The 144,179-nt window shown below is 40.2% G+C and overlaps 1 protein-coding gene and 1 pseudogene across 2 annotated transcripts; both read left to right on the forward strand.

Moving 5' to 3' along the window:
* Positions 1–3,513: 3,513 nt before the first annotated feature.
* Positions 3,514–97,121, forward strand: RAB28 (RAB28, member RAS oncogene family). 2 transcript variants are annotated; one of them, XM_045771320.2, is made up of 8 exons: positions 3,514–3,812; positions 8,387–8,483; positions 13,618–13,706; positions 25,859–25,988; positions 81,712–81,815; positions 86,782–86,859; positions 94,869–94,963; positions 96,221–97,121. In XM_045771320.2, exons 1-7 carry the CDS (start codon positions 3,738–3,740, stop codon positions 94,956–94,958), a joined length of 663 nt encoding a protein of 220 aa, XP_045627276.1. In that variant the 5' UTR covers positions 3,514–3,737; the 3' UTR covers positions 94,959–94,963; positions 96,221–97,121. The 2 variants fall into 2 exon arrangements, with proteins under 2 accessions (XP_045627276.1, XP_045627275.1); XM_045771319.2 differs by lacking the exon at positions 94,869–94,963 and having other exon boundaries at positions 3,515–3,812.
* Positions 64,399–72,847, forward strand: LOC123775784 (secretory carrier-associated membrane protein 3 pseudogene; annotated as a pseudogene).
* Positions 97,122–144,179: the final 47,058 nt, after the last annotated feature.

Raw genomic sequence — 144,179 nt, forward strand, 5'->3', positions numbered from 1 at the left:
TAACATGCTCTTCTACACCAGAGAAATATATTTTTAAAATATTTTATTTATTTATTTGAGAGAGAGAGAGTGAGAGCGAGCATGAGCTGGGGGAGGAGGAGGGGCAGAGGGAGAGGGAAATGGGCAAACAGACTCCCCACTGAATGGGGAACCCGATTCGAGGCTTGATCCCAGGACCCAGAGATCATGACCTGAGCTGAAGTCAGATTTGGACTTAACTGACTGAACCACCCAGGCACCCCTCTTTTTTTTTTTTTTTAAATTTATAAATATGGCTGCAAGTCTTCAAATCTAATTTTCAATCTGAAATCTTGCCATAGATGTGTAAAATATGGTCACTAAAATAAAGCAATTGGCTTGTTTCATATAGCAGCACTGCCCAGGGATGAATTCGTTTCCAAATAAATGATGTCTCTCCATCAAAGCAGTCGTCTAGGAAATTAATGATAGGAAAATGCAAAGTTTTCTTCTAATTTCCCTTCATACGAAACCACACATGAAAATTGGTCTTAAGACCTCAGCTAAATCTAGTTTTGGGCCAAAGCAGTTGTGCCAGTTGGGATGTTTCTATCTGCGAGTAATGGAATACGTAGCCAAAGTGCCCCATAACAAGAAGCCTGGAAGGCTGTAGCAATTTGAAACATTATGTCCTCACCCAAATAATGACAGCAAGGGAAGGGAGGGGGAGATATTTCTTTCCGCATCTCTCCTTTTTATTCTTTAGAGAGAGAGGGAGAGCAAGCATGTGTGTGTGTGGGGGGGGGGTGGACTGAGAGGGAAGCAGGCTTCATGCCCAGCTTGGAGTCTGATGACCTGGGGCTTGATCTCATGACCCTAAGATCGTGATCTGAGCTGAAATCCAGAGTCTGATGCCTAACTGGCTGAGTCACCCAGGTGCCCCTCTTCTTCTTTTCAGGGAGGAAAATATTTTCCAGATGTCTCCCATAGGACATCCTTTTCTGTCTCATTGGTCAGAACTGGGTTACATAACCATTTCCATTGAGGATGAATGGAAAAGCAAATTTCTGCAACATTAATTCCCTTCGTGGACAAGAAGGGGTTAAATCTGTCTTCGTTAGAAACAGATTTTTCATTTTTTTTTTTTTTTTATTCGACAGAGATAGAGACAGCCAGCGAGAGAGGGAACACAAGCAGGGGAGTGGGAGAGGAAGAAGCAGGCTCATAGCGGAGGAGCCTGATGTGGGGCTCGATCCCATAATGCCGGGATCACGCCCTGAGCGGAAGGCAGACGCTTAACCGCTGTGCCACCCAGGCGCCCCAGAAACAGATTTTTCAAACTAACATTTACAAAGAACTTTGCAAAGCTCTTTCAGGTACTTTTTCCTACTGATCTTCATTAAAAGACCAGGTAATGTAGGAAGTTGTTAGCAGTGGTGGCTGGGAGTAGTAACTGGGTAGGTACTATTGTGGACTAACCCTACCTAGAGATGAAGAAACTAGGCTCTACATGTCGAGACCTTTACAGTCATGGCTGAGTGATCCTGCCTTTCCCCACTAAAAATTAAAAGATATCAAATGCATGACACCACAGTTATGTGTGATCATGGGCTGATTAGTCATCAGTCCATCTACATGCCCTGTTTGAGAGGATTTGTAGGATAGGAGTAAAGAGTTACATTGTCCTGAAGAAGGACCTGATGCCAGGTATAGTTTTAATATAGAAACCCCCACATGTTATGGGCCTGGAGCGAGAAGAGGTACACGTTTGTGTGAGGATTGCTGGTATCTCGAGGCTTGCTGATCAAGGTCTTGTTTGGATAAGTGAAGTGCATTCCGATTTAAGTATTATTGGAGATTAGTTTAACTTAATGTCTTATGCAAGATTAATGATGTACATGCTTATATGCAAGGTGTATATCATTAATGCATGATAATACATAGGGATCCTGCTGGCATACATAATATATACATGCTTATATACATGGGACATATCATTAATGTATAATAATATGTAAGAAGGAGAATGAACTACTAATATATAATTAAACGTAATCTATGTAAGAAACCTTTCTAAGGTAACATGGCTAGGAAGCAGTGATGCTCCAATATGGACCATATCTACTGATGATGAGGAAGAGGATAATACACCTGTTAATACTGAGTGTTACTAGTATCTGCCAGGCACTGTGCTGTTACTTTACAATGATTACTTCATTTAATTTTCAACCTTATGAAGGAGGTAGTACCTCTATTTTATAGATGTAACTGTGGTTCAAGGTCACACATCTAGTAAGCACAGGTCTGTGATTAGAACTCCAGTGCTCCCTCTAGGGCTGGGCATTTCTTAAAACTGTACTGCTTTCGCATTCTACTTCCTACATTCTCTCCAGGACCACTGCCTCTGAGCTAAGCTTTTGGTGCCTTAAGCATACTCCTCTGTAAAATGAGATAATTCTACCTATCTTATAGGGTTCTCATGAGGAATGAACCGTGATCATCCCTGTAAAGTAATTAACAATGAGACAAGCATAGTAGGTTAGCATTATTATTGTAGAATTTATCTCCATGAAATTTTCTGTGACATCTTTTACCTAATCTACTGGTCTGAGACAGTACAGCAATTCTTACACTTTTTGGGCTCAGGGCCTCTCTACACTCTATAGAAATTATTGTAGACCCCAAGGAGTTTTGTTTATGTAAGCTATAGCTATCATTACTGCTTTGAAATTAATACTAAAAAAAGTTTGGAACTTTGTAACAAGCACATGATTCCTTAACTGCCAGAGTAATGACATCATATACATCATGCATCCCCTGGAAAACTTATACTCGTGAAAGAATGAACACGAAAAAGGCAAAGAAAATAATTTTGACTTTATTGGAGGCCCCCAGGGTTCCCCGGACCACACTTTGAGAACTCTTGCTCTAGGTTCTTTGCTTGGTGAATGAACCATCCGATTCCGTTGTTCCGTCGAGAGAACCCATGGTTTGACTGGTCAAAACAAGAGGCAGAGCCCCAACTCCGTTAAATTGAAGGCCACTACGGGTGCTTCCCCGCAGGCAGAACGGTCCTATGCAACCTCCGCGACGCCCACGCTCCTCCCGCGGCGCGATCCCCGGCGCCTCTACTAGCTCCAGGGGCCCCTCCCGTGTGCGCTGCGCCTGGCAACCGGCTTCCCGGGCGCCCGGAGACAGGCCCCGCCCCACCGCCTCTCCTCCAACTCCCGGCTTCCATGGCAACCGTGGCGCGCAGCCCAGGCGTCAACGCCCCCCCCCCGGGCTAAACCATTCGTTTCAGGGACCTTCACAGGGGGTGATGGAAACATGAGAATATGATAGAATGCCTGAATGCTACTCGGTTCCCATTTTTCTACCTGGTTTCAATGATATATTTTGTTTTTCTTCTTCACAGCTGCCCCTGCGAAAGTACCGTCCGTCTCGCCTGCTCAGTTCGAACGCCTCCCCCATCCCAGGCCCGAAAATGGGCCGGTTTGCTAGGGAGGCTCACGCCCGCGCGGGTTGGCGCAGAGGAGGGGGTGCGCGACCGACGTAGCGCGTGGGGCGGGGCGGCGCGCGGGGGAGGGGAGGCGGGCAAGATGGCGCCCGGCGAGTGATTCACCCTAGATACGTCCAGCCGCCGCTGAGACACCGGGGCGGGGGGTTCTGCCCCCACTGCCACCCTTCCTCCTCTCCCCCGCCCCTGGAGACCCCCTCCTACCTTTCCTCCCTCTACCTCGGGGTGGGGGTGGGGGAGCGGGCCTGGTTCCCGGAACACCATGTCGGACTCTGAGGAGGAGAGCCAGGACCGGCAACTGAAAATCGTCGTGCTGGGGGACGGCACCTCCGGGAAGGTCAGTCCTCCAGCGGGCCCGCCGTCCCAGGCCTGCAGGAACCCCGGCGCGGCCCCGGCAAACCCCAGCCTCCTCCCAGCCGCTCGCGGTCGTCTCGTTACCCCAAGGGCCGGGGCCCACCTGATCGTGGCCTGGGGCCGGACGCAAAGTGGGCGCTGGGTGAAAGCTGACGAGAGCTGTCCAGCTCTCCTTAAATTAAAAAAAAAAAGAAAAAAAAAAGAAAAAAAAGTCACTGCCCAACTCCCTGTCTGGATCGCGAACTCCTACTTCAAGAGTCGAGCCAGCATCGCCCTCCTGGGAAGCTTTCCAGCTTCTCGCCTCTGAGGACTGGCAAAAATCTGCCAAGGCATCTTACGTCTTTTTACTTTAGTCCAGGTCACACTTTGCCTTCCCCCACCCCCCCCAATCCCCGCACCCCCGGCCGCTTTACGGTTTCTCATACCTGCACTGCACTCCCAAGAACTTGGCTCTGGAATCAAATTCCCTGGGTGAGCACTGGGGCTCCATCACTTACTGATCGGGACATTGGAGGGCAAAATTGCTAACCTATTTGTGCTTCATCGGTAAGGTGGGTATTGATAGGGGTGCCCAAAAGGGTGAAATGTGCAAATACACATTAAATGTGAAAATCCACATAAAGCTTTCAGAAAATGGTGTGCACTCAATAAACGCTAGTTGCTGTTTTATAGCATCATACCTGTTCATCACTGCTCCAAGCACAGCACCTGTTAACACAAGCATTCATTGAACAAATATCTTTTGAGCTCCTAATTTGGGCTGATGCTGAGAGTAGAGCTGCTATCGTGACAGAGGCGATCCTTGCCTACAGTCTAGTCTTTGGTGACGGTTGATTGAATAACTGAGACTGCGTGAGAATATCCGACAGCCAGTCTCCTTACCTCTTAGGCTGGGGTTGTTAACTCTGGGTTGTGGAGCTCCTGAAATGGAATAATCATCTCTTGGTGCTTGCTCTTTGGGAGGGTCCATGGGATCTCAAAAGGGTCGGTGACCGTCCCCCAAATAAAGTGAGGAGCCTCTGCCCGGGTGTCTTCACACCTGTCGCTTCTGTCCAAGGCGCCAACACTGTTTCTGGGAATACTGCTAAAGTCTCTCTCCTTTCTTCTTCCCTCCCTTTTCCCAGCCAAAGTCTTCAGAAACGCAGGTTGTTTCTGTTACCAGTTTCTGGCTTCACGATTCCCTTTTACTGGTGTAGCTTGGACCCTGGTTTCTCTGGTGACGTCTGCTCTTTGCATCTTCCCTGGCAGTTGGCCCTGCAGAGCTGCCCCAGTCTTTGGTTGTGGGATTTGAGTTCCTAGGGCACCTGGGATAGGGGTCATTCATATGCAAAATTTGGAGCATTCTGTTAATTTCTTCTTGCCTTCCCGGAAGATCTTTTGTAACTGATTTTTATCCTTGAAGAAAAACAATGCTCTGATTACCTTTAAAAGGTTTTGGGGAAGCAACTTTTTGAATATTTCAATTGTCTTAAATAAGTCAGCATTGTTTCTAACACTCTTATTCAATAAAAATTTTAAGGTTTATTTGTATAGTTTTCTAATTATTCAATTTTGAATACCTTCTAATTTTTCATTTCCTAAATCCTTTTATGGTCAACTCATAACTGAATTCATTTCCTGTTTAAAATTATAATGACAATCTATAGCACTAATACACTTGTTAAAAGAGACAAAAATTGTCTATTACCCTACGTTCTGTCATAATTCTTTAAACTTTTGTTCATTTCTTTTTCTCCCAGTATTTATCAGTTAGTTTCATACATGTGTTAGTTGAAGTTTGTTCATAATTTTATATCTGGGTTTTTTATTTAGCGTGTCATGTGTTTTCTTCTTGTTGCTAATTTAGCGTAAATAATTACAGTTTTTCATCTCTGTCTAAAATTCTGTTTAGTGTAGGACAAGGCATGATTTTTTTTCCCTTCCGTATTGTTGAATTAGGACTGTCATTCTGCTTAAAAGGGTAAGAATGATAACTCTTTATGGTGCTCTGATTTAGTCTTTATCATCTTGACTAATCACTTTAAAAGTAAAGGCATTTTCTGCCAGAGATTTTCAGATACAAACACCAGAAACCTAACCTTTTTTCATTATTTGTGTATCAGGCTTTTTTCTTCTCCGTACCTTGTTCAGCTCTCAAGTTATTGGAAGCTACCAACATTCCCATTCTGTTTCCTTTACTATCCTTTTATGAATTCAGCTTCTCTGTCATTCTTATTTGTATCCTGATTGAACTCCTGGCTGTTTTTTCTAGCATTAGTTTTTCTTGTCAGTTTTAACTCATGGCATTTAAATACACATTGATGGAAGCAATCGAGTACTGAGATAATCACTAATAGTTCCTCCAAGAGAAATTTAGCTCCTCCTCCTGGTAACATGCGTTTCTATTTCTTTCTGTTTTGATTCATACTTTTGATTTTATTACATATATCTTAAGATTTTTTGGGGGCAAAATATTCTTTCTTGGTCTTTTTTTTTTTGATATTCGTAAATGTAGTATGGTAAAAATTGTTAGCAGAAGCTCACCAAACAAAACAATATAAAGAATCAGATAAAGATGTTTCACATATGGTAGATGATTGTTCACTTCATAATTGTTTAAGAAGGATATTTATATAATGACTTGCGAGAAATTATTAAGTGTGAAAAAGGGCAAAAAGTCTAGAGAATTGAAGAGGAAGTGCCTGCCACTGATTCGGTTGATTCTCTGTTTAATTTTTATAGTATGTCCAAAGATGGTATAAGAACACATTTTAATATTCTGTGTTTCCACGGGCCTATACTTTTGACAGATTATACTTTATTCCAATCAAAAATCCTAGCTTTATATTTGCCTCAAAAGTGTGAAGGTAGGGCTTTCAGAATCTCAAAGTCCTGTTTCCGAGAAAAGAACCTTTGAATTTTTAAAAATCTTCATTAATATAAAAATACTGAACTTTGAGAACCTTACATGAAAGTGAAAAATTACCTTAAATGGCACTATGCTAATGTTACATGTGCCTTGAGTTTCTCTTTGTCTTATGAAACTATATCAACCATCTCTATATTAAACATTTTGAAATATCTGTAATGGTTAAATAGTGGCAATTATTTTTCTCTGTAACTCTGAACCTCTTAATAGAAGATTTTGTACTGTAACTTAAACGAGCTCAATGGCGTAAATAAAGCTAAATGAAAAACAAAAAGTTTTAAAAAGGAATGCTTACATTTTTAATCACAGTCTTTCCATTTTTATATTATTGTTATATGCTTCAGGAAGCCAAACAAATTTTCACTTGAGTGTAGTGAGTTTACTTCTCAGTTCTAGCAGAACATCTTTCTTAGGGTGCTCAATAAATATTTGACCCCATATCTTAGAAATTTATTACAAATGCTGAGTATTTAAATAATAAAAGAATTGATGTTAGGGTGTGCAGATTGTCATTTGAGTGAAAAATATGGTTCTTGTGTCAAAAGGAATTTTAGGTCTTTTTGTTTGAAGAAATTGAAATTTGGCCAAGTTTTCTTCTGCATTGCAGCACTTAATGTCATAATTAATTATACTAAGCTATCTTGGAAATTTTATTTTAGTTTTCATTATTTTGGGAGTTGATATCTAATTTTAACTTTTAAAATAAAGAAGGACAATTTTCACTTAACTTTGGTAATCTTTCTTAAAGAGCATAAAGCTTCGTGAAGCTGCCTTTCTTTTTGGTGAAGTTTACAAATAAATAGTGCATTTAAAATATTTAAGAAGATTTTAAGTTATCGAGTCATTTCAGTTGTTTCCAGAATGATTTTTATTCCGCTTTGATAGGAAATGGTATTCCAGAGTTTTGAATACAACTGTGAGTTGTTATTTAAAAAAAATGTAGAAATACATATCTGTTCTGGTTATAATGTTCTTGTGACTTTTAATCTTTATGTTTTTGGATGGAAAATACTTATTTTTGCCCGCTTAATATTAGTCTTAAAAATAATGACTTTTTAATTTTAAAGATAAATATTATCTCAGTCATTCTGTAGGATAATTTTCATTTGACATCTCTAATATAGAGAAAAATTAGACCTTTAAAGATACTTTTTTGTAAGGAAAGAAGAAAAATTATGTGAACAGGCATTCCCCTTTTTAATTAGTACTTCTTATTATTGGCTGGGAGCACAAATATTCAGAGTATTTAACCTCAGAAATGAAATTCGGAATTCTCTGAAATTTGCATTGAACTGGTATATATGGATATATAGGATTCAGATCTTTAGTCATGTTGTTTTAGTTTTCTTGTCAATAAATCTCAAATTCTAATTTCCAGCAAGGAGAAGGACCTTGACTATCAGGGGATTTAAAGAGATCTAACCGATTAGTCTGTTGTCCCCACTGATAGCTGTTGGCAAGTGAAGTTTACCTGGTGGAGTGTTAAGTCCCTCCTCCCTTTGTAACTGATTAGAACTACTTAAAGTTGTTTGTTGGATTAATGGTAGTATAAATACTAAGATTACTTAATAAAGTTTAGTAATGATTTTGTGTTTACATTTCTAAACCAAAGACGTTAATTTTGATATTCTATGCATCAATTTTTTTAGACCTCCTTAGCTACGTGTTTTGCTCAAGAAACTTTTGGGAAACAGTACAAACAAACTATAGGACTGGATTTCTTTTTGAGAAGGATAACATTGCCAGGTAAGAGACTAAAAAATCTTAACATAGAAAGTTGTACGTATCTTACAATAATAGCAGAAATATGTAAAATAAATTTGGGGGCTGTTTCTGCATGAAAATATATATAATTAGCAGATCTATCATAGGGAGATTAACTTTCATCAGGATCTCCCATGAAGACAATATTGTACATGGGTGTGAGAGAAAAGTTTATATATTCCCCCACTCTCCCGCTGTTTTTGACCACTCCACACATTTTTCGAGGATAAACAATAGTTGCTTATAAAATTCTAAAAGTTAAAAAAAAAATCAAATGCTATACAATTATAAACAGATATTGTATAAACTAAATGTGAAAAGACTGGAAAGGATTATTTTTTTAAAATATTATTTTGATTAGCCTCTGCTTCAGTTTTTTGTTTGAGAGAAAGTTGGAACAGAAGTATAATGTAGCTATGGAACTTCTGTGCTCTAATATGTGAATGCTGTTTTATGCAAGGCAGCATGAAATTGCTGGCATTTAATAGACCACTAAAATTTAGGGTCCCTAGGCACTCATAAAAATACAGTTTGAGCATTCAAGATGTTTCAGTTCACCATGCAAAGAAACTATTTAGATGCCAGTTGCAGCACATTTTGTGGGAAATACAGGGAAATAATAACAAAAAGAGAGTGGTTTCTGTTTTAAGTTAGTTTCTGAACAATTGGGGCTTTAAAATGCTCTGTCCATTCATTTGTGATGGTTAAATTATATGTTTAAAGTATTTTATTAAAAGCAGTTTATCTTGATTGACTTTCTAAACCAGTCCATCCTTCTCCTCTCTAAGGAAACACATTTGAATAAAAACGGTTGCAAGTGTAGTGTCAGATTCATATACTGGAGCGTGAGTGATATAGTGGGAAGGGGTTTAATAAATTCCAATATTATTGAAATGTGTTAACCTCTCAAGCACCCCATCTATCAGACAACTCTCCATAAAAGTTTTAGAGCAGCTAAAGAAAACTCATGATAACTGAAGGTATTTTGCATATCTCACTAGTAATATGCTCTATTATATTTTGCGAGTATCTGTCTTCAACTACCAATGAAAACTAAATTGAAAGATATAGTATGAGAAAAGAATTCCACCTTTCTGTTAGTAAGTTATTGTTCAGCAAGAGGCATAATGAGAAACATACACATATTTTGTTTCATTTGTATTTCCTTTTAATGTATTCAAAACTGAAAAATCTCATTTTATTTTTATTCTCATTTGTATGGAGAGGTCAATGCTACATTCAGAGTGTTTATAGCAGTCACTAGAATACATATACAAATCATATAATATACATGCTGAAAGCTTATTTTTTGCAACAGTTTTTTCAGAGATGCCAGTTGTACACAGAGAGAACCTCAATATATGTATTTAGTTATTGACTGTTGTTTTTAATCCTAATTACCAGAGCATTAGCTTTCTGTACCATTAATATTATTTAGTTTTTCTGACTTTTTTTTAGTTCAAAGGCTTAAATATAGCAACAAGCACCACTTAATCATTAAAAATATTTTAAGACTGGTTTTGGACGTTTTATATAGGTGATATATACATATGATGATTTCTCATCTGTTGCAGAATACTACTCATTTTAAAGTTTTGATTACTTTGTAAAAAATATTTGGTATTTTTGAAATCAAAATTTATAGTATAATATTTTAGAGTTAGAAAGTTCTTATATTAAAAATGACGTTAGGAAATTTATACTCTTAGTGAATATATATTTTAATGAATTCCTGAATAAGTTTTTATTTTGATGGGTAGAATTCCAGAAAAAAAAATTCTTTTTTCTTTTTTTTTTTTAAAGGCAATTGGTTTTATGTTTCTTAATGGACTCAAAATTGTGTTAGAAGTTTCAGTAGGAAAAAATTGTTTTAATGTAACTTGATTTTATGTAATTAATAAGTACATTAAGAAATGAGGTAAATAAATTACAAGGTTTACAGTATATCCTTTATATATTTTAACCTTAATTTTAATTCATTGTTAAGTGTCAAATGTAGGATGATTAATATTTGTATCATTTGCTAAAACATTACAGGCAGCATTATTGAGTTTATAGTAAAGAGCATACTAGGCGAATCTGTTAAGTATTCTAGTAAGTCTTCTGTCCGTTCAGATTGTTAGAGGTGAATACCTCCTATCCATCTATTGACATTCTCTTCATGCAAGTTTTCAAGGTCATTACTTTGTAAATATTCATCCATTTTAGTATATTTCATGTTCCGGTATGCTGTATAGTCTGGATGCAACCACTGTGCAGAGTTTACTGCTTAAAATAGTGTATCTGTTAGTCAGAGATTCTGCTGATAGAGCTTCTTAAGAGCCTTAGTCAAAATACTTTCAGGAAGCTTGTGGGTACAGTCCAGTAAACAGCGTTCTACTGTGAAAAGGATTTCTAAGTCTTTAGTACAAGAAGTGGGCAGACTTGTGTTTTTAGTTCCATCTTGACTATGCAGCACTTTAAGTAAGGTTAACCAAGGCACCAAGTGTACTTTTACAAGGTCACTGTTGAATCCTCTTGGTGGCTTTGATTCATACCAAAAGCAACTTACCTGTATTTTGTCACCTCATTTATTTTATTTTTTTCCCCTGGTTACATGTCATTTCTTACTGGGGAGCAGGAATTTTGTAGCATTTTGCATTTGAGATTGGATTGCTGACAATTTCTTTAATGTTCTTTATTAGTGGGAAATTTATATTAGATGGATTCTTGATTTTTAAAAAAAATTTACAGTATTAATAATTTGAATACTACTTTTATAGGTTATTAGATATGTCATTTTGAAAATATACATGCAGGCTTTATGTATTTATATTTAGGGAAACAAAAATGAATATTGATTGGAAATCACATAAGATTTTGTTTCCCAAATAGAGAACCCCTGTTAATTTTTATTTTTATGTGTTAATAAGCCTAAAATTCAAATGTGGAAGTTAAATATATGTTTCTAGATATATGAAATAACTATGAAGCTAGTTTCATTTGTGGAAGCTATAATGATAGCAAAAGTGGGTTTTTTTTGGCTAGCATTGTTGGTTAATGCATAACTATTTTGATTTCTGAGGCACTAGAACATGTATATTGAAAAAACAAGCCAACAACAACAAACGGTGTTTATTTAGAAAGGTATGAATTTAAAAAGTACCTGCAACACATGAATATAAATATAAACTTCTCAGATGGGAGGCAACTGAATAAATGATTTAGTCTTGAATTGAGGTAGTGAGGATGTGGAAACATGAATATCATGTTCGTAAAGTTGTAGTTAAGATGTTCACAATAACTAATTCAGATTGGATCTGACTATCAGAATTTAAAGGGAGAAAAACTTTGTATTTCTTGATGTAAAACTAAGTGAGAGGATTTATACTGGCCTTGAAGAAAATGGGATTAAATGCCTTTTATGAAGTATTGCCTACAATCTTACTGTAAGAAAGTTAATATTGTTAAGCACTGGTTTTTTTGAAGTAAACAAATGACTGTAAAGAGTGTGCAAGTAAAATGAATAGAATACTGCCTGTTTAGGGGCTTCTGAAGCGATTTAACACACTGCTCGTGACTGCTTTCTCACCTGCTTCGTTTGAGACAGCATCATAGGAGAATGAGTTCAGCTTCGAAGCTTGAAAAATTTAGATTTTTAAGTAAGTGGGTTTATCCCAGTTGTTGGATAAGTCTTACTTTTAGTTTGTGACGTTTTGGTTTTCGTCTTCACAGAGCTTTAAGACCATTTTCGTCATTACTCTGCGAACATTGAAAGTGTGTGTATGTGGGAATGATGACGGGTGATAAACTTCAGGAGCTCTCATTAATGCTAATGGAAGTTCCTCATGTAAATCCTTTGCACGTTGGCAGATGCAACAGACCTACCTCAAAATAATGGAAAGATTGTAATACAAACCCAACAAAACTTAGAGTTAAGGATAAAACTTGGCTGGTTAATTCAGTGTTATACTTGCTTTTCAGTTGAATGGTGTGACTAACATTCTCCGATTTTAGTGTTTGGCATTGACATAAAATTCATGTCTTTATAATCTTTTTATTGTTATTTTTGAAGCGAGAACATTTTTTTAGTGTCTTAAGTTTTTATTTCGAGTTTTTCTGATTTGCAAATCATTCAGAAAGGTACATTTTTTAGTGTGGGAGCTCATTTTGAAGATACTAATTGAGACTTTGTCTACTTTTGGAGACAACTGCATTATTAGAAGAAATACTTTGAAATAAACTAAAAAGTATGTTGGACATGGTCTTTAACTTCTGGGGTTATGCATTCATAAGAGAGAATAGCTTATCTCATAAATTTTTGTATCAGCCAAATATTTTACAAAATAGACAAAAGAATTTTAAAGATTGCTTTTTAGTATTTTTAAATGTTTTTATAATGCTTGTATGGGGAAAATTTGTTCCACCATTTTATGAAGGCTTTGAAGCACATGTTATGATTTGTTTCAGTGGAAATGCTTTGAACAGTAAATGCATGTAATATTTAGTGATATACTGGGTATGTATCCTACATCTGTTCTGAAGAGGGCTGTCATATGTGTTTATGTTTTATAGGTTAAATTAGAAAACCTGTAGATTACATATAATAGATGACATTTAAATTTTAAAAGTCCATTAATTTGAGTTGAAACTCTGGGTCCATTTTTTTAGTCTATTATTAATTTGTGAGTATTAGAACCTATAGAGTTTAGAGTTTACAGTAAAATTCATTATGTCCTATAGGGTAGTTAGTGTATAAAGTTCTATTTTTTTAAAGTATATATATATATATTTTTACCCTCTATACAAGTATTCTATCGTCCTATTCTCTGTTTAAAAAAATGTGTTTTTTTTAAAGTTTTGAGCAGTTTATGAATGAAAGCTTTTTTTTTGTTTTGTTTTGAAGATGATTATAAATATGGTTCTATAGAAAGGGTAAAAGTATAAACCTAAATTCCCCATTATGATTTCTTTTGACAACATTATTTCCCAGTTCCAAATATCTGACCGTATGAGCGTGCAGAATAAAAGGCAGATTAGGCTCACAGTTTATCATTGTGACTTCCTGTTCTCTGAAACTGTATTCAGTTGTTATTTTGTTACTTACCTTTTCTGCATTCTTGTTTTTATATTCAAGGGAACTTGAATGTTACTCTTCAAGTTTGGGATATAGGAGGACAGACAATAGGAGGCAAGATGTTGGATAAATATATCTATGGAGCACAGGTATGACATAAATTCTGTGATTATTCCAGTACTGAAAATACTCCTCTTACAAGCATATACAACTGGGTACACACACACACACACACACACACACACACACACTCTTTCTCTCTCTTTTTCTCTCTCTTTCTCCCTTCCTCCCTCCCTTTATAACTTGATTTTTATCTGATACATAGAGAGACTGATTTTATCTTTGTGCTAATAAGCCTTTGGTTTCATCCTCCGCAAATTATGTTTGGAATGATTTGGGTCAGGGAGCTGGTGTGACTCGAATAGCTTTCCTATGCTTCCTTATATTGCTAGGTATTATTGTCAGCAGTTGAATAAATGCAGTGATAGGTGATATTTTATATTTATTAGCTGATTTGGTTATAGTGACTGCTTTCAGAATATGTAAACTGAATGAAAATATAGAAGGGGAAAATTTAATTTCATTTTAAGTTGTAAGGACAAAAAGCATATTTATGTATTTTTGTGCTATGAATTAGTTTATTAAATATTTATAATTCTTCAGATTTAATACATATCGATATAGTGTATCAGTAAACTAAGTGAATAATTCTATGTATAAAGCTCATATTATTTAATATAATGATGTCTTTTCAGAAGAAAATCTATGTAGACAGAAAAACTGCTTGAATAATAATATGACAAAATTCTTTGGCCACATGAGCTTATAGAGACATAATTTATAAGCTGTTAAATTATTGTACAAATAGAAAATATGCATGATGGTGATATACTTCAAAAAGTTAATTATGGACATGCTATTTATTTTTGCTTTTTCTTTCCCCCTAGTGTGTGTCTTTCACACCATCATGAAGCATAAGAGGGGATAATAGTCATAATACTTCTTTAGGTCTTTATTGGAATTTAATGTTTTAAGTGGAAGAGTCTTACCTTGGTTCTGTGGAACTGTGTTGCTTTTAAGAAGTTAGTCTAGGAGACAAAGAATGTTAAGCATTGTTCTGTATGAAGTTCGGTGCTTGACGTAAACCATTGCTTTAATTTTGGATGGAAAATAGATTCTGAATTATTTTCTAAAACATTCAGAGAAGGATAAATGAGGCTCGTATGGTTCTGAGTCGCATGTGAAGGCCCTAGGGTTTCGTTTTTTTTGATTATTGATATATAGATCTGGCTCTTAAAGCTATTTCTATTTTTCTACATTGTTCTTTGTCTCCTGGAAAATCTTTCTGCTCATTTAGCATTTTCACTTGTGATCATATGATTTTATATTTTATGCATGTTCATTTTTCTTTTAAAAGACACATCTCAGATTTTTGTGTCTGGCTTTTTTGTTATTTATTTTTTTCTGTTTTAAACTGATTATGTTCAAAGTAGATATTAAGATAAAAATTGCTGGACAGAGATTTGTCTGAAGCCGCAGTTCTTTGTTTTGCTCACCTATTTGGTAAAATGGATTTTGAAAATAATAATCTTTTTCGTCTTTGTCCATTAAAGTCTGCCTTCAAGGGTACATATTGGATTTTTAAAAAAATGAACATTATATTAGTCAAGGTTCTCATAATATTTGACTCTGAGTGTCAAATAAAGTAACTTTTTATTGTTTATAGATTTATCTAGAATTAGTGGAGTACAGGAAGATTTTATGAATCTCAGGGCAAATAATAATATAAAATTCAATTAACAAATTTTTCTTCACTAAAAATTGGGGGTATATAATGCTCATGATTTGGATTCTTTTAATTTTGCCTTTATATCATTTAAAAATTTATTATTTGATTTATATAAATTTATTTATTACTACAAAATTATATATAAAATTAATGTTGATGTGAAATTGACATGATATAAAATTAACCATTGTAAAAGTATATAATCAGTGGCATTTGTGCATTCACAATGTTATGTGGCTGTTCTTTTGAATAATTTTTTTGCAGTGTGTTATGCTATTATGTAACTGCTTAAGACCAGCAGACATTATTGGTCAAATTTGTAGAAATTAAAAAAATTTTCATCTTTTTTGAGAGGACCTGGGTTTAGTAAAATGTCTGTTCTCTTCTAATGTCCCTCATATCTTATGAGAAGAGCATGTTATATTCCTCCTTATAACTTGTCAAATAAGATTTCTGTTCTGAAGGTATGTATGACATTTTTTTCTTTTGATGTGCCTTATATTGCTTATACTGTACAATTTCTGTGAATGTTATAAGATTATACCTTGTTTTATTGAACAATGATATTAAGTACAATATTTCTGTGAAGCTCCTGAACATCTTCATGAATTGTGCCAGGAAACTACAAATTCTGAGATGACAAAAATGAATTATCATAAATTAATGAAAATATAATACATTTTCTCTGCTTTCCAGAGATTCTAAATTAGCTTATGCAAAATACATAAAGTATATTTACCAATAGTTTCTTTTGTAAAATATATGTAAGTTTTTTTTCAAGGCCAGAGAAGCTCTGACTATATAGTTCACTATCATAAACTGGGGGAATGTTATTTTTCAAAAACATTGCTTTCAAAAACATTCCAATAGCATTTTAACATACTTGATAACTTTATATTATATAGGCATATAGTTTTTCTTCAAAGTGGATCTATACTGTTTCTAGAGTTCTTTTTTTTTTTTTTAAAGATTTTATTTATTTATTCGACAGGATAGAGACAGCCAGCGAGAGAGGGAACACAAGCAGGGGGAGTGGGAGAGGAAGAAGCAGGCTCCTAGCGGAGGAGCCTGATGTGGGGCTCGAACCCATAACGCCGGGATCACGCCCTGAGCCGAAGGCAGACGCTTAACCGCTGTGCCACCCAGGCGCCCCTGTTTCTAGAGTTCTTATAGATGTTATATTGCTCGTCTTATGAATACTTTGCATTTTGTTATACATGTTACAGGATAGAAATTGTTCAGAAATGATGTTTCAACAGGCTGTTTTGAGGACATCAGTTTAATGTATTATTTAGGATTTTGGTTTAGGTTCTCTAACTTATGTATTATGTATAGAAAGAATTATCTTATACATATCTGGGCTATTAAGCTAGTGAATCTGTTTTTCTTAAAGCTTTTCTTAACGTTAAGAAGCTTATTGGTAGGCTGGGAATGAACTTAGATTAAAATAGAAATGATTGTTTTACCCTGTTCACATTTTCTCCCCGGTAGCATTAAACTTTAGCAATCATCTATTGAATAGCGTTGCTTGAAACAAAATTGGATTGACACCCAAGAAAGAATTAGTGAGGTATTTTGACAAGAACTAGTTCTAAGAATTGAAGTTTTTCCCAGTTAAATTCCCAGATTTTAAATTAACTTAAAATTTTCTAGGAGTCTTCAGAAAGATGTTATAGGCTATTTTTCATAGTGGTTACGAGCAAATACACAGTACATAGTGTTTAGTGCCCTGTAACCTGTGGCTAACAGAGGCTAATAACAAACCTCAGAGAAGGACTGGGTGTTTCATTTTTGTAGCTCTTTCCGTCCTGGAATCTAAGTGGTTTGCAAACACTGCCCTACTGAGCATAAACTCAATGAAGTGTAGTCATTTGTGAGGCAGAACATAACTACTATTGTGTGCCAGTGCCCCACACAGATGAGCCAGCCTGTTAACCACCAACAAAAGGATTTGGTTGCCTGTATGGCGGCTGGCGAGAGAGCGCATCGCAAAGCTGGGCTCTCTGAGACCCTCTGTTGTCTTTTACTGTACATTTTTTCCTTGGATATTTGCCAACTTATAACTGATTATACAGACCTCTCTTGCGTTAGTGTTTCTTCTTACAGGTTGTACTTATTCAGCAAAGTATATATTGTAAGGACTATGGTACAATCTATATGATTTAGCCCATTTCCACATATAATTAAAAGCTAAAGTAGATTATTTATTTACAAATCAGGGAGAAAAAAAAATACCTGCATTACGGGAACTGGGAACCTTTCATTTTGCAGAAGGTTAAATTGTGTGTGTACTGTGCCTGTTAAATTTCAGAACTAAATCTGTTTAATAACTTACACTACTTGGGTATTGTCCTTTGAGACTTCGGTATTCCTTTGAAAATGCTATCTATCTATCTGGTTAATGGTTCATCATGTTCATTAGGTATGGTGATAAATGAAATAGATAAAAACAAAATACTGTATGAAGAAACTTTATGCAATATTTACTAAAAGTGTTGAGGTTTATGAAGAGAAGGGGTGATAGTGTCTTCTGGGAATTGCAGGGGGAAAAAGTGAAGTTAAGGCATAGAAAATATAGGGAATTTTGGTTGAAGAATTTGAAGATACAGAAGGATGTATTAAACTTGAAATCTGATTTCCAAAAGTCATAGCAAAAAGGTGTGGGATGAAGAGGAGTAGTTGGAGGGTAAATCGGGAAGAACAAGCACAGAGCAGTGTGGGGAAGAGACATAGGAGAAAGATGAATGGCAGGTAGGTAGGTGATAAAAGTGGATCAGGGACATGAGACATGGAGATGGGTTTCCATGGCCACAGGGTTGCCAAGAAAATTACTTCCAGCAGTTCCTGGTAGATTGCTTCAGTTGTTGCCAAGATGTGTTGCATTTCTGAGGAGTTATACTTTCTTGTGGCTGAGAAGATTCTGATAGTTTTCTGGAAGCAGTCAGAAGAGGTCCGGATTGATGGATGTGGTGAGAGATTCAGGGCTTTGAGGGTGCTTGTGTTATAGGCTCCTAAAGAGGTGAGTACTTCGAACTCTGACTTTGGTGTGCTGAAGCTGGTGGGTAGAGGCCTTGGTGGGGGTCAGTGGCTGCCTGTTCGAGCTTTGGTCATTTTTGTCTTTCAGAGAAGTGGTCCCTTTCATCTCTGTGATTAACTTTTTGGCCATAGAGTTGTTTATATCACTCCCTTATTATTCTTACAATATCTGTGGGATTAATAGTGATGGCCCCTCATTAATTTGAGTTTTCTCTTCCCTTCTCTCTCTTTTTTTGGTTAACCTGGCTAGAGATTTACCAGCTTTTAGTTTTGTTGATTTTCTCTGTTATTTTCTTCTTGTAAATTTTGTTGATCTCTGTTTTAGTTTTTATGATTTTTTTTTTGTTCTGCTTTCATTAAGCTTAAATTGCTCTTCCTCAGTTTCTTCAAGTAGGAGCTTAGATCATTGGTGTTTCTTCTTTTCTAATATATGATTCAATGCTATACATTTTACTCTAAGCACTGTTTTTGCTAAATCCCACAAGTTTTGACAGGTTGTGTTTTTATTAACTTAAGATATTTTAAAACTTCTCTTGAGACTTCTTTTTTGACCCATGTGTTGTTTAAAAGCATGTTGTTTAATCACCAAAATATTCTGAGTTTTTCCAGCTATCTTTCTATTATTGATGTCTAGTTTAATTCCTTTGTAGTCTAAGAACATGCTTGGTATGATTTCTGTTCTTACAAATTTGTTAAAGTATGTTTTGTGGCCCAGAATGTAGGCTGTTTTGGTGAATGTTTCATGTGAATCTGATTGTCTGCTTGCTTAATGTGTCAGTCAGTGAAAAAGGGGTGCTCAAATCTCCAACAATACTAGTGGATCTGTGGATTTACAGTTCTGTCAGTTTTTCATTACGTATTTTGATACTTTGGTGTTAGGTGTGTATACATAAAGGATTGTTATGCCTTCGTGGAGAATTGACCCCTTTATCATTATGCCAGGTTTTATATCTAATACCTTTCCTTATTCTGAAGTCTGCTTTGTCTGAAATGAATATGAATACTCCAGTTTTGTTTTCACTAGTGTTAGCATGGTACTTCTCTATCCCTTTACTTTTAACTTGTGTCTTTATATTTAAAGTGAATTTCCTGTAGGCAATGTATAGTTGAATCTTGGTTTTTCATCCCCTCTGACAGTTTGTTCTTTAATTGGTATATATAGACCATTCACATATAAGGTGATTATTATACAGTTTGGTTAATTTCTTTTGTATTTTTTTTCTATTTCTTGTGCTAGTCTTTTGTTTTCTTTAAACCTTTCTCGCTTTTATTGTTTTATTTGAGGATTTTAACTCTTCTCTTAGCCTATCAGTTACGCATAAACACTTTTTTTTTTTTTTTAGCAATTGCCCTGGAGTTTCCAATATATATTTTTAACTAGTTTAAGTCCACCTTCACATGGCACTGTATTGCTTTGCATGTATAGTTCAGATACTTCATATCTGAACATATCAAAAGCATATCCTTAATCCATCCCCCCATCCTTTATGATGTGGTTGTCATTCATTTCACTTACCCATATGCTATAATCACTCAATACATTGTTATTATTATTACTTTAAACAGTTGTATTTTAGATCAGCTAAGAATAAAAAAAATAAATGCTTTTATTTTACCTTTACTTACTCCTTTTCTGATACCCTTCCTTCCTTCCTTTCTTTCTATTTTTTAAAATTTTACTTATTCATTTGAGAAAGGGAGAGAGAGACTGAGCGAGAGAGAGAGCACGAGCAGGGCAGAGAGAGAGGGACAAGCAGACTCCTGGCTGATGTGGGACTCAATCCCAGGACTCTGGGATCATGATTTGAGCTGAAGACAGACGCCCAACCAACTGAGCCACCCAGGTGCCCCATCTTCCTTTCTTTACGTAGAAATACATTTGTCATCCATATCATTTCTTTATCACCGAAGAGCCTCTTTTAACATTTGTTCCAGGGCAGGTCTGCTAGCTATGAATTCTCTCAGGTTTTGTTTATCTGAGAAAGTCTATTTCTCTCTCACTTATGGAGAATAATTTTACATACAGAATTCTAGATTGGTCCTTTGCTTTCTTTCAGTATTTTACGTAATTCACTCCTTTCTTTTCTTACATGGTTTCTGATAAGAAATTCTCTGTAATTCTTATCCTTGTTCTTCAATGGATAATGTATTCCTTCTCACCAACTCCTCCCTCATCCCAGACTTCTTTTAAGATTTTCTCTTAGTTTTTTTTTTTTTTTTTTTTGCTTTTAAGAGAGAGAGAGAGCAAGCATGTGTGAGGGGCGGGAGGTGGCAGGCAGAGGGAGAGGGAGAGAGAATCTTAAGCAGGCTCCATGCAGATCTCACAATCCTGAGATCACGACCTGAACTGAAATTAAGAGTTGGATGCTTAACCGACTGGATCACCTAGGTGAAAAAGGGGTGCTCAAATCTCCAGAGTACCCCTCTTAGTGTTTTGTTTTATGCAGTTTGAATATATGATGTGCTTACATGTAGATTTTTTTTGGTATTTATCCTATTTGTCATCTTCTGAGATTTCTAGATCTGTGGTTTGGTGTTTTTAATTGATTTTGGCAATTTCTTGGCCATTGTTACTTCAAATATTTCTTAAGTTACATAATCTTTTCTCCTGGTAGTCCAGTTACATGATGTACCAGTCAGAATTGTCACATAGTTTTTTGATGTTCTGTTTTATTCATTCTTTTTTCTCTTTGCATTTCACTTTTGGAAATTTCTATTACCTTATCTTCAGGCTTACAGATTTTTTCCTAGGCTGTGTCTAGTGTACTGATGAGCCCATCAATGGCATTCTTCATTTCTTTTATAGTGGTTTTGATATCTAGCATTTCCTTTTCATTATTCTTTAGTGTTTCCATCTGTTTGGGTACATTATCCACCAGTTCTTGTATGTTGTCTGCCTCTTCCATTGGAACCTTTTAAAAAATACTTATCATAGTTTGTTTTAAAGTCCTGATCTGATCATTCCAAAATCTGTATCATATTTGAGTCTGATTCTAAGGCTTACTTTTCCTTCAAACTGCCTTTTAGTGTGCCTTCTAATTTTTTTTTTTTTTGAAAGCGAGATGTGATGTATAGAGTAATAAGAACTCAGGTAAATAGGCCTTTAGTGTGAGGTTTTGTTAGTTGGCCAGGAATCGGTCTGTGTTTAATGTTTGCTGAGGCTCTAGGTACCAGAGACATCCAATTCCTCTAGTGTCTTTGTTTGTTTCTCCCTTGTTTTTTGGCCATCTCAAAAAACTCTTCCTCAGTTGAAGTTTGTGTTTTGAAGCTCTTTCAAATATAATATACTACTATTATGCTGGAGCCCAGTTGGTGTTGTGGTAAAGTATGGAGGCAGGGAAGCATTCTGTCCTCTTATGATTAAGTCACAGCCTTACAGTGGGCCTTTGTCCCTGGGTTGTGACCTTTACAGGTGTTTATTAGCTCTTCCCACTTAGGTGAGACAGGATGGATAGAAGGGCCTGGAGATGGAAACTGTCTTTCCCCCTTGTGATATAAGACACTGATTAAGCTTTTTTCCTGGACAGTACGCCTTTTTTTTTTTTAAATGGGTAATACTCTGGGCATATTTTACTATGGTTATTTTCTCCCTCACCATGTCAGAACCATGTGGGGGATCTTTTCTGATGCTTTACCAAAAGGATCTGATAGGGTTTCTGGTGGTAAAATCCATGAGTGTGTGAGAGTACTCCCATACTGTGTCACCTGAGAGTTTTTTACTGTAAGTGGGTCACACACAGCCTCCAGCAGTTTATCAAAATTATCATTTAAGTGTTCCCACCCCTTATTGGCTGTAGTAGCTTCTGATCCAGGTAAGCACGTTTTGGCTGACTCTTTGGATTCACCTGTTTCCAAGATTTCAGCGTGGCGACTTACCCTGAAAACTCAGCTGTCTGTTTTGTCCAAGAAAAGTCATTGATTTTCAGTTTGTTTAGATTTTTTCTTACTGCTAGGATAGACATGATGACTTCCAGGCTTTCTACAGGTTAGGGTTGAAACTGAAAATTCTAGAACACTTTTGTGTTTAAATGTCTTTTTGGTTTTGTCATTTTCCCTTTTTAGGTTTTGATCACATTGGTGTAGGTCAGAACTGATGAAAGATTGTCATGTTAGGAGCAAAGAGGGAATCATAGTTTTTTACATTAAGTCTTATTGAGAATGGGGTTTATGAACAGATGTTTGGGTTGGTGGATAGCTAGATTAATGAATGGCATTTATCCTTCTGCCTTTCTTATGAGTTCTGAAAGATTCATAGGTATTGCTCTCTGAAGAATATTGGACACACTGATCTAGATCAGGAATTGGCAAACCTTTCCTTAGAGAACCAGTTAGAAGCCATACTGTCTCTTGTAGCTACTCAGTTCTGCAGTTGTAGTACAAAAGCAGCCACTGATAATACTTAAACAAATAAGTACGACTGTATTCCAATGAAAGTTTATTTACAAATATGGGCTTTGAGCTGAATTCAACCTGGGGGCCATAGTTTACCAACTCCTGTAGTATTTAATTTTTTTTAAAAAAGATTGTATTTATTTATTGGAGAGAGAGAGAGAGCGAGAGAGCGAGCATGAGTGGGGGGGGAGGGGCAGAGGAGAAGGAGAGGGAAAGAGAGAAGCAGACTCTCCACTGAACAGGGAGCCTGATAAGGGGCTCAATCCCAGGACCCTGGGACAGTGACCTGAGCTGAAGGCAGACACTTAACTGACTGAGCCACCCAGCTGTCCCAATTTTTTTTAAGTAGGCTCCATGCCTAGCATGGAACCCAGTGTGGGGCTCAAACTCATGACCCTGAGATGGAGACCTGAGCTGAGATCAAGAGTTGGAGGCTTAACAGACTGAGCAACCCAGGCTTCCCAGTAGTAGTTAATTTTTATTCTATAGCTCTGGTCTAGTACTGATCATAAAGAGATGGTGGCCATGTCTTATTTGCATATTCTATCATGTTCGCATATTGATCCATGTTCAGATGAAGATTTTCATATATTGATTTAGAAGGGTTCCAAAAACCTTAAGGTTTAAGAGACATCATAGGTCAATGGCTCAATCTGTGAGTGTAGAAACTACCTCAAAGTTGTCTTGAAAATGTGATTCTTAGTCACTCAGAAGAGTAAAGAAAAAATTCCCAACAATTATGTAATATGTCAGTTTTTAAGTAAGTCTATTTTTATTACTTCACATAATCACGTAGACATGACAGGTATTATAGAGGTGGATGACAGAAGCATTGCCCAAGATCAGTAGATGGTAGGGCCAAGACTGTAGTTCAACAGCAATCTTTCAGGGCAGAACTCTAATACAGTATATTGTATCATTCAAGTCAACTGGAGGTGGAGGCCGTAGATTGAAGATTAGTTTTCTTCAAAGGCCAGTTCTGGGGCATTTTTTTTCTTTTTTAAAGATTTTATTTATTTATTTATTTATTTATTTATTTATTTATTTATTTGAGAGAGCACAGATGTGTGTGCACACAGAAGAGGCAGCGGGGAGGGAGAGGAAGAGGGAAAGAATTCCAGGCAGATTCCACTGAACATGGAACCCAGCCCGGGGCTTGATCTCATGACCCGGAGACTGTGACCTGAATCAAAACCAGGATCCAGACGCCCAACCAGCTGAGCTACCCAGGCGCTCCTGGGGCATTATTCTTAATAAGAAAAGTGGACTTACGCTGATTATTTCAAATAATTCTGTGTTGGACATTATCTCAAAGCATTTGGGAAGACAGAAGTAGGTGTCTAAGTTATCAAAATGAATCAGACAAATGATTTTGCATAAAAATTATAGACTATTTAAACTGGAAAGGATCTTACAGACCATTTACTTTCAGTGATCTAATTTTAGAATCAAACAACCTGAGACCCAGAGAAGCTAAGTGACTTGGGAGCCAGTGTAATTTAGTAAAAGAGCATGGTGCTAGAAAGTTATAAGAGTAGTGTGCTGGAACTGGCTTGAGAAACTCAGTTGTTAGATTTTTGGGAACTTTTGTGAGCCAGTTGTTGAATACATTCATGATTAAAAATTATATATACATGCATAAATTATACTAAAAACAAAGATATATGTTCAAATGCCTCATTTACTAATTGTTTTAACATATATTTTTGTTATTATCTATGTTCTTGAAATTATTTATGTCTAGTGTAACTGTATGGTTCAGATGCAATATGGTGGTGTCTTACCCAGCTCTGTTCAGTGAAGTGACATCCATAGCTTGAAAATGGCCCTAGGAGAGTATTTACACCACAGAAATAGGCAAATGCTACAAATCACACTCTACAATTCCCTACCCTGACCACCACCATAGCCAGCTGATTAATCTTTACCAGCATATCACTGGCCATCACTGGCCATCACTTTTGTGTTCTGTACTTGTCTGTTTATGTATCTGGCCTTGCTGCAAGACTGGGTGTTTCTTGAGGTTTGGAATTTATACCCCTAGGACCCAGCACAGTGCTGGGCATATAGTTGGCAGACAAGTGCTTATAGAATGAATGAATGGACTTCATATTCTTTCAGCCCTTGATTCGTGTCTGGCTTCATCACTTGCCTAGCTGTATGACCTTGGTTATTGTAACTTCTATTTATTAGTAAAATGAGAAGAAGAATACCAGCGTTGCATGATTGTTTTAAGGACTAATGAAAAGATCTAAATATATGTCTAGATACATAGTAGGTACAAAAATGTAGTTAACATTTATGATTATAACCTAAGAAGGAGACATAAATGCTATTAGGGTCCAGACTTATACTGTATGCAGAGCTTTGTATTAAGTGTTTGACCACAAACTGGATGAGAGTCAAGAATGTGGCACTGTTATTTTTTTGTGTGTACATACTTTTTCTCCTTCCCACACAAAATAATGGGATATATTAAAAGGAATATGATATATAAGAGGCAGGAAACAATCCCTCTGTTATATTTGGCTTTGTTCAGGCTCTTATTACAGTATCATGTCCAGTTTTACATTGCTCATTTTAAAGAGGATGTCAAAAAACTGTATGTAGTGTGTCCTGGGAAGAACTCAACAACTATGATTAAAGGGATAGAAAATAGGTCCTTTGAGGCAAGTTTAAGGAATTGAGTTTGTTTATTCTGGAAAGGAGACGGTAAAGGAGTTACTTAACTATCTTCAAGTACATGAAGGGTTATTATGAGGAGGATACTCTCATGTTGTTCTCCAAATGCACAGAGGACCAAAAGAGGAAATCGACTTATTTCATTTAAAGAAAATTGTGTTAAACACTAAAATTGACTATCAAGGGATGTCATGGAATCTCCATTTTTGAAAATATTTAAAAAGAGCAGCAGCAGATGGTTATTTATTGAAAGGTTTACATGTTTGACCTCATGAAAGTTAGAGGCAGGATTGTAGACCTTGCAGCTTTTTCACCTCTATGAAATGGTTTTCTTATATTCATTGTAATTTACCATGCATATGCCAGGTATCTTACCAAGATTCTGTAACTCTTTTGTGACAGGGAATCCTCTTGGTATATGATATTACAAATTATCAAAGCTTTGAGAATTTAGAAGACTGGTATTCTGTGGTGAAGAAAGTGAGTGAGGAGTCAGAAACTCAGCCACTGGTTGCCTTGGTGGGCAATAAAAGTAAGTTATTAATGCTTATTTATGTATAGTAGTTTATTTACCTATCCCACAGTCTTTATTCCTACGAAAATGTTGATGTTTATAAACATAAAAGATACAGCTTTCCTGGAGTAAGTACACTGCTTGAGGAGAACATTTTTAAAGATGTATAGAGTCTTTTCAATAACAGTTTTGATGCTTGCTCTGTCCTCACTGCTCTGCTGCTTTGGCCAGTTCCTGTGCAGGTAAGTTCTGTTCTGACCGTGTATGTTTTGGCTTCCTGTGGTCTGAGGAAGCAGCATGGACTGCTAAGAACAGCCACACAGCTGCAGATTTTATGATATTGCACTGCAGCTTCAGCTCTGCCCCAGAGATTTTGAGAGATAGATTTCATTAAATGGTCCCCTTTTCTAGGAAAGAAAACAGTGTCTGGATGGAATTTTGTGTGCCTTGTTCCTGGCTCCCATTTCTCATAAGCTTCTCTTTCTAAATTTTTGGGGTTTGTTCTAAAATGTAGATAATTTTTTTTTTTTTTTTTTTTAAGAAATAGTGTATTGGGGGACGAGTAGTGCTTGGTAAAAATAGTGGTTAAGTAATTTTTGAGATCTGTCTCTTGGGCTATGATATACAGCATACAAAATTATAAGACTGAATTTAGTATAGGACTGTTAGTTGGTTCATAGTCTTACAATGCAGTTACCTGGAAAAGAAGACATTAATAAGAGTTTTTAAATGTATAAAATATTATGATACGACCTAATCTTATACAACTATTTGAGGTCAGAAAAAGGAGAAAATGATTTAAATTATACCACGGAGGATTTAGGTCAGGAGCAGTTTCCTGACTACAAGCTTTGTTAAACCAATACCCAAGTATACTACCAAGAGAATTATCTTCTCCAAAGGTCTTTAAAAGTATAGTGCATTTTTTTGTGTGTAATTATTTAGGAAATAGTACTTCCTGAAGGACTAAACCAAGATTTCTTCATTATGTAGTTTTGCACACTTAGATGAACATTTAATAAATCCAAGCCTTACTTTAAAATCATTACAAAACAGGTGTGGATACCATTTCTCTGAAGAGTTAAAAATACAAATTTTATAATACTTTTTTAGAAAATAGTATTATACTTCATAAAATAGATGTCTTGGGTAAAAGATACATTTTTTTAAAGCTTTAGTTGAATTTTGCTCTTCTGTTCATAAATAGTTCTAATTGAATGAATCAGATGCTTTTAAATTCATTGAAATTCTCCTTTAGAAAGTTTTGATGATCTTAGGTTCTATTTCTGAGTGCAGCTTTTCATTTTAGGAGATCATTTCTTAGTTGCCATGTTACTGAAGCACTGGCTTGTATTATGGTTAAATTTGTGCTTTATTAGCAGTTTCTCATCACCTTTTAGGAAATTATAGAGTAGGAAAGGGATGGGGTTGAGATTTGTTTTCATTTCTTTCAAGGCATAATCTGACTACCATCTGGGGTAATGGTGTAGTGGTGCATAATTACATATATTATGTGTTTATGCGGTCCTGGGGGGCATCTGCCATTGGTCACTGTCAAAGAGAGGCTATCAGACTAGATGGGCTGTTGGACTGTGCTGGTGATGCCATTCCTAAGTTTTAAAAGCACACATTTATGTAAGTTATATGAATTTATGAAAAAAATTATTGCAGTGTTATGTTTGAGATTTAATAGCATAAAAAGTTGAGTTTTTTAGCTTTTGGCTTAGCTCTAACCCCTTCCTTGTATTTATAATACTCTCTTTCAGAACGAGATCATAGAATAAAGTATGCAGTCACACAGAATGTTACATTTGTAAAATGAAAAGATTATAAGATGAACATTTTCCTGGATATTATTTACTGCATAATCTGTCACTGGCCTGATTTCATATGGTCATGCAATAAAAGATCTTGAAATCTGTGTTTCCAAGTTGATGTTACATTAGTATAGTAGTGTGTACTCATCTTCCGTTTGGGGGGACAAGATTATATTAAAAAGCAAAGATTTTACATATGAATTAAAGGCAAAGCAAAAGAAACATGATAGGAAGACATCTGAAACTGGATTATTACGTTCCTTATCTAATAGAGTCATCTTCTACCTAAATGTGCTTTTTAAAACTCATCATTGTGTTCTGTTCTTTACAACTTACAAAGTTCCAAAAAAAAAAAAGCATACATTGAAAAGTATGTATAGGCTATGAAAATATTGGCAGCAGTAGTCAATTTTTATTTCATTTTTAGAAATATTTATTCATTTATTTTAGAGAGAGATTGTGTGTGTGTGTGTGTGCTTGAGTGAGCGAGCAGGGGAGGGGGCAGAGGGAGAGGGAGAATCCCAAGCAAACTCCATGCTGAGTGAGGAGCCTGACGTGGGGCTCGATCCCATGAGCTCATGACTTGAGCTCAAATCATGAGTCCGACACATAACCAACTAAGGCACCCAGGCACCCCAGGAGTAGCCAACTTTTAGCCAAAGTTTAGCAGAAGGATAGGCTTGACAGAAAATTTCTATACAAGAAGAGAGAGGGAGGAAGAGGAGAGGGAGTGTGCATATGCGTGTGTATGTCTGAATTTGTTTTAGAGGAAGAGTTTATAATTAATGTTATAAAGTCATTTGTTTTTTATTAAAATATAGCAAACTCACAGAAGTTTGGGCTAAGGATTGAGGATAGTCTTAGGTAAGGATGAATTATGGGTTTATTTTTATTAAAAATTGTTTTATTATGTTTAAATATAAAGAATAATTAGAATAGGTTAATGAAGTAGCCAGTAGAGGAAGGGATTTGCTTTTATGAAATAGAATTGGTAACGACTCAGTGTATAGTGCTTAAAACAAATTTATTTTAGTCTATATTCTATTCTGAAAGGCTGTAAGACACTAATTAGTGTTTTTTCTTTGTACTATTAAAGGTTTTATTATTTTTATCTTTTTATTTTTTTAAGATTTTATTTATTTACCAGAGGGAGAGTGAGAGAGCGCACAAAGGGAGAGAGAGAAGCAGACCCCTGATGAGGAGGGAGCCTGATGTGGGGCTTGATCCCAGGACCCTGGGATCATGACCTGAGCTGAAGGCAGGTGCTTAATGGACAGGTGCCCCTGTACTATTTAAATTTTTAAATGAAGTATTGAATTGTGGTTAAGATCATAGGGCTTTGAATTTCAGCATACTTAGCTTTTACAAGCCCAGTTTCTTCACTTAACCGCAGTGTGACATCAGACAGGTTACTTTGTTTCTAGATACCTCAACTTCCTCATCTGCAGGTAAGGATAATAGCTGCTGTCTGATAAAGTTGTTTTAAAGATTAAATGAAATATTACATGGAAGGCACTTAGCCTGTGATCTGTAGACTGTAAGTGCTCAATAACTATTACCATCATAATTATTATCATTCATAATAGCCTTTTAAAAATGCTGACTATAGCTTCAATTTGAATGATCACAAATTACAAATTAGTAGAGCTGAAACAGGTATCTTACAAAAGCAGCCTGGAGGTAAAGGTTCCTAGAGAATCCTCTTGTCATCATCTTATGCCTTGGGTTTTTGTTTTTGTTTTTGTGTTTAGATCATACTTCTCTGACCATGTGATGGGTGGGGAATTCAATTCAGCAAACACTCTGGAGTGCCAGCTATGTGTATTCAGTTAGACGTTCATTGCACAAAGGTGGAGACAAAGAGCCTGCTTAAGGAGTGGTAGGGACCTGTTAACCTTAATTTTAACCTAATTAATTAGTCTTAATTTTATTCCTTTGCTTAGCTGCCTCCAGGTTTTCTAAAAATTTGACTGCCTTTCTTTTGCTCTGTTTGGTTGTTGGGATTAATAAGTATAATTATGTCCAAATCTTCATGGAAGGCCCTACTTTTCCCTAGTGAGGTAAGCATAAATTCCTGGTAGGTAACTTCCAAAATGGGAAAGAGGGGAAGTCATCTACTTATTCTGTGTACTTCACAGAAGTTCAGTTGAAGTTTGATGGTGTCTGCAGCCTGGTGTGGAATGGAACAACTGATATGCAGCTGGAAACCATTGTCTTACCATCTAAGGCAATTTCTGCAATTCATGGAGCCAGATTTACCAGGTCTGGTACCTGGTTTCCTGGCCTTGAAAGTCTTGCTCTCTGACTTGATCAGGGCCTGGACCGCAGAGCCTCAGGGTTTTCTATTTTTGTCTGCCTCCGGGCTTATTACAGGTGGACCTGGCCATGGTCTAAAACACATCACCTCTTATGTGAACTACTGCAGTAGCTTCCTAACTGTCCCTCCTGCTTCTGGCTTTGCTCTGCTACAGTCCAGTTCCCAAATGGCAAATCATGTCATTATAACTCCTCTAGTGCTTTCTCATAGAACGAATTCCAAACTCTTCATCCACATTTACCAAGCACTAGGTGATCTGGCTCCTACCTGCCTCTCAGACCTCTTCTACTGTGTGTTCCCTTGCTGCTGTATGCTAAGGCACACTTGTCTTTTTTTCTGTACTTAAAACATTCTAAGTTAATTTGTACCATAGAGTTTCTTCTGCTTGAAATACTTCTGGTCTTTGCTTGACTGGCTCCATTTTATCATTTGGATCTCGTCTTAAATGTCATCTCGTCAGAGTTCCCTTTCTCGGCCACTCAGTGTAAACAGGTCATGCAGTCCCTTTCTGTCAGGACGTTTGGTTTCAGTTATCTGTGGAGCCTCAGTGCCATCTGATGTTTTTTCTTTTCTGTCTTTCCCCACTAAAATCTAAGCTCAACGAAACCTGGGGACCTCATCACTGAGAACAGTACCTGAATGAATGAATACTGAATGAATGAATAAAAGCCTTTTCATGAAGCCTCCGTTGAAATTTGAAGTGTTTATGGCCCGGGATGTGTTATTAAGGGAATATGGTTGTCTTAATGAGGAAAAATACACGTGTAGATACAGAGAATCTGTTAGATGGCCTTCAGGCCCAACTGGCCTACTGAATTCCACCTTGCTGAATAACGCCAGAGAGTTTGTTAGGAAGTATATTGAAGTTATATTATGCTGGATCATGTTTGAGATAAGATGTCATAGATTATATATCATGATTTTAGGTTAAATAAATATGAAAGAATTAAGAATTTTGCTTTTTTCTTATGCGACTTTTACGTAATGGTAGAAACCTATGCTTTTGACTTTTTATTTTTTTAAATTTTTGTGTTTAATTCCAAAAACCATCTGCATCGAAGTTAGTTTTAATTTTTCTTTCAGTGTTTTAGGAAAGGCTCCCATTGAAATGAAATGCACATTCAGAAATATTAATTTTTTAAAGATTAATTTTAAATTCAATCCATGTTTTATAAGCACATGACATTTTAATTTGTCATTTTGTTATTTTCTGTCTTTAAGCTGTTATGTTTTCCTATTATCTGATCCATCAGCTAGTTTCTCCCCTGACTAGCTAACATTCTCAGTTGGATAGATTGTAAACAGAAATTAACAGGGGTTGCATAGAAGCTGCCCTCTTCCTGATTTATAGCTTCTTAGTTAGTGGAGGGGTGGTGGTTATCAGTAACTTGTATTGGGGGTAGGAATTATCACGCTCTGGGATAGAGTGGATGGATGAGTGATTTCTGCTCTTAAAGATATTAACCAGATCCTTTCCCAAATAAAGACTAATAACTCAGATTTTTAAACAATCTTCATGACAGATGAGGGCATAGAGGAGAGTGCATCAACACTAATTAACAATGTTGAGTGTATATTCTTCTTAACAGTGATAGATTGTTCTTGGAGTGCTATCTCTGCCCAGGAAGTGATGTTTTACACTGCGAGGTTCAAAGGTTACATTTTAATGTACTCTGTAGTGTGTTCCCTGAACTCAATGGAAATGTATTAGTAAAACAAGTAAATTTCAGGTTGGAAAATTTAACTGATGCCCTCAATAAAATTATCACAAAAATTTTAAAAGATTATTCTTTATTCTTAGTGACAGAGGAGTATAAGATATGGTTATACATTCAGCTTGAAAAACTTTGTGGGAATTTACACAAATGTGCTTTCTTATCCTGTGACTCTTTTGAGTGTTCAAAAATTCTTATTTTATCTGGAGAGTAGAAAATGTGAAGTATGTAACATTTATTTTGATTCCTATTTTGAAGGATTCATATCAACTTCTATAAAAGTTATCTACAGTATTATAACAAAGTGAACGAGTGAATCATTATTATCAGTTTGCTTTAGAGAGTTTATAATTTACACAAATCATGAACAGAAACTCTTTTGAGAATTTGAAAAGTTCATTCTCTTTATACATTGTGAATTAGAACGTTCTGTCTCCTTGCCCATTTATTTTAATACTTTGGTTCTATTTTGTTCTGGGAATAGTAATCCCAGAGTATCAGATCCAAGTGTCTTTTTCAGCTGGACTTTATATTTGTGTTTCTATTACTTCATTTTTTTTCTTTTCCCTCTCTTTGCATGTAAATTTGTTAACTAAAGCTATGATTATTTATTTACTGGAAGATGCTGAGAGCATCTGATTCTGATACTGACAGCATCAGCATTATGTGTACTGAGTCTTTTAACATAGCTGTTCTTTTACATGATACTTAACACTCCTGCTGTACTTTAAGAGCATTTTGATAGTATTTCCAGTTCAATTGGTGGAGTAGTTTCCTCAAATTAAATGCATAAGATTGCATTCAGACTGGTGTTAGGACTGATACTTATTGAGAAAGAAAACGTCAAATGAGTGCTTTTTCATAATAGTCATCAAAATAATTTTCACTGGACAGTTGTTGCAGAGAAACTTTATTAAATGCTAAAAAAGGTCATTTGCTTTACTTATTTTTTTTTAAAATATTTTATTTATTTATTTATTTGAGAGAGAGAGAGAGAGAGAGAGAGAGATGGCCAGAGAGAGCACAGGTGGGAAAGGGAGAGGGAGAGGGAGAAGCAGGCTCCCCGCTGAGCAGGGAGCCCGAGGCAGGGCTGGATCCCAGGACCCTGGGATCATGACATGAGCCGAAGGCAGATGCTTAACTGACTGAGCCACCCAGGTACCCCTACTTTTTGTTTCTTTTATGGTGAATCTCTGATTTTAAAAATTGGAAGAAATTATTAAATATTAAATTTAATTTTAATTTAATTAAAATTATAAAAATGTATAGCTTTATAAAATTTATAAATTAAAAAAATTTATAGCTATAAAAACATTTCTTTGTGAAAAGGAGATTTAAAATTTTCATTAATGTGATTTAAGCCTCTTTAATAATTTATTTTAATTTTATTTACAGTGATTGTGGAACAAATCCAGTCAGTTAAAAGGAAGACTTAGAGTGGAGATCAGAAAACTTTAGTTCTTGTCCTGGGGCTGTCCTTTTATCTGGTTACATCACCTTGGGCAATTCAGTTAATCACTTAGGATCATCCTCATGCATAAAATGAGGGATTATACTTGGTAATCATAAGCACCTTCTATTCCTAAAATATGATGACCCAAACATGTTTAGTAATAAGTCTGCTTAATTGAACATATTTACTGCCATATAATTTTAAGAGAGTTTAATTTTAACTTTATATGTCCTGTAAACCCTATCTTCTTATCTTTGCAGATGGTTTCTTAGGCTCATTTTATTTAATTGTTAGACTATTAAGAATCTATTTTCTTTATACATGGATAGGTCCACATACCTAATAACAGTAATAATAATAACTCTAGCTAAGATTTTTTTTTTTAAAGATTTTACTTATTTATTTGAGAGAGACAGAGAGCATGAGAGGGGGAAGGGTCAGAGAGAGAAGCAGACTCCTTGCTGAGCGGGGAGACCTGTGTGGGACTCGATCCTGGGACTCCAGGATCATGACCTGAGCTGAAGGCAGTTGCTTCACCAACTGAGCCATCCAGGTGCCCTGATAACTCTAGCTGAATTCTTACTAATTGCCAGGCACACCTTGGAAATATTGTCAACTTTGGAGTGTTTGGGAGGCTCTAAAAATAGCACTTCTTTTTAATTTAAAATTTTTCTTGAGCTTACAATTTAATTACTTTTTACTTTCTGTGACATTATTTCCTAAAATTTCACGTAAATGTCTCAGCAGGTATTTCCTTTTTTTTTTTTTTTTGCTTTCAATGTCTTCTCTTATTCATTCATTTCATTTAACAAAGTGTTAGGGATACAGCAATGAATAGACAAAAATTCTTGCCCTCATCTAGCCTGGTTCAAGCAGAGGAAGATAGTAAATAAATGAATAAGAAAATATGTAATATGTTAAATGATGGTAAGTTTCGTGTAGATAAAGCAGGGAAGGGAGAAAAGGGAAGACTTGGGAGAAGGTGTTAAGATTTTAAATATGGTAGCAGGGAAAGTTTGAGAAGATGACATTTGAGAAAAGAGATAAAGGAAGAGAGAGAGCACCACAGAGATATCTGGATGAAGAGTTATCCAAGTAGAAGGGAAAAGTAGGAGCAAAGCCCTTGAGGTAGTATTTTGTTTTTTTTCACCCTGCTTTGGAACTCCAAGAAGGCATGTATGTGTGAGTGTGTGTGTTTGTGTGTGTGTGTATGTGTGTGTGTTTGTAGCTGTGTGTGTGGCTGTATGTAGGGAATAGTCAGTGAAAGAATAATGTAGGACGTGAAGTTAGATATATAGAGGAAAGGATCTAGGAAGAGGACAGATCAGGAAAGCCTTTGTAAGGGCTTCAGCTTTTACTTTGTGTGAGATGGAAAGCCACTGAGGGTTTTCATCGGAGTGAAGAGATTTAACTTGAAAGGATCACTACAGTTCTTGTTGTGAGAATTGTTTACTATAGTGGGTATGCATGGAAGCAAAGTAAACAGATAAGAGGCTTTTGACATAATTTAGGTGAGAAATAATGGTGGTATGGAATAGGGTGACAACAGTAGAAGTAGTGAGAAGGAGTGGGCTTTTGGATACGTTTTGAAGGTAGGGATGATGGATTTTTTCATAGATTGGTTGTGGAGTTAGAGGAGAGAAGAGGCAAGATAATCCCAAGATTTTTGGTCTAGGCATCTGGAAGGCTAAAATTCTGTCTACTGACTTGAGAAAGTGCAGGAAAAACAATTTTGGGTGAGGATCATGAGTTTGTTTTTGGACATGTTAAGTTTGAGGTACATTAATCATCTATGCAGAGATATTTAATAGGTAGTTAGATATGTGAGTCTGGAGTTCAGGGGCAAGAGGAGGTCTAGAGATAAAAGTCTGGGAGTCAACAACATATTGATGGTATTTAACTCCTGAGACTGGATGAACTTTACGTAGGAGTGAGTATAAAAAGAGAAGTCCAAAGATTGATCCTTGGGTTACAGCCATGTTTTAAGGTTTGGGGAGATAAAGAAAGATCAGCAAAGGAATTGGAATGTGGCCAGTGGAGATCGGAGGAAAATCCTGAGAGTGAAGTATCCTGGAAGCTGCATGTAAAGGTGTTTTAAGAAGAGGGTGATCAATAGGTGAGGACCAAGAATGGTTATTAGATTAAGTACATAGAGGTGATGGGTATTGACATTGGCAAACAGGTTCATTGGAGTGGAAGCTGAGTAGAGTGAGTTGAAGAGAGAAGGGAAGTCGATGAATTGTAGACAGTGAATAGAAGCAACGTGTATATGTAATATCACTCTGGGAGTTGGTAAATGGGGCAGCTGCTGGAGGGAATGTGGGTTAGAACTCTGGCGTTGTTTTTAAAGGATGGGAGATCCAGCATGTTTTCTGTTCATGGGAAGAGAAAGACAGACATGGGGTATGTGTGCAAATACCTGATGACATAAAATGCCTGTCTTTTATTGTTTTTGAACTTGTTCTATTTTTAGATATATTTTTGAATGAGTCATCTCCATTCCTTAATCTTCAGTCTGTTGCATTGATTCTGATTTAGTGAAAAAGTAGAACATGAGGGGTCTGTGAAGACGTTCCCAAATCTTAAACTCTTTTAGAGTATTGAGAGAAACAAATAAATAGAAGAGGACTAGGACAGAATCCTAGGTAGGTCCTCACTTGCTTTTTTTTTTTTTCTAGTTGTCAAAATGCTGCATTTTATCTTCTCTTTATTTTCATCTTTTGAATTTTTTTTAATAGTTAAATATCACTTTTTGAACTGTGTGATTCTTCTGAAAAAGTCACCTTCTTTAGAGGAAAGCTCCCCGCCCTGCAGTTATCCAGGCGTTCTGTAGTTGAGCTCCAGGAAGGCAGAGACTGCCTTATTCATGGCTGTCGTTCTAGTCTCTGTCACCGAAAGTGCTCAATATGAATGGCTAGAGAAGTATAATTCTCTCAGTGAAAAATGGAACTACAGACCTTTTGAGATGATAAAGTGAAAATACTGTTCTGGCTTCTGTACGACTCTGACCCCAGATTTTTCAATCAGAAGAGGAGTTTAATATTGACAGACTCACTTCGTGCTTATGAGTCACCACCACATCAGACCATGCAAGACACCTGCTACATTACACACATAGTTCTTTTGAAGACAGACTCCTAACTCTAATTAATCTCATAATTTTCATATAAAAATTTAGTTTAAAAAAGATGAGAAATTGTATTTTCCCTTATAGATATTTATGTTAGTTAGAGTGTGTTCTGGCATGTTAATATCATCAATACAGAGAGACAGTGTAGAGAAGTGGTTAAGGGCACAGACTTCTAAGTAAGACCACCTAAGTTCAGATAAGGGCTCATTTATTAATTGTTGGCTGTGGTAAGGTAGTTACCCTCTTTGTAGCTCAATTTTCTCATCTGTAAAGTGGGTATAATAATAGCACGTATGTTATAGGGAGGTTGTTGTAAGAGTTATATATGTATAAAGCCCCTAGAACCAATGCCTGCATGTAACAGGTGTTATATGTGTTAGTTCTTATTATTGTGTTTCTGTCTCCTCAGATTCTGTCTTCTGGTTATGGATAATGGGAGGAAGTATTGCTAAGTATATATGTATATATATTTAATTTAAGGATTTGAAATTAAAAAAATGTTAAAAATTATGTGAAATGTCCTTGAAATACATAAATAATGATTAAAGTTTCAGTTGTTATTAATGTTTGGAAGCTAGCCTTCATGTAACGTAGATTTTAGAAATATATTTTCCTGAAAAACTATTTAAACTCAGTTGGTGGAGGTGATATGATTTTGATATCTAATCTCAATGGTGAAAGCTGGTGTATAGTTGCCATGAATTTTTATCTCAAGTTTATTTTGCTATGTAGACATGTGTCTAATAAAAAAAAAAGATGCTGCATAAACCATGGCTTGAGTTTCAATGTGCTTCTGTTTTTGGTTGAGGTATAAATGTTATTTCTGGCCGTGTCCTTCATACTTAGCTCTTCTTACAACAAATGGAAAGGCCTTAATTGTACCTAAGGGAATAGTTAATCCACAGTGGACATATGGTGGACAAAAGCTGAGTCTAGTGAATTAAATAAAATTATAAATGGTAAACATGTGAATGCTTGCAAAGTCTGGCAGCTATGAAAGACAGAGTATCGTTTGAGATTAGCAAATTTGTGTGCAGCATAATAATTCTTTTCTCAGCATGTTTCTGTTGAGCAGGTATATAGAAAATCAGTCAAAAGACGGGTTCTTAACATATGTAAAGTGTATTTGTCTTTTTTATTGTTCATTAAGCTTTGTGATATGACTTTGATGTCAACAATAGAGGTTGATGATCTCATATTTTTGGAAAGTTACTGCTCTTTTGATTGGGGGCAGTTAATTAGCATTAACCCAGAACAGCTCTTGGGCTTTATGGATTTGAGCGTTATATGTGGTTGCACTGCTCCAGCAAAAGGTTAAGTATTAATGGAAAATGGTCACAGCCCTTTTACTTAAAGAAAACATGTTACTTGTAAGTTTTCTTTTGATTTTACTTTTACAGTTACATTGAATGTCTTCATTCATGTAGCCATCCATAAAGCAAATATTGTTGCACATGCAGTGGATAATAAGTCTTTTTAGGACTACTTGTGTGGTATGTCACAGATCATTAACTGCAAGTAACCACCTGACTTGAGGGAAGCCTGGAAGCATCATTATAGTGAAATAAGCTTTTATTTAGGTATCACTGCAGCACATTGATTTATTGAAATGTCACCAGTTGCTACTGTGAAAATATATTCTCATTATCATTCAGGGACTGGTAGAGATTAACTGCTGTAGACTGTAAAAGAGATATATTGCTAACAATGGTAAAATAAGAAAAAATGAAAAAAAAAGTTATTGTGGTCTGTATTTTATCTAATAATTACTTTTAAAGAATTAGGTAATTAATTAGGCTAAATTAGGTGATTCTTTAAGATGCTTTCAAATCTGTGTGTGGTTCTGTATATGTTCTGCATTCTCCCTAATTTGAAATACCTTTAAATTAAGTGACATAGAAAGGCAGTAGCAAACCTCATTGTAACTACTTAACACAGTCAGTCCATAAAGTACTAAATTCTTTCTGTGAGCACATGGCTGCTTCCTAGGCACATATATTATGAATCCTACTGTCAGGAAACTTCAAGTCTTGTTGTGAAAGTAAGATTTACATAAAAAGTACAAAGGAAAGACAACGTATAATTTAGTACTGTTGTATCAATGGTAGGGAAAAATTGTCACCTGAGGATTAAGAGGAATGTGGAACTTAAACTGAGTCTTTGCAAAACTAGTATGATTTGGGTACATAAATGGAAGAACTGAATTTCAGGCAAAATCTAACATTTTAAGATAGTGTATTTAGGTAGAATTTGACAGAAATCTTGAATCCTTCAGTGTTTAAGTCATTAAATAGAGTCCATCCAAGTATTTACTATTTTTCAAAGCAATATAAGCTCTTGTGTCAATTTGATTTTAATTGGGCCTTATTACTTAAGTTATAGTAAAAATTAGATAATAGCACTTGGCACATTGGACACACACACACACACACACACACACGGTGTTTAGGTAGATAGCTTACTGTTCCTTGTGGCTAATGCTGAGTTGTTTAAATATAATGATGAAATAATGTCCCTTTTTATATAGAGCATCGGTTATGTGCCAGGCATCACGCTAAGTGATCTCCCTTTATGACTGAGGAAACTGAATCTCAGAGAGAGTAGATTGATTGTTGTTAAATAGCTCGGAGGAGGTGGAGCCAAGATTTGAACCCAGCTGTTTTTCTCCAAAATACCTTACTTCTCTCCATCTTGTTACAACTAAGTTTTGAGCCAGTTCAAGGATATCTGTCCATATGGAGTTTAATGTTGGCTCTTTTGCATTTAAAAAAACCCCAACTAAACAAACGTGTATACATATACCAGAACACAAAAAGCTAGTAGGAAGTTAACTTTTGCTTTAGGATGTGGAATTTACTATTTCTGAAATCCTGCTGAAACCGAAATAGTTCAGCTTCTTGGAAAGGATGTCTAGAGCACTTTTACACATTTAGGTCTCCAAAGAACTCATTTTAGAGTTTCCTAAAATACAAGTTCCACTTCTTTATTTTGGTGTTTGTTTCCATGCTAAGGAGATCTAAATAACTGAAAAATATTAGAGCCTGTGTTAGTTTACCAGGGCTGTCATAACGAAGTACTTCAGACTGGGTAGTTTAAACAACAGAAATTTATTTCCTCCCAGTTCTGGAGGCTAGAAGTCCAGGATTAGGTTTTCTTTTGAGACCCCTCTCCTTGGCTTGTAGTTGGCAGTCATCTCTGTTTGTCTTCACATGTTCTTTCCTCTCTGCATGTCTGGGTCTTAATCTCCTATAAGGACACCAGTCATTTTGGATTAGAGTCCATCCACATGACCTTGATTTATCTTATTCTTCAAAGGCCCTATCCCCTGAGTCACAGTCCAAGGAATAAGAGGGTTAGAACTTCAACATATGAATTTGGGGAGATGAGGGTAATGTAGTTAAGCCAAAAATAGAACCATTATGTTTAATATGTTAGAAATAAATCTCAAAGAATAATAGAAATTGAAACTAGAAGAATCTAGAACTCTTCTGATTTTATTATTTTATTTACTAATGAGAAAACCAAAATTACAACTCTTTTGAAAACATAAAAATTAGTGGGAATTAAATTTGTAAAATAACTTTAAATATTTAGTATATAAAAATGTAGTTTATTATGGTAATGAATCAGATTATTTAAATAGCTTTTTTTTTTTTTTGGTATTAGGAGACTCAAATGAATATACTATGCAAATTAAGGAAGAATGCTTCTAAAAGTAAATGGTGCCCTCCTTTTTTTCTGTCCCCGTACTTCTAAAACTATAATGGAAACCAAAGGAAGGATGAAAGTGAGTTGATTTACAGAAATACGATATTACATATAACTTTTAGAAGCATATCTAAAATTCAAATGCACTATTTTTTTTAAATGAGTATGGTAGGTTTAATTCCAAAAGTTTGGTTATTTTACCTCTTTTTGAACTAATGCTGTTCTGTTGATTTTTCTCCAGTTTAATAAATGTAATACATATGAAGCTATCAGTTTTAAGTCATTTTTGCTAGGTGATGAGGTACAAATGAACTATCTATTCAAGAAGCTACTGGACACTGACTAAAAGTAACTGTTTTAAAAAGAAGCTCTATTCTTATAATCTTTTAGTCTCTATATAATCAAAGATTTTGATGTCAACGGTGGTTTCTCTTTTTTTTCTCTTTTCTTCTGGTGTAGTTAACACATAGTGTTGTATTAGTTTTAGGCGTACAGTATAGCAAATCATCAATTACTCAGTGCTCATTAAAATAAGTGTACTCTTAATCCCCTTCACCTATTTCACCCATCCCCCTTCACCTCCTCTTTGGTAACCCTCTGTTTGATCTCTGTAGTTAAGAGTCTATTTTTTAGTTTGTCTCTTTTTTCTTTCTTTTGTTTCTTAAATTCCACACATGAGTGAAATCATACAGTATTTTGTACAGTATGTACAGAAATCATACATGGCTTATTTTGCCTAGCATTATGCTGTCTAGATCCTTTCATATTGTTGCAAATGGCAAGATTTCATTATTTTTTTATGACTGAATAATCTGTGTATATATGCCACCTCTTCTTTATTCATTTATCTATCATTGGACACTCAGGCTGCTTCCGTAATTCAGTCATTGTAAGTAATGCTGCAGTAAACATAGAAGTGCATATATCCCTTCAGATTAGTGTTTTCATATTCTTTGGGTAAGTACCCAGTAGTGCCATTACTGGATTATGATCCATAAGGTAGTTCTATTTTTAATTCTTTGAGGAACCTCTATACTGTCTTTTCATAGTGGCCGCACCAGTTTACAGTCCCACCAACAGTGCACAAGGGTTCCTTTTTCTCCACATCCTCACCAACACTTGTTTCTTGTATTTTTGATTTTAGCCATTCTGACAGGTGTGAGGTGATATCCCATTTTTTTTTTTTTGAAGATTTGTTTATTTATTTTAGAGAACGCATGTGAGGAGGGGTAGGGGCAGTGGGAGACAAGCCAACTCTTTGTTGAGTGAGGAGCCCAACACAGGGCTCGATCCCAGGACCCCGAGATCATGACCTGAGCCAAAATCAAGAGTCAGATGCCCAACCTACTGAGCCACCCAGGTGCCCCTCTCATTGTGGGTTTGATATGCATTTCCCTGATGTTGAGTGATGTTGAACATCTTTTCATGTGTGTTGGCCATGTAGATGTCTTCTTTGGAGGGATGTCTGTTCATGTCTTCTGCCCATTGTTTAAGTGGATTATTTGTTTTTTTCGTATTGAGTTGTGTAAGTTCTTTATATATTTTGGATATTAACCCTTTATTGGATATATCATTTGCAAATATCTTCTCCCATTCAGTAGGTTGTCTTTTAGTTTTTATTGGTGGTTTCCTTTGCTGTGCAGGAGCTTTTTATTTTGATGTAGTTGCAATAGTTTATTTTTGCTTTTGTTTCCCTTGCCTCAGAAGATATCCCTGGAAAGATGTTATGGCTGATGTCAGAGAAATTACCGCCTGTGCTCTCTTTTAGGATTTTTATAGTTTCAGGTCTCACAATTAGGTCCCAAATCTATGTTGAGTTTATTTTTGTGTGTGATGTAAAGTGGTGGTCCAGTTTCATTCTTCTGCATGTAGCTGTCCAGTTTTCCCAATACATTTATGGAAGAGACAAAAGCTGTTTTTTCAAGTGGATCATCACAGGGAAAATTTTCAGGCGCAATAAAGGCAGTCATGACACACTTGACGTGATTAGTTGTGCTCTGTATTACAAATGATGTAGTAATAATAAAGTAGATATATATGTGTGATATATAGTAACATATATGTATATATAAATACTACCTTATATTCTGATATGCTTGCGAAAGAGAGAGAAATGGATGGAGATAGTCAGTGCTGTAGTAATTGTACATACATACTTGTGTTTGATGGCATTATTCATGGTTTTTTGTATTAGAGAAAAATTTGAGGATTAAGAGAGGATCTGGGAGTTTTGTATGCATGATTTAAATACATTATCCATGTATTCATTCAGGTTGGTAAAATAGGAATCAAAATACTTTTTAATCACCCCAAGAGACGATTGACCATTTTATATTTTTGTAATTTTAAGATGCTATTGTTGCAGGATTTCTTTTTTAAAATATTTTATTTGATAGAGAGCACAAGCAAGGGGAGCAGTGGGCAGAATGAGAGGGTGAAGTAGGCTCCCCGCTGAGCAGGGAGCCTGATGTAGGGCTCAATCCCAGGATCCTGAGATCATGACCTGAGCTGAAGGCAGATACTTAACTGACTGAGCCACCCAGGCGCCCCTAGGCGATCTTTTTCCTGTATTGAGATATAATTCATATACCATAAGAGTCACCATTTTAAAGTATATAGTTTTTGGTATATTCAATAGGTTATGCAACCATCACCACTGTCTAATTCCAGAACATTTTTATTACTCCAAAAAGAAACGCTTTGCCCATTAGCAGTCACTGCTCTTTTGCCTTCTCCCCCCTCTTCCCCATTCCTAGCCCCTGGCAAGTACTAATCTACTTTCTGTCTCTATGGGTTTGCTTATTCTGGGCATTTATATAAATGGAATCATGAAATATGTGGCCTTTCCTGTCTGGGTTTTTCACTTATAATGATATTTTCAAGGTACTCTGTGTTATAATACATATCATTATTTCATTTTTTTTAATGGTTGAATAATATTCCATTGTATGGATATATCTTATCACATTTTGTTTATCTGTTCATCAGGTGATGGACACTGGGTTGTTTCTAATTTTTGGCTATTATGAATAATGCCGTTACGAACATTTGTGCATAAATTTTTGTGTAGACATAAGTTTTCATTTCTCTTGGGAAGATATTTAGGAATGGAATTGCTGGGTCATGTTTGAGGAACTGTTTGAGGGACTGCCAAGCTGCTTTCTACAGCAGCTGCCCCATTTTACATTTCTATCAAATGGGCTGTAATTTTTCTATATCCTTACTAGCAGTTGTTATCATACTCTTTTTTTTTAATAGCCATCCTAATGTGTGTGAAATGATATTTCATCATGGTTTTGATTTGCATTTCCTTAATGATTAATGATGTTAGGTATCTTTTCATGTACTTAAATGTGTATTTGCATATCTTCTTTGGAGAAATGTATATTCATATCATTTGTCCATTTTTTAAGTTGGGTTGACTTTTTATTGTTGAGTTGTTAGTGCTCTTTATAGGATATAATAGCCTTATCAGGTATATGATTTATAACTCTTTGTTTTTTTATTTTTTTTATTTAAAAAAAATTTTTTTTTAAAGATTTTATTTATTTATTTGACAGAGATAGAGACAGCCAGCGAGAGAGGGAACACAAGCAGGGGGAGTGGGAGAGGAACAAGCAGGCTCATAGCAGAGTAGCCTGATATGGGGCTCGATCCCACAACGCCGGGATCACGCCCTGAGCCGAAGGCAGACGCCCAACCGCTCTGCCACCCAGGCGCCCTTGATTTATAACTCTTTGATTCTGTAGTTTACCTTTTCATTTTCTTGGTAATGCTATTTGATACACAGAAGTTTTAAACTTTGTTGAAATCTATTTTATCTGTTTTTTTTCTTTGGTTGCTTAGACTTTAGGTGCTATATCTAAGAAACTGTTGCCCTGTCCAGGGTCATGAAGATTTATGCCTATGTTTTAAGAGTTTTATGGTTTTAGCTCTTTAGTTTAGGACTTTAGTCCTTTTTGAATCAGTTTTCTCTATTATGTGAATAGGAGTCCAGATTCATATTTTTGTATGTGTGTATGTCCCAGCACAATTTATTGAAAATATTCTTTTCCCGTTAAATGGTCTTGGCACTTGTCACAGTCAATTGACCATAGATGGGTTTATTTCTGGACTTGTATTTCATTGATCTTTATGTCTATCCTTATGCCAGTACCACATTGAGTTATTACTACAGCTTTGTAGTATGAAATCAGGAAGTGTGATTCCTCCTACTTTCTCCTTCTTTTTCAAGAGTATTTTGTCTATTCTGAGTTCCTTGCCTATCCATATGAATTTTAGGATCTACTTGTCATTTGCTGCAAAGAAGTCAGCTGGAAATTTGGTACATACTGTATTGAATCTGTAGATCAGTTTGGGGAGTAATGCCATCTTAACCATGTTTAAGTCTTCCAATCCATGAACATGGGAAGCTTTTCCATTTATTTAGTTTTTAAAAATTTCTTTCAACAATGTTTTAAAGTTTTCAGAGAATGAAATTTACTTATCTTTTGTTAAATTTATTCCCAAGTATTTTATTCTTTTTAATGCTATTGTACTATTATAAATGGAAATGTTTTCTTAATTTCATTTTTGGATTGTTTATTGCCAGTGTATAGAAATGTAAATGATTTTTGTATATTGATCTTATATTCTGCCCACCTTGCTGAACTAGTATATTAGTTCTATTAGTCTTACGTGTGTGTGGATTCTTTAAGATTTTCAACATATTAAATCATGTCATCTCTAAGTAGAGATAATTTTACTTTTTCCTTTCCACTGTGAATGCCTTTTAATTAATTAACTTTTTTGTCTAATTGCCCCAGCTAGAACTTCCATTGAACAGAAATGATGAGAGCAGATATCCCTGTCATGTTGTTATCATGGAAGAGTGTTGGATTTTGTGAAATGTTTTTTCTGTATCTGTGGAGACAATAATATTTTTCCTTTATTCCAGTTTGATTATGAATAGTCTCAACTGACCTTTCTTCAAGTTCATTAATTATTTTTTCTGCCTGCTTGAATTTGCTATTGAACTTCTATAGTGAATTTTTCATTAGTACTTGTTAATTAACCCATGATTTTTATTATTTCTGAGTCTGTTTCTCTGATTGTTTTTTCCCCTGGTATTGCTCAGATTTTATTGTTTCTTTATATATGTAATATTTCTCTTATTGGACATTGGGCATTTTTTTTTTTAAAGATATTATTTATCTGAGAGAGTGCGCACGAGCATGAGCGGGGGGTGGGGTGGGCAGAGGGAGAAGAAGACTCCTTGCTGAGCAGGGAGCCTGACATGAAGACTGATCCCGGGACCCTAGGATCATAACCCAAGCTGAAGGCAGACATTTAACTGACTGAGCCACCCAGGCGCCCCTGGGCTTTGGACATTCTGAAGTGCTATATTTTGTTATCTTTTGTGCTTTGGTAGGCACTTAAATTATTTGTAGCTTGATAGTCTCTGAGCTTTGTTAGAGTGCCTATACTCTAGGGCTAGTTTAATTCCATTCCTAAGGTGTTACCCTGTTGTATTCTCTACTGAATGCCCTGGTAATTCCATGAGTTCCTTCCTCTGTAGTTGGTTGGAAGTTGAATATCTCCCAGGAATTTTTCTTTTCTTTTCTTTTTCTTTTTTTTAAAGATTTTATTTATTTATTTGACAGAGAGAGAGCCAGCCAGCGAGAGAGGGAACACAGGCAGGGGGAGTGGGAGAGGAAGAAGCAGGCTCCCAGGGGAGGAGCCTGATGTGAGGCTCGATCCCAGGACTCTGGAATCACGCCCTGAGCCGAAGGCAGACGCTTAACCACTGCACCACCCAGGTGCCTCATCCCGGGAATTTTTCTGGGAATTTTTGTAGTTCTTCTTTGCCCAGCCTCATGGAGTTTTGCCTGTATATGTATAGCTTAGTATTCACAGTTGGCTCAGAGACTCCATTAAAGATTTCTGGACCTTTTTCTCTTTGTAGCGTTGTCCTTTCCAGTACTCTGCTTCACAGAGCCCCAAGGGCTTCCGCTTATTTGAACTGTGTTCTTAGTTTTCCCTAGTCACTGAGCCGGTGCTGCTTGCCTTTAGTTCTTCTTTTCCTTTGTGTGGTCCAGAAAGTACCTCCAGGTAGAAAGTCAGAGTGACTATAAAGCTCACCTTATTTGTATCTCATCTCTCAGGATCATCCAGCCTCATGTTCAGTGTCTGCTTTACATATTTCATCCAGTTTTCTGGTGATTTACAGCAGGAGGAAAATCTTGTCCCAGATTATTCTGTCATAACTGAAAGTACTTTAAGAAGGGTTTTAAATCTTCAGATATTTTATATCTTCAAAATGTTTTATATTTTCAAATTCTCAAATCAAATAATACCAACATTTTGTGTTAGGTGTTTTTGTGAAGAGAGTTTCAAAACTAGAAATAATTAGAGAAGCTCAAAAATAGAGAAGTTTATTTCAGGATATCAGATCTGTAGGGAATTCCATTCATTTGGACGATGAGGCTGAGCCATTTTCTTACACCATGCTTATCTTGATTTCATGGAAAGCAAGGAGAAGGACAATGTTAATGATGATTAAGAAACATACAAACTGAATTTTTTTTTAAGGAAGTGTCTTTGAAAACACAAACTTCTAAAGTACATGTTGCTACCCACAGGGTGAAAATATTTTCATTAGTCATAATCTTAAGAGTAAAGATTACTAAGACTAATACTAATAATTAAGCACTTTGAAGGTCAGCCAAATATTTTGACTAAAACTGTCGAATAACATGGGTATCATCTCATCAGTGTAATACGGTAATATGCTTTTATTTAGGAAGCATCTGTTAAGGGCCTGTTTTGCCTAGGAATCATACTAAATACTGGGAATACAAGAAGAGTAAAGTATAGTCCCTACCCTTAAAGATCTGATAGTTTTCAAGATATGGCCATAAAATTATGAGGAAGGTTGGATTTATGAGGTTGGATGTATGGACAGGCAGGAGAAAGTGGATATTAAATGGGATTCGAGGTAAAGGATCAGTACCGCATGAATACTGTGGAATAAGAAAGTCATAGATATTGTTGAAGTATCATTTGGGGTTTTATGAGTTCATTTAGTTTTTTTCCTCATGGCCCTCATTCTGTTGAGATCTCATGCCAGGTTCCCTTCCTCAGAGATTCTTCTCCAAGGTTGCTTTCTGAATTGTGCAGGATTCCTGTCAGATTGGATGAGACTAGATAGTAGCCTCATGCTCACAAGAGGGTGAATTCTGCTCTGCCCTCTCTTCCTGAATAAGGCTTTTTGCACAGAGTCTTTATGGAGTCTCAACAAGAATTTTTTCAAAAGATGTGGGGATGTCAAAGAGACGGTCTCCAGGTTGAAGCAGCAATCAGGCAAATTTTTGTCCTCTTCAGTTTGAACAGTATCTCAAGTTTAAATCTCTAGAGAAAATAGATTTGATACTAATATGATAGTCGTTAAACTTAATCTAAAGTTATCAGTGGAAAATTTGAAATAAAATCCTGCTTTTAACCTAAGCTTTAATTTCTTTTTCTTTTATATTTCACTGCTAGAATACAAGTAGATGTTAAGTGGGAGTAGAAGGGGAAAATAGTACCTGAATGTGACCTCCTGTGAGGATAGTCACTTATGTATTGTTTAGAACTGATTCAGCTCCAAAGTGTGACTATCATACTGTCACATTTTTCTTGCCACAGAACTCTATATACATGTGGTAAATTAAAAAATCAAAACCCAGGGGCGCCTGGGTGGCACAGTGGTTAAGCGCCTGCCTTCAGCTCAGGGCGTGATCCTGGCGTTATGGGATCGAGGCCCACATCAGGCTCCTCCGCTATGAGCCTGCTTCTTCCTCTCCCACTCCCCCTGCTTGTGTTCCCTCTCTCGCTGGCTGTTTCTGTCTCTGTCGAATAAATAAATAAAATCTTTAAAAAAAAATTAAAAAAAAAAATCAAAACCCAAAAAACTGCCAGGATCTATTAAAGCCAAGAACTTTGCTAGAGGTTAGAAGCTTCTGTAAATCCTTCTATAATGCCAAATTCATTGAGATCTTGAAAAAATGTATATGGATCAAATTTGGCTTTCTCTAAGAATTCCTCCTGCTCAACTGAATGTGCATACACACACACACACACACACACACACACACACACACACACGCACACACACACACAGCTTTAATATAGGATCTTGAGTGCTTTTCATGTTGCTAGAGATTGAATTTGCTAATGTTTGCTTCTGAAATGGAAAGATCTGTTATATTACTAAGAAGTATTTCAGAAAAACAGTATTTGTTGACATAGTTTTACATGGGATTCAGTCTTTAATTTTAGTAATATCCAAGCAAGTTCATTTGATTCCAGAATCAATTGCTTGCTGATATTCTTTTTTTTTTTTTTTAAATATATTACTATTAAGACAGATTTTTGGGGGCTCCTGGGTGGCTCAGTCGGTTAAGTGTCTTTGGCTCAGGTCATTAGCCCAGGGTCCTGGGATTGAAACCCGCATCAAGTTCCCTGCTCAGTGGGGAGCCTGATTTTTCCTCTCCCTCTGCCTGCTGCTTCCCCTGCTTGTGCTTTGTCTGTCAAATAAATAAATAAAATCATTAAAAAAAAAAAAAGGCTGATTTTTTTTTTTTTTTTAGAGCAGTTTAAGGTTCACAGCAAAATGAACGGAAGGTACAGAGATTTCCCATATACCCCCGATCCCACACATGGTGTTGCTTCTCCCATTATTAACACCCCAGTGGAGTGGTACGTTTGTTACAATTGACGAACCTACACTGCCATACCATGTATCACTCAAAGTCAATAGTTCCCTGATTAATTCTTGGTATTATACATTCTCTGGGTTTAGACAAATGAGCAATGACATTTGTCCATCATTGTGGTATTATACAGAGTATTTTCACTGCCCTAAAAATCTTCTGTGCTTCACCTTTTCCTCCACCCCCCTATCCTCCCTGCCCAACTTCTGGCAACCAGTGATGTTTTTTACTGTCGCTATAGTTTTTTCTTTTCAAGAATGTCATGTAGTTTGAGTCAGACAGTATGTGGCCTTTTCAGATTGGCTTCCTTTACTTAGTAATATGCATGAAATCTCCTCCATGTCTTTTCATGCCTTGATAGCTAATTTCTTTTTAATGCAGTCTATTTCCGTTCATCTACTGAAGGACATCTTGGTTGCTTTTAAGTGTTAGCAATTATAAATAAAACTACTATAAACTTTGGTGTGTGTGTTTTTTTTTTTTTTTTTTTTTTTGTGGGTATGTAATTTCAGCTCATTTAGGTAAATACCAAGGAACACAAGTGCTGGATCATATGGTAAGAATATGTTTAGTTTTGTAAGAAACTGTCAAACTGTCTTCTAAAAGGGCTATAATATTTTGCATTCTTAATAGCAATGATTGAGAGCTCCTGTTGCTCTACATCCTTGCCAGAATTTGGTGGTGTCAGTTCTGGATTTTGGCCTTTCTGTTTTAAAATGCATTTTCCTACTAACATATGATGTGCAGCATCTTTTCATATGCTGTTTGCCATCTGTATATGTTCTTTGGTGAGGTGTCTGTTAAGGTCTTTGGTCCATTTTTCAATTTGTTTGCTTATTACTGAATTTTAAGAGATTTTTGTGTGTGTGTGTGTGTGTGTGTGTGTGTGTGTGTATGTTGGATAACATTGCTTTATCAGATGTATCTTTTGCAAGTATTTTCTGCTAGTGTGAGACTTGTCTAGTCATTCTCTTGACATTGTGTTTCCCAGGGTAGAAGTTTTTAATTTTAGTGAAGTTCAGCTCATCATTTTTTCTCATGGGTTGTGCCTTTGGTGTTGTATCTAGAAAGGTATCACCATACCCAAGATCATCTAGGTTTTCTCCTATGTTATCTTCTAGGAGTTTTATAGTTTTGTGCTTTGCACTTAGATCTGTGATCTATTTTGAGTTAATTCTTGTGAAGGATGTAAAGTCTGTGTCTAGATCCATTTATTTTTGCATATGGATGTCCAGTTGTTCTAGCACCATTTATTGAAAGGACTGTCTTTGCTCAATTGTACTACCGTTGCTTTTTTGTTAAAGATCAGTTGACTGTATTTATATGGGCCTATTTCTAGACTTTCTCTTCTGTTCCATTTATCTGTCTGTTTTTTTTTTTTTTTTTTTTGGCCATACTGGAGTGTCTTGATTACTCGAGCTTTATAATAAGTCTTGAATTTGAGTAGTGTCAGTCCTCTAACTTTGCTCTTCTTCATTATTGTTTTGGCTATTCTGGGTCTTGTGCCTCTCTATATAAACTTTAGAATCAGTTTTGTCATTATACACAAAAACTTGCTGGGATTTTGACTGGGATTGCGTTGAGTCTCTAGATCAAGTTGGATAGAACTGACATCTTGACAATATTGAATCTTCCTGTCCATAAACATGGAATATCTCCCCATTTATTTAGCTCTTATTTGATTTTGTTCATGAGAGTTTTGTAGTTTTCCTCTACATATATATTTTCTCTACAAGGTATAGATCTTGCACATATTTTATTAGATTTATACCTAAGGACTTAATTTGGGGGGTGGTTACTTAATGTAAGTGGTATTATGGTTTTTTAAAAGATATTTTAAAAAGATATTTTATTTATCTGAGAGACAGAGAAAAAGCAAGGGGAGGAGCAGGGGAGCAGGAGAAGCAGACTCCCTGCTGAGCAGGGAGCCTGACATGGGGCTCGATCCCAGGACCCTGAGATCATGACCTGAGCCGAAGGCAGATGCTTAACCAACTGAGCCACCCAGGTGCCCCAGTGGTATTATGTTTTTAATTTCAAATTTGAATTATTTATCCCTGGAATATATGAAAGCAGTTGACTTTTTTTATATTAACCTGTATCCTGCAACCTTGCTGATATTCTAAATTGATGTAATTTCAAAGAATACCTTAAAGTACTACATCTCAGTGTACCTCTAGAACATTTCAGAGAAATATTACTTACCTAGTTTTGGTATTGAGTATGATATTCTGGATGCTAGTTGAAGAAAATATTCCAAAGATGGAAGAATCAACTATGCAAGTGCTGCTGATAGGTGAGTAAAAAGATCAATAACTATTAGAATTAGCAACAATTCATTATTTATCTTTATAAGATCAATTTCGGTGAAATGGTGAGGACAAAAGCCAGATTGGAATCAGTAAATATAGATTATTCTTTTGAGGAGTTTTTTTCTTTTCTTTCCTTTCCTTTCCTTTCCTTTCCTTTCCTTTCCTTTCCTTTCCTTTCCTTTCCTTTCTTTTCTTTTCTTCTTCTCTTTTCTTTTCTTTTCTTTTCTTTTCTTTTCTTTTCTTTCTTTCTTTTTTGAGAGAGAGCAGAGAAAGAGAGCGTGCATGCACGAACGTGAGTGGGCAGAGGGAGAAGGAGAGACTCTGAAGCTGGCTTCATGCCTAGTGCAGAGTCTGATGTGGGGCTTGATCTCATGACGCTTTGGTGTTGTATCTAGACCTGGGCCATCTATCATGACCTGGGCCAAAATCAAGAGTTGGATGCTTAACTGACTGGGCCACCCAGGTGCCCTCTGAGGAGTTTTCTATAAAGAAAGCAGAGAAATAGAAGTGGGGGGGGGAGTGGTCAAGAGTTTTAAAATTGTTTTTTTTTTCAGATGTTTGTATGCTGGTAGGAAGGAAATAGTAAAGTGAAATTGATGCTTTAGGAGAGAGATGTTAGAATCATTGGAGTGGTGTCATTTATGTGGTTGAGAAGGGGATAGGATTTAGTGTACAAATAAATGGTTTGGCTTTAGGTAGGAAGATGGACCATTTATTGATTCATAGTAACAGGAGTATAGGCAATTTCTTATACCATGTTATTTTATATTATTTTATTTCTTTATTTATTGGAGAGGGAGAAAGAGGTGGGGGAGGGCAGAGGGAGAGAGAATCTTTTTTTTTTTTTTAATATTTATTTATTTGAGAGAGAGACCATGAGTGGGAGGGGCAGAGGAAGAGGGAGAGAAAATCTCAAGCAGACTCTGCTGAGCTCAGAGCCCCACGTGGGGCTCAGTCTCATGACTCTGAGATCATGACCTGAGCTGATTATCAAGAGACAGCCGCTTAACCGTCTGAGCCACCCAGGCATGCCTCTCATACCATTTTGATGTATAGATTTGGTGACACATGTGGTGAACAGTCTCTTGACTGTTTCCAGTTTCTCAGTGAAATAGGAAGAATAGTCTTTGTTGTAGGTTAAATTGTTTTCCCCCCAAAAGATATATTGAAATCCTGACCTCTAGTGACGTATCTTTTAAGGAAGAGAAATTTGGACAGACACACAGGCAATTAAGGAAGCAATCCATGTGAAGACAGGCAGAGTAGGCAGTGATGCAGCTGCAAGCCAAGGAATGCCAAGGTTTTCTGGAAACCTCAAGAAGCTAGGAAGAGGCAAGGCACAGTTCTTCCCTGTAGCCTTCAGAAGGAGCACCACTTTGCCGGTACTTTGATTTCTGACCTCTAGCCTTAAAAATTGTGAGAGAATAGATTTCTGTTGTTTTAAGCCACTTAGTTTGTGATACTTTATTAAGGCAGCCCTGGGAAACCACCAGTCTTCAGCTTGGAGTAGGAATGGAGGAAGGCTTGATGTTTTGGTTTCTTATGGGTGTCTCTTTTCTTTCTTTGACCTATGACTTCATATGATGTCAGACTGCCTTGACACTTTCATTGGCTGGTGGGTAGAATTCTTAGCTTTGTAAGAGTCTTGGTAGTAGTTTTCTCTGTTTGCAACTGTAAGCACATGATTTTTCTTCTGGGTAGGTTTTAGAAAAGCTGACTGCAGCACTTCCATCAGATAGCATTTCCCTTCACCTCCCAGTGAGCCAATGTAGAATCAGTTTTGTTTTGTTTTTGTTTTTAGCGTTCTATTATAAATATTTTCAAGAACACAGAAAAGTTGAAAGAATTTTACAGTAAACACTTGTATACTCATTGCCTAGAGCAGGGGTCAGCAAACTTTTTTTTTGAAAAGATCCAGATAGTAGATATTTTAGGCTTTGCAAGCCATACAGTAACTGTTACAATTATTCATCTGTCCCATTGTAGTGCGAAACCAGCCATGAACAGTATGTAAATGAATGAATGTGGCTGTGTGAATGAATGTGGCTCTTTATAGACACTGAAATTTGTATTTCATATTTCACATTCATGTCATGGGTTATTCATTTATTTTCAACCTTTAAATATTATAAAACCTGGTATTAGCTCATGGGCCCTAACAAAAACAGGTGGCAGACCGGATGTGGCCCACAGGCTATGGTTTGCTGACCCCTGATCTAGAGTTTACAATGGATATTTTGCTATGTTTGCTTTATCACAAATTTGTCCCTCTATCAGTCTAGCAGTTCATATACTTTTTTTTTTTTTAAAGATTTTATTTATTTATTCGACAGAGATAGAGACAGCCAGCGAGAGAGGGAACACAAGCAGCGGGAGTGGGAGAGGAAGAAGCAGGCTCATAGCAGAAGAGCCTGATGTGGGGCTTGATCCCATAATGCCGGGATCACGCCCTGAGCCGAAAGCAGACGCTTAACCGCTGTGCCACCCAGGCGCCCCTCATCTACTTTTTAATGCATTTCAAAATAAGTTGCAGACAGTGCTCTTTACACCTAAACATTTCATTGTACGTATCGTTACTTAGAATTCAGTTTTTTTGGTGGTGATATTTACTTACAGTGAAATGAAAAGATCTCATGAGTATTATTTGTTGATTTTGACAGTTCACACACCTGTATAACTTAATTCCATATAAAATACAGAATATTACCATCCTAGATGAGCCCAGCCTTTCCTCACTGCCCTCCATATCCTGCTGCAGCGATTGTGTCTACCATGATGCTGAAATGGAAGAATTAGCAGCAGCAGCCCCAGCTGCCTAATGGAAAGAGACTAGAGATGAGGACAGGATGCTTGCATTTTTTTTTCTTTTTTGTATTATTCTTCATTTTCTTTATGACTTTTCTTGAGATCCAACAGCTCTGTGGCCTCGCATTTGTGTTTTTGATTCCTTATGATCTGTGGATACTTGCTTATTTTTATTAAAATATAAAGATAGAATTGAATAGTATTAGTAGCTGATCTGGGTTTTTACGTTTATCATGATAGTCAATATTGGATTTTCTCAGCAGTCCTTACCTTGAATGTGAGGATGGACCTCAGGGCTTGCAGTATATTTCACCCTGACTGTAGAGTATTGGTGGCGTATGGGCAAGTCAGGCTTCTAATACGGGAACATAGGCAGGTGATAAGTGAGTCCCCTGCCCATTGTAGAAGTTAAGAAGGAATTTCCTTAGACTGATTTACCACTGATGTACCAGTCTGTACAGCTATCCTTCTTCACTCTTTATACCTTTGTAATAGTGAGAGGTTATGTGGAGGTACTGACCTGGTTTCTCTCTCTGGTGGCATTGTATCAGGTCAACTTGGCTAACCTGAAGATGTTTCCTCAGATTTTGGTTAGTAGTGATCACAAGAGACAGTTTTGCATAAGAAGTGGCTGGCATGCTTTTTGTCTCTCTGAGGGTCAGAGCTGAGTACCAGGCACTGTGTCAGCTCTCTAGTGTCACTGATTTGTTAGCTCACCTTGGAGGTGTGGGATTACATGTGGATCAGCAGTTCCTTCACCATCTCTGAGTACTTGCCCTGCATGTACAGCCCCCTAGGGCAGGGTGCAGGCTTCTCCCATAGCTCACCCTTGGTGTCAAGGTTGGAGTTGGTGAGAGGCAGATGTGAGTTCCAGTTTGTCATTGCCATTTCCTGTTGTCCTCGCAGGTTCCAGTTTGTTCTTGTAGATTTCAGTTGTCTTTTCCATTCTAGCTCATCCTTACAGGTTCCATTTTGTCTTTGCTCCTCTTTTTATCCACTTCCTTTCCTGACTGCTGGCGTGGCTGACCTGTCGTGACTTCAGGCTCAAGATCAGATGCAGAGGCAACAGCCTACACCTGCTGCTCCAGCAGCTTCCCCAGTTACGCAAGGTCTCACCCCTATAATAAATTCTTCTTTATCACCCATACTGGTTCTGCTTCTTTTATGCAACCCTAGTTGATACACTTTACTCTTCTAGGATTCCTACTAGAAACCTTTTGTATTAAATCCCATAGAGTTATTTCTACCAGCTCATTTTATCTTTCAGAAATTTTTTTCTGTCTTCTTTTGACACCTATATTTTTTAAAATACTGCTTGTATTCTCATTTTTAATATTTCATCTGGTGTATCAATGGTACTTTGAACCCTAAATAATAGTTTGGATTAAAAAATCCTTATTGTGCTTAAGTACTGGTTTTAAAAACATTTAACAGACATAACAATCTTGTAAAGACAGTTGAAGGCTTTTTACCATAAAGACTCATTTAACAAAACACTGAGCTGGAGAAGGTACGAAAAACCCAAAGAAGTTTTTACATTTAAATGGCCTAGAGTGAGACAGAAGTGTCATTTTAAATTAGCATGATAGGTCATTTTAAATCACCAGTAATGAGAGATGTTTGACAACCAATATTCAGATATATTTTTGCATTATGCTATAGATGGGTAGTGTAATGTGATATGATCAATAAAAAGTCAGGTCTTAAAACTTTTCTTTTTGGCAACCTTAAAGTTTGAGTGCTTGTTTCAGTGACATGTAGTACGCCATTGGAATTGGCTTGCATATCTTTTGTTTTCATCATGATTGCTTAGTATCAGAGATAGTGTATCTTGATTTTTGAGGTTGACATTTTTATTGGCAATTGGTAGAATTGTTTTTAGCCATTCAGTTTAATTGATACCACTTTTGGCCCCAAATGAGATTTTATTATAGTGCCTTATTTTTTTCTGAGGCACTTATATTTAAAAGATGATGTAATAAATAATTGTTGAATGGATTAATACCAAATAGGGAGATCTGAAAATATCATTAAAGTTTAATAAAATACATTATTAAATATTAGTGGAGCAACTTCATAACTTCTTAGAGTGCCATTGATGCCAAAGATGCCATTGATATCCTTGTTTAAAAAATCACTTTTTCTGTATATTTATGTCTCATATTGAAGTTTTAGCATAGTGAATTATTTAAAATATATCACTTGTGTAATGTATTCTAAGATGTTGTTATAGTGTTAGAGTTAAGTTATTCTACAATTATTCTGTAATAGATACTTTTCAGGATTTTAGCATAAAGAAATCATTATATATTCGATTTAGAAAATTGGAAAGTGCAGAAACCTATGGAAAAAATCACTCCTAATTCTATCTCACAGAACCAACTGGTTGTTAATATGTGCATGTATTCTTTTAATCTCTTTCTGTATATATATTCTTTTCACTTAAGGTTTTAAGCCTATATATCTTTCTTGTATGCAGACTTTTTTTAAAGCAATAATTTGAAGAGCTACCTAAAATTTCTACTGATTGGATGCTGCATAGTTTACTCATTTTTCTATTTATGATTATTTCTTTGTGATTATTTCTAAGAAGTATGACTTTTATAACATTGACTATTATAAGGGGGACAGTGAACCAAGAGTCAAACTTAAATGAGTAATAGATCCTAGTGAACCGAGAAGGTGATAGTTGGGCTGTTAAAAGGAGGAATGGAAAATTCTTGTTAGTGTTCTTACCTGAAAAGCTATAATGCTTATTCATTTAAAATTCTCATGGTGTAGTCTTCATTTATTTTTTCAAATAGTGAGTTGAGTATTCTGAGAAATGGGAATCAGAGTTCAGTAGTTTCCCGTTCATTGCTCTCCTGTGATTGCAATATTCATAAAGAAATCTCAGAATTTTATCCATAAATACTGATTGTATTACATAGAATTGGAAGGGATGCTCTCCAGCTTTTCTTATTAAAAGTTTTTCTCGGGGTGCATGGGTGGCTTAGTTAAGTGTGTGCCTTTAGCTTGGGTCATGATCCTGGAGTCCTGGGATCAAGCCCCACATCGGCTCCCTGCTAATCAGGGAGACTGCTTCTCCCTTTCCCTCTGCCTGCAGATCCCCCTGCTTGTACTCTCTCTGTCAAATAAATAAATGAAATCTTAAAAAAAGAAAAAAAAAAGCTTTTCTCTTGGAGTCAGTAAAAGAAGTCTATTTTTTGACAGTCTTAGAATCAGATGATTCATTAACATGAGAACAGTAGTTTTCAGATGGATTTTCTATAATCTCTTTTTTTAATTTAAATTCAGTTTAGTTAACATATAATGTTAAGTTCTGTAGTCTCTTTAATTTACTATATATTTCATATAGGCCGATAGCTTTCTTTTGCCTCCTTTGAGTGTAAACTTGTGTTTATTGGTTCAGCTTCATAGAACATATTGCACCCATGAGATATATTTCTGAGTTTTAATTTTTTTTAAGATTTTTATTATTATTATTATTTATTTTTATTTTTTTAAAGATTTTATTTATTTATTTGACAGAGAGACAGCCAGCCAGATAGGGAACACAAGCAGGGGGAGTGGGAGAGGAAGAAGCAGGCTTCCAGCGGAGGAGCCTGATGTGGGGCTCAATCCCATAACCCCGGGATCTTGCCCTGAGCTGAAGGCAGACGGTTAACGACTGCCCTACCCAGGCACCCCTTTTTATTATTATTTTTAAGTAATCCCTACAACCAGCGTGAAGCTCAGATTTACAACCCTGAGATCAAGAGTCACTTACTCTACCCACTGAGACAGCCACGTGCCCCTCTGGGATTTAATTTTAAATAAGAAGTATTTTTAAGTTAGAATGTATCATATAGTAACATACCCTAATAAAAGAAAGACTACTAGTTTTAAGTCAGATATTCTTAGATTTGAGATTTTGGCTATGTGCATTTGTTTCCTGCTAGGTCCAGAAACTTTTTACTCAGTCTTCCAACACAAGCCATTTATTTCTCAAATATGGGTTTACATTTTCATTAGGAGACAGAGATATTCTACACAAAAATGATAAATCTTTTGAAAATGAATACGTGAATGTAGAGTTTTAAAAATATTCAGGAGTGCTTATTAAATCCTACTTTAGCATTTTTCTGTAATTTGTGACTAGCCAAAAAGTACAGAGCACTCAGGTCAGTCTTAACAAAAAAAACCAAAACAAAATGGCATGTATCTGAAAACAAGCAAAAAACAAGTGAGTGTTGTTAAAACTTATCAACTAAATTTGTCCATTTTAGTTTCAGTAAAAAAGTATTTTTGGTTTAAAACTGAACACCGAAGGTGGTTGTATAATTTTGTTTCATTCTTTATTCCATCTTCCTCCCCACCATTGCTACTTATATCCATGGAGTTATAACCTGACATACTGATCTATTGAGCCTGTGAACTGAATTCTTTGTCAGTAGAGATGAATGTTTTCTAGGTTTGCAGTTAAGCTCCTTCTTTCTTTGGGATCTCTTGTTTTAAGCATTATAAATTACTGATCTGGGGCGCCTGGGTGGCGCAGTCCTTAAGCGTCTGCCTTTGGCTCAGGGCGTGATCCCAGCGTTCTGGGATCGAGCACCCCATCAGGCTTCTCCGCTAGGAGCCTGCTTCTTCCTCTCCCACTCCCCCTGCTTTTGTTCCCTCTCTCGCTGGCTGTCTCTGTCAAATAAATAAATAAAATCTTAAAAAAAAATAAATTACTGATCACTCTTCTATACTTAAATAAGAATTGATAAACATTGATTAAATTTTACATTTAATCTTAGGTTCAGGAGTAAAATTTTCCTCTTTCAAAGGAAAATTTCTGTTAGGAATTACCTATATTTGTGCCTTTTCCTTAAGTAGAGACTTTTTTTTAGAGGAAGTGTTTTCTTTGATAGTTGTCTTATTCATTTCTTGCCTACTGACATATTGGGCTAACACCATCTTCCAAGTCTGTTATATAATAGTTTACTGTCAAAGTCTAAGGGGCATTTTATAATTAAGAAAATGCTTTCAGTTTTTATTAGAATTAGAATTTTTTTTTCCCTAAAATCAGTTTGGTTAAAATGCATACTGATAACCATTAAAAACAACTGTGTGTTGCAATTTGTTATATTGTAAATATTTGCACACATTCAATTTCCTCTTATACTTAAAAGTACCCATTCATTCATTAATTCATTCATGAGTACCTTTTCTGTACCAAGCACAATGGTGAGGGAGACAGTATGATAGTGTTGTCCTGGAGTGATGTGCTTAGTACACAGGGGGACTTTACAGCACAAGTAAATATGTAAGCAGAATATTAAGGGATATGCAGGAACGTATGATACAGAAAAGGGCAAGAAAGAGTAGTCCAGGTTGGAGTAAAACCTTAGAAGCTAGGAAGCAGTCTGAAATATAATAGAAATTTATATTTGTCTCAGCTGGAGGTTAGGGTGTAAGGTAAGGAGAGTTGAGAAACAGATAATGTGTTAAGGAGTTTAGATTTTCTCCTAAGAGCTATAGAATGCTTCTAAAGGTTTTTAAAGATTTTTTTTTTTTTTATTTGACAGAGAAAGACAGCCAGCGAGAGAGGGAACACAAGCAGGGGAGTGGGAGAGGAAGAAGCAGGCTCCCAGCGGAGGAGCCTGATGTGGGGCTCGATCCCAGTACATCGGGATCACGCCCTGAGCCGAAGGCAGATGCTCAATGACTGCGCCACCCAGGCGCCCCTAAAGGTTTTTAAACAGAGGAGTGATTTGACCAGTAGTGTAGAGCAAGGGTTCTCTTTTTGACTAAGAATGGTTTTTACATTTTTAAATGGTTGGAAAAACATCAAAAGAAGGATATTCTGAAAATTATATGAAATAATAATTTCCAATACATAGTTTTATTGGAAGAGAGCCATACTCATCTTTTACATTGTGTCTATGGCTGTTTTTTCACTACAATGGTAGAGTTGAGTAGTTGCTATGAAAAATATATGACCCACAAACTCTAATAGACTTACTATCTAACCCTTTATAGAGAAAATTTGCCAAAACCTTGTCTAAATACACCAATTAAAATATAAAGGTAGTCAGAGTGGATAAAAAAGCAAGACCCACTTAAAAGCTGTCTATAAGAAACCCACTTTAAGTATGAAGATTCAGATAGGTTAAAAGTAAAAAGAATGAAAAAGATATATTCTGCAAACACTAATCAAAAGAAAGTTGGAGTAGCAATATTGATAATATAAACAAGGAATTTAGTGCAGGGATTAAAAAAATTAATAAATAGGGGCGCCTGGGTAGCGCAGTCGTTAAAGCGTCTGCCTTCGGCTCAGGGCGTGATCCTGGCGTACCGGGATCGAGTCCCACATCGGGCTCCTCTGCTGTGAGCCTGCTTCTTCCTCTCCCACTCCCCCTTCTGTGTTCCCTCTCTCTCTGGCTGTCTCTCTGTCACATAAATAAATAAAATCTTTAAAAAAAAATAAAAAAATAAAATAAAAAAATAAAAAAATAAAAAAATTAATAAATAAAAAAGAAAATGTAATATTTGGAGGGTTCATTCACAAAAAAGCCATCACAATCCTTAATATCTATAAACCCACAAAGAGAACTTCAAAATACTTAAAGCAAAAACTGATAGAACATTGCAGCTGAGACTTTAGTACTCCTCTCAATACTGGTAGGGTGTATAGACAAATAATCAGTCAAGACATAGATGACATGAACAGCATCGACCAGCTGGACCTGATTGACATTTATGGAACGTTCCATCCAACAACAGCTGAATAAATGTGCTTTCAAGTGCACATGGAACAAGATAGACCATATTCTGGCCTATGAAAAAAGCCTTAACAAATTTAAAGGAATTGAATATGTGCTGTGTCAATAATGGAATGAAACTAGAAATTAGTAACAGAGATATTTGTAATATCCCAAAATATTTGGAAATTAAACAGTTCTCTTCTAAGTAACCAGTGGGTCAAAGATTTTGAATTGAACAAAAACGAAAACACTGCTTATCAAAATTTATAGGGTGCAGCTAAAATATTAGTGTTTAGAGAGAAGTGGTTAGCATTATTACAAGCTTAGATTTGAAAAGAAAAAAAATTCTCAAAATCAATGATCTAAGCTTCCACCCTAAGAAACTAGAAAATGAAGGGCAAATTAAACCTAAAGCAGGCAGAGGAAAGGAAAAAGTAAGGCAAAAGTAGAAATCAAAAACAATAGAGAAATTGGGGTGCCTGGGTGGCCCAGTCATTTAGGCATCCGACTTTTGATTTTGGCTCAGGTCATGATCTCAGGGTTTTGAGACTGAGCCCCTCATGGGGCTCTGTGCTGGGTGTGGAGGCTGCTTAAGATTCTCTCTCTCCCTCTGTCCCTACCCCCTTCCTCTCCAAAAAAAAAAAATAAATAAATAAAAAAGCAAAAACAAAAAACCAGTAGAGAAATCAATGAAACCAAAAACTGGTCCTTTGAAAAGAGCAATAAAATTGATAAACCTCTAGCCAAATTGAGCACGAAAAAAAAAAAAAAGGCACAAATTACAATATCAGGAATGAAAGAGGGGAATTTGCCACATATCCTGCAGGTATGAAAAGGAGAATAAGGGAATATTAAGAAAAATATTACTTCCATAAATTTGACAACTTAGCTTAAATAAACAAATTCCTGTAAAGATACAAACTACCAGAGTTCATTCAAGAAAAAATAGATAAACTGAACACTACTATATTTATGAAAAAAAAAAAAAAACTAATTTATAATTTAAAACCTTAACAGGGAAAACTATAGACCCAGATGGTTTTACTGTTGAATTCTACCAAACAAACATGTATGGAAGAAATAATACCAATTGTATTTAAACTTTTCCAGAAAACCAAAGGGGTATGACACTTCCCAATTCACAGCAACAGCATTAATCTGATACTAAAATCAGATGAAGACACTGTAAGGAAACTACAGACCAATATCCCTCATGAACGTAAGTGCACACCCAGCAAATCCTTAACAAAATACTAACAGTGAATTCAGCAATGTACAGTATAAAAAAGATACTACATCATGTCCAAGTGTGGTTTATCCTGAAAATGCAAGGCTAATTCAGTGTTCAAAATCAATTCATATAATTTGCTATATCAATAGGCTAAAGAAGAAAACCCATTTGATGATCTCAGTAGATGTATAAAAAGCATTTGACTAAATTCAATATCAGTTCATGATTTACAAAAACTCTCAGCAAACTAGGAATGAGAGGGAACTTCTTCAACCTGATAAATGGCATCTATGAAAAACCCATAGTTAATATCATACTGAGTAGTCACAGAGTGAATGCTTTCCTCCTAAGAGCAGGTACAAGGCAAGGATGTCTACTCTCATGATTCTTGCGTTCAACATCCGTCTTGAGGTCCCGGCTATTGTAAGACAGTAGGAAAAAGATAAATAAGACATATAGATTAAAAATGAAGAAACAAAATGACCAAATTCTCAGATATGATTAATTATGTTGAGGATCCCTGTGTTGAGAAAATCATACAAGCATAACAAGACCCAAATAAAATAAGACAAATATCACATTAAAGGATACAAAGACTGAATATTACAAAAATGTAGGTTCTTCTCAAATTGATTTATGGATTCAGCATAATTTCAGTAAAAGCCTGCTGGTATTTTTGTGTGTGGTGTTTAAACAAACCATATCTAAAATGTATAAGGAAGGGTAAAGGGCCAAGAATAGTTGCTGTGCTCCTGAATTACACAGTGAGGAACATATACCATGCCAGTGATCCAAGACTTTTTATAAGTAGCTTATAATAAAGACAGTGTGGAATGCACTCAAGGAAGCAGAAGAGAGATGCTGGAAACAAAGCTCATGTAAACGGAACTTGGGTGTTATTTTGAAAGTGGTTTTGAAAATCTTTGAGAAAGAGTAGAATATTTAATGAGTAGTCCTGGGACAGTTGTTTATTTGAAAAAGAAAGTGGATCCCTATGTTATCCCCATCACAAAAAATTAGTTCACCTGGAATGAAATGTTAATGGCACAACTTTTTAGAAGAAACAAATAAAAGAACTGCTTTCCTACTTTGGTATGTGGAAGGAGTTCTTAAACAAGATGCAAATGCTAAATTTAAATAATGAATACATCAACCACAGAAGGTAAACACCACAGAAGATAAACACATTTGTTTCTATCAAGTGACACATTAAAGAATTCAAAAAGATAAGCCACAAATTGGGAGAAGGTGTTTATAACAAAAGTAAATGACAAAAGATTACTATACTTTTACAAATATACAAGGAAAAGACAACTCAGTAGAAAAAATGGATATAAAACAGAAATAGGAATGCCACAGAATAAGAAAGACAAAGGACCCAAGACATGAAAATAAGTGCAGTCTCATTACTGAGAAGGAAATGCAAAATATGACCACAGGTAAGTAATAAGGTACAAATCAAGAGACCTAAGAATAACAGTGATGGAGACATGATATGAATCTGCAAGAGTTCATATTCACTGCTAGATGGATTGCAAATTGGTACAACCACTTTGAAAATAATTTGGCATTATTCTATAAAGAACATTCATAGATTATGCTTGATCTTAGCCAACAGGCTGAGAAGCGATGAACATTCATAGACTATGATTCACCATTTTTTTTTTCCCACTCTCATACCGCTTCATGTATATATCAGGTGACATGTACTGTGAATAGTCACAGTGCATCATTGTTGGTAATAGCTAACAGTTGGAAAAAAAAACTCGAGTGTCCATCAGTTGGAGAAAAGAGATATAAATTGTATGTTCATTGGAGGTATCCTCTATGGCAGTGAAAATGAGTGAACTATTCTACTTGGGATAACGTGCATGAAACAACGTGGTATAGAAAAAGACAGTCCCAGAAGACTACATGTATGAAGAGAAAATTGTATGAGAGTTAAATGTGGACTCTGGAACTGGATTATGTGGGTTTGAGTTCTGGCTCCCCTGCTTACTAGATGTGTGTCCTTACCTAAGTCCTTTACCCTCTCTGTGCCTCAGGATTTTCATGCATCAGATGATGGCTGTTGTGAGGATGAAATGATTTAATACATGTAAAGTACCTGTAAAAACGGTGCTCTAGAAATGTTAGCTCTTCTTATTACTCTAAGATCTTCTGCTGTCAGGCACTTTTCTCTTTACTATTTACTTTTTGTTGTTATTTTAAATGATCTTCTTTCATCCCCCTCCTCCCAGTAGATCTAATATATGGTGGGGAATTGGAATATATAAAGAAGAATTAAATAACTGTAATATAGTTGCCAATTAAGGCAATTCTTACTGTGGCTTCTGTTCTTTGCAAGATCCCAGGGTATGCTGGAATCTAGGCAGGACAAATACACTTTTTTTTTTTCCCCATGCAAGTCTATGTATGAAAGGCATAAGTGAACTTGGACCCTATTATATCTATATATCATGCAGAATTTTGCAAACATGTACGGTTCTGTGCAGGTATGAAATTCTCTAATAAGAATTCCTATGGAGAATGTTCAAAACATGAGTTAATTTTCCAGTTCCTTTAGGCTTTTGGCATGTGGGCAAACGCTAATCTTCATGATTTGTGCACGCATGTTATAGAAAGCAATAAAAAGTTGTAGACAGCCACAAATGTAGAAAGATTTATTACTCTGTAGTGCTGCTATGGTCTCAGACCTATTATTTCATTTTAGCATGAAGTTAGAGGAGAGGTAATTATCCATTATCTATCCCCAGAAAGAAGTTAGGTAATCTAATTAATGCTACTAAATAAGTTGAGAAAATATTAAGAATTCTTACATACTCCCTCCTATCCTCTTGATTCTGGCTGCTGTTGGTGTTGCTCTGGTGACACTACGGAGTTCATATTCATTATTGCTTCAGAATTCTTCTACACTGGTTTGTGATATCTATGTGACTACAATAGAAATGCAATGCAAAGTGACTTGGCAAATTTTGTAATAATATGGAAAATCTATAAAAGTGTTGGAGAGTTATTAGAAGCAAAGTAATTAACAAATGAGGATCTGGCAGAGTCAGGTGATAAATAATTAAATCCATGAGGTTCATGGCACATACAAAAGAATATGATCTGATAAAGGATTAATAGAGGTCCTTGGGAAAAACTGTCAACACTATGGATATTTTTTCAACAGCGACCCTTCTTTATGATCATATGAAAAATTAGGTTTGAAGTGAAGATTGTCATCATTATAATTTTAAGAGGAAGTTTTAATATAGTGAGATATACATACATAAGAATATGTAAGATATAGAATAGCTCTTCCCGGGTTAGGAAATAGAGGCCTATGAAGTGCCTTTCTCAATCCTTTCAGTAACTTTAGGGATAACTATTATCCTTTGTCCTGATCTTTTCCTTGCTGCTTTTTTTTTTTAGTTTTATCATCTGTATATACCTCACTAAATAATATTTGTTTTGGTCATTTTAAAAATTTCATATGAATGCTGTCATTTATGTGTATTACTTTGTGTCTTGCTTCTCTTGCTCACATATGTTTGTGATATTCATTCTTACTGTGCAGTGAGATGTCATTAATTTTTCGGTCCTGTATAGTATTCCTGCAAAATAAGAAAGGATACAGTTGATTCTTGAACAGTGTGGGGGTTAGGGGTATGACCCCCATGCAGTTGAAAATCCACATGTAACTTTTGACCAAAGTGTTAACTACCAGTAGCCTACTGTTGACTGGAAGCCTTACAGATAATATAAGCTGTTGGTTAACACATATTGTGTATGTTATATGTATTGTATACTGTATTCTTACAATAAAGTAAGCTAGAGAAAAGACAGTGGTATTAAAATCATAAGGAAAATAATACACATTTATAGTACTGTACTGTATCCAAAAAAAATCAACACATAGGAGGGAGCTCCAAGAGCTACTGTGGCTGCCACCACCCTGCAAGGGTGTGGACAGTAGGGAGCGGCCCGGGCAGCAGTAGCAAACAGGGCTCAAAGTGAGCTTCACAACCCCTGTTAGGTCCCAGCTGTGTGACCCTGCATTGACCCAGACCCTGCAGCATGCCATGCTCGACATCTACAACTCTTTGAGCTTGGAGCCGCCACTGGCCTAAGAGCCTTCTGCTCCTGCCCTGTTGCCTCCACCCTTAGCTCCCTCCCTGCAGTCCTCCAGAAAGCTCACAAGGTCAGATCTATGGCCCCCACAGCACCCAGGCTTTTCCTGGCAGCAGTCATGGCAGAAGCAGCTCAGCTGGAAGGCAGAGGGCTTAGACCAGAGAGAGTGAGGGCTGCAGCATGCTGCCTTAGGGAACACAACCACTTGACAGAATAGTTGGCCCCTTTTTTTGTGCAGCTCAGCCCTACTTTGTCCAGGACGTCTCCATGGAGATCCTCCAGGAATTTCCGAAAACCGTATCCAACCTGTACTGCCTCCGCATGCGCAGCACTCTGGCTCTTCTCCTGAATGTCCTCGCCCGCCCAGCCTCACGTAGACACCAGCAGTGGCTCAGGCTTGGGCTGTCTGTCCTCTGGGTCCTCCTTTTCACTCCCTGCTCCTTTGTGTGCTGGTACTGCCCCATGTGTTAAGGCTTTCTGGAGCAACAGTTCATTCAGTTTCTTCGTTTTCTTCATTTTCTTTGTTCAGGAATTTTTTTTTTTTTAAGGATTTTTATTTATTTGACAGACACGGCGAGAGAGGGAACACAAGCAGGGGGAGTGGGAGAGGGAGAAGCAGGCTTCCCACTGAGCAGGGAACCCGATGCAGGGCTCGATCCCAGGACCCTGGGATCATGACCTGAGCTGAAAGGCAGATGCTTAATGACCGAGCCACCCAGGCGTCCCCGTTCAGGATGGTTTTTGTCTTCTGGATGGTAGGCATTCCAGGTTGGGGGTTCAGTGGCTGGATCTCTGTTCTGATGGTGCTGAAGGCCAGCACGGCTGTAGCTGTGCTCATGCTGCTGCTTGTCCTCTCCTTCACTAGCATCACTGTCCTGGGATTCGTGGTGCTCAGGCAGATCCACTCCTTGCACTGCCGCACAGGTGCCAGCTTTCAGGTGGCCCGGCAGGAATTTGCTTCTGGTGTCTTCAGTTTGGTGATGCCAACTGTAGCTGCCAGTGCAGCCACTGGGGCTCAAAAATTGCCTTCCAGGCCCCGTCACCCCTGACTGGGATGCCCTGGCTCTGCCATTGGAGAGAGCCGACTTAGCCCCCATCCCTGCGGTCTCTGGGACTTGGCAAGACATCACTACTTGATGTCTCCTCTCTAGTGCCCTCAATTCTGTTGCCATGACTGCTGAACCTGACTTAGGATCTGGAGAGCGCACAGTGACCCAGTCACTGCTTTCCCTCCACTCCCCCGGTTAGGCCACACTACTGCCACCTCTTACGCACTCCAGTCCAGCTTCCCTCTGCTGTTCCAAGTCAATTGCTTTGGTTATTTAAGTAAAAAGGAAGTAGAACTGGAACTCAAAAAACAAAAAAACAACAACCAAAAAAAAACACCCCAAAACCCCACAAATATATAAAGGCCAACATGTAAGTGGATCTGTAGTTTCAAGCCCAGTGTTGTTTAAGGGTCAACTGTATATTATCTTAGACACCGTTGATGCTTTGTATTTCTTTTAAAACCTTAAAAATATTTTTGTCTTTATTCAACACATACTTTTGAGTGGCTATTATGTGCTTTTTTGTGCTCACCTGCTTTTGTTTTTAGCTGCATGTAACAAAAGAACTGAATAAGCTTGGCTTAACTAATGAGCTTATTACATCAGTATATTTGATTTCATAAAATCCTAATTTCTCTGTCTCAAAAGCATCATGAAACATTTAAAAGGAAAATCCTAACCTGAGGGGAATATTTGGAACAAATTTGGCAAAGGACCTTATTAGAGAAAGTGCTTATACACATTGATAAGGTGAAACACATAAAACACAGTAGAAAATAGAAAAGGAAGAGACATTTGATAAATAAATACAAAAACTAATATACAGGAAAAATGTTAAACTTCACTGAGGTTTTAAAATTTATACTACTTTCTAGTATACCTTTTTCTTTATCTGTGGAACAGTGATTTTCAGGCAGTTCTACTTTTTAAGAAGATTGGTTTAAGAATCTACAGTCAAAGTCAAGTTCTGGTCATTTTTTATTTTGTGGCATTAGCAATTCTTCTAATACAGTATGATTTACTATGTCATCAGAGAAAGACAGCATTAGAGAGTGTGCATGGCAGGGTAAAATTAAACACATGCTCACAATCAAATTAATGTATTTCATCTGTCTTCAACTAATAACAATCTGTCATGTTATCTATCTGAGTAGGGGCATAAACAGTTTATTTTGTGTTTGGAGTAACTTCCTGGAGGTAGTTAATGTGACAAGTAGTTTGTTTGAATTGAGTATAACCAGATCAACACTCTAGATGTTTCCTTGATACCCTAAAAATTACTGTGAAAATCTACACAAGTGCTATATTTGTATTTTGCTTTTACTTCTTTAAGTTAGACAGCGACATATTTTACAGTCATTTCACAGAGAATATTCTGTTTCTGCCATCATATATGAACTGAGGAGCAAAATTTCCTTTTAATGCTTTCTTTCCATTTATAGGAAATAGACATTATAATGATTAGCATCATATAGCACTTTCCCTTTTTGTAAAAATGTGTAATAATACATTCTGGTTTTGATGAAAAAGTCATATTTGTTGTAGAATATGTTTTTATAGGATGTTGGAAATGAATATTTAGGAAAATAGGAATATCGTAAAGTTTCAGGCCAAAAAAAATGATACTGTTGCAATGTTTTTCAGATTTTAAAAATCTTAAGATTTTTCATCACTTAGTCTGATCAGTAGGTCTGAATATTGCACATTTGATATACCTAGTTTTTAAGCTATTACATTCGTACTGTAACTTTGAAGACTGTTCTATTGATTATATCAGTAATCCTGTAGGTAGATGCATTGGAGCTCCTGAATAAGGATGCCTGAATGCCAGTAAACAAATAGGACCAAAAAAGGAAGTTGTTGTATACATGGCTAATTAATGTGTGTATATTAGAAGTCAAAATATGTACATATTTTGAGCACATGTAAATCAAATTTAGTACATTATTAAGGGTATTTTACTTGTCATATTTGGGCTAATCATGATGGATCATTTTTAAACATGTAATTTCACAATTTGTACAGCTGCAAGTACTTTGTAAAGGACTTTATACAATCAAGTGTTAAGGCAAAGAGTATCTTAGTTTTACAGTTTTATGATTTATTGTTATTAATGAATACTTTTAAAATACTAATAAGCAATAACCAGGTATATTAGTTCACGTTTTTATAATGGTGAGCATTTAAAGTTTTATATCTTATTCTTTTAACTAAAACTCTCAATAAAAGGTAGACTGTTAAGTGATCATCCCCAAAGGTGATGTTCATTCTTTGTAAGACACTAGCTGGATGTGGAATTAGATGGCTCAGCTCTAATTCTCGTGCTAATGATGACTAGCATTGGGACTTTGGTTAAGTCATTCTGAGCCTTGGTTTTTTAGGTGTGAATTAGATGAGTGCTTTACCTATTTTCCAGGAGTGTTAGGAGCTCTCAAAGTATTTTGCAAATTTTGAAACAGAGTTTGGATTGCTTCCCACATCTCCTGGAATGATTTCTCTCTGTACCAAAGTAGTTTTTTTCAAAATGCAAGATCACATTGTGCCATTGGTTACAACCCTGCAAGGGCTTCGCATTGCCGAATCTGGATAATATCCTCATGTTATACCTGCTACATGTCCTTACTCTTGCTCATTATGCTTCTTGATTTTTCTCAGTTGTACTCAGTCACTTTCCTCTGTTGGGTTTTGTCCTAACTGTTCCAGTGACTGAAACGTTTTTCTTCTCCAGTCTTCTCTTAGCCTGGTTGGCTTAGCCTCATCCTTTAGATCTCAGATCAAAGAGGTTTTCCATAGCTACCGTATAAAACTGGCATAATTACTCTCTTGGTTCCTGTCACTCTCCATCTGTCCCCCCCCAATTTTAGATTATGAAAATTGTTTCATTGCCTTGTTTATGTATGTGTTTACTTGTTTATCAGTCTTTCCCCCTTGTTAATGTGAGAGTAAAGGTAGTGTCTGTTTTGTTCTTGCTTGTGCTTAGCACAGTACTTGACACATAAGGGGTGTTTAAACTTATTTAATAAATGAATCTTAAGGTATTGTTTTACCTCTTTTAAAGAAGTACATGAACTTTTTTTTGTGACCTGTGATTTTTGCAACTACACAGGTAATCTGAGTCATCTTTAGGTTGATTAATGTGTAGAACTGTAACAACTTTTGGGAGGAAAAAGAATCAGCTGCATGAGTCTAAGTGTAAAACTTGCCATCTTTTATTTTTAAAGTTACATAGATAATGGTAACTAGTTATACAAGATGGCTGAACAGAAAAAAGTGTCACGTTCGTGAAATCTGTAGGAGTGTAACCTTTTTTTATCATTTGTAATTTCCTTTTGAATGCTCTCTGAATTTAGAAACAAGGAGTTGTTACTTTATAGTGAATGGAAGTACTTTGAATCCAACCGGGGAAGGTTGAAGGTTTTTTAATATATGTCACTCACAAGGATTTCCTGTTTGTGCCTATACTTTTGCTCCGGTGGACTGGAATATGTAAGGTAAGATGGGTGGAAAGTGTCGCTGTGGCTCAGTTGGTTGAGTGTCTGACTCTTGGTTTCGGCTCAGGTCATGATCTTACGGTTGTGAGATTGGGCCGCATGTTGGGCTCTGTGCTCAGAGCGGAATTGGCTTCAGATTCTCTCTCCCTTTCCCTCCCATTCACTCTCTCTCCCTCAAATAAATAAATAAATGAAATCTTAAAAGAAAGAAATGGAGCTGTGCAGATGTTACCTATATTCATATGAGCTCCTTAGCACCCAATACAAGACCCTCATGCCTCAGCCCTGCTAATTTCACCAGCTCTTGGAAGCCAGATTCTTCCAGATGCTTTTACACATTTTCCTTTGTTGAAGAATGTACGTCCTCTCTACCCCCAAGGTTGTCTGTTTTTTTCCCCTCATCTTCCAGTAGTTAGCTGAAGCGTCATCTTCTCTGTGAGATCTTTCCTGTCCCTCTAAGCAGTTCTAAAAATTGCCGTTCTCTATTCTCCTGTTGTACCTTGTCTTAATAGAACACTGTTGTTCTCTTGGTCTCAGAATTCCATTGTTACATCTTTCTGCATGTGTTTCTCTTAGCCTTCCTGGCCTTTAGCACTTAGGTGGTGCTAAGTAGTTCATGAATAAATGAATGGATAGACAAACCACAATAACACTAGCTAATACTAATTGAGTATGTGCCAGTCATATACTATGTGCCTTATCAAGTACCAGTCATCGCTGTATGTATTTTATACGTATTTACTTATTTTATCTATCGTAATAACATTATGAGGCAGGTACTGTTGTTGCCCTCTTTTACAGATGAGAAAACTAAGATAAAGAGAGATTGATTTATTCAAAATTCCACAAGTGGTAATAGAACAGCAAACCAAACTCAGGCGGTCTGGCTCTGGAGACGGCATTCTTTACTTACCATGTCTTACTTCCTCTTCACATAAATTGGTGAATTATTGAAGAACCATAGTTTTTTTCTATATTTGCCTTATTACAAACAACTGAGAAATACAGAAAAGTTATTTCTTTTTTTTTTTTTTAAGATTTATTTATTTATTCGACAGAGAGAGACAGCCAGTGAGAGAGGGAACACAAGCAGGGGGAGTGGGAGAGGAAGAAGCAGGCTCATAGAGGAAGAACCTGATGTGGGGCTCGATCCCATAACGCCGGGATCATGCCCTGAGCTGAAGGCAGACGCTTAACCGCTGTGCCACCCAGGCGCCCCAGAAAAGTTATTTCTTGTATGAGTTTAATTCTCATATGTCGTCACTCTGTATCAATAAAATAGTAACAAAGATCATCTTTTGGGGTATGAATAAATTTTTTGTTAACTCTTTATGGTGATATTTGATATGATGTGACTTTTATTAGAATTCTTGTTTGTTAAACATCATTTACTTATTGTTACTCATAAAACCTGTCTCTATATCCTTTATATAGGCCACTTTACCTGGAAGTTATCCAGTGAATAAATTTTGAACCATCACATCAATTTATAGAGTTAGTGTTCCATTGGAATTAGCACGGCCAAATGAAGAATGAAAGTGACAACTTCAGATTCAAAATTCTGATTTGTTGCTTCTAAGTCAAAGCTATGAACCTCAATAAAATCAAAACAAAATAAGAATACATGTTACTAAAGTATTTATGGATGAAGTGATATATAATGTATTTGATTTTCTTAAAATAATCTGAGAGTGGGGATATGAATAAAACAAGATTGGTCATGACTTGATAATTGTTGAAGAATCTTTCCTTTTATCTTCCAACAAAATGTAGTGACAAAGAATACATTTTTGTTTTCATACAATTTTCCATGTATTACTTGAGCCATTTAATGGCAGAAGAAAGGATGTTTCTCCAATATTTCATGTTTTGTTTTTATTTTTCCCTAGTAAGTGAAAAAAAATGCCAAAGAGTCTTCTCAATATACGATTGTTTAATTTAATTTTGTGACGTGACTATTTGAATATGGCATAATCACAATCAAAGAGACAGTTACAATGCTTAGATTTTTGTTATCTTGCTAATTTTAACTTTAAGCTAGTATTTCTTAGTAACTCAAGACCCAAAGTATACTCAGGAAGAGGTTATTTGTTAACAAGAATGATGTAGATCTGTATTTTATGTTAGTTAGCTAATCTGTATTAGTTAAGGTACTGCTAGATGCTATAAACAGACAATTCCTGAAGTTTCACCATCTTAGTACAATAGAAATTTATTTCTTGCTTATGTAAAGACCCAAACCAGGTAATGCTTTACCATTAGTGGCTCATCCCCCTTTCAGATAAAAATTCCTTCGATTTTCTGGAGCTGCCATTTTCAACAGATGGCTTCAAGGTTACCGTGAAGAAGGAGAATAAGGACTACCATACCGGAAAGGTTTATTTATTAATTTATTTATTTTAAAAAAAGAGTTTATTTATTTGCGAGAGAGCGAGCACAGAGGGAGAGTGAGAGCAAGAAGCCGACTCCCTGTTGAGCAGAGAGCCCGATGCGGGGCTTGACCCCAGGACTCTGAGAGCATGACCTGAGCCGAAGGCAGACGCTTAACTGACTAAGCCACCCAGGCACTCACACCTGGAAAGCTTATATGGGTCAAGCCAAGTAGTGATGCATGTCACTTCTTTCTTCATTACACTGATCAGAAGTTAGTGTTATGGCCACACCAAACTGCAAGCCAAGCTGAGAAATGCAGTGTAGGTTGATGAACAGTTCTCTCCTCTGGCCATCTTACCCTTTTATAACTATTTTACTCTTTGTGTTAAGAACAGTGCAGGATCCTAAATTTTACCTTACTTGGAAGCTAGCAAGTTAGCCTGCTACCACTGTGGACACTGGCAAAAGGCATGAGATCCTGGGTCAGAGATAAAGGACTTTGTTACTCCTACCACAGCAAGCAAGCAAGGTCAGCTCCCTGTTTGCACTGGTTCTCCTTGCTCTTAAGTTCCAGTAGGGCAGTGTGAGGGGCCTACACAGATGATATGCATGCAGTGGTTTTTATCACAGCTGAGGAGCCCTGAGCTTAGGAAACCTAAATCCTTTATAACGGGTTACAGGTACACCTCTGAACTTTGCTCTGGGCTTTGCTTTATTATACCAGACAGTGGACAGCCTTACACTTTATCCTGAGGAAGGCACTATCTCTGTGTAGGCTGCTTGCTGTGAAAACATCTTTGAAAGAATAGTCCAAAACAAAAGCTGTCATTTAACAATTTTACTCTTCCCAATTTTAATTTTTAAAAATTGGTGTAACGGGCACCCGGGTGGCTCAGTTGGTCGAGCATCTGACTCTTGATTTCAGCTCAGGTCACGATCTCAGGGTCGTGGGAATGAGCCTGGCGTTGGGGCTGCACTGCGGAGTCTGCTTGAGATTCTCTTTCTCTCCCTCTGCCTCTGCCCCTCCCCCTGCTCATAAAATAAATGAATAAAATCTTTCAAAAAATTATGTAACAAATTCTAGTGTATTTTTTGTCATTTATTTATGCACATATATGTTTACAAAATGGAAGTTTTATTAAATGTGCAATTTTGTACTCTGCTTTTAAATTTTTTTTTTTAAGATTTTATTTATTTATTTATTTGACAGAGAGAGACAGCTGGCGAGAGAGGGAACACAAGCAGGGGGAGTGGGAGAGGAAGAAGCAGGCTCCCAGCAGAGCAGGGAGCCCAATGTGGGGCTCGATCCCAGGACTCTGGGATCACGCCCTGAGCCGAAGGCAGATGCTTAACGACTGAGCCACCCAGGCGTCCCTCTGCTTTTAAATTTAACATCCTATACTATTGCTTATTTCACTTAAGAGTCTTTTTTCTTCACTTTTATTGGGATATAATTAATGTGTAACATGGTATAAACTGAAGGTATACAGCATGTTGACTTGATACACGTACATACTGCATAAATGATTACCACCATGGCATTAGCTGACACCTCCATCACCTCACATAATTACCATTTCATTTTTGTGGTGATAACATTTAAGATTAGCAGCTTAATGCCGTATATTAAAATCCCGGCACTTACTCATCTTTGAACTGGAAGTTTGTACCCTTTGACCAACATCTTCCCATTTCCCCCAACCCTCAGCTGCTGGTGACCACCACTTTGCTGTTTTTCTGAGTTCAGCTTTTTTAGATTCCACATACAAGTTCTATCATATAGCATTTGTCTTTCTCTGTCATATTCCACTTAGCATAATGCCACAGGTTTCATCCGTGTTTTTGCAAATGGTAAGATTCTCTTCTTTCTTTCTCATGGCTGAATAATATTCCATCGTGTGTGTGTGTGTGTGTGTGTGTGTGTGTGTGTGTGTATACACCACATTTTTTTTTTTAGTAGGGGGAGGGGCAGAGGAGAAGAGAGTGAGAGAGAGTCTTAAGCAGGCTCCCCACCCAGCGTGGAGCCCAATGCAGGGCTTGATCTCACAACTGTGAGATCATGACTTGAGCTGAAGTCAAGAGTTGGATGCTTAACCAACTGAGCCATCCAGGTGCCCCTATACCACATATTTATTCATTCATTTGTTAATGGACACTTAGGTTGTTTCCATATCTTGGCTATTATGAATGATGATGCAGTGAACATGGGAGTGCAGATATCTTTTTGAGATCCTGTTTTCATTCCCATTGGTTATGTACCCAGCAGCGGGATTTTTTTGAGGAACCTCCATACTTTTTTGCATACTCCATACTACTTTACATTACCAACAGTGCACGAGGATTCCCTTTTCTACGTTTTCGCCAACACTTGTCTCTTGTCTCCTTGATGATAGCCATTCTGGCAGATGTGGTGTATCTCATTGTGGTTTTAATTTTTATTTCCCAGATGACTAGTGATGTTGAGTATCTTTTTGTGTACCTGTTAGCCATTTATATGTCTTCTTTGAAAAAATATCTATTCAGTTTCTCTGCCCATTTTATAATTGGATTGTTTTATGAATTCTTCATATATTTTGGATATTAATTCCTTACCAGATATATGACTTGCAAATATTTTCTCCCATTCTCTGGGTTGCCTTTTCATTTTGTTTGATGGTTTCCTTTGCTGTGAAGAAGTTTAATTTGATGTAGTCCCATTTGTTTATATTTTATTTTGTTACCTTTGCTTTTGGTGTCAAACCCAAAAAAATCATTACCAAGATTTCAGTTAATAGTCTTTAAGTCTATGATTTTTAATGGCCAGAGAGTATATTGCATTATGTGGTTGTGTCATAATTTAACTGTATGTCATTTTTGGGAGATTTCTTCTTCTTCTGACACTTCTTATATTACAAATAACTCTGTGGTGAAGATCTTAATTTATAATTGCTATTTTTCTACACCCCTGATGCTTTCTTCAAGATAAACTCTTCCAAGTTGTGTTACGTGGTCATAGAGTATAAATGTTTTAAGGTTCGGCACAGATTTCTAAGTTGCTTTTCAAAAAGCTAGTTGTACCATCTTTCATCAACTCTGGGTGTTCTCATGTTTTTTATTTTTATTTTGTTTTGTTTTGTTTTTTTCTTTCAGTTTTGCTACTTGAAAGGTAAACTTCAGTTCTTTATTTTTTTTCACTTGCTTTTCTTTGCTTACTGATCAAACAATGCTTTCACAGGTTTATGTGAAACATTTTTAAAAAGGCTTTTAAGGTAGGCTAACATTCTGTCAAATATAATTATTAGTTACCTTTCTGAGAAAATACCACTTCTCACTGGATTGTTAATACTCCATAAAACCCTGACATATGCTTTTGTTGGTATCTCTTTCTTGCTGTAAATCTAAATTATAAAATATGAAATATTGTAAATTGTATTTTAAAAATACCTTAAAAATTGTACAGGTTGTTCTTTCTAACATCTTTCCAAGTTTTATCAAAATTAAGGTGGTTAACCAAAATTAGGCTTCTCATACAACTTCTATTTCATGTATCATGTGATTTTATCAGCATAACAGGTTGACTTATTATCTTGACATCTTTTTTTTTTTTCCTTTTCCATTTTAATATACAGGTCAGAATGAATGAGCCAAGTAATTTTTTTTTTTTTTGCATAGTTGGTTTTGTCAATAAAAAAATTTGGATTTTCTTGTCTAATGTAGACTTAGAATTTTTTCATCTTTGTGCTTTTTATCCCCGTTTATGTTAGCTACACGAGAAAGCCTAGGACATTGATATCATTGGTTTATCTCCTGCAGTCTTATCCTATACAGCCCTGACCTCCCATTTTCAGACGCTAGTTTCGATCCTTTCTTAATTTCTGAGACCCTTCCACATCAGTAAAATTCCTGTATTTTTAATATCTTCCTTGAACAAAAGTTTTAAAACTTCTGCCATATAATGTGTGTACTCACTTGTCTTTTTTGTTGGAATAGTCTATCTTCTATGAGGATGATGCTGTCTTCTCCTGAAGCTCTTTGTTTTTCTTTTCTTAGATTTTATTATTATTATTTTTTAAGTAAACTCTACCCCCAGCGTGGGGCTTTTGAAATCACGACCCTTCCTGGTCTACCAGCTAAGCCAGCCAAGCACCCCTCCTGAAGCTCTTTCAAATGTTGATTTTCCCCTATTGTATCTACCTTATCAGTCAGGACTGGAGGTGGGATAGGTGACCTTGTTCAGTGTTGCTCTTTCCAGACCATTCTCCTTGTCTTCCCTAAAAACCCTTGGATTTGAATATCAAGCCAAATGATTATACCTCCCTCCAGCTAGCTACTTGTATTTTTTAGCGTTATCAGCCAACCCCTGCCTGAACTCCCAGAGATTTCTCCTGGTTCACAGTCACTCCATTACTGTTGCTGTCACCATTCCTGGTAATTCCAGTGTCCACACAGAGTATCCTTGCTTTCTCACGTTCCTTGAGTTCTTTACCTCTAGTCCTCTTGTCCCCGACCTACACTAACATACTTATTCTGAAAACCTAGTCATATCAGTTTCTGGGCCCTCTCTGTAATATTGATACTAATTTCATGTATCCCAGTCTATCCATTATCTCCTGTCTTTCCAGCTCAGCTGCATTAGTAACTCAACTCCAGTAATTTTTAGTCCTACACAAAACCTTAACATCAGCTACCAATTATATCAACAATTTTCAATTTCCTGAACCCCTCCTTACTCAACTTATATTTCATGCTCCATCAGGCTAATCACTTCCTTACGTCTGCTATCTTCAACTTACCTGCCCTTCTTTTTAGTAATTGTGCTTGGTACAGTTTCTCTGCTTAATTACTTAAGTAATTTCTCTGCTTGAATGCAAACCTTCATGTGCTCAGCACCTCCTCCCATGTAGCTGAGTGTGGTTAGAACAAACCTGTGACATACTGTGTCTCATTTTAAATCCAGGTTAACTGTCTTCAAGTGATTTCTCTGAATCCCTCACATCCCACGTCAAATCTGTTAGCATTTTGTACTTACTTTTTATTCCAAAAATGTATTGAGAATCTGCCCTACTTTTTACCATCTCTACTGTTACCAAGTAGAGTGTTGTCCAAACTATTATCTTCTCTTTCTTTAGGTTTTTTGTTTGTTTGTTTTTTTACCAAAAATGGAGGGAATTTTATAGCCTCACATAACTGAAAAACCCAATAACTGTTTTGTCTTCAGCTGTGGTGTGATCCAGGGACTCAAAAAATATGTATGTATCACTGCAACCCAGTCTCTCTTGGCTCTGCTTTCTTCCCTGATTTTTTTTTTCTTAGATTTTTACAGTAGCTTCCTCAGTGGCTTCTCGGCTTTACATTTGACTCTGTAGTTTATTCTCAGCAAAGCAGCCCAAAGGAACCTTTTAAAATGCTGGATTACATCCTTTTTTTCTTTTTTTCTTACAGCCCCCAGTAACTTCCCATCTCTCTTACAATGGCCAGTGCACCCTCTGTGATCTGGTTCCTGGCTTTTTAAACCTCATTTCCCGCTCTTTCCCACTCTTGCTAACTCATTTCAGCCACCCTGGTCTGCTTTTCTCTTATTGCTAAGCATAATCTTCCTTTAGGGTCTTTGCACTTAACAATCATCTCTGACTATGTACTTTACCTATTGGTCTCTTGCCTTTGTTAAAATGTAAGCTCCTTGTATCTGCAGTGCCTGGCCAACTAGACACTCAAATATTTGTTAACTGAACAAGTGAATGATCTATAAAGTGGTTATCCTTTGAAACTGGTAAGCACCTGTTTAAGCAGGGCTATAGTACGCTTGAGGTAAAAGAAGTTGCATGTATATACAATGTTAATGCCTTTGTCCTTCAGTTGCTTAGGTATTGGAACGATATACATGAAAATGTTATCAGTAGTTGTCTGTAGTTAATGGCATTTTACATTTGACATTTCATTTTCATGGTTGTTTTTCTGAATACTTGGGTAATGAATACGTATTACCATTATTAGGAAATTTTTATTCCATTTTCAAAAAATATGAGAACTAGAAAGATGATGAGGTTCACTGAAGGACATAAAGGAAATTAAATCAAAGCACTGAGTGTTATCACATGTATGATAGAGTGTTATCACATGTATGTATTATCACTAGATAATAATTTTAAAATTGCAGAAAGGAAAGATTTTATCAGTGTCTCACTATAACTTTATCTTCAGAGGAAAACTTTGTGGTGCAGTTCTGGGAGGGCCTATTCTATATCTGCTACCTCCTTTGTCAGAATCTCAGTTATTTAAAATAACTTTTCTGATTGCTGATGGTCTTTTATGTTCCTAAAATACGGGTGGTGGCTTTTTTAGGACCTGTATTCTTTTTCATCTTTGGGTTCTTACTGCCTCCCACAGTGCTTGGTAGAGAATAGGTGTTCAAGAAGTGTTTGATGGGGGGTGCCTGGGTGGCACAGCGGTTAAGCGTCTGCCTTCGGCTCAGGGCGTGATCCCGGCGTTCTGGGATCGAGCCCCACATCAGGCTCCTCCGCTAGGAGCCTGCTTCTTCCTCTCCCACTCCCCCTGCTTGTGTTCCCTCTCTCACTGGCTGTCTCTATCTCTGTCGAGTAAATAAATAAAATCTTTAAAAAAAAAAAAAAAAAGAAGTGTTTGATGGATAAATATTGTTGTTTTCAATTGACCAGTGATAGTACTAGTTTCTCATGGTTATCTTTTTTTTAAAAATTAATTTATTTATTTTAGAGAGAGAGTGAGCTGGGGGAGGGGCAGAGAGAGAGGGAGAGAATCTCAAGCAGACTCCTTGCTGGGCCCAGAGCCCAACGTGAGGCTTGATCTCATAACCTTGAGATCATGACCTGAGCTGAAACCAGGAGTCAGACGCTCAGCTTGCTGAGCCACCCAGGTGCCCAATCATGGTTATCTTCATTAAGAAAAACCTTTTGCTTGGGTAGTAAATTCCCCAGGGCTATAGATAAGTGTATGTGGTAGTTAGGTTGTTGATGGATAGGAGGGAAGGAGGAAAAACAAGAAAGAAAAAAACAGAACAATGGTAGACTCTTGCATTCGAAAAGATGGATGCACACACATATTAAATGACAAACTTCATGTTTGTTTTTATTTTTAATTGGACAGTGATTTCATTGGGTAATTTTCTTAGTGACATGATTTGTTCTTACTCATGTTGAATTAGGAAAGCATTTTAGCCTCAATATTATGATAAACTAGATGTATAAATGTCAGTGCTAATAGCTTAGTATTTTATTTTAGTCTTCTACAAATTGATGCCTGTGGTATCTGGACATTTTTTGGCTTGTTCTTGTAAATAAGGTCTCAGTGATGTTTAAGGAACAGCAACTTGTGGCCAGAAAAGAAAAAAGCTCCATATTATCCAAGCTAAGCAATATAAATGAGACTCAGAAATCCCCCACTAGATCAAAAATCTCCTAGAGAAAGATCTCTTGAGCCTACAAACTAAAGACCTTCAATATAATTTTAAATAAAGCCTTTTATGTAGCATGAGAACATTTTTTAGTTGATAATCAATTGCCACTATTATGTAGCCTTAGTAGATTTGCAAATTTACAAGTTTTTACAAGTCAGTTGGGTCCCTTCCTCAGGAAATCAGTTTAAGTTTTTTTTTCCTCTATTGACTCAAAGAGCCTAGTTGTCCTTAAATCCTGCGAATATATTTGCCTTATAATTTGACGGCATTGAGTCAACACCCTTATAGGGTCTGTAGTGTTGTAAAAAGAGAAACTGTCTAATAAAGGATCACATTTGAAAAAATAGACTGTGCTGGATAAAACCACTCTTGGCCACGAGTACTGTGCTTTGCTCTAAAGCACCGACACCTATTCAAGGAAATACTCCCTGACCCGGTGCTTTCAGAATGTAGACTTTAGCTTTGGAAAGCAACTGAGATGTATCTTTGTGAAATTAAACCGTGGTTTCAAATAAAGTAAACATGCAACAAAATATTGCTACCTTTTGGCACAAAATTCTGTGTTTGTGTTAACATTGAAATTTATAGAGATTGCAGAACTATTGTAATTATTAAAGTAATTAAATTGTTTCAAACTAAATGTGCTTGGGTAAGTGCATCTTACTTTCAGTTATAGTCGACCCTTGAACAACATTGGGTTTGGGGTGCCGATCCCCTGCATCGTCAAATCCATGTATAACTTTTGACTCCCCAAAACGTAACCACAAACAGCGTACTGTTGCCTGGAGGACTTACTGATAACATAAACAGTCAATTAACACATGTTCTGTTTGCTGTGTGTATTATATACTATATTCTTACAATAAAGTAAGGTAGAGAAAAGAATAGCTCTTAAGAAAATCACAAGGAAGAGAAAATACTTTCACAGTACTGAACTGTAAAAATCCACATCTAAGTTCAAACCCACTTTGTTCAAGGGTCAACTACAATCATTATGTTTAAACATGTTATGCTAAGTAGATCTGTTTTGGGTCTCATCAGCATTCCCGAAGCTGTAGGAAATAAGAATGATAGTTTTCGTTTTTCAAGCACTTTTCATGTGCTGGTCATTGTGGACCATCCGTGGATTCACTGTCAAATAACTCTACACAAGGCAGGTGTATTTGTTAGTCTCAGTTTTTAGACTTATAGACTCAAGCATAAAAAGGATAAAGAAATTGCTCAAGGTGACACAGCTAGTGTCTAAGCTGGGATATGTTATTGGAAAGTAAATCAAATTTAAACATGTTAACAGTGTTTTGATTGACTCTTATATCGAGTTTTGTTCACTGTTTTTGTTCACTTTTCTAGTTGATTTGGAGCATATGCGAACAGTAAAACCTGAAAAACACTTACGGTTTTGCCGGGAAAATGGTTTTAGTAGCCACTTTGTCTCAGCAAAGACAGGAGACTCTGTAAGTAAAACAATGAATACTGAATATTATGAGTGATCTTTTGTTTAATAATAATATTCACAGGAAGTACACTTCCCAGGCTTAACTTTTGGAACAAATTAATTCCTATTGAAGACATAAAATAGATAAAATGTTTATTCTGTTTACATTATATCTATAATTCATTTAACATAAGTTTCTGGTTATTTTAGGGAATTTAAAAGTATGAGAGTTAAAAAGAACAACAAAAAAAGAAAGAACATAAAAATCACCCACTATGTCAGCATCCAGAGATGACCATTCACAACCTCATATGATTCCTTATAGTTTTCCGATGCTCACAAATGCTCGTGCTGTTGCTGTTGCTGCTGGTGAATTGCATTCACTGAATGCTTGCTTTGTGCCTTGCATTGTGCTTCTCCCATTATCTCAGCGCTACAGATGAGTCTGAGAGGGATTATGTAATGGGGGTCCAGGTTACACAGCTAATGAGTGGTGGGGATAGGATTTGTAAACCTAAGTAGTGACACTCCAGGGTTATTAACTGCACTAAATAGGGGTGCCTGGGTGGCTCAGTCATTAAGCGTCTGCCTTCAGCTCAGGACATGATTCCAGCATTCTGGGATCGAGCCCCACATCGGGCTCCCTGCTCAGTGGGAAGCCTGCTTCTCCCTCTGCCTCTCCCCCTGCTTGTGTTCCCTCTCTCACTGCCTCTCTCTCTGTCAAACGAATAAATAAAATCTTTAAAAAAAAATTAAGATCATAAATACAGAAATAATTTGGTGTTTTAGTTTTTTATTTAATATATTTACGTGCAGAAAATTTGGCCATGTCATTTAATATTATTAAATAGATTTAATCATCAGATTTAATTAGATTTAATAATCCATACTACCGCCAACATTGTGCCATATCACCGTGGTGTTTTTTTAACATCCAGGATTTATTTATTTGCTTTTCAATCTTTGTCAGTTTGGTAGGCCAAAAAAAAAAAAAAAGCTGTTTTGCTGCTTGAATTTTTTTGATTGCTATCGAGGTTGAACTTTAAAAAATTTCATTAAGTTTATTTTCTGATTATTATCAGAACCCTTTCCCCCAAGATAATGCAAACATGGGCGCATACCCACCCACACATGCTATTTAAAAATATATAAAATCAGTACTTCTTGATAAGTTGATGGATTGGGCTTCACCCTCACTTACCTTTCTGGAGTCTTCTGTCATTTGAGAATTAATTAATTGATTAATCAATTAATTTTGAGAGGGAGCGAGTGAGCATGTGAGCAGGCAAGGAGGGGCAGAGGGAGAGGGAGAGAGCGAATCTTAAGCAGTCTCCCTGCCCAGTGTGGAGGCTGATGCAGGGCTCAGTCTCACAACTGTGAGATCACGACCTGAGCTGAAATCAAGAGTCGGAAGCTTAACCGACTGAGCCACCCTGGTGCCCCTAGAATTATTTTAACTTCTGGTATTTTATCTTGTGTTTAACCACTCCATATTTTTTGTGTACTTACGTTGAACCATCCTTAAAAATCCTCGTTATTTTCTTTTGAAATGCAACTTTGAAGTGGTTCATTCTTGTGGAATCACTTTGAGACTTTAGTCATCTCCATCTTCAGGTTATTTTCCTCATCACTGGGGAGTTGAGCTCCTGACTGTACTTTCTCTAACAATACCTTTGTTGTAATTCTTAGTGATTTCAGTGTCTTTATTTGTCCTGCACCCCATCTCAGCCACTCACTCCCAGGCTTTGTCATTACAAATCACTACAGCTCTTCTGTTACCTCCTATCTCAGTGTCAGACATCCTAATCACTGACCACCCTCCGGTCTTTCCAGCTCATAGTCCTGAGTGCCCTCATCCAGTCCATTTTCAGTCCCGGCAGGACCTGCCAGACGCTGATCTTAACGCCTTTTTAATGTCCTTAACCTCCTTTCATGTCCTCATTTTCCTAACTTAAATCTCATGGCCAACCAAAAATCATTGCCATGCATATGCCCTCAGTTCCCTTTCCTCTCTTTGACTTTATCAGACTCATTTGGCTAAACCTTAACTCTGGTTTAAACCAAGCCCCCACTGTTCTGTGGCAGCCCCCAGGCATTTGAACATGATGTGAGAGAGACAGAGCCATGCTGGAGGTTTCACTTAAAATTCGCAATCACTAGCCTGAGGTGAGCCCTTAATGCTGCTCAGTAATTCTACCACGTGTCCCTAGGCCATCATCACTCTCTCTCACCTAGATGACTGTTTTCATAGCTTCTCTTCTCTCTTCAGATCTTCAACATTTCCTCATCCATTCTCTCAGCTGATGACCTTGTTTCCTATTCTATAGAAATTTGAAGTCAAGAGAAGATAACTGCATACCCTTGCCACCATGTTTGCCCCCACTCACCTCACTCCCTGCCTCTGTTCCCGTATCTTCTGTCTTCTGTACGGTTACTGTGGGACAGACCTTCTGTGCTCCTGGCTAGGGCCCATTCCTCCACTACGCATTGGTCCCATTTCTCTTGGCCTAGTAATGAGCATTGATTACTCAGCAATTCTCTCTCCTTCCTGCATCATCGCTTGTTTTCTGTCTACTGGATTATTTGATCAGCATACAAAATATTATGACTTATCTTAAAAACAGGAAACTCTTGGTCACACACTCTTCTCTAGCTGTTGCCTTCTTTCTTTCCCCTAGTTCCAGTGGGATGTGTTTTGAAAGAGGTGTCTCCAGTTTTTTCTTTACAGTTTCTCTTGAACAGTTTCAGCTGGACTTTTTCACCCAGTATTTCACCTGAACTACTGTTATTAAAGTCACCAGTGACCTAGTTTTTGCTAAATGTGGTGGTCAGTTCTTAGTCCTCATCTTACTTGACTTAGTTGAGGCATATGAAACAGTTAATCACTCTCTTCTGTGAAATACTTTCCTCACTTACCTTCCAGGTACTACACCTCCTGGTTTACTCTTACCTCACTAGCTACTCTCTCTCAGTTCCTTTTGCTGATTCCCTCTCACTCCAACTTCTGAATATTGGAGTGCCTTAGGGCTCAGTCCTTGGATATCTTTTTCTAAACTTTTTCCCTTAGTTGCCTCATTTAGCCCCAGGGCTTTGACAGACCTCTTCCCTGAACTCCAGACTCCTATAGTCCAGCTGCCTGCCCAGCACCTCCACTCAGCTGCCTGATAAGCGGCCCTAATTTTATTCAGGTTCAGAACTGAACTCTTGAAGTCTTTCCTGAAATCTCCCATAGTCTTCCCCAGTTCAATAAATGGCAGATGTTCTACTAATTGCTAAGGCGGAGAAAATTTTAGAATCATTCTTGACTCCTCTCTTTCTTTTATACCCCACATCTATTGCCAAGTCCTCTTGGTTCTACTTTCATGATGTATGCAGATATGTCTGGATATACCCTCTCTACTGCTACCACTTTGTTTCAAGCCTCCATCATCTCTTACGTTAGTGTCCTTGCTGGCTCCTCTTTTTGTACCCTTGATCTTCTGTAGTGAGAATACTCAATACAACAATCAGACTGACCCTATTAAAATAGAAGTCACATCAAGCCACCTTCCCATGGCTTCCATTTAACTCAGAATAAAAGCCAAAGTCTTTCCATAGCCTACCAGATCTTATGTGATTTGTACTCCCTTAATCTTTTTGCTTATTTTCCTTCACAATCCCCCACTTTCTCTCCATTCCACCACACTAGCTTTCTTATTTTTCTTGAATGTTGACCATCAGTGAACTATCATGTATAATGATTTTTAGGGTATAAATGACATAAGCCTTTTGGAGATATGTATCTTTTTTTTTTTAGAAATCAAAATTAGGGGGCGCCTGGGTGGCACAGCAGTTAAGCGTCTGCCTTCGGCTCAGGGCATGATCCCAGCGTTATGGGATCAAGCCCCACATCAGGCTCCACTATGAGCCTGCTTCTTCCTCTCCCACTCCCCCTGCTTGTGTTCCCTCTCTCTCTGGCTGTCTCTCTGTGGAATAAATACATAAAATCTTAAAAAAAAAAAAGAAATCAAAATTAGTTGCAATAAATATTCAGTAAGTAATCATGAGATAAGTAGGGGTAAAAATATGATAAGACACTTAAGAAGCAGAGACAAGTATATCATTGCAGTCAGTATCTGGATTGAAGTCCTAGGAATCCTAGTGGGCCCAGCATAAGCTAAGTATGTATGAAAGGCTGTTTATAGAAAATACTGTTGATTTCTGTTTAATGATAACAGAGTATACTACTCCTTTACCCTGAACCAATAAAATAAAGATTACTAAGTTGTTTTGCTCAAGAGATATGGAGAATTTATTGAAATTGGTGAAAGCCACAAAGATTATTAAAGGGTTGGAAGGTAAGATCTTTTAAGATAGGCTAAAGCCAGATCAAAAGACCAATATAGAATTGGCAATGAAAAACCTGGGTACTAAAGTACAGACTAATTTATTTTCCCCAGTACTTTTAGGAGTTTGTTATGCTAGTAGTCTTTTTTTTTTTTTTTTAATGTGGCATCTGTAATTAATTCTCTTATGTTAAAAATTTTAAAATGTATGGGTATCTGGGTGGCTTAGTCAGTTAAGCGGCTGCCTTTGGCTCAGGTCATGATCCCTGGGTCCTGGGATCCAGCCCTGCATCGTTGGACTCCCTGCTCAGTGGAGAGTCTTCTTCTCCCTCTCCCTCTGTCCCTCCTCCTGCTTGTGATCTCTCTTTCTCTCAAATAAATAAAATCTTTAAAAAAATAAAATTTTTAAAATGTAAATTTTTAATGTGTTTATGTTTAGACCAATTTAGTGAATTGCATGATTTTCAAATTATGATTTAATCATTTAAAAATTATTACACTTAAAATGTTAGTATATTTGACAAAGCTATTCTTGTAATAACCTGTTACATCATATTTTCACAATTCTTGATGTTTATCATTTTTTAGAAAGTTCAATTTATTTGAAGGCAACTTAAGCATGCCTGTTTTAAATCATTTAAACCTATTTTTGTTATGTAGGTCTTCCTGTGTTTTCAGAAAGTTGCTGCTGAAATCCTTGGAATCAAGTTAAACAAAGCAGAAATAGAACAGTCACAGGTGATTATATTGAACTTTATATTTTTAAAAATCAATTTATTTCCTAAAAGACATTAATTTTCACCACTGACTCCTTTCACATTTATGCATTCTATGTACATATCCCTAAAAGCCTTAGGAATAAATTGTGTGTATGAATGAATCAGTGTTTATTGTGGAAGATGGAGGATGTTAATTTTTGCCCAATTATGATACCCTTGAAACTTCATTTTGTCCTAAAATTGAGATTAATATAATACACATTTCATCAGTGGTTAAATAATGGGTTAAGATGCTGACCATATTGTTTTGTACTTCCTTCTTTAAGTTCTTCCAGGATTTCTGTACTACAATATTCTTTTTATATTTCATACAAAAATCCCAACAATTTATCTAAGTTTAGTCTTAGACTTTACTCCATTTGGCATCCTCCATGTTCACTTTGGTAAAACATTACTTTTTCTTTAAGTCTGTGTTCTCTGTTCTAATCTAAAACACCCCCTACTATAATGATATTAATTCTCGATGCTATTTTATTGTAAATTTAATGCACAATTTAATAATGGTATTAATTATTGAAGATTTTGGAATTCTTTCACTATTTCTTAGACTAATAAAATAAATGTGAATACCAGCAATCAAGCATTTAAAAATACCACCATAATGGTATACCAATTCACATGTTTGATAGAATGAAAAATCAGAGTAAGAGCCTAGAGTTTAAAGTTAAGTTTTTGGTTTGCTAGAAGCAACAAATAAATTACATTTTTCCTCAATCCTGTCCACTCTATGCCCATCCCATACAGCTAAAAAGATACAATTGTCTTTTCCCATCCTTATATTTTCTTTAATTTTTTCAGTGATCTGTCTTATTTTCATGGTCACTCTGTGTGTGTGTGTGTGTGTGTGTGTGTGTGTGTGTGTGTGTGTGTTTTAAAACAAAGCAGATATCAATTGAAAATTTTTATGCTGAAGTGACTCTTTCTAGGACTTGATTACAATATTTGAAACTCTGGAAATCTCTTTTTATTTCTCATTTTTCAAAAGACATTTATTTCAGCACTTATTATGCTCAGTCATGGTGTTAAGATATCTTATGCCATGTAAATTACTCCCAGACACATAAAAATAGTTGCAATTGACTCTTGATCAATTCAGGAATTGGGGACACTGACCATCCCCCCACAGTTGAAAATCCACATGTAACATTTGATGCTACCAGAACTTAACTACTGTTGCCTACTGTTGATTGGAGCCTTACTGATAAACAGTTGATTAACACATATTTTGTATGTTTTATGTATTATGTACTGTATTCCTTCAATAAAGTAAGCTAGAGACAAGAAAATGTTTTTAAGAAAATCTTAAGAGGAGGGGCATTTGGGTGGCTCATTAGGTTACGCTTCCAACTCTTGGAATGGAAAAAAGGGAGCTTGAGTGATAGGTGGGCCCTCCTAGAGGCGAAGGTGTGCAGGTAGGTCACAGGCAGCCACTCTGGGAAAGAATGCCGTTTACTGCCTCATCTCCAGAACAGTGCTCAGGTTCAGCAGTAACTCCAGAGAGATGGACTAACTTGGATATTTTTAAAAAGCAAAATTTTAGGGGCGCCTGGGTGGCACAGCGGTTAAGCGCCTGCCTTCGGCTCAGGGCGTGATCCCGGAGATCCGGGATCGAGCCCCACATCAGGCTCTTCTGCTATGAGCCTGCTTCTTCCTCTCCCACTCCCCCTGCTTGTGTTCTCTCTCGCTGGCTGTCTCTATCTCTGTTGAATAAATAAATAAAATCTTTAAAAAAAAAAACAACAAAATTTTAGTGATGCTTTATTAATGTTCTCAGCTCACTCTTAGTCACAAGAGCCAGAAAGCTACTATCTTGACTTTAGAGATGGACTTTACATCTAGGCATATTTTAACTAAATAGGGTATCATATGTGTTAACTGCATAGCTCTACCTTTCCTGTGCACCTTACCTTTTTAGTGCACCCCATCTTGTTTATTATGCGATGACACTTAACTCAGTCTTCAGTTTGTTGGTGGAGTGTAAATGAATTCATTCATTTGAAGATGAGTTCACATTACGAGAGCCCTCTTTTGTTGTTTGTCAGAATCCTTTGTGTAGGGAAATCTCATTCTTCTTTCCCGAATCTCATGAATTTGGTGTCTTTGCCAATTAAATTATCGATTTCACAATTAACAACATTTCTCAGTGGAAACATTTTCAAAAGTTCAGATTTTAAAAAGAGGTTTCTAAGAACTTACATGCAAGCCAGCAAGCCATGTTGAGCACAGTTATTTCTTTTTTAATTGAAATATATTTGACAGGGCGCCTGGGCGGCTTAGTCGTTAAGCATCTGCCTTCAGCTCAGGTCATGATCCCAGGGTCCTGGGATCAAGCCCCGCATTGGGCTCCCTGCTCAGTGGGAAGCCTGCTTCTCCCTCTCCTACTTCCCCTGCTTGTGTTCCCTCTCACGCTCTCTCTGTCTCTGTCAAATAAATAAATAAAATCTTAAAAAAAAATATGTTTGACATATAACATTGGATAAACTTAAGGTGTATGACATGTTAATTTGATACATTTATGTATCGTAATATGATCACCATTGTAGTGATAATTAGCACCTCTATCACATAATTACCTTTTCTCTTAGCAGTTGGAATAATTAAGCTCTAGTGTCTTAACACGTTCGATGATTATAATACAATATTGTTGTCTGTCTTCACTGTACTGTGCATTATATTCCTAGGGCTTATTTACTATTCGTTTTAAATTTGTACCCTTAAACAACATCTCTTTGTCTTCCCCGGTATGGGGAAACACCCGATCCCTGGCAACTACCATTTTATTCTCTGTTTTCACAAGTTTGGCTTTTTAAAATTCCACATATAAGTGATACCACACAGTACTTGTCTTTGTTTGACATCTGTCACTTAGCATAACATGCTCAAGGTCCATCCATGTTGTCACAAATGACAGAATGTCTTCCTTTCTCATATATATACTCCATTGTATATATATGTACTATATTTTTAAAAAAGATTTATTTATTCATTTTAGAGAACACCTGTGTCTGAATGTAGGGAGAAGGGTAGGAGAGGGGGAGGGAGTCTTATGCAGGCTCCATGCTGAGCACAGACCATGAGATGGGGCTTGATCCCATGATCCATTAGATCATGACTTATGAGATCACAACCTGAGCTGAAACCAAGAGTCGGATGCTCAATGGACTGAGCCACCCAGGTGCCCCATATATGTACCACATTTTTTTTATCCATTCAGCTATTGATGGACACGTAGGTTGTTTGTATATCTTGAGCTATTGTAAACAATGTTGCAATGAACATGGGGGTGCGTATATGTTCAAGTTAGTGTTTTTATTTTCTTTGGCAAAATACCCAGAGTTAGAATTGCAAGATTGTATGGTAGTTCTGTTTTTACTTTGGGGGGGAACCTCCACACCGTTTTCCATAGTGGCTGTACCAATGTACATTCCCACCAGGAGTGTAAAAGGATTCCCTTTTCTCCACTTCCTCCCCAACATTTGTTGCTTTCTTCTTGATGATGGCCATTCTAACTGGTAAGTGACTGAGAGAGGGGGAGAGAAAAAGAGGTGGGGCAGGGAGGCAAGGCAAAGAGGGAAAGAGAGTGCACACTTGCTTTCTGTGTTTTTTGACAGATTCCTGAGGGAATTTGGTGTAGCATTTGAAAGTGTTTTGTATTATTTTCTGGAGAAGGAGCTGGTCTTTAGACTCCCAGTCACATGGAAACTGATGCTATAGTAATTCAGTTTGTGACATAGGTATTTATGATCAGGTTATAGTCTTGGTTGTATTCAGTGATTATTTAAAGAGATTCCGCTGTTTTAGTTCTAACCTTGTTTGTTCCTCCTAGGGAGTTCTTTAAAGTGAGTTACCAGCACATTTTGCAAGCTTTGCAAGGAAGGGGAAGGGGAAAGGGGAGGAAAGAAAGGGAACACAGTTCATGAATACAGCATACATTCTTTGGTGGTCCGCTTCTTACCAGGGGCCACAGTAGAATCTGGGAATCCAGAGAGGAATACGTGGAAGTCCTTGTCCTCACGGAGCTCCCAGAACAGGTGGGGCAGACAGCTATTTAAACACTTCTGTACACTCTAGCTGCCTTGTCCACAGTCCCCGATTTAAGCAGTAGTTGCATTTGTATCATTTATCAGTTCTTTTTTCTCCCCCAACTATTCTCCTCTAAGATGGTGTAAAAACTGGGACTAGTTGTTAACAAGTGTCCTCATTTCCCATATTGTTCAAGTTTTTTTTGTTTGTTTGTTTGTTTACAAAGTAGTCAAACCTTTAGGGAAAAAAAACCGAATTTCTAATTACTGTTCTCTCAAAGGTGCAGCATTCAGCTTTTCAGTAATGCACCAGATAATCCAAGGAGAAAATGCATACTCCTGTGTCTTATCTCTTTCAGTCTGAATTGCAAGGAGGTTTTGCAGTATATACCTGATATTAAGAGGGGTGGTTTTTTAAAAAAATTATTTGTCAGAGAGAGAGAGAGAAGGAGAGGGGGCACAAGCAGGGGGAAGCTTCGGGCAGAGTGAGAAGCAGGCTCCCTGCTGAACAAGGAGCCTGATGCAGGACTTGATCCCAGGACCTTGGAATCATGACCTGAGCTGAAGGCAGATGCTTAATGGACTGAGCCATGAGCCACCCAGGCATCCCAAGAGTTCTTAATGCATTTTTAATAAGCCTTGACATTTTCACTTGTCAGTTAATAAACTGTGAATTTCTGGGGCTCCTGGGTGGCGCAGTCGTTAAGCGTCTGCCTTTGGCTCAGGGCGTGATCCCGGCATTATGGGATCGAGCCCCACATCAGGCTCCGCTATGAGCCTGCTTCTTCCTCTCCCACTCCCCCTGCTTGTGTTCCCTCTCTCGCTGGCTGTCTCTCTCTCTGTCAAATAAATAAATAAAATCTTTAAAAAAAAATAAACTGTGAATTTTTGTTTGGTTTGAATTTGGTAAGCATTAGTTTCCTCAAAACAAAAATTTCTCTCATGTCTGAGACACTAAACTCACTTAAAAAATATATATATATATATATATATGTCCCCTCTGAATATTTCCATGCTGCATATGAACATGTCTGGTGTAGGGCCTGGTATGTAGTAGGCATGCACATAACTGTACAACTCAAGTGCCCATTTAACCCCTGATCCTAGGGTCCGTCTCTGTGGCTTTATCTGAATATTGACCTTCCTTAAGGAGCCATAAGGAGCTTAGATTTTTCTTACGTAGATGTTAATCTTTATTATTTTTTCCAGTCTGTTTACAAAAACTGCCCTGAGATTCCTTTCTTATCCTAAACATCACTTGTCTTCCTTGCAGAACTTACTTACTCGCTTTGTACATACTATTCTAGTTCTCAGACACTGAACATTGCTTAACGGATTTCCATATCATAGCCCATATTTTTCTTTTCCTCCTCACCTCTTAAAGTTACTTTTCATATAGTTTCAAGATCTAAAGGTGGGACTTTAGAGACGATGTAGATAAACCTTGTGTTTTTATATCAGGAAGTTGTAAAGACCGAAGTGGTAAAGTAACTTGCATCCAAAGTTACGAAGGTTCTGGCTGCATCTAAGGGCACTTTATATGGAAGAAAAAGAAAAGAAGTTTCTCTTAAGTTCCTGCCGTGTGCAAAGTTCCATGCTTTAAAAAATGCTATAACCATGCGTTAAGTGATAATCTATAATTTTGTTGCACTTTGAATATATATCAACCATAGTATTATTTAATAGCTTACATCTCTGTATTCCGTGCTAGACTCTTACACATCTCGGAAACAGAGATTATGTATTATTTATCTGAATGTCTTCAATATCTAGAACAGTGATTAGCTTTGGATGAGTGATAGTGACAAGGTATGTGTACTCCATATCCTGAATGTGACAAACTACAACTTTTGCGGTGGCAGATGTGTTGCTACTATCTGGGTTAAGACACAGTCGCAGAATGGGCCAAACTGATCTTCAGTGTCCTCCCAAGAGTCCATCTCTACTCTCCACACCTTCCTGCCCCAGCTCCTGGGTTGCTGTCTTGCTCACCTCTGCGTAGCTGCCGCTTCCCTTTCCAATATCCACTCACAAGTAAACACTCTGACAGAATAAGGGTTAAGCTGGTGTTTAGCCACACGGCTTCTTTCCTCTTAGGGCCGTTTCTTTATTTTCATTCCATTAACTAATTGCAGGGAACAATAGCAGAGTGTACTTTGTGACTCCACAGGTACAAGGTGGTGTTTTGTAGGTAACATTTTCTCTGAAAACATCAGTGAATGGCTTGTAAACAAGCTGACTACTATGAAACCAGCTACCATGAAGTTTATGGCATGGAAATTATGTTTTTCTCCTCATAGAAAGCAAAGTTTTGAATCTGCAGAGCTTTAGTCTGGCTTCCAGTTGAGAAACTTTGTACAAAGCTTTATGTCAGACAGCCAAGGCCTCCAAGAAAGATGTTGCCTTGTTAGTTCTTCATTAATTTGATGAAAATTAATGGTGAAAATCCAAGTCATTTATGTTAGGCAATACTTCAACCAAAATGTCTTGACCACAGGTCAGTAACCTGGTTGTGTTTATAGGATAGGGTTTAAACCAACATTGTGGAGGATTAATGAGTTGCTTACTGATTATGAAAATCCCCTTTCTTTATTGTAACCCATAGTTTGGCATGAAACAGTTAGGTTTGGGGAGGTCGGATAATGGTGTTCAACGTTAATACCTCATGTGGCAGTTGGTAATTCTTCTGTTGATAGCATCAGGCTGAATGCCTAGTAAATCATGAGGCTTGTCCAGAAGTTAATGCTGCTTGCTAGAGAATTGGAGCAGAGCCCATCCAAGGCTAATATACCATAGAATCCTCTTCATTTACTCTCAGTTGTTTATCCAATCGTTATAAATGTTATCACAAACAACTGCCCGTATTAACATGTATTTCTATATGTGTTAATTAATAGATACTAATATGAAGAAAGATTTTCTGAAATAAGATATTTGAAAAAAGTGAGGATAATTTCAAGTGTAAGAAATTTGAGGGGAGCACGTTATCTCTATCATACATACTTGTCATACATGCTCTTTTCATCCTAAGGGTTATAGCAATCCAAAACCTATCAAAGTAGTTTTGATTTTTTATTTAGCAAAACTTTCGATATTTGAAACAGTAGCTATTGTGCCTAAACACTATATGTCTGGACTTTTTCTTAAATGAAAGAAAAGTGTGTTTCGAACTTGTTTATTTCTATATGGAATTTGGAAGCATGGAGGTGAGGGTTGTGTGGGATGAGGGAATGAGCATCAAAAAGAAGTCTTTGACAAGTACTAGATATTATTAAGTGTAAAGATTGTAAGTGGCACATGGCTTCCTCTGATTTATGCGTCCACTCCCCACCTTCAAAGAAAATTAATTACTCCTTCTCCTGTGTTCCCTCAACATATTGTAAGTCCACTAGTAAAGCTCTTATCTTGTATGGCAATTAGCTGTGTACATGTTTCTCCCTCCGTTTAGTCCAGAGCACCTTGTGAACAGAGCCTGTGTAATTCACCCATGTAATTCACCCAATATAGAGTGACTGGCACACAGAGAGATCTTCAGTAATATTTGTTGAAAAAGATGGAATTAAATACTTTTACTGCGCTTTAGTATAGAAAAGCCCTGTAATTCTTTGTTGTCCTCTGAAATTCTGGGTGTTATAGATATAATGTGTCTTTGTGATACCAAAAAGAGAACTTGCAACTTGTCTGGGAGGTTCGGTACACATGTCTATTTCAATAATTAAATAGAGTTGCAAAGAATAATGTTTCATGGATCTTCACTCATTTTCTTTCCCTTTATATGCATATATTCTGCTGTTTTTTTCTGTGACATGTTTAAATTTATGTATGTATTTTTCTGCTTTGGTGTTCCCTTCTATTTTCAGTCATTGAACATACTTTCCATTTTTTCTTTTTTTTCTTTTCCCCCCTCTTTCTTCTTCATCTTGTTTATGTTGTATGGAATTGGCAGCATATTGTCAGGGCAGAAATAGTGAAGTACCCGGAAGAAGATAATCAACATACCAACTCTGCTCAGAGTAGAATCTGTTCAGTACAGTAGTGCAGGTATTAATGGGTAAACGGATTGCAATTTGGGGGAGGGGGGCGGGGGGACTAGCTGTCTTGCTCTTTATTCCTTATGAGTAGAGAAGTTCAAATGATTATTGTACATTATTGGGAATTAATATTGTTCATGGTAAGTCCTGTTTTAGAACTTTGAAAAACTGATTCTTTGCCAGGAGACTGACAAACAAGGAATTGGAACAAATTAAAATAGCATTTCAGTTACTTTCAAACATATTTGTCTTTATGGTTGTGTTTATCACATGTGCAGTGGAGAGTTGAGACAGTTACTACATTATTCAGTGCTTCCCATTTTTTCCTGAAATAGCAGGGTAGTTGAAAGAGTATTTTTAAAATTTGCCTTGAATTACCTTTCTTTGTCTGCTTCTGTACGCAGACTTAGTAATAGAGTTGAGGACAGTGAAGGAGCTGTTTTAATTTTAATTATTACTTAAGGCATATTGCTGAATTCATCATTGAAGATATTCCTTGAAGTGTGGGTTAGGGGGATGGAAAGAAGAGTTAAAAGTGTCTTTTGGTTTAAATTATTTTAGTAAAACATGAATATGAGGTAATTTTCTAAATTTTTCATTCTGTATTTTCTTAGAGTCATTACTCATAACCCAATAGTGAGCTCTTTGGAAGTAAATTAGGGATTTGGGAGGAAAGTTCTAAAAATTGGAAAAGTTTTAAAAATTGGGCTGCTCAAAACATTTCTCCTTTATATGTGACTCCTATTTAACATTTACACGTTTTCTTGCTAACTTGCAAATTGCTGCAGGCAGTCTAAAAAAGTTATGGCTGGGTATAATGGTTTATTTAAATATTAATAAATAATGACATATATTTACTTGAAATTATGAGGTCTTGCCTATGAATTAAAACACGTGAGTGATTAATTCTAATTCCTTTGCTTTAAATTATAACCAGGGTTTAGTTTTTTATATTGATTTGTCAATTTTGTATTAGACTTGTAACCTCAAGTTAATGTTGTAAAACCAGAGACGACTCAGTAAAAGAATTGCTCTTCTGTCCTTATAAAACAAAAAACCCCCAAACCCAGACCCAAGCCCCTCACTGCCCAGCATCTCAGCTCTACATCAGTTTGTTCTGACTGATTCTTTTCATATCAGCTCTGGCTTCATTTATGGTGTCTGTCATCAGAAGTTCACCAAAGTTCAGAAAATAAAAATATACTTTAACGAGCTCTTTCTAAACGTTCTGATGTGCTGATAATAGCTCTGTTTTCTTTTATGACAGAGGGTGGTGAAGGCAGATATTGTAAACTACAACCAGGAACCTGTGTCGAGAACTGTCAACCCTCCCAGGAGCTCTATGTGTGCAGTTCAGTGAGCGCATGTTACCTTTGCACCCGTGGTCCTGGCTGCCCTTCGCCCCGTGTGGGCCCGGGGCCTCTAGAAGCTCTGTTATCAGTGGCCATCTCTGTAGTGTTCAGTTAACACTTTCCTCCCGGCTCCCTCGGCGCGGCCGCCACGGCCTCCGGCAGCTCCTCGGCCCGGACGGATTGCACTTGATTGCACTTGGGGACAACACACTCGGAATCCAACATGGAAAGCCCCTTGTCTGGCATTAGACTGCTTCACTGAAAGGGAATGATGCTGGTTCTCTTTCCCTTCTTTTATCTCCGATGTCAGCTTTTTTAGACAAGTGTGAAGGCGTGCCAGTCTTGACCGGCGGCCGGGATGTGGCCAGCACGGTTTCGCTCTCTCACCTGAGCTCCTGGCTGGCGGGGCGCTTCCCGCTGCCCACGCTTAGACAAGGTATATACTTTATCTGCAGATGCTTCAGAAGGCCTTCTTCCGCTGTCTATCGTGAGTGAAAATATATAAAGTTGTATCCAACTGAAAATGCTTGAAATAAAGCTGTAATCTATTTTTTTCATTTTTTAAAAAGGGCCTAATTGTTGATACTGTAACTGTAGCTCCCAAAGTCGTACTTGCTGTCGTAGTTTTATTCCTGTGTCATGGTCACTACGCATCGTGTCACTGAGGTGCGCTGGCTCTCTGATAGTGTTCAGCCGATGTCTCCTCCGACCCGTCCGTGCTCCCGGCACGAGGCACGGCTGTTGTTGGATCGTTGTGGGTCAGACTGTACCTGATGTTCAGATGTTCTTCTCCTGCAAATAAACTTATTTCAGTTACTTTTTTGGGGGAATTTTCTTTCGGGTGTCTGCCTTTTAGTTTCAGCAAACAAAGTGTATTGGGATACGGAGTGAGGGAGCGCGTCACGTTTCCTAAGCTTCCCGTCTCTCGGACGGGTAGGTTGCTTTGTTGGGCCGATGCGGGTCCACGGCCGCACGTCAGGGACTCCGCCCGAGGCGCACCCTCCGTCTCTCCCTTTCTCATCCCGACCTTCCGTGCTGCGCACCTCTGCGCGGGTAGAGCCCGGACTCACTGCTGCGTGCTGTGTGCTGCCCTGCCTTCCTGTCTGAGCGCGCGGCGCCCCCCGCCTGGGACGCCCCCCGCCCCGAATTCTGTCTTCTGCCAGCCAGCCTTCAGGCACGGCGAGGGCAGCGCTCTGTGTATCTTGCTCACCGTTGTGTCGTGTTTTCTGTACGAAGGCACAGTGCCTGGCCCAGTGGGTGCTTCGTATTTGTCACATCAAGACAGGAACGAATGCCGCCCCTCCACAAAGCCAGTCCTCGTCTATACGGCGCAAGTGCCTGGGGAGTACCTCTGGGATGGCCGTGACCCTCTCCTGCCTCGAATCACAGCGATTTGTGCCCTCGTGTTTTATTCCTTAATAAGCCACGAGCCTGCTGAGAACAGTCTGGGTCTGTTCTGTGTCCCGCCTCTGCGGGGCGCCGAGCAGGGTGCCTTTCTCACAGGAGACTCGCCACAAATGTGTGCAGGAATTTTGGACACCTCATTTTACAGCCGTAAGGGGTCTTAGAGAACTTGTTATTTCATATCCTGTGTGGCTAAGGAAACTGAAGTTTGGACAGAAAAAGAACTTGCCAGAGGACGTGGGATCAAAGCTAGACCCGAGAGGAAATCTTCTGTCTCAAGGCCAGGGGTCACCACTTCTCAAGAGTGATTTGAAGTTGAAGAAATTTTAAGGATTGTGACTTCTGTAGTCATCAGGTAGCAAGTCCAATCTTTCTTAACTGTGATTTCTGTGTTTTTTACTTTATAGCAATTAAGCAGCCTTTTACACCTTTCAAGTGATAAGGCCTTCAAAGTATTTTATTTTATCCCTCCTTTCGGCAGCTCCTAACATGCCAGCCAGTCTTCTAGGGGGAGGATAGTCTCCCTGTGTTCCTTAGGAGAATATAAATTTAAATAAAAGGGAGCTCAACTTTCAAGGACTTTACAGTCTAATAGATTTGTTGTTGCTATTTTATTTATTTATTTATTTATTTATTTATTTATTTATTTATTTATTTAAAAGATTTTGTCTATTTATTTGACACAGAGAAAGAGAGCACAAGCAAGGGGAAGGGTGGGGGGAGAGGGAGAAGCAGACTCCCTGCTGAGCAGGGAGCCCGACCTGGGGCTCGAGATCTCAGGACCCTCATGGGACCTGAGCCAAAGGCAGATGCTTAATTGACTGAGCCACCCAGGTGCCCCTGTTGTTGCTATTTTAAAAGCTCTGATTAAGTCTGCTATTAAACTAAACTTGCCCTAGATTGTATGTTCAGTAAGAGACGAGGCCATGCTCTTGTGGCCTTTTTATGTTGTTTTTACATCTATGTGAAAACTGGAAGATTTTCCTGATCTTTTTCTTAATCCGATTACCGCAGGTATGACTTAACACATACATAGGACTGTACAAGCTGAGTGCTACAAGGCATTCTGGAGGAGGCAGAGAGGAATTACGAGAGGTCTGTGATCAAAGCACTTTAGTTGTGTGTTGATGCAGTTCGAGCACTGAATGGGACTGAGCAGGGGGCAGGAGGGAGAATGGCCTTTGTAGGCTGGCTTTTCCTAGACATTTTCAGACACTTGTCACATGAGCTGTTTTTTTTCTCACATCAGTCTATGACAGGTGTATCATTGCCCTCATTTTACACATGAGGACACCAAAGCCGAAAGTGAGTGAGCGAGTGCACTAACTCCTTCCTTGAGTCAGTGGTGGAGCCAGGATCCACACAAACTGCTGAGATAGGATGGACAAGGCCGGTACCGATTGGAGCTGCCTTCATTTGTGAAGATCACACACCTGACCTCCTTCCTGGGAGTTGACCAGGCCTGAGTGTTTCAGGCAGTAGTGATGGCCAGCGTTGGTCCCTCCACCTTCTCACGCGACCACCTAGACCAGTAGCGTAGTCCGAAGAGGCCGGTGATGGTAAATTTCCCCTCTGATCACCAAGGTGAGGATAGAAACGTGCCCCCCTCTCCACCCTGTGCCTTTGGTCCCATCGGTTTTATGTCTTTCCCAGCGAGGCTTGACCCATCACTGAGAGCCTTTTGGCCAAGGAGAGCAGGCACAGTGACCATGAAATAGAGCATATGGCCAAAGCAGATTTCTGAATTCCATATTACAATTTTCCCCATACCTCGGGTTTTATTTTTGAAACAAAAACGTAGGATTCATGCTTATTTTACTTTGACTGTTACCTCTCCTGTCTACAGTTTTTAATTTAAAAAATTACAAGTCTTTCCATCTAGTTTTAGGCACTTTGTCTCCTGAAGACACATGCTATAAAGTTTCAAACACATTGTGGTCACTTCTGGTGCTTACTGAACTTTCAAAAAACACAAAAGTTTTCGGCCAGAACTGGTCATTGGATGCTGCCTTTCAAGTGCACCCTCTATTATGTGTGGCAAACCGCTCTGGAGTGGTTTTTGGAGGGGCCCAAAGAACTCCTGTGACTGCTTTATTATTCCAGGAGGAGGTAAGCCAGGGCCCTTTAAAGTCGATCACTGAAACAATGCGATGGAGCATAATAATTTGTGTGTCATTTAAAAATAGAAAAGTTTTCTGGCCATAGCCCATGCTAGTGATTGCTGTAATGTTGGACATCCTGGAGAACAGTTGCAAGATTCAAAGGCAGTGGAAATGCAGACCTACTGAGCACCACGGTGGACGTCTGTTCGCCGTCTCCCTGGCATCCATGCCACCACTCCTCCTAACAGCTTTTCATTGCCTGGTGGAGCACCCCCCTCCGTTTCCAGCCACTCAGAGCTATAGGAGTGGATCCTCATTGGCTTGAACCCGTGAGGATATTAATTTCTCCTGGCTTCAGGAATTGGCTCAGAAATGAGGGGGTAACTCCATGAAAGCTAATGAAACTGGAGGGGACATTTGCTGAGGTTTCTAAAAAAGAAGAGAAAAGAAAAAAAAAAGCTTCCACCCCTTGAAGTTTCCAGATTACTCTTTGCCCACTGGCTTTGAACGAGAAAGGTTATGGCTCTGAGCAACATTGGCCGCCATCTTGAGAACACCAAGGGAGGGGCTACAGAGCTGATGCCAAGGGGGCAGAGGGGAGAAGTGAGAGAATACCAGTCCCTGAAGTGGAACCCCTGAGCAAGCCATGTCACAAATTGTTTTAACAGCGTGAATCAATTTCCTTTTTCGTTTCAGCTACTTTTTATTTTTTTCTTAATTCTTAACACAAGCAACTATTACGTATCAGGGCCTTGGCTTGGCACCAAAGACAGGGGTAAACATGATCTGCGTTTTGTTCTTAAGATCTTAGTCTAGGCACATGTATAACTCATAAAAATGTGATCGGACTGTTAAATGTTTCAATAAAACTGTAATACGATACAGGAAGATGTGGCTTAGCAGTGAGTGTGGTCAGATAGGGATTTCAGATAACAGGAATCAGAGTCCCCCGTGGAACATAATCGCCTTCAAAAGCGAATGTCATCTTAGGCTATGTTAATGCAAAGAGAGGCCGTTCTCTGAGGTGGTTTGTGCGTGCGGATCCCCTGGAGAGTCTTGAGTCAGTAGATACCAGGTGGGGTGTGAGGTTCTGCAAGCTCCGAAGTGATATTTGACACTGCTGGCTTTTGGATGACACTTCAGATTGCAAGGGATTAGACCTTGCTCGCAATACTTTTCCCCTTACACGGGGTCCCTCTTTAAGAGGCTGACAGCACGCTCTGATAACGGTGAGGGGATCCGATGTCCTGTGAAGGAAGACAGTAGGCTTAATATGGAAAAGCGGGCCTCGGAGAGACTCCGATGGTCGTCTTTAAATAGGTGAAAGGCTGTGCTTTAGAAAAAGGCTAATCTATTATAGAACCTATAGGACCCCAGAAATAGGATGGGTGGGTAGAAGCTCTAGAAAGAAGACTGCACACATCTGCTTGCCGAGGGGAGAGATTGCTTTATGCAATGTTGTGTCGCATCTCAGGTCCACAGACTCACGGGGCATCAGGGGCTGGACAGGCAAATGAATAAAAAGCGAGGAAGCGTATAAGGAAGTAGGGAGTGGGTGTTAAGCTGGAGTGCCCTGTCTAAAGCCATTCCCATCCAGTTTGTAAGTTCTGTCGGCCCAATAAAACCTATGTGTACATAGAGCCACCTCTAGCCCATACAGAATCATTGCGCCAACTGGAAACAAAGATTCCTTTCCCAAGTCACTTTGCTTCCCTCTTTTAGAAAATTGCCATGCTATTTTGGTAGAACAAGGCCTTTTCCCGTCCCGGAAAATGGGTGATAGATCTACTTTCCCTGTGATATGAGTGGCAGCCCATGGATGGCCTTGGTGGCCAGACTGCAACCCTCGTGACCGGAAACCTTCGCGTCTGGATGTAAAACTGATGAAATTAGAAGAGAAAATTATTTGTCAAACTTGGAAAACAAAATCCTAGTGTTCATGGTGGGCCTTGGGGCCATACGATGCCCGGGGCTCCGGTCTCTGCACTTGCGTTATCAGGGCGCCGTGGCACCCCGAGTGTCAGGAGAGAAGCCACGCTGGTAAACCGGGTAAAGGGCCCTGAGAGTGGGTAAGCCCTGCCCGGAGCAGCGGGAGGGAGTGGTCAGGACGGTTTTTTTTTTTTTTTTAAAGATTATATTTATTCATTCGACAGAGATAGAGACAGCCAGCGGGAGAGGGAACACAAGCCGGGGGAGTGGGAGAGGAAGCAGGCTCATAGCGGAGGAGCCTGATGTGGGGCTCGATCCCATAACGCCGGGATCACGCCCTGAGCCGAAGGCAGACGCTTAACCGCTGCGCCACCCAGGCGCCCCAGGACGGCTTTGATAAGGGAGCTGAGGCCGGGACTGACAGCCTGGCCTGAGACACCCTCCCTCCAGCACCTTCAGCCCCGAGGAAGTGAACCTTTCCAGGGAGGAGGGCCTTTGGGCTGAGCTCAGAACCGTGTACATTCCATCCTGTCCGCTCCTTCATCGCTTTAGTTTTCCACGCTGGAGAGCTGGGAACGAGAGGAAAGGCAGACTATTTGTTTTAAAGTCCTGCTTCCAAGTTGCATTGAATGTCCCTGGGCCTCCCACGCTGTAGATTGAAGGGAGGCTCGGGGCTGTAGGTTGGGTCGGAGACGCAGATCTCACTGGCGCTGCACGTGGGCCAGCTCACTGAACCGCTGTCACCTAAGCCTCGGGCCCTGGCCTCCTCCTCCTCAGTGCACCCACATGCGCAGGTGGCCCGTGGATGGGATTCCCGGCCACGGTGTGCACCAGGCCGCTTCTCCTTGCCCACTATCGCTGCCCTCATCCCCGAGGCCTGCATTGCTCCCACGGCCTGCCTCCTTCCGAGACCTCCAGCTGCCGCACACGCAGCTGGGAGAATGAACTTGGCCACGGGTTTGAATTAACCGTCTTGTTCCACACTCCTCAGTGGCTCCCCGTGGCCTTTTCCATGAAAGGAAAATGACTTCCTCAGCCCGACATTCAGAATCCTCTAACAGCTTCCCCACTCCTTCTTCTGAGACACCCGTTCATCTTCAACTCTGGTGACCACTTCATTCTAGCAGTGGTCCCGCACCTGTGTGTCTCTCCTGGGATTTTCTCTATGGAAAGAGGGACCCCGAAGAGGCAAGTTCGAAAACCGCTCCTGCTGGCTCAGAACCAGTGGGCTGTTTGACGAGTTGAACCGCTTACTGTCTCCGGGCTCAGTTTCCTGAGACCCATTTGGGAAGAGCGGTTGTACTTGCTCTTGGCCGCGGCGTATTATGGACGCGGTGCAGGGACGTCGTGAGGCCTCTGTTCCATCTTCTCAGCTGGTGCGTGTGGTAATCGGCCTTCAAGATGGCCCCAGGACCCTCCCCTCCGGCTAGTCACATGCTGTGTCACCCCCTCGCACGCTGAAGCACGACTAACCCATGTGACCCATGGTGGTGGGTGGAGCGTGGAGTGTGATCTCCAGGGTTAGCTCGTAAGACCATTACGGCTTCCACCTCGGTGCCTCTCGCTGCCCCTTCCGAGGGAAGCCACACAGCAAGCCACAGGACACTCAAGCAGCAAAGCGGAGAGCGCCATCCCGCTACCAGTCAGCGTCCACGTGCCAGCTTATCGATGCAGCCAGCGTGGAAGTGAACCCTCTGGCTTTTCACCTGACTGCAGTTTCACCAGAGGCCCCGTCCTAGATGCGCCCAGCAGAGGCGCCCCCACAGTCCGCAGAAGCGACCAGAGCTAATACATCATTAATGGTGTTTGAAGTCATGAAATCTTGGGACAATTTGCTTCCCAGCACTCGGTGACTAGGGCGGTGGATATCTGTGTTCTCTCTGGTAGATGGGGAAACTGAGGCTTAGGGCAGTTTAATAACTTGTTGGAGGTTGTACAGCTGTGGAGAGATAGAACAGGGATTGAAACCCAGGGCTGCTGGGCTCAGAAGCTTGACTTCTCCTCCTCCTCCTCCCCCTCCTCCCCGTTCTCCCCCTCCTCCTCCTTCTTCAAGTTTATTTATTTAAGTGATCTCTACACCCAACGTGGGACTCAAACTCACAACCCTGAGATCAAGAGTCGCGTATTCTACCGACTGAGCCAGCCAGGCGCCCAGAAGCCTGACTTCTCAACTATTGTGTGATGCTCCTTACTTATTAGTATCCCTGTGGCCAACGCACACTGGCTGCTTCTTAAGCAGTTTCAAACGAATAAACAAACTGCTTTGATGACTGAATATATAAATGAATTACATGTACATACAGACTAAAAGTAACAAATATTTGCCATCTCCATTAAATCACATTGGAGTTTCTTATTGCCTAGGACTAATTTCTTCAAAAATTTTTATCTCCAAATGATAAGATCCCCTGTCATTTTTCTGATTATAAAATACTTGTGCGCTGTTGGTGGGGATGTAAATTGGTGCGGCCACTGTACAAAACAGTATGGAGTTTCCTCAAAAAATAAAACACAGAACCACCACGCAATCCAGTCATTCCACTTCTGGGAATTTTTCTGAAGAAAACAAAAACACTAATTTGAAAAGATATATGTGCCCTTATGTTCACTGTATTATAATTTACAACAGCCAAGATATGGAAGCAACCTAAGTGTCCCTTGATAGGCAAATGGATAAAGGTGCTGTGTATATGTCCAGAGGAACATTAGCTGTGCAAAAGGATGAGATCTTGCCATCTGTGACGGACCCAGAGGTCTGCTAGATGCAGTAAGTCAGAGAAAGACAAATGACATAGGATTTCACTTCTACGTGGAATCGTTTTTTTTTTTTTTTAAGATTTTATTTATTTGACAGAGAGAGAGAGGGAACACAAGCAGGGGGAACAGGAAGGAGAAGCAGGCTCCCGCTGAGCAGGGAGCCAGATGCGGGACTCCATCCCAGGACCCTGAGCCAAAGGCAGACGCTTAACCAACTGAGCCACACAGGTGCTCCTTATACATGGAAACTAAACAAAAGAAAACAAATGAACAAAACGAAATAGAAACAGACTCTTATTTATTTTTATTTATTTTTGAAGATTTTATTTGTTTGCGAGAGAGAGAGAGAGCAATCAGGGGGTGTGTCAGGCAGAGGGAGAAGCAGACTCCCTGCTGAGTGGGGAGCCCAATGCGGCACTTGATCCCAGGACCCTGAGATCATGACCTGAGCCGAAGGCAGACGCTTAACTGACTGAGCCACCCAGGCGCCCCCAAACAGACTCTTAGATACAGAGAACAAGCTAGTGGTTGCCAGAGGGGAAGGGGGGGGAGGGGATGGGAGAAAGAGGTGAAGGGGATTAGTAGGAACAAACTTCCCCTTATAAAATAAATAAGTCATGGGGATGGAATGTACAGCATAAGAAACATAGTAATATTGTAATAGCTTTGTGTGGTGACAGATGGTAACTAGACCTGTCATGGTGATCATTTTATGATGTATAAAAATATCAAATCACTATCTGAAATATCAAATCACTATCTTGTACATCTGAAACTACTCTAATATTATATGCCAATTACAATTATTTTAAAAAAAGCCTAATAAACCTTCCTATTCCTCAGCAATAATCACCAGATGACTTTTCAAATCAGTGGGGGAAGGGTGTATCATTCAACAAGTATTATTAGGATAAGCAGCCAACAGTGAGGAATAAGAATAAACCTGGATCCCTGCCTCCCACCACAAGTCCACTCAAGATGTAAATATATAAGATAAAACTTTAAGAGTTATTTAAAAATACTTTAAAGTAATACAGAGAAAAATAAAGAAATTAAAACCACTCCTACCCTGCTCATTATTGTTGACATGTTGATGAAAAGCCACCTTCCAAATGTCTCTGTGTATCAGTCCACAAGTCTATGCTAATAATGAGTTGCATTATATTAAATAACTCATTTTTAAATTAGTGTTTATCACTAAGTGAAAGGATAGGTATTTTCCTACATCCATAAGCACGAACACAAATCATCATGCTTAACGGCTTCCTGGTTTTCGAGTGTATAATGCGATGATTTATTTAATCATTCCTCCATCTATGGACATGTGTTGTTTTCCCAAGTTTTCACTGTTACTGGAAACTATGCTTTGTTGAACGTCCTATGTATAACTTTCTATATTTGCCTTGATATATGTATCCACGGAGTAAATTTCTAGAAGTAGAATTCTGGTTCAAAGGGTATCTTGAATATGATTTTGTATTTTCATAAAGTTTACCAAACTGCGATTCAGAAATATTGTACAACTTACCCTGCTAATAGCAGGTGGGAGTGTCCACTTCCCCATGACCTTGGCGACGTTAGAGAACAGTGAATTCCTCATGTAAATTTAGCGGGTTCGCTTTCCTGCCTCGCGCCCACACAGCACTGAAGTGGACTGACTTTCATCAGGATCCGTGAGCAAAGGCAGATACGGTCTCTGCGCGACAATGAGGACGCGTGTCGACAGGAGCATTTTCCCGCTGCCTCTATTTTGGTGTTCACGTATTTTAGATGTCAGCTTGTGCCTTCCATACCCCGTAAATATCCTTAGAAAGCTCTCATTCAAAATCGTTTATTCTAACATGAGTTGTATAAAATCACAGCACACAAGTGGCTTATTAAAACAGAAGTAACCAGCCTTCCATATAAGGAGTCTTTGTTTTCCTTATTTTTCTCTGCCTTCCTCTGAAGTCTTAGTCCTTCCCGCCGCACCCCTGCTCCCCTTGGGCAGAAGTCGTGCCCCTGACTTGTACATGGAGGTGAATCCTTCACCTTTCGTCTGACGGCGGCCTCACCAGACACCCCGGCCGGGGAGCTCGGGCTCGTGGAGCACCTCCTGCCCGTCCCGCGGCTGTGACTCTCCCCTTCCGACCAGGAGCTCTCGAAGAGCCGTGACTGTGGACGGAGGGGCCAGCCTTGACCGAGCCACTAGCCAGCTGTATGACCCTGGGCGCGTTCCTCTGCCTCCGTCAGGCTCCGTGTCTTTATCCGCAGCGAGTTGGTTCCCGCCCTGGTGATCATCAGAACGACCCAAGCACCTTAACAAGATACCGAGTCTGGGGCCCGACCCTGATGCAGGGGCCTGGAGGCTGTTTGGAAACCGCTGGCCGGACTCACCGCTCAGTGACCAAGAACGCACCGCCAGTTTTGAAGCCTCGCTTTGCAAATCTGTAAAATGGAATGATAACCATGGGACTATCCTAGGAACTTCTTGGGGCTGATGGGAGACTCTAATCGCGGGAGGAAGGACTTGGAAAACTTCCAACAATTCCAAACAAGTGAGTGGATATCCATCTTTCCTGTTTGTTTTCTTGGTGCGACTTGGAGACCAGTTTGGCTCACCGAGCCTGTAGAACCCCCTTGTGAGGGGTAGACAGTCTCCTGCTGAGGCCCCTCTTTTGCTTCTTCCACCAGCAGTCTAGATTCCCTTGAACCTGCCTCATTTGTTTCTAATTTGGGGGTGAAGGGTTGTCTCCTCCTGGCTTCCCAAAGACCCTTGGCTTTTGAGCCAGCTTAACCATTCCCTCTCACCCCATCCCCACCCCCTGTTCTGTCCCTTATCCCAATCCCCTGACACTTTTTCAGATTTGTCTTCCAAACTGGCAGGTGGCCCATGAACAGACTGGCGTGCTGCCCCGTGTTTGGGTTGGGGCGGAGGGAAGATGTTCTAGAAGCTGACAGACAGCTGAGTGAACCAAGATGTGTCCTCCGTCTCACAACCCCCCCAACCCCCCCCCCCCCCAGTGTGACCTAGTCTGGCTTGTCCTCAGAGGCCCAGCCCCGAAGACAGGGGAAGATGGGGGGCAGGAGAGGGAGGATAGAGGGAAGGCATCAGAGGTTTACTGGGTAGCGAGCTACTCAGCGCCAGGTCCCGTACCAGGCACTCTGTACCTATCTTTCAGGCCAGGCAACCTTTCTAGCACGTCCTCTCTGCCGTGCAGTATGTACAGAGGCCGTCTGGTCGAGTCCTCGCCCCAGGCCTGCAGTGGCAGCTTTGAGTCTCACCTTACAGATCAGAAAGCAGAGACTCAGAGGAGTGACGGGTCTCTGTCCAAAATCACACGGTCCGCCAAGAGGCAGAACCGGGATTTGAACCCTGCTCTCCGTGACTCCGGAGTCTGTCCCGCCCCATGGGAGTGGTGCTTATTCACTCTCCGTAATTAGCCTTTACATTTCCAGGGAAACGCTTGAGCCTAGAATGGGATTTCTTTTAAGGTTTTGGAGCCAAAATTATTTTAATTTTATGGCTAGGAAAAATGTAAACTCACATTTTCAGCAGACCAGAGATGATAAAGTATGCGTTTGTCAAATAAAATTCTTTGCTATGATAAAGTAAATCATTCCTTGGCCTTGTAAAAAATTAGGCCTCACTTGAACGGTTTCCCCCACAGCCTTTGCTAATATTTCTGTTATCTCTATTAGGGATTACAGTGACGAATGCGTTTTATTCGCGTCGTTAAGCGCTTCAGTGAATGTGCGAACACACAGAACATCATAAGTCATGGGGAAACGAAACAACATGGTCTCCTGGAAGGAAGAAAAGCCTTGACAGTCTGACAGATCGGGGTTCGCATTCTGTCTCTGCCACTCTCTAGCGACGCAAACTCGGTCAAATTCCTTAGCTTCTCTGGGTCTCAGTTTCCCAATGTGTAAAACATAGATAATACTTATCTCACTGGGTAATTTTAAGGATGGAATGAAGTGCCATTACTTCTAGCACTTTGCACAGTTTCTGGCATGAAGTAAGCGCATAATAAATGTCAGAGTTATTATTGGAATAGCTCTCAAGGTAACTAGTTATTTAATGACATGCCTGGGGCTCACTTTCATTATTCGTCTTTTAGGCAGCAAGACTGACTCTCGCTAGGCCTTACTGTCTGTGGGCCCCAGCTGCTGCTGTCCTTCTGCCCCAGGTAGAAATGGCTCAGGCAGGAGGCAGGTAAAGCTCATTAGTGGGCATATCTGCTGAGATTTTTTGGCTTCAAGTAACAGAACTTTTAATTTGAAGTGTCTTAGACAATTGAGACTATCAATTGCTTCTTACAACAAATATCATTGGGGTAAGTGGAGTCCAGGGTTTTTGAACTAAGTTGCTCAAAGATGCCACCAGGTTCCCAGATGCTTCCCTTTCTTCTTTGCCATTCTCAGCCTGTTGGCTGTTAGGCTGGCTGCCTCATGGTCCCAAAATGGCTGCAATAACTCCAGGCTTTACATCTTTATACCACAAAACCCAAAGGTCAGAAACAGGAAAGGGTGGCCATACCATTCTCATGTCTCCTCTAAAGAAAGTAGAAAAATTTCCCCCAAAGCCCCACCTCCCAGAAGACTTCTCATTCCTTTAGTTGGCCAGAATTTTGTCAAATGCTCATTCCAGACTAGTGGTAAGGGAAATGCCTAGGGCCAGTGACTCTCAGCTCCGGAGGAGAATGAATTGGGAAGTCTTTAAAAACACGTACTGCTGTCTACGTTATACCCTTAGAGATTGGTTGAATTGGGCTCGGTTGGTGCCGTGGTGAGCACGCAGGGGAGCACGTGTGTGCGTACACACTTCAGGATGAGTGTCTAGGGTTAAGAATCATTGGTGTAACTCTCCCAAGTTTTAGCCCCTGATGTGGGGCGTGCCTTAGCCTTCACTGAAGCACGTGGCCGCGGGAGATCTTGGCCGAATCGAAGTTCTGGGAAGGGACGTGCGGCTCTTTAGACACCCAAAAGAACCTGCCGACATAGGCGCACTTACAGGGAGCTAGGAAAGCTCCGGAAGGGATCGGAGTAGGAGCTCGTAACCCCGCTCACCTGAGACCCTTGCCCTCCGGGAGGGAGAGGGGGCCCTGCTGCTGTGATGCGCGCTCTGAGCGGCCCGCACCAGCATGGCCACAGCTGCTTACGATTGAAAATGCAGCTTCCTGGGTGAACTGAGATCCAGTGTGTCTGAATCTCTGCGCATTTGCACTTTTAACAAGCTCCCTAGTTGATTCTTAGGCTCACGGATGATTCAAGAAAACTGCCTAGTGGCCTTCTCTGTCAGCCCCATTACCACAAGCGTTCTGAAAATGACAAGCACCCCCTTTTCCTCGAAAAGTTAGGATACCTGGATTAGGGCACATGGCATTGTGAGAAGAACATATATTAAGCTCTGACAGACCTGAGTGAGAACCCCCGTTCTGCCACCTGTGAATTGCATCAGTTTGGTTAACTTGATCTCTCTGAGCCTTGGTTTTAGCAAAATGAGGAGGAGAATAATATTACCTCTCGGAGTAGTATGGAGGTTCAACAAGACGAGCACTGTGAGAGCAGCCGGCAGAGATTAGGACTCGGTAGGTGTTAGTGTTCCCAGAGAGTGGGTTTTCCTATTCCAGATAAGAACATAGACTTGCACCTGCCCTGGGGTCCTTTCCGCCTGACCCAAGCAGTTGTGACCGAATATCTGACTGAGGCAGCAACAGCTGAGTTCCTCTGTGTCCTTTGGACGGGAGTCCCGGCACAGAGCTGGTCAGAGAGGGGCTCTGGGGGGGGGGGAAGGTGGAAGGTCTTCAGTGGCCCTGTAGGAAAGAGCAAAGTGTGAGTTCTGGCTGGATTCTAGGCTGTATCAGAGCCTGCAGGGTCCACGCTTTGCTGCTAATGGAAGCTCTGGGCATGGCCAGCCTCCCCGCTGTCAACCCAGTGGCCTTTTTATCTGCCTACCGTCCAGGAAAGAGTCAAGTGTAAACGAACAGTTCATGGAAATGCACTATCAGGTCACTGAACCAACATGTTATAGTTAATCTGTTAAAACCAGCAATGCCCTCCTTTCTCCCCATTTATAAACATCTCCTTGATAAGCTCTGTGTAGCATATACAACCCAGGAAAATGAATGGCATTGCACCAGCTGTCCTGCAATCATTGTCCCCTGTGCTTGTCCAGACGAGCTCCCGATTCCGCTCAGCCCATCCTAACCCTACTCACGTGGACTTACCCGAGCAGAGCTCTGTGCAGCTCCTGGGCTGGGGGCCAGGGATTGCCAAGGAGGATCAGGTAGGACCCTCCATCTTTAAAGGCTCAGACAATGGAGGATGAAGTAACTCCGGGAGACAGTGTGTAGGGGCGTGATCGTGGACTGAGAAGTCAGGCAACTCTGGGGTTGGATTCTGGTTCCCAAACTCAGTGCTGTGTGGCTTGGCAAGGTCATGAGTCACATCCTAATGTATTTAATTTCTGAAGATTTAACTGCTTGATAAAACAGCATGAAAAGAAGAGAACTATTATAAATAATGTGGGTGATTTTGCCTGTCCGTCCATTCAGTTGAACACGTATCTTGGAGTGAGAGGTGGAGATGTGGGGTCCGTGCTGAGTCAGTGTGGTTCTGCTTGTGTCCTGTCTTGAGAATCTTGTTGTGCTGGGTGAGATTCAAGTATTTAGGACAATCATACTTGACTGCAGACCTTTCTTGCTTTGCCTGCCAACTTTGGAATCCAAGCCCTGGGTAAGAAGGGATTTCATTCTCTCTATACCCCCCATCCCCATGGTAGTGGCTCTGCATAGACTCTATTATGCCATTTTCCCTTACAAAGCGGGGGTCTCCTGGAGGGAGGAATCTGATTCCTCACCAGCTGTCTGTTTCCCTTGCTGCTCTTCTCTACTAGAACCTAGTACAGAGCTCTGCACTTAATAAAAACGAAAATGAACTCGAAGTGCCTGTCTGCTCCCAGCTCATCCTTCAGTGAAAGCAGAAACCAGAACATTTAATTGTGACTCCACCTCTCTCGCCAAGTTAGCTCCGGGTGAGTTCTTGATCCAAACAGACCAGTGGGTTCCTTCCCTAGGAGTACTGAATTTAGGAATGGAACGTGGCTTAGAAATGAAAGAGGGAAACAGAGCTTTTGATGGCATTCAGGCCCCTGGTTTCAATATATCCTGGAGTCCAAAGACCTGTCTGTCCTTGAGTGAGACCCAGCATCCTTACCAGCAACTCACATGCTTACCTAAGCTAAATCAAGGTAGGTTTCATTTACTGGCAGCCGAAGTCATCTTAAGCAACACAATAATTTAGATAGAAAATGACCTAATGTCACTCGGATTGAAGGTTCAAGAGAGCCTCATTGGCAGAGACCCACACAGGCGATCCTGCCTTAAGAATGAGCGCTGCTGAAGGACGTGGGAGTGGCCACAGGGCTGAAGCAATGAGGGGACAGCCAGAGAGCTGGACCGTCACTGCTTCAACAAACCCTGATATAAGTAGGCTCCATAGATGACAATCTCTCAGGTCAGTCAGTTCGGACGCACTGGTGTGTGTCCCCAGACATCACTGAGGAACCCTTGGCGTTGCCTTTCCCATAATGACTCCTCCTTCAAGCAATTGTAATTTGGGAAAATGGCTCAGCCTCAGGGCTTTGGTTCAGTCCAACCTAGGGCATCACATTCCCATTCTATTGCTTTCGGTAAAACCATAACAAACTATTTTGGGAGGCAATGTGAGCCTGAGATTTAGAAGACCTAAATTCTAGTTTGCTATGTGATTAAGAACAATTTGCTTCATCCGTCTGGGCTTCCACTGACTGCTTCGTAAAATGAGAGTATTAGATCAGGAATGGGTGTCTTGCTACCTTCTCCCACACTTGCAGCTAAGTCTATTTCTACCTTCTCACCCAAATTACCGTGCACTGTTTGGTGCACAAACCCAGAGGAGCAAGAAATATACCTTTATCTTTCTACAACAAACTTAACTTTTGTCTCAAGCCCCTTTTACATCTGAACGGTGTGTTCCATCTTTCCCAAGGGTCACGGACAAGTTCTGGAAGCTTTTTAGAGAGGCTGCTCCATTTGGTCTTTACCACTATCTCTCCTCACCAGCATCCACAGGGATGTCCCCCGTTATCCTGTCTTGTCCTCAGTCATTGATAGTTAAGTAACTTGCTCAGGGTCTCAGACAGCTTGTAAATGAACGCATGGAAATGCAACCCCCAAGCTGTGAAATTCTAAAGTAGCTATAGATGTAAATATAGATATTTAAATATAGATATTGTCATATATAGATATAATAAGTATATACACACGCGATGCTTTAAAAAAAAGATTTTATTTATTTATTTAAAATATATAGAGAGAGTGTGTGAGCAGGGAGAGGGACAGTGGGGGAGGAAGATGGAGAAGGGGAGGGAGAGAATCCCAAGTGGATGATGCACTGAGTGTGGAGCCCAGCATGGGGCTCAATCCCATGACTCATGAGATCATGACCTGAGCGGAAACTAAGAGTCAGATGCTCAACTGACTGAGCCACCCAGGCGCCCCGTGATGCTTTTTAAAAATTCTCCAAAGTCAGTGAGGCAGGTTTCATTACCCCTATTTTACAACTGTAGAGACTGAGGCTCCATTTTTGGATCTTATCCTAGTAAGAAGAGGGCACGGAGATTTTAACCCAGTTCTGTCTCACCCCAGTCCCTGAGTTCTCCCCGTAGAGTCCCTGCCTTAATTACATTTGCAGAATTAGGTGAGACCTTTGGCAAAGTATGCAATGGAACGCATGCTAATTTCAGGGCTGGCTGGCACCTCGGCCACCTGCCCCACAGTGAGGACAGAAGCTTTGCTGTGGTTTGGACGCAGCTCTTTGGACACAGCAACTGAAAGCCTGTGTTCACGGCAGAGGTGGTCTCCAGATTCTCCAGCGGAAGGGCAGGGGAGGAAAAGGTGAGTAGATTAGGAGGCGGATCGGATGGTCCCATCACGTGTAACTTGAAGAACGGGAGGAAGATTTCTAGAGGAGGGAAATGCTCTCTGGAGCTCTTGGATATGATCTTGGATCATATGATATGATATGATATGATGATATGATATGAGCTAATGATCCTTGGATACATTAATGTGGAAGGAAGGGAATTATTGCCTAAGAAAAGCTTATCTATTAAGTAAGTCCCATCTTATTATTTTTTAGATTTTCAAAATAAAGTCAATAAACTTGTAGAAAATCAAAAACACAGTACTAAGAAGCTCCTGCAAAATCTCCACACCTTAACATGATCACAGCTGATATGAATAATTTAGAAATTTTTCTGAAGTTTCTTATGAAAAGAATTGTAAGTCCTGAATTGGTACTCATTCATCTTTTTCGTTTAGCATCATTTTACAACTCCTTTTTTAATGTGCTCATAGAATCTCCTAACTATTATTTTTATGAGCATATTTTATTGGGTAGATATAATTATACAACCATTTCCCTCTTTATGGACCTAGAGTTTCCTCAACTTTTTAGCTATAGTGAATGATGCAGTTTCTGTTCTCTGTTCTTGCAGAGGAATCTCTGCCTGCCTGTATCTTCCACAGTCTCCGATGGAGCCGCACCATTCTTTCCACTTCTGTTGCCAGCCTCCTGCCTGGGCACCTCCTGCGGCATCTTAGAGGGTGAATGATCCCATCTCTTTCCCATATTTTCAACCCTTTAACACTTCCAGCCATGTCCTAAAACATATCCCCCCCCATTGAGCTTGAGTCCTCTTATGATCCCACCTAGTATCCCTCTCCTCACCCCCATGTTACGTCCCAGGGTATTCTGGCTTCTGTCTCCTTTATTCTACTGGAATTGCTCTTGCAGAGGCCCCTGGAAGGCTCCTGTGGACCTTTCTCTGTGAGCATCATTAGGCCCCTGCTTCTCCACCTGACTGACTTCCTTGGCTCCATGATGTCGCTGTCTCAGTCCCTCGCCAACCTCTCTGTGCCTTGGTCTCCATCCCCTTGTACTGGGCTGTCTCACCCATTCCTGCATGTTGGTGCTCCCAAGGATCTCATTCTTGGCCCTCTTATCTTCTTACTTTAGAGACTCTCTTCTCTGCCATTTCATTCATTTTCAGTTTCAACCCCTCTCACTAGTCGCTAACCTCTATTACCAACTTGAGCCATTCTCCCAAACCTTATTCAGGCTTCCATCCTTTCGATGTACAAATACTTGTCAAGAGCTTTATGTGTGCTGGGATTTGCTCCAGATTAGCTTCGAAAACGAATGAAGTATGGTCTCTGGAACTCTTATGTCCATTTTCTGTTGGACGTCTCTGCTTGGATGACGCACACACATTCTACGACTCCTCTTGACCCAGACCGGCTTCCACGCCTGTACTTAGTGACTGGTATCACCCCCAGCTAGGTGCCCACGCCAGAGACTCAGGGTTACCCTAGACTAGCTCTAAACTCGATCTCTATACCCTGTGACTCTGCCAGTGAATGTTTCTGAATCTGTATGCTGACGCTTTCCCCTCCCACTACAGCTCTGTCCTTGGCTCTCATCTCCTATCTACTCTTTTGCAGTTACCTTTCTTTCTTTTTTTTTAAGAGAGAGAGAGAGTGTTTGCGTGTGGGGGGCAGGGGGAAAAGGGAGGAGGGAGAGGGAGAGAGAGAGAATTTTAAGCACGGAGCCTGACGCAGGGCTCGAACTCACGACCCTGAGATCATGACCTGAGCTGACATCAAGAGTCGGACACTTAACCCACTGAGCCACCCATGTGCCCCTGAAGTTACCCTTTAAAGGATTTGGGAGTCTTTAGGATGTTCCTAACCACAGATCTGGCTACATCATCCCCTGGTTGAAACTTCTAATGGCTTCCTATTGCATATGGGGTAGACTTCAAGTACTCTCCTGGGATATCCAAGTTCCCTACTCTACTGGGGATATCCAAGGGCATCTTGGCCCTTGCTTACCCCTTTAGCTATTTTTCTGCCACTCTGAATCTTACACTCTATGCTTTATAACACTGATCTTGTGGCTTAATCATCGTAATTGCTTAATCGAGGCATTACTCCCTTTACCTGAAAACCCTTATACTCATGTTTCACTTCTGAGTTCAATTTTTTAAGTCTAGCCTCAGTTTTCGTCATCTCAGAAAGCCTTGCCTGGTCTCCTCCCTGTCTCATGGGCTGGGTCACTGCAGGCTCTGTGCAATCCTAGCAGCCTGTGCATGTCTTCTTCACTATATAGACCACACTGTTTATCTGTTCGCATGGCTGTCTTCCTTAGCGATCCAAACAAATGTTGAACAAGTTAATTTTTAAAATCCCATGTACGTACCTAGAAATTCTGCGTTAGGGGCCGAACACTCTAGTTCCGAATAATTTGTGCAGTTTCCCATCATAAAACCCAGGTGGGCCAAGAATTGGGCTTTCACCTTTGACCTCCTGACTTCCCATTTTAGGCACTAACTTTTCGACCACAGAAAAGCTCCTGGAACTTTAAGGCTCTGGACAAACTCTCTGCCCCACAGATTAATTTTAGAGTCATTGAAATTCTGCCAGCTCTGGGGGCAATGATTGGGAGCCAGGCTGACAACCAGCAAAGAAGGAAATTGCTCTGTGTCTATTTCAAGATGAGAGAGTTGTAACCACGGTCCCTCCCCTAGTGACGCTGTTCGAAAAAACATAAATTTAATACTTTCATGAAACTCAATCTTCTGACCATAAGAGTTTCAGGGCTCTCTTTGATGTTCAGGAAAAGTAGCTCTGTGCCAATGTCTTTTGCACATATGGTGTGAAAGCTGCCTTGCACGTGAGCTCCGTGTCTTGAGTCCCTAACTCTCTGGAATGAATACTTAATATTTGTTTCAATAACTAACTCAACAAGTATTTCTTCAGTGCCTGCTATGTTCAAAACACATCGTGTTGCTGGAAGATGAGTACAGATTTCTGGGTCAGATGGAAGGGTGTTCACATCCTATCTTGGCCCCTCACTGGCCGGACTTCATTGGCAAAGCCCTCTTCACCCTGAGCTTTGGTTTCCTCGTGTGTGAAATGGGTTTTGAATATTTACGTTCCAGGCATAGAGGAAGGATTTTGTGGGGTGGAATAAGAAAGAGCCTGCCTAGCACACCGTACCTGGTACTTCAATGTTCATTTAAGAGAGAAACTCGGAGAACCTAGTTTCCTACAAATGTGATCTGAGTTGACAAGTTGAGGCTTTTCTCTGACTACAAGTAGCATGGAAAATCATTAGAAATGTATTCGGCTGCGGAGCACAGAAACCAGTGGCGAGACAGGAAATGATTAACAAGTGACGCTCTGGGGACAAATAAAATGCTGATTTGTAGTTTTGCTGATTTCCATGGTGGCGATACTCCCACCATGGCTGATTTCAAGTCCCATCGTGATGTCACCGAATGTGGAGCTGGGAAGCTATATAGTGTCTCGTAGAGCGTGTACCGTCCAATAGTGTGGAGCTGGGAGATACGCACTATCCCCACATTCAGATGCAATGTGTGTCCATAGCCTCATGAGCACAGATGATGGCAAAATTTGTAACATATTTGGGAATTGATGACTTAAGTATTTATGACTTTTTAACAATTTGAGTGTAAGATTATATAACTTAATTTTTAATTAAATTGAAATTAAATTGAAAATTTAACAATTCTCTCTCAGGAGCTGGTTCAGTCCGCTCCAGGATACCCCTGCACCAAGACCTACTCTAGGGACTTCAACATTCATGTTTTATTTCTCTTATGAGACAAGAAGTTCAGGGATAGGCAGCTCAGGGCTGGTGGCTCGGTGAAGTCACCAGGGACCCAGACTCTTTCTGTTCTGCCATCTTGAGTATGGGCTGTTCATCCTCATGGGTGGCAAGACTGCAAGGTGCTTGCCATCTCTCCAGACTCCATATTCACATCCCAGGCAGCAAGAAGGGGGTAGGAGGAAAAGGGTGACATGTGTTTTTTTGGGAAGAGACACTGTATAGTTTCCCATTGACTGCTGTAACAAATTATCACAAGTTTAACCCAAAAATAACAGTGGCTAAAACCAACACAAATTTCTTATCTGATAGTTCCGGAGGTCAGAAGTCCTTAATGATTCTCACCGGGCTCAGGCTGAGGGACTGGTAGGGCTGTGTTCTTTGGTGGAGGCTTTAGGGGAAAATCCTTCCCCAGCTTCAGAGGCCACTGCGGTCCTTGGCCTGTGGTCCCATTCTGTGCTCAAAGCCAGCAATGGCCAGCTGGGTCTCTCTCTCCTCACATCACTTGGACTCTGCTGCTGTCGTCACATCTCCTTTGACTCCCTGCCTCCCTGTCCCTTATGAGGACCTTGTGGTAACATTGGGCCTACTGGTAATCCAGAATAATCTCCCCATCTCAAGACCCTTACCTTCAACCTATCTGCAGAGTCCCTTTGCCAGAGAAGATAACAGTCACAAAGACTAGGACATGAGCAGCTTTGGGGGCTGTCATTCCGCCCACCACAGACACCTTTCCCAGGGGCTATTTCTTACCTCCCACTGATGAGAGCTGAACCATCACAAGGCCATCCTGAGTACACGACAGGCCAGAAGGTCAAATTTTAGCTTTTAGAACAGTGTAGAAAATATGAATAGGGAGGTGGCACCTGGACATGACAATTGGGTCAACCAACCACCAATGTCTGCCACACGGGGAAATAATTGATAAATAGCCAAGCAGGTCTATACAGAAGTCTGCTATTTGACTCAATGCAATTATTATTATTTTTAAATAGACTGCTATCCTAAATTAGTAATCGGTGGGTTTACTATTGTTCAAGCTCACTTCCTTGCTTGCCTTTCCTTCTCTCTCTTCTTCTGTGGGCTTAACTCAGGTTTCCAGCCTGTCTTCTGGCACATAGTAGACAAAGGAGATGGATTTCTGGGCTCACTTTTGTGTTTTACCCAGGGTAGGTGGGAGGTTGACCACTATTCTCTTCAAGTCAGGGAGGTGGTAATAAGATGTAGCATTGTGGCCAGTTGCCTTCACCAATCCACCATTAACCTTGTGGGAAATTTATCCCACATGGCTCTTCCAACCATTTTTCAATTGTTTAGACACTGTAATGGGACAGGTCGGTGGGCAGGGGGTCTGGTAGTCAGATACGGTGACATGGAGAGTAGAGTTACCAGGGAGGAAGGACTTCACGGGGCAAGGGGACACGATGGCTCCTCACTGGCTTTACCACAGTACTAGAATTTTTCCATATGACAGAAAATATGTCATAGAAAAGTTCGTAACTGGGAGACCTGTTCATCCCCAATTTGGCCACGTCAAAGAGGATAGAACCCAAGAGAAAACGGTCTTGTGGTATCACTCATGTAAATCTCCAGGAGGTAAGTGCTGGAAGTCGGAACACGACCGTGTCACTCAGTATCCCTAAAACGTCAGAATTTACCACCCTCGAAAGTCTTGCTTGGCTTAGAAACTTCTAGACTTCATTTAGAGGAAGATAGCTGATGTGACAATGCATCTCTGAAGTCAAGCTACAGCAGCTGTATTTTTTGTAGTTTAAGTATTTTTGTCCTCCCCCACGCCCAGGTCTTGATTATGTCTATTTTGCTAACCTTTACAGTGTCTATGTGCTTCACCAGCCTTTGGGGGCCAACAGGTGAACTAAAAGTAAGTGTGAAAATGAAAAGAATGGGCAAGCAAGAGGCAAGCTAGCAAATCAGCTCTGGGCATCTGAGGGAAGCCAGGACCGCCAGGGGCCCAGCGGACCAAGAAGCCACAGGAAGCAGGAGGCGATTTGGATAAACACTGATGTCTCTATATGGTGCTGAGGTCGCAGGAGGCCCGGAAGGAATTTCAGGGAAGAGATATTATAGACTATGAACTTCCCTTTTGAGACTCTCTAAACAAGGGCTTCATATGCATGTGGAGTGGTGTGGTTTTCTTTCTTTCTTTCTTTCTTTTTTTTTTGCTGCTGCTTCTCCTTTTTGTACACCACATGTGCTGCGTAAGGGGGGCCGGCGTCTTGCAGAGGCCGCTGAGCAGCCAAGAAGCTGACTGCAGACCCCCGGGCTCCCGGGCGGCAGGCTCCGTGCCTCTGCGGGCTCCTGCAGCCGCGGGACACGGCGGGGGGCCCACCACGTTGACACTGATGTCCCATTTTGCTTTGCCCCTTCCTGTTCTCTGCCACAGAGTGCCAGCCTGCGTTGTACAGGGTCTCGTGAATCCCCTTACTCCTGGCTGCCAACGGGAGCCTTTGGAGTGTCCGCTTTGTTGATCGGGTGATGTAAGGCTTGTCTCGGTGACAGCGCGTCCATCTCCACAAACGTGTGGGGCCAGCAAAAGCCGAAAATGCTCCACCTGGATACAGGATCGCTGCTCAAGGACGTGTGGCACGCGTGGAAATACACCCTCTTTTAAAAAAAAAATTATGGTAAAATCTATATAACATAACACTTAACCATTTTTATCATTTTTAAGCGTCCAGTTCAGTGGCATTAAGTATATTCATATTGTTGTTCAAGCATCACCACCATCCATCTCCAGAACTTTCCCAGCTTCCCAAACGGAAGCTCTGGTCCTGTTAAGCAGTCGGTCTTCACTCCCCGCTCCCTGGCCTCTGGCAGCCCTCCGTCTCCATGAATGTGGCCGCGCTAGGTATAGCACGCGATATTGCCCTTCTCGTCCGTTTTCTTTCACTTCAAGGTTCAGCCGTGTTACAGAATGTGCCAGGCTGTCATTCCTTTTTTTATGGCCACGGCACATTCCACGTATGTCTGCATGCTGCTCTGTCTCTCCATTCATCCACCTGCGAAGTGGTGTCTCACGGTGGTTTGATTTCCGTTTCCCTAGAGATGAGTGACTTTGAGTATCTTTGCGCGCCTATTGCCCGTGGGCATCTCTTCTTTGCACAAATGGCAACTAATGTCTTTTGCCTCATGGTTACCAGGTTGCGTACTTCTCGGCGTCAGCTTGTGTATAGCACAGACTCTGGAATAGCGGACCGCGGAACCGTGATGACTGCGACACTTAGAGGATCCACTCGCCAGGACACAGGCCCGCCCACCCTTCCCTCGTTTTACGTCAAGATTTTAAAGTTTCATTTCCATCACATTCTGTCTGGAATATTCCAATCTCATTTTGTCACCTTGGCCATCACTGGGGGTTTCGGTTAAAAGCTCTCCATGCTGATGGCGTAGTGTTGCTTTAGAACTAAGGGAATCCAGAGAGAGGAGAGGTAGAAATCTGGCAGCTGCTCTGTTTGATGCTATGATGTCGACTTGGACAGACGGCCCGAAATGGTAGGACCCGACTCAAGAGTTCCATGTTCTAATTATCTTTTGACCAACGGTTGGGAAGAGCTCCATTTGGCCTACCTCACTGGCATTTCTGCTGCCCATGTCATCTTGAGGGAAAATAGGGCAGCTCTCTGAATAAAATGCCATGAAATGTAAAAACAATAAAAACATAAATAAAGCAACTCTGCCTTTGTGCCAGGGGCCAGAGGAGGTGACAGTGGGGAGAGGAGAAGCTCCAGCCTCTGAGTACCCCTGAGAGGCTTCCAGAGAGCCCCAAGAAGTGGCTACATCTTGTGCCCTCCAGGAATGTGCCATCTCAGCATTGTGTGGCTTCAGCTTTGTTCTTCTGCTGCTCTTGGTTTCTAGAACCCTATGTCTTCTGGGCACGGCTTGTTGAAGCTTGCACCAGGGCTGCTGAGACCCCCAGTGCCTGCTCAAGATGCCGAAACTGGCCTCATACACGCCAGGTCCAGCTGGTGCCCCTGCCCTTGGCGTCCTGGTTGAAGGTCGCTTGTCCTAAAGCTGGCCCATTCTTCTGACTTGGATTCATGTTTCCATGGCAACCCTCTTCCCACAAATCTGGCGAGACCCCTATGTATGGGACCTCCGGGTTGTCTGTCTAACTGACAACATGAGCTGTACCCAGGCCCACCCCACTGATGCAAACACGTTGCTCTTTGGCCAGACTTGCGTACCGGAGCTCGTAGGGTGAGCTCTTCTGTACCAGGATACTCTTATCTCTCTCGCTTATGAAAATATATGAGCACTGGGTGTTACACGCAACTAATGAATCGTTGAACACTACATCAAAAACTAATGACATATTATATGTTGGCTAATTGAACATAGTAAAAAAATAAATGGGGAAAAAAGTGTAAGTATAAAGTAAAAAAAAAAAAAATATATATATATGTATCTCCTGTTGGTGGGGCACCTGGGTGGCTCAGTCGGTTAAGGGTTCAACTCTTGATTTCAGTTTGGATCTTGATCTTGGGGTCATGAGTTCAGGCCCCATGTTGGGCTCCACACCGGGCTTAAAAAAGATCTATCTATCTATCTATCTATCTATCTATCTATCTATCTATCTATCTATCTCCTGTTGGGACCCCCCTGTGTGTCCATCATTGCAGGTGTGACAAAACCTCAGGGTGAACACAGAGGAGGCTCAGTCCAGGATTCCAGTATACTATTTTGAAGAGAAAGACACCATATTTCGGCTATAGTTATTCATCTGCTCATTTTCTCTGGAGATGATTCTAACACAAAGGTACTTCCATGTTTCAGATTGCAAGGTCTACATTTTATTCCTCCAATGAGAATATTCCCAAGTATTTGGGCATTGTATCTTAAAATGTTTGGCTCTGTGTTTAAGTATATAAATACATACCGACTAATACATTCATTTCCCAATCCTCCCAGGGAGATCGCAGAACCTAGAGAATTTAATTGAGTTTCAAGTCTTCCTGGAATAACTCAAAGAACAGCCATTAAAAGGGAAATGGGAGGCACTGTTGATTCTGCTAGGCTCCTCTGCTTGCTATTTTAATAAGCAACTCCAGCGGAGAAGAACCCAAAGCAGGCAGCGTAACATCGGGACTCACAGATGGGGGAAGGCAAAGTGTTGGGCTCATTAAGGAAATGTTTCCTTTTTTGACCCGGCTTTAAATGGCATTATGATCGAAGATGGAAGAAGCACTTGTGGTTAATTTAACAGATCCTTTAGCGAAAGCACCTTTGGACACACATCCAGACTTTTCATTATACAAATAGGGAAACCACTCGAATGGGGAAAATGACTTCCTTGAACTCAAATCCTGAGAGCCAAATGTCACTTGTCCATCATTTGTGGCCAAATAACATCTATGTGGGTAGTTCTGAATCATAGTTATTATCCTCGGACTATTTGTAAATGGTTGTTACTGACTAGTAATGACTCGTGGTATTTACCTTTCCAGGGTCTAACATTTTAACATGCAGCAGAAACTCGATGCACAGGAAGAAGGTTGTGATGGTAAAATCAGCTCTACTCTAAGACCATCTAGAAAATGGGGTGGGCAGGGCTCTTTACACAGGATCCTTGGAAGGACTTCAAGCTCTGATATTATATGAATTATTTTATGCACGAGTAGGTATGTGTGTTTTCTTTAGGGAGAGGATCTGTTTATCCTGGACTCTCTTGGTTGTATAAGACAGAAACCTTGAGCATAAAGGTAATTTATTGACTTATTTTTCACGGGCTCATACCCAGGGCACTAAGAGCTTCCAGAATGGCTGAATATGGTTATTCTGTTTCTCTTTTTCCACCTCTCACCTCAGCTTGCCTGTCACTTCATTCTGATTTGGGGTTCTTTCTGCTTGGTGGACAAAAGAGCCATCAAGCACTCCACTCTCATCCCTCCCAGATTAGTTCTCCCAGATGGTGAGAGAGTGACTCTCAGTCCCCTTCATGGGTCACCATTCCCTGGCACTAGGGCCTTGAGCCACTCTGGTTGATCAACCTGGGTCACCCGTTTGCACCCTATCTGTACACACTGATACCGGCAGCCTTACGGAACCATGTTGGGGGAGGAGGTCCACGCAGGTGCCGGAAGGAGGGAGCCGGAAGAACACATGGAACATAGGCTGTGTCATTCGCCAGATTCTCAAAGGGTCTGTGATCGGAAAGTTCCAGAACTGCAGGTGCTTTTAAGGGCAAAGGCCATAATATGGACCTCCTACTAAACACGCTCCTGGGCTGACTTAAGGAGATAGGACATTTGATTTTTATCCAGGAACATGCTTTGCTTCATCCACACAGGTGTGCTTTGAGTCCTCACTCTGCAGCGTAAACATGTTTGTGATTTCAGTTCCTTATTAGCAGACGTGCTGTCTGGCTTCATTCACTTCGTCGGCACAGTCTACCGTACAGATCCGACTACCCCTTGATCCTCTAGGATAGGATGGCTGCCGATTCACTGGGAATCAATAAAACAGTTCTGCTCTCTGTAGGATGTCGTTTGCACACCATGTGATTTTATTACGGCCTGACTGCCCCTGACCGTCATCCCCAGAGGACCTCCACAGTTCCCATCGGTGGGGGCTCATGAGGGGAGAGCCCACTGCACGACCACTGCTTCCCTCAGTCTCAGACCCTGGGAACCCAACTAAGTGCTGCTCCGGGGGCTCAACACCCTTCCAGAATGACTGGAACACTCAACTCCTTTTGTCTTTCTTTTTGGAGTTAAAAGAAGTAATATTTGGGGCCACTCCAAAGAGGGGAGTCATGTCTCCCTGGGTTGAGAGAAAGCACCTCCCGGGGAGAATGGAGATTAGACAATGTTTTGTGGGGACTGGGGCCCAAGGGAATGCGCTTTCACTGATACTCAGGAGAGAATTGTGTTAATGCTCCACGGGGCTCTTCCTGATGGCATGTCAGGGTGTATTGAGAGGATATCAAACTCTAGGGCTTTCTGTGTGGGAGGTTGGGTGGGATGGGATGGGGGTGATGGGGCTGCAAAGAGGAAGGGGGCAAGAGAAGGGGACAACCTGAACCCTGAAGGGGGGCTGGAGGTGTCCTGTGTAGCTTTCTTGTCCGAAGGGGAATTGGATCCATAGCCCTCCCGCTGACGCCCTCCTGGGAGCTAAGTTCTGCCCCTGGGAGAATTCCACCTGCTGCCTTCTCTCAGGTCACCTGTAAGGCTCAGGACACGCAGGAGATGAAGCTCTCCTACTCCTCTTGAGATGCTCGACTGAGCCTGTCCTGTGCTTGCCCTGAGCGGGGATGGCGGGGAAGGGGTATTACAGGAGCTCCCTTTGTCGGCTGAAAATCAGGGTGAGTTGACTGGGCAGGACAGTCTCCTGTCAACGTAAGCACCACTGTCTCCGACCTAGGGTGACGATATCGGGCTCTCTCCTAAATCCCAGAGGCTGGAGCCTGGGAATGACCCTTTCCAGAATTCCTTGCAGCAATCTCCCCGATTAGATTTTGTCCCCGACAACAGGACTCAGGTGGGACTTACAAGGTGAACAGAGACCAAATCAGCATCATTGCTCCTCTGGCAGCCGTGGGCAGATGTGTGGGTTCGGGCAAGCAGGAGGTCTTGTGGTGACCTCGAGGTGTTACCCTCGAATAACCCCTTCGCTGCCTGCGGTTGTCGTCAGTGGTCATGCATTCCCCCACTCCTTCGACTTCGGACCCTCTCAAAGCTAGTAGTGAATCAGGGAGCTGACGGAGGCCCTCCCTGGTGCGCACGCCTTCAGCTCTCCCCGTGCTTCTGTTCGAACCGATTTCCCGTCCTCTGTGAAATACCTGCAGGGCATTTTTCGGACTGTTCCTTGACTGCTACTGGAAGGGGTGGGCATAGGCAAAATGCAAAAATGTCTGTGAGTGAGAGGGGATGTGAAAATGCGGAATTTTCAAAGAGACAGAAACCCAAAGCGGGCTTGGGAAGAATACCACCTGTTGTAAGTATTGCTTCCCAAAGGCACTTAATTGGGGGACAGAGAGTCTAATGGAATTTCTGGGCCATGACTGTTTGATTTAAAAGAGGAAGTTTAATATTATACTTCTATGTTTGGAATGCTAAAAAACAAAACCAAACAACCCAGGGTATTGTTTTGTTAATGCAAATTCCCGAAAGTGGCGCTCAATAAAATCTTGGTTGGTGGTGGTATTTGGAAGACAGAAGTGATTCTTAAGGATTTGAGAGAGAGAGGGCTGAGCCCCCGCAGAGGGAGGAGTTTCAGATTCTCCACTGGGCTTGGGCTACTCCCTTACCTTTTGGGGTCCGTGTTCAAATGCTGTCTGGTCAGTGGGATTCTTCATGAGTGAACACTCTGTTTCAAACCCCCCTCACCTCCACCTTCTGAGCCTTGCCGGTCCCCCACCTCTGCTTCATTTGTCATCATGGCGCTCTATCATCAGTGTCTGATAGACCACGTATCTTACTTGTTTCACATTGTGTCTCCTCCCATTGGATGCCATGAACGTAGACTGGTTTGTCGGCTGTGTTCAAGGCGGTGTCCTGAGTGCCTGGACGCTGCTTGGCACCTAGAAGACAGTCAGGAGGTGGTTGTTGAACAAGGGAGTCTCATTACCCACACGTAACCACAAGTCATACCTTCCTGTCTTCTTCTTACATATATATTTAACATAGCTCCTCATAGATCTCTAAGCATCTTAGATTCTCTTTTTTTTTTAATTTAATTTTTTCCCACTTGGATTGAAGGAGTGCACCTCAATGGAAAATAAAATGAAGACGCACGTTTTTTTTTGAGGACTTGAGGTGTGGTGGGAAGGGTGAGGAGGGCATGGTGTCTAGCACTTGGTCAGTCTTCTGGCTCTTGCCTCCTGCTGGGGACGCTTGCTGGTGTCTGAAGGGAGGAAAATATAACAATAAAATAATGGTCTTTTTCTCTTTAGAGATTGTATTTATTTATCTGAGAGAGGGAGAGAGAGAGAGTGTGTGTGCAAGAGCAGGGCGGGGGGGCAGAGGGAGAGGGAGAAGCAGACTCCCAGCTGAGCAGGCGGCCTGACATGGGTCTCCATCCAGGACCCTGGGATCATGACCTGAGCCAAAGGCAGACGCTTAACTGACTGAGACACCCAGGCGCCCAAAACAACATCTTTACTGCACATCTTATTGTCTGAAAGATGTCACTTAAAGAGAAAGCCAAGTACGTGGTAGATTTTCCTCTACCTCAGACTTCCCCAGGCTGGGAGGGGGCCAGCGCAGGGGTCTCCGGCTTCTGGGGCAGGAAGTGGCAGAGAGTCACCCGATTAGGCCCAACAGGAGAAGGTGACGTGGCAGGCTCTCTCCCTCAGCCAGGAGGACCTTCTTTCCAACCAACAATCTGTGTGTTCTCAGGCACACAGGACACACCGCGTGGAGACCTTCTGGATGGATTGGGAGGAATGAGGGGCAGGGGCTCCCGGAGAGCCTGACGATTCTGTTTTTTACTCGGATTGTGGACTCTGTTTTGCTCTCAGGCTGCAAGAGCCTGAGAAGCCACAGGCTATATCTCTGCTGTCTCGACTCTGGTTGCAGAGATCACTACAGCAACCCCTCCTGTCGCTTCCTGCCTGTTCTCTGTGCTGATAGGACAACTTCAGTACAGTTTTAGTAGGGCTGTCGCTGCTGCTGGCAACAGCCGCGTATCATGTTCATTGAGTTCTCGGTTTTTCAGCCTTAGCCTTTGTCAAAGTGGTATTGCGTGGCTCTAATTCAGGGGTAAAGACAAATCATAATCAAAAATCTTCACTCTTGGGGCCGCCTGGGTGGCGCAGTCGTTAGGCGGCTGCCTTGGGCTCAGGGCGTGATCCCGGCGTTCCAGGATCGAGTCCCACATCGGGCTCCTCCGCTATGAGCCTGCTTCTTCCTCTCCCACTCCCCCTGCTTGTGTTCCCTCTCTCGCTGGCTGTCTCTCTCTGTCAAATAAATAAATAAAATCTTTAAAAAAAAATCTTCACTCTTACATTAATACTTGATGAGACAGTGGTCTAGAACAGCATCGTCTAACAGAACTTTCTGTGCTGTCCACTGTGGTAGCCACGAGCACATGGAATGTGGCTGCTGTGACCGAAGAACTGAACTTCTAAATTTATTAAATTCTCATCAGTTTGAATTTACGATGCTGGTAGCCTTGTCGTGATGAGCACAACGTGTCGTATGTAAGTGAATCACCATAGTGTACACCTGAAACTAATATCACACTGTATGTTAACTAACTGGAGTTTAAATAAAAAGTTAAAAAAATTTGGTAGCCACATACGGTAGATCTAGAATATACTTTTATGCTTTTCAAAGGACTATCATCAAAAACAAAACACACGATTTAAATGAAAACTTAATCCTCAGAGGACAGCAGTCTAGATGACATCTGGATTCAGTCCTTCCATACTTTTGCTTTCTTTCTGCTCATTATGGGATGATTTTGATGACCAACCCTTGACATTTAGGAAGGGATCGCAGGAACAGGGTAGACTTCTTATATCCGCCATCAGTAAGAGATTGATTGATTCCCTGGGTATGCTGAACCAGTTTCTTTCTTTCTTTTTTTTTTTAAGATTTTATTTATTTATTTGACAGAGAGAGATAGCCAGTGAGAGAGGGAACACAGGCAGGGGGAGTGGGAGAGGAAGAAGCAGGCTCCCAGCGAGGAGCCTGATGTGGGGCTTGATCCCAGGACTCCAGGATCATGCCCTGAGCCAAAGGCAGACGCTTAACGACTGAGCCACCCAGGCGCCCCATGCTGAACCAGTTTCTAAGCCTCAGAGACTAAGGACCAGACCCTGGCCCTGATGCATTCCCAAAGGATGTGCCCACCAAGGGACACCAACTGATGGACCACCTTTTAATGTCACTTCATGTACAGTGTCTAGAACCTTCTTTTCAAAGGTCAGTGGTTTTTACCAAGAAGACAGGCACAGCATATCAGATTGTCATTTTAGGCCAGACACCATGGTAGGTATTTCTGTCTGTTTCATTTCATTTCATTCAACTTTGCATGAGCAGTATTTTCATTCTTGTTTTCTATACACGATTAAACTGAGCCACTCTCTTCTGGTCACGCAGCTAGAATGGGGTGCATGGCCTTGAGCTCAGGACTCTGCTTCCCAAAACACAGTGCTCTTCCTCCGCGCTACCTTGTCACCACCGCAGGGCTCAAAGCAGCCTGATGGAAAGCAGGAAATGCACCTTGACCCACTTGTGCTCAAGTGAAAGGGCTCTTCCTGAGCAGCAAGACATGAACTTGGGGAATTCTCGAAAAGCATACATCCCTTGGGCTGCTGGCTTGCACTTTACAGAGCATATGTTTACAATGAAATCCCCTTCCAAGTCGTCTTGTTGAGCACTATGGTGTCTAGGTGAGATTGGTCAGAAGATACTTGGTTCTACCGGCATCTGGTCTACCAAGGAAGCCTTTGCTGTTCACAGAGACTCTCCGGTCTCAGGATTGGGAAGTCACAAAGTCACGTTCTAGATGACCTAAGTGAGCAGAAGCTGGTTCCCTCCACACACAAGTTACAGCCCATCTCCAGCTTCGCTCCACTGTGGGAACGCCAGAGCAATGATGGCGCCTTTGCAGCTGTCCAGTCCGAGACACAGACCAGATACTTGGTTTGACCAGAGATGCTGTTTCCCAGAAGTCCTGGCCCCAGGAACTGTGGGTGGTTGTTGACAATAACAGAGGCTGCTGTAGAGAAGAGGCATCCCCAGAGCATCACACATGATGTCTTTGCTCTGAAGACAAGATCATGTTACCTCAGTCCTCAGTCTGGAAGAATCCCCACTTTGACACTCGATGTGTCATCACACTCCTTTTTTTTTTTTTTTAAAGACCTGATGAGAGTTTATTATAATGCAGTTGGTAAAGGCATTTGATTATTTAGTGATACAGAACATTTTAATAATTAGAATGTCAAGCGATGACGTTATACCAGGACATACTGAAACTTAAGGAATTTCATATAATTTTTGGAACAGTTACAGCATCTACCCACATAATAAAACTTCAGGTTTATCATTATTTGTTTGACAGTGCTTGCCATGTAACTCAACATACCAAATAAACTAGATTAATTAGCCGGATCATGGTCCTTTGTGCTTCCTCTGAACCGATTGTGGGCGGTCAGTGCCCTTGGAAGAGCTTTCACCTGAGTTTACTCAACAGCCACTTGGGTTCTGAGAGGAGTTTTATTTGCTAAGGAGCACTTTGTAGCCGAGTAGGTTGTGGTTGGGGGAGTGTGGGTTTTGGAGTTGGGCAGACCTGGTGTCCATCCTGTCAGTGTCCCTGCGTACCCACATGACCCTGGGAAAGTCATTTCTGAATGGGCCTCTGGTAGATATTTCTGGTGCCACCCACATCTGACTCTTGGCCCCTCCCTTATCCCTCTCCCTTCCCCTCATCATCAGGTGGGCCATGGACCGTCTGCCAGTGGGCTGTAAGCACAAGAAAGGTGCGTCACCTCTAGGCTAAAGCATTTAACCACCAGCGTGAGACCCTCCTGCGCTTGTTTCCATGGCTGTCCCCATGCCACAAACACCCTGTGAGATGGACCTTCCATAAGATTCGGGCAGGATGAATGGCTGAGGCCATTTGCCCTGGAGTCATCTGAATCCACAATGGACTTTATGGGGGGGGGATGCTAAGGAGATGTGAGTGCTTGTTACCAAAGTATGACCTTGGCCATTTCAACAAATCCATCTTTTTCTTTTCTGTGCAACGAAAATACCAAGAACGGACCAGGGCTTGTGTTCTACCACATGCTACATGGCACTGAACTCTGGGTGGACACGGTTTCCTGTGGCCTCAGCATCACTTCAGGGGTAGTAGGTGCTTTCATGTGGAGAGGCTATTTTGAAGATGAAATGAGATAAGGAAGAAAATATGATAGAGATTCTCTAGCTGGCATACCCAACACCCCAGCTCCCATGGGGGGAGCAGCTGCATCAAAACCCTGGAGCAGGCCACTTTAGTAGGAAAAAAAAAATCAGACCACATTTTGAGAACCACTGTTATAGTATTTCAAATTTGTATGCACCTCAGGGCCTTTGCATAGCATTCTCTCTGCCTAATGTGCTCCTACTCCAGGTATTTTCATGACTCACTCCTTTAGCACTTTCAGGTCTTTGCTACCTTTCTTAATGAAGCCTGTCCTGAGCACCTCATTTAAATAAATCACAGTGAGCGCCCCCTACCGCCACGGCCATTCAAATTGCTCCTCTCTCTGCTGTGTTTTTTCCACGCACACGTCACTTTCTAAGATTATATTATTTACTCATTTTCTAATATTATATTATTTAATTATTTACTGTCTGACCTCTTCCATTAGGACACCAGGTTCATAATTATTTTGTTCATAGATTTATTCCTGGCACCCAGAATGACATACGGCATGTCGCAGGTGATCAACAGATATTCTGGAAAGGAAGGAAGGAAAGAAAGAAGGAAGGGAGGGGGGGAACGGATGGGTCAGATACTAGTTTATTCATCACTATTACCCCCAGCACCTAGAACAGTTCCATGAACAGATTTGTGAGTGGATGAATCTAGGAGATCTTCAGGCTTTTTATGTTGCCAGAACTCCCACTCATGACCTCTAGATCTTAGTGACAATTTGGAGTGTCCTTGTGGTCACACCTCATGCCTCCCTAGTGGCAGGACAGAGTAAGAGGGTTTCTGTGAGCTTTTGAGTGTCTTATTTTATTTACCTACTGATTTATCATCAAGGGCACATACGCCGAAGGGGTGAAAATTCTGGCAGGTGCACATGCCTGGAAGGGAGTCTGGACCCCAGCGGCTCACCTCCATGCCTCCTCCCTCCCACTCTCCTCCTCCTCTCTCAGTCGTGCGTTGTGAAGAGGACTGCATTCGAAGGGGTTCAGGACTCTTTAGAAGCTAATGCCTTTGAAGGCTGCGCCGTGAGACAAGTTGAGTCTTGGTCACGAAGACCCGTGGCTACTGCTTATCCAAGTGAAGTCACCTGGGCCAGAGATGGGAAGCAGGTGGGAGGAGAGGAGAGAGGGCCACTGCTGGTCGGAGCCAGGCCCGCCCCCCAGGACCACTCACAGTTTATCTCCTTCCCGCTCCTGAAGGCAACGGCGTGCAGAAGCAGGTGTCTGCCGGTGGGTGTCAGACACGCAGTCCTGCTGGTTGTTGGCAATTACCACGGAGCCGAAGGGTCAGCCGTGGATTTCCATGTATATCAGGTGCTAGGAGCAAGACCTTTCAGGAAGAAGCTTGTTTAAATGCCACCGTCTAAATCAGATCTGAGCTGTGACGATTCTTAGATTCTCGATATTTATCTTGGTTATTTCTGTACGTTCATTCTTCTGTTTCTGTTCTAAGTCCTCATCTGTGTGTTAGTTTATCAAGTCATTTCCAAAGTCATTTGTTAAAAAAATAGACCCGCAGACCTTCTAAGTGGCGGGAGTTATGCTGGGCACTGTGGGAGGTGCAAAAATGAATTAGACTGTCATCCATTCAAGGAACGAGTCCGGAGGGGAGGTGAGGGAAGCCCACCTAGACAATGATACCAGACCAGCACTGCCGCCACCAGCACTAAATGAGAGCTTCCTTTGTGTCAGGCTTTGGTGGAAAGCTCTGCATATATTAATACTGTATGTTATATGTGGATTCATAACTGGTTTAGTGCTTACAGTAATGCAGCCTAGCGAGTACTATTTGTATCTCTATTTTATAGATGAAGAAACTAAGTGAATTGTTCAATGTCACAAAACTAGTAACAGTAGAGAGATTTCTAGCCAGGATCTAGAATTTGGATGCTTAGCTACTGTCTTAATCTGTTTGGACTGCTGTAACAGAACACCATAGACTGGGGGGCTTACATGACAAACATATATTTCTCAGAGTTCTGGAGGCTGGAGAGTCCAAGATCAGAATGCTGGCTGATTTGGTGTGTGGTGAGGCCCACTTCCTGACTTGCAGCTGGCTGTGTCCTGGCTGAATCCTCAAGAGAGGGGAGGGGCAGGGAACTTTCTCAGGCCTCTTTACAAGGGCACTAATCCCATTCACGAGGGTTCCACCCTCATGACCTCATCAACTCCTGAAGGTCTCACCTCCTAGGACCACCCTACAGAGGATTAGGATTTTGCCCTTAGAATATTGGAGGGACACAAACATTCAGTCGATAGCAACTACCAAGAGAAGAATACATGAAAGACATGGATTTCACTTCATTGGCTCAATGGCTTTCATGTGGAAAGTTTGTGGCACTGAAGATTGTGACCTGAACGGATGAGCGGACTTGGACAAGTGGAGACGGGAGAAAGAAGGACACTTTAGACAAGTGTTGTCCAGCAAACACTCCTGCGGTGTTGGAAATGTTCTGTATCCAATATGGTAGCAAATAGCCACACGTACCCATCAAACATTACAGCGTGCTGGTGCGACTGAGGGAACAAACATCTAATGTTTAATTTTAATTACCTTGACTGTAACTAACCACATGTGACTGTTGGCAGCCATATTGGTTGGTGTAGCTCCAGGGAACTCCCGCATCACAGTTACGAGCATCATGGGGGATCGTGAAGCCTTCACTTTCTGGATGGGGAGGGGACCGAGTGAAGGGGTATAAGGGATCTAAGAGAGATGGGAAATGGTTGTCAGATGATGGATGTCACCTGAGGAACTGAGCTTTATTGTAAAGGCACTGACGACCTGGTCAGGATTCTCAGTCTGGGAAATAACTGGACAAGTGGGAAGAAGCAGAGGGCAGGATGAACTGGAGAGTGGGCAGCGGGGAGGCTGGAAGGCCAGATATTAAGTTAATGCAATCAGCATTCCTTATGAGGAATTTTAGGACAGTTTTTAGGACTAGTATACAAATCAAGGAAAAATAATTAGTAAATAAATTCATCAGGTTCTTCTTCTTTTTAAAAAAAATTATTATTTTTTTAGAGCTGGAGAGGCACGGGGGAGCGGGGGAGAGGGAGAGAGAGAATCTTAAGCAGGCTCCGTGCCCAGTGTGGAGCCCAACACAGGGCTCAATCTCACGACCCTGAGCTCATGACCTAAGCTGAAATCGTGAGTCAGACACTTAACTGACCGAGCCACCCAGGCACCCCAATCAGGTTCTTACTTTTGATGATTTTGCTTAGCTGAAATTTTACCCTTTAAATTCTTAGCTCAAATTTTATTTGTGGCAATAACCAGCTTGAGCTGCCTTAAGCAAAAACAAGTCATGGTAAGAAAGACAGCTAGATGGCTCATCGTGTCCAAGAACAGGGGCCTCTGGAAGACCGAAACCGAAAACTGGAAAATGAGCAAGATCACAGGCGGTCCTCTGTCTCCCCTGCTTTCTGCTTCTTCGGGTATCTGTTCTGTTCTTCTCCATGCAGATTTCTTGCTCTCACGGTGGGAAAACAACTGCCTTTGAGGTCTTGAGTCTCTATCTTCTCACCTGCAACCACATGCAAACACTCGTTGACTGTCCCAGAACCCTAGCTCAAAAACAAGGAGCTTGGGTCAGGTGCCCACTTTGATTCAAGCAGCCACAGCCTGAGATGTAGAGTCAGAAAGGTGGACATGCAGCCAAGAGCAGCTGGGTGGGGAGAGAAGTTTCCAGAAGTAGAAGGTCCCTGTGACCTGGACAGATGCACAAAGTGTGGCCTTCACAGTTAATTCCTGCTGCTTTCATGGGAAAATGTTGGCTGAGCTGGGGTCCCATTTGAGAAAGGCAGAAATGCCGTAATTAATGCCAACAGTAAACATAGACAGGAGTTCGAACTGTGAGTGGAGTTGACGCCAGAATGTAGCCAGAACCCTGGCTGGTCAACTTTGCTAATTGTTCTTTCCCATTGAGCTAACATGTGCTCCAGATTGAGAAATAGTGATTTCCCCCGGTTAGGACGAAGAGTGCTCCTTCTACCCTGTAAGTTACAGGGAAAGATTCAGGCGGAGTGCCACAAGACCTGAGCTGATTGGTTCTTATTTTGTAACGTAATCGAAGAAGTGGTGCTGAATTGCACAAACTGGTAATCACACCTCATATTCTTGACTACTTCTTACAAGGTGCCGAAAAGGAATGATCTAGTATGAGTAGTTACAGCAGATAGAGCTGTTCAAATCAAAGAGTGGCTTGAGTGGAGGCCACTCTGGGGCTAACATATGTGATGACTCCTCCCATTTTTGGGGGGAGGCGGTCACTCTCCCATGTTGGAGATGCCCTAAATCCTATAGGATACCAGCTGGCAAAGGTGCTCTACTTGCCGCTCATAGTATTAGATTTTTTTTTTTTTTTTTTTTTTTTTTGGTCAGAGAACGTAGATTCTCAGCGTGTGAGCTCTGTGTGAGATCAAGATGGAAAGGGACAAGGAACAAGAGAGAACGCCAAGGATAAAGGACCTGCATTTTTTGCTCCTCCATAGTCACAAAAAGGTTATATATACTTTGCTTTACTTCAATTGTCTTCACAACCTTTATCTATTGCTCATTTCTTGAGCACCCACTATGTGTCAGGTACCATTCAAAGTAGGTGTGATGTGTCGGCGACTAAGAAAAGAGTCTTACCTCCTGTCTGCTTTCTAGCGTGCTGGCACAGTGGGAGAAGACCGACGACAGACATAATAAGTAAATTATATATCTGAGCTCAGAAGCTAAGCAAGGTCAGGTCTGGTTAGTACTTGGATGGGAGACTGCCTGGGAATACTGGCTGCTGTAGGCTTATAAAACAAGGAAAAAGAAAGAGTAAATTATATAGTGTGTTAAAGGTGATGTTATAGATAAAGGAAAAAATAGGGCAGGTTAAGAGGCTAGGATTTATTGAGAAGATGGCAGTTGAACAAAGACTTAAAAGAGGTGAAGGAGGTGAAGCCTGGAGTATCCAGGCAGAGGGAAGAGCCGGTGAAGAGGCTCAGATGTAGGAGAGTCACTGGAATCTTCCAGCAACATCAAGGAGGCTGGTGTAGTTGGAGAAGAGTGAAACAGGGAGGGCTAAAGGTGGTGACAAGGTGGGCAGCGTGTGTAGGGGATCGCACAGGGACTTGGGGGACACTGAAAGGTCTTTGAGTTTTCGTCGAAGTGACATGGAGAGCCACTGGGAGCTTGTGAGAGAGAGAGGAATGCTCTGACCCAGGTAGTTTTGGAGGCATATTTTCCATGCAGTAAAATGCACACATTTGAAGAGTGTCATTTGGTAAGTTTTGGAAAATGATGAAATCAGCACTCAGGTCAAGATACACAGAACATTTTGCTCCACCTCGAAACTTTTGTCATGACCCTTTACTATTTATTACGGTGATTATTTCCTTCTATTTTATTTGGGTTTCTCTTTCTCTTTTTCTACTTTCTAGAGGTGGTAGTTTAGATCAGGGGTCAGCAAATACTTTCTGCAAAGGGCTGGCTAGTAAATATTCCAGATTTTGGAGGCCATGAGCTCTTTCTGGCATTTACCCAACACTGCCATTGTAGCGCAAAGCCATGAAAGGCAGTATGCAAATCAGCATGGAGGGTTCCAGTAAATCCATTAACAACTAGAGGCAGCAGACTGAATTTGGCCCCTGGGCCATAGTTTGCTGACTCCTGGATTAAATGGCTGATTTTGAAGCGTCCTTTTTTATTTTTGATATGGTATTGTTCAGTTCTAAAATTTTCATTGATTCTTCCTTATTTCTTTGCTGAGACTGTATCTTTTCATTTGTTTCCAGACCATAACTGCTCATTGAAGCATTTTTATCATGGGTGCATTAAAATCTTGGGCGGGGCATCTGGGTGGCTCAGTCGGTTAAGTATCCAACTCTTGATTTCAGTTCACGTCATGGTCTCAGGGTTATGAATCAAGCCCCGTATTGGGTTCTGTGCTCAGAGCAGAATCTACTGGGGATTCTCTCTCCCTCTCCCTCTCTCTTCCCTTTCCCCTTTGCCCCACTTGCTCTCTCTCTCTCTAAAATAAATAAATGAAGCTTAAAAAAATATCTGGGGCAGAGAATTCTATCATCTTTGTCATCTTGGTGTGATTGTCTTTTCTTATTCCCATGGAGATTTTCCAGGTTTTGGGAATAATGAGTGATTTTTTTATTGAAACCCTGACAGTGTGGGGATTATGTCATGAGCATCTGGGTCTTATTTCAAACTTCTGTTAGTGTCCGCCTTCTCTGACTACTCTGGTGGGAGAGGGGGCACTACTCCACGACTCCCGGGTGGAGAAGTCCAGGCTCTCCGCTTGGCCTCCCTGCTACCATCCGGCAGAGAGACGCACAGGTACTTAGGGTTTGCTGCTCTCCGGGGCCTCCCCTGACACAGGGAGGGGCCTGTTACACTGAGCAGTGGAGCAGTATCTGGCTCTTCACTAGGTGTCCCCTGACTCCCCACAACAGGATGGGTGCTTCTTTACCACCAGGTAGGGGTGGAAGTTGACGTTCCTGGAGCTCATTACTGCCTAGCAGATATGAACACTCCTGTCCTCCAGTTTGCCTTCTCTGACATCACCCTGGTGGACAGGATGGGTGTTTATTATTATTATTTTTTTTTAAGAGAGAGAGAGAGAGAGAGAAGGGGCAGAGGGAGAAGGAGAGAGAGAATCTTAGGCAGGCTCCATGCTCAGCATGGAGTCTGACATGGGGCTCGATCTCACAACCCTGAGATCACGACTTGAGCAGAAATCAAGGGTCAGACGCTCAACCAACTGAGCCACCCAGGCACCCAAAGGGTGGGTGTTTTGTGACAGGCTGATGAAGACAGAAATCTTAGCTCCCTACTTGGCCTCTGCTGGTGGTGGCAGGAGGGGGCTGCAGGTTTTTCTGTTTAGCTGGAGGACAGCAGTTATTGTCTAAAGTTTTCCTATCTAGTTAGACTGCACCTTACCTGGTCCTTTGGCTAGTTGCTGTTTTTGTTGTTGTTGTTTGTTTTTGTTTTGTTTTGTTTTGTTTTGTTTGCTGTGCCTCTTGGGGTTTGGGGTTGCTGGCTTTTGCTAGTCCAGAATATCTGAGGCAAATAGAAAACCCAGAGACCTCATTGTCGTGTTGTTCCTTGGACTCTGAGCCCTCCATTCAGTCTGTCTTCTCTCCATCTTTGTGCTCCTCATCACGTGCTCACAGAGGAACTTCAGTCCCTGTAGCTCACCTCCATGCTTCCCAGTCGGCCATCTTACCTGGATCTCTCTGGCCCTCATCACTTCCCTGCAGAACCACATTCATGCTTTTTTTAACGACTCCCGGACCTCTACACTTCTGTGTCTCTCTCCACCTGGTCTTTGCTTAAGCTATTTTGTCTGCCTTTGGAGGGACCTCCTCACCACAGAACACCTCATCTTTCGAAAACCTGCTTAGCAGAGCCTTCCGTGATGTCCCCTCTGTAGAAGGAATCTCCGTCTTCGCTATCCCCCTGCAGTGTTTTGTAAATAAATATGTCTGTTATTGAACCTCAGCAGACAAGCCGAGAAAGTCTCCACTGTGTGCTGGGCACTGTGCCAGCACCAGGACTCGAATCAGTCTCTTCTCTCGCGTTGGAGCCTGGCCTTGTCACCACACTGGAACGGAGCTCCTAGTCGGCAGCTCCTTCTGAACCTAATGAGGACAAACTTATGTCTCCTACCCCTCTTTTCCCACAAGGATCTAGCATCAGAGATGACACGTATGAGGAGCTTCACTGCTTGAAAAACCAAGTGATGCTAGGCATAGGCCCTTCACTGTGGGGCTTGTTACCATCAGCGGTGGGGTTGGGATTCCATGGACACCAATCAGAGGATTCATCACCAGGGCTGTGTTGAAATCCCAGCCACAATGTTTGTATCCTCAGCAACGAAAAGTAATTCCTCTACGTTGTGGAGCTGTGCCCTGTCGGAACTTATCGTAGAGATCAGCTAATTAATCCAGTATTCCCCAGAGCGTGCATGTGCTAGACCCATGGGATACAAGGGGACTTAGGGAGTTGATGGATTCAGTTTTTCATAGTTATATATTTTGAATGTACATTAGAAAAATACCCATAGCTTGCAGATATATTATTGCTTAACAAGTGAGTAAGTATAAAGGCAAACATGAGATAATCATGTTTTAAGTAATAGAATAGGGAGTATGAAGAAATGTAAAAATCGGGAAGGTGGCACATGAGTGAGAACAGTTTGCTTATATTACAGATGACTGAAACCAAGGCAAGGAAGAGTTTTGCTCAAGGTCCTACAGCTTGAGAGTGGCTAAGCAGGAATGAAGCCTCTGACCACCTTGGCGTCCAGCTGGAGAAATTTCTAGGTTGCGTTCCTAGCTCCAGGTGGCTGTCGAGAAGGACAGACTGGAGAGTAGGAATTTGGGTGTGGGCACCAGGTGGCCTGTTTGGAGCCATGGAAGAGTGTGGGAAAGGAGGAGGAAACCAAAGGGAACAGAGAGGGCTGGAGTGTGATAATAAGCCCTCAGTTGAGCCCGGGCTGCCGACAGCAGTGGGTGGCCTCGCTCTGGTTACTGCTTCTCTCTGCAGGGGGCAGGGTGGAAGCTTCACTTCAAGAGAGGCTCCTGCCCTTAGCTAGCCTATTAATGCCAGTGGACCCTGGTACCAGAAAAGGGCCAAGTAAGGAATTTTTTTTCCATTCATGTCCAGACAGTGTCTCTTTTTTATTTTGTTACACCATGGAGTGCTCTTTGGGGCCCCTGGATTGGAGGTATGTTTTCATCCCACTGGAAGAAATTTCTTTGGGGATTGGACTGGAAGGAATAGAAGAAAGGAATCCCGCTATCCTTCCATGTGCTGCTCCCCAGCCTACCCTGACAAACACCGCAGCAAAGAACAAACATGGCTCTACCAAGAATTAGTTCTTCAGAGAAATCCGACCTTGTCTGCACAGGGACCTGGGAGCTATCAGTGTGCTGGAGTTGGCTGGCTGTCCTGGGAGTGAATGTTGTTTTGGGGTTCCTTCATTTCCTTGGAAGGATATCTTCTGGAATGGTGGGATTTTTTTATGCCAGGATTCAATGCAGAGAAGACTGCCCCCCTGCCCCTGGCTCTCCCCACAGAGCATTAATTTTTTCCTTCTTATTCCACAAATATATATAGGTCCCTACTATGTGTCAGATGCTGCCTTGGACCCTAGAGACACAACGGAGGCAAAGCAGGCCAGACCTCCACCCTCTTACATTCTAGTGGGGAGACACTAATACACATGTAACGGCAGGAGTAAAATATGCAGATTGTGATCGGTGCCATGGAGGAAAGACCCCGGAGATGAGCTAGGGAATGATAGGCAAGCCAGACCCAAGGGAGGAAGTGACAGTACACTGAGCCCCAAAGAATCAGAAGGCAAACGTAAAAAGCTGAACACAAAGCCCTGTCCGCAGAATGACCAAACACACCGGTTGGAGGTGGGAGAGAGATTGGCTCCCTCCTGAAGGCTAGTGTGGTTGAAGTGTTGTGGTGCTGAGTGGCTGGGAGGAGGAGCCCAGGGGGTGGGCAGGAACCAGATCATGCTGGTCTCTGCAGGTCATGGTAAGGAGGTTGAAAGGATTCACTTGGAAGAGCACCGGGGAGCACTGAACATCTCAGCACCAGTGGCTGGTGTCAGACCTGGGGGTTGGGGTGGTGGTCAAACCCCGTTCTGGGCTGACTCAAGCCCTGGCATCAGCAACACCGCCAGGGAGGATACAGGGTTGACTGACCCAGGTGTCCTCCTGTCCTCTCTCTCCAGCCGGATTTTGAGGAATACTTCCATATCTTATAGAGGGATTCTCCGAGGCCTTGTAGGCCGCCTCGTATCCCACAGAGCAGGCTCAAGACATAAACCTTTGTTTGAAAAAACTCCAATGAGAAATTTTCTTTACAATGCAATATTAGGAAAAAGTCGTCTACTTTCTGTAGGACATTATGTGTTTTTTCCTTCTCTGACAGAAAGATTTATGGGACTGCCTCTGGTTTCCTCTCCCTTTGGGTTGCCAGGACACTCAGGGCAAATCTGCGGTGCTCAAATAGATGGACATAGTCTCGTTACTTAAAACATTCTCATTCTTTTCTCATTCTCGGTCTTGACTTCCACTTGAAAAAAATACGGTTTTCCTGGTCCTGACTTTTTTTTTTTTCAGATCCTTTCTAGATCAAAACATAAATTAAAAGGCATAAATTAAAAAAACCCCAAAAAACTCCTTTCCCAAAACGGCCCTGCTGTGGTCCAGGCCAGTGGCTCTTCCATTCTCTGGCTTTGCAGCGTTTCCTCTGAGGCCCGGGGAGCTGCCACCTCCCGCAAGAGCTCTCCCCCGCTGTGACTCTTCTCCAGATCTCTGCGGCTCTTCTGGTGAGTGCCACACTGGAGGGCTCACCACTCCGAGTGATTGAGAGTCACTGGAGGGCTCAGAGGTCACTTACATGTCAACAGACTCACTGTGGCCACTGTGTTGAGAACAGACCTAAGTGAGCTCTATGGACTGGATTGTGTCTCCCCTCAAGTTCATATGCTGAAGCCCCAACCCCATTGTGATGGTATTTGGAGGTGGGGCCTTTGAGAGGTAATCAGGTTTAGGTAAGGTCATGAGGATGGAGCCCTCGAGAGTGAATTTGTGTCCTTATGAGAAAAGGAAGAGAGGTCAGAGTGCTCTCTCTCTCTCTCTCTCTCCTTGTTGTGTGAGCATACAGTGAGAAGGCAGCTGTGTGCAAGCCAGGAAGTGAGTTCCCACCAGGGATCAAATTGGCCAGCACCTTGACCTTGGACTTCTAGCCTCTAGAACTGTGAGAAAGAAATGTGTGTTGGTACTCTGTTACGGCAGCCAGAGCTGACTGAGACGCTGGGGCAGGGGTGGGGAGAAGAATCATGGTGGAACTGGCATAGCAGGGGAGGTGGGAGAAGTTCGATACTGGATATCTACGGAAAGAATTTCTGTGGATTATAGATAAGCAGAATAAGGATGGCTTCGAAGATCTGGGCCAGTAACATGAAAGGCGGAGTCTCCATTGGTTGGGTGGAGAAGGCTTTAGGAGCTCCTGTGTCACTATGTGAGGCTGGGACACCTATGAGCCTTGCACAGCAGAGACGCCCTGCAGCCTGGGAATCCGAGCTCTTGTATCATCACTCCAAACCTCCCTTTCCTCCTCTGTCAAATGGACATAGTAATACCCTTAATGAGGCAGAGAATCAGAGAGGGTGGGAAGGACAAATGGATGTGAAATGCAAAGGGTTGAGCAGATACAAAAAGTGGTCATTTCACCAGCTGGTCGCATACTGGCAGAGGCTGTGAGAGCCATTGAAGACTGCGCTGTCCAAAGAGCATCTCAGCTTCTTCCTCCATTTGAACCATCCACGACATGAAATGCAGTTCTTAGCCCATTGTGGACCTCTAGAATCAGGATTTCTGAAGATAGGACTCAGGAATTTGTTTTCCCAACTCTCCCCAGCTGATTCTCATGCACCTAGAAGCTTGGGAATTATAGGTATAGGGAGAAAGCCACCTCCACTCTTGGTCAGGCCGTGTATCCCGAGCAGACTAGGAGTGGGTAGAGCCGGTGGGTGGAACATACCATGACCACGACCAAATCAAGAAGTCCAAACGAAATTGAAAAAGTGAGCGTGAGGCTGGAAACTGCAGGGGCAGCTCTTGGGATGGAGCAAAAGGAGCGAAGTCAGGAGCAAAGTGAGAGGGTCTAGATGAGCCCAGAGAGCAGGCCTGGAGGGAGGGCAGCCAGGTGGTGTTTGTGTTGGTCGTCCATGACAAGGTGCATGCGGTGAGCTGGGCTGGGGTAAGGACTGGAACAGAAGCCTTCTGAGGTCCAAGTTCCACATTAAGGGGATTCTCCTAGGGTGATCGTGCGAATGGTGCAAGTTTGATGCACCTTCCCTCTGTCCAGCCCCAGGCCTGGGAAGGAGGCCCAGTGAGAGGCTGGGGCCTCCTTCTGCAAGACGGCCTTTCTTTGTTCTCACCAATCCCTGGCCTCGTGCTTCTAAGTCCTCCTCACACCATGTAGGTGGCAATTCATCCATAATGGACATGTTTTTATTAGAGTAATGGTACCACTTTCTGCAGAAAAGAGCAATGCAATTTTGTTAATGAAAGTCATGTGTTGAGACAGGGGTGGATGGGAACTTCTGGGTCTGGTTTGGCCCTGGCTCAAAACCTTCCGGGAAAACACAAACTTTTAGGGCCACACCCAGAAAGTCCCATTTACCTCTGTCAGGCCCATCTGCTTTGGATTAGAGAAATAATAACAGTCCTCTCTCAGTGCCCTTTTATAAATATAAAATGTGTAATAAAGTGGTTATTAGAAGGTAATCAATGGTGCTTATGTTTTCTTTTGGGAGGACATTGATGGTAAACTTGCACAGAATCCCATGACCAACTACAAGGGATCAGTTCTGTGTGACTGGCCAAAGGCCATTTTGCTCCTTGGCCCTTGGTAGGTCAGAGGGCAGAACCCCTCCCTATGCCAGGGAAGCATCTCTGGATCCTGACGCGGAGAACAGAGAGATCACTAACTCCAGGATCTGCCCAGAAAAACCCCGCACCTGCTTAACAGCTTTAAGGTTGGGAATAAATGAACTTAAATTAAATTGATAAAGGGTATAAATTCGACATGCTTTACATTGCCACGGCTTATCCCTCCTTCCCTCACCTCTCCATCACACCTTGTTTGATATTTTGGGGAAACTTGTCGAATATTAAGAAAATAAAAGGCACTTTTAAACGAAGTCTTTCCCTTGAGAGAACCTACATGATTTCCCCTTTTTCTCCTAAAGCATTCATTGCAGGAACCTCACAATTTAGAACTTGATCAAATGAGATAACCTCGGAAAGCTAGCGGGGTCTGGCCCGGTGTTACTTTATAAAGCTGTGTTCGATTTTTTCAAAGTTTTTATTTAAATTCCAGTTAGCTAACATATAGTATAATATTAGTTTCAGGTGTACAATATAGTGATTTGTCACTTCCATACATCACCCGTGCTCATCACGACAAGTGCATTCCTGAAGCTGTGTTAGATTTTGTTATAAACTTATCAATTTAAAAAATTAACAATACTTTTCTTTATCAGCAGATTGCAAAATCCTTGGCAATAAGAACCATGTATTTTTTTTCCACTTCTGTCTTTTTCAGTACCCAGCTTAGTATTGGACGCTTATTTGGGATTAATAAATGTTTATTGACTAGTCAGTGATTGCAACATCAATATTTAGTTATTAATTAAATGATTAATTTTTTATTCAGCAAAACTTTATTGATAGGTACCATGCCAGGTACAGGAGAAACTTATCTAATTAAAGTAGCTAATTTTGGGGTGCCTGGATGGCTCAGTTGTTTAAGTGACTGCCTTTGGAGTCCCAGGATCGAGTCCCGCATCGGGCTCCCTGCTCCGTGGGGAGTCTGCTTCTCCCTCTGACCCTACCCCCTCTTGTGCACCCTCTCTCTCACTCTCTCTCAAATAAATAAATAAAATCTTTAAAAAAAGTAGCTAATTTCTTTTGAGAACCTACGCCATGCTAGAATTGTTTTAAGCACGTTATATGTATTAACCCTTTGATCCTTACACTCGTCCTATGAGTGTCTCAGATCACAGATGAAGGGAATGAAGGTGGTCTGACTATGGTGCTTGTACTCCTAACCAGTGCGACGTAGCAGCTCCATGAACAAATGATGCCTAGTCCTTACTCTCAAAGGGTCCCCACCCGAGGAAGATCAGGGCGTGGACGGGAAACGATGAGTGGTAGACAGGTCAGGCAGGGACCAGATACTGAGGCCCAGAATGATGAGGAAAAGCTGGACTAGCTGGTTTTCTGGAAGTTCCACAGAACGATCTCTCTTGGGTGGACGTGAAACTTCTTCCAGCACCTTAAAGAGAAGTAAAATCTGGACTTGCAATATCTTGGAGCTGAAAGAGTTATCAGAAGCATCTAGGCCAGTGGATTTTCAACTTCCTTTTAGTAGCAGAAACTTCAGCCTAAATCTTCCCAGAACACCCACTTTGTAAAATGGATCCAAACAGAGTCTCTTTGATAGGTGGAAAACCGTGATCTAGGCCAAGTGTCTGACTTTTCAAGTGAGGAAACTGAGG

Source organism: Ursus americanus, chromosome 8 (genome assembly GCF_024610735.1).
Source record: "Ursus americanus isolate L20-20 chromosome 8, mUrsAme1.1.p, whole genome shotgun sequence".
Taxonomy (NCBI): domain Eukaryota; kingdom Metazoa; phylum Chordata; class Mammalia; order Carnivora; family Ursidae; genus Ursus; species Ursus americanus.

Coding starts and splice junctions, on each gene's coding strand:
- RAB28 (XM_045771319.2), top strand. CDS start 3,738: ATGTCGGACTCTGAGGAGGAGAGCCAGGACCGGCAACTGAAAATCGTC. Junction 8,484..13,617: donor GAGAAGGATAACATTGCCAG/GTAAGAGACTAA, acceptor TTTATATTCAAG/GGAACTTGAATGTTACTCTT. Junction 25,989..81,711: donor TGCCTTGGTGGGCAATAAAA/GTAAGTTATTAA, acceptor TCACTTTTCTAG/TTGATTTGGAGCATATGCGA.